Source organism: Schistocerca americana, chromosome 3 (genome assembly GCF_021461395.2).
Source record: "Schistocerca americana isolate TAMUIC-IGC-003095 chromosome 3, iqSchAmer2.1, whole genome shotgun sequence".
NCBI classification, from domain to species: Eukaryota; Metazoa; Arthropoda; class Insecta; order Orthoptera; family Acrididae; genus Schistocerca; species Schistocerca americana.
The window spans coordinates 961506920-961651098 of NC_060121.1; the positions used below are offsets into that span (position 1 = coordinate 961506920).

Here is a 144179-nt window from a genome sequence, read left to right on the forward strand (position 1 = left end):
TAGGCGGCCGTTGTTTCGGTGTGTACCGATATTCTTCGAGATGTTTGCGTGTTTTCGTGGATATATTCCGTCACTGTGTATCTTGACATTTATTGTGATAATGGTAGGGACTACTGAAGAACGGGATACAACGCGTCGGCTTCAGAATTTGATAGAGAAGATTTATTACATAGATTTAACAGCAAATACGTGTGTTCATAAGCAAGGGAATGCCAGAAACAGAAAACAAAATGTGGTTCAAATGGCTCTGAGCACTATGGGACTTAACATGTCAGGTCATCCGTTCTCTAGAACTTGGAACTACTTAAACCTAACTAACCTAAGGACATCACACACATCCATGCCTGAGGCAGGATTCGAACCTGCGTCCGTAGCGGTCGCGCGGTTCCAGACTGAAGCACCTAGAACCGCTCAGCCACACGGCCCCGCACCAGAAAACGGATGGTAGACATTTATGAGGTGCATAAATATTTCGAACATAACGTTAAGGATATCACTTGCTTGAATCTTAGTAATTGTCTAAAAAATAAAGAAAAAGAGGGATAGAAGTAATGTTGGCATGGAATATCTCGGTTGACATATATATCAGTTGTATCTCAAATTTCAGTCGATCTGTATAGGTTAGCTGCAGTACGGGAAACAGATTTAACGTACGTCGATTTCTTCGTTTTCGTTAGCATTATTATCCTATTCTTCAGTTGACCTACATAGGTAAGTGAGAACAATGTTACACACGTCGCTTTATTTGGTCTATCTAGCACCAGTATCCCGTGCTTCAGTTTACCTGTATGCATCGACTGAAGTACGGGATACGAATTTTACGTGTCTCGGTCTTTTAGCCTTTAGTAGTGCTAGTATAGACTCGAAAAAATCATAGTGATACTAATACTAGGAAAGGAAAAAAAGAGCAACAACTGCAAAATTTGTATTCCGTACTGCAGCTGACGAACCCATACTTGACGCAGAGCGATATAATAATACAAAGAAACATAAAATAAACAAATTCAGTACAACACGAAAATAAAAGACTACACTTAACATACGCAAACTTTTTAGCAAAAAAAAATCTCTCGCCTTGAAAGATGTCAAGAAAAATCACATACCCACATACACAAGAACAGAAATATACACACATATACACGTACATACAAATATATAAACCCAGAAGTTCACATTAACGAAATGAGGTAAAATAATTGAAAATATATCCACAGAATAAAATTACCTAACATAAGAAAATGAAGAATGATAGATCAACCCCAAAAAATCCAAATCAATATTTTAATCTACCCGACCAAACCCACCCTTTTCCTTCATTACCAATATCCCCCCCCCCCCCCCCACCTTCCATCCAAACTGTAATTAACTAACAAATTTTGGAGGATACATTTGCCCAACACGTTTAAGGAAAAACTTAAACTGGTAATATGTATCGTGTACTCTACGCCTCCACGAATATTTATTTTATGGCTCTGTAGTGTCAAAATGCAATGTTTCCGCCTCCCTACAAGAAATTTTATGGCTGACCAATAACCTTCTGTACCATTGGTACAACCCTCAGTTGATGAAGATCTGAATTCAATTATGATTGAGGAAAATATGCTGAAAACCCCTATTCCCCAAATCCGTATACGAGAAAAACATCGGAAATAACTACAGAACTCTCTGAAACATGATCTTTAATTAATTTCACCAACACTTTCCTCGTTCGATTAGGAAATACTTCAAAAAACATCATCAAATTCTGGGCCTGAAATTACAGCCCAGCTAACCCATAATCCCACCGCAGGTTCCTCCCTGTTGTATTTGGTTTTGCCAAAATGAGACTCATCGAATTCGACTATAATCCCCCCCCCCCACGTAAGCGCCACCTATACTTTATATATATTCCCCAAAAACTCCCCTACGAAACGAATACCAGTCTAAAACGGTACCCTCACTCACACGACATTCATGCACACACAACCACACAGGATACCTCAAACACCAACGGTATGAAATTTTTATTATATCCCTCAAGGCTACCTTCGATTTCTCGAACCATGTTCATCGTCTAATTGCTACACCTCCATATGAATAAATCGTGAGTACGACGAGCAGACAAGTTTATCATGCGCATATGTTCGCCACACTCACGACATGGAACGTAATCAGCAAGAAGACCAGACATTTGCAAAAATCGAATGGTTCTCATCATGTCTATGCACAAAGCCTGCTTTAAGTCTTCCATATTCATGGGAATAGATAAATTCATACCTACAAACGCAAATCAAAAACTAAAAAATTTTCTAAATGAAAAACTGCTCTCCCAAATTATCTCAAACTCATTAAGAATGAAATTAAGTACGGAATGAATGGGAAAGAACCAATTATTCACATCAGTTCAAACAAAAAATATTTTACGCAACGTCCAGTGCTGTCTTTTAAAAACACACTTATATATTTCAGTTTACAATGATGACGCTTACCCACAGTATACAACCGATTTATTATTGGGGAGGAGTTTGTGGCACAACTTGACAAGAAGAAGGGACCGGTTGGTAGGACATGTTCTTAGGCATCAATAGATCACAAATTAAGCATTGGAGGGCAGCGTGGAGGGTAAAAATCGTAGAGGGAGACCAAGAGATGAATACACTAAGCAGATTCAGAAGGATGTAGGTTGCAGTAAGTACTGGGGGATGAAGAAGCTTGCACAGGATAGAGTAGCATGGAGAGCTGCATCAAACCAGTCTCAGGACTGAAGACAACAACAACAACATGTCTGTCACAGGAAAGAATAGAAAATCGATTATTTTAGAAACCTATTATTTTGAGCGGTTTTACCACTCATGTTAAACTAGCATGGAAAAAAAATGATATACCCGAAAACTGATTGTTTCATCGATAACCACCATCCCTACCTCTTACAGTAATTTGGGTTACAAGTAACAATAACACAGCAGACAACAATTGCCACAACACACAGTCGGCTGCGACGAGTGGTGCAGTTGTTAGCTGGCAGCAGTGCTGCTAGCTTTCAGGGTCTTGTTACGCCGGCTGGACTATTAACTACGTACCACATACTAGATTGTTGAGGCAAGTAGCATCTCGCAGAATTTCAAATGACATTAAGTGCCAATGAACGTAACGATCAGGAATAACAAGGACTCCGATACAATGTGCGTGCTGTGAACATGTATAGCGAATTGAGATGATAAAGACGGCATTGTGTTGTACAGGAAATGCAGAGCGTGCGTGGTTACACGACGTAGTGAAGTAGTAACAAAAAATTAGAACTTTAAGGAAGGTCTTGCCCCTCGGCAGAAAACTTAACGGATCTTTAATACAGTATATAAAAAAGTTATTATCTTTATATCTCTGTCCTTGATGTCAAGAACGACAATTTTGAAGTTTTTTGACTAATGTTTTTCTTTCAGCACAACCGTCGTGCGTTGTGCAGAGCCATCACTGATCCTATCGTACGACTGTTTCATGATTCATGAACTTGTTGAGCACCTGAGACTCACCTGAATGATATCCTGGTCATCCTACAACGCCATGTGCCAGTCCAGACATGCAACTCCTAACTTGGATCCTAACCCCTGGGTTGGTAACACTCGTCTTTCTGTCTCTTCATCCGGCACGTGTGGTGTGTATGTCGACAACGGTACTACGTCTAGACACATAATATATTGTGATACCCATAATATACTGTGACAAAGAATCAGTGAAGACTCTGAAACATCAACCCTTATTCCTTACGTAAACCCTTCTTTTTGTTAACAGTGGCATCAAATATTGTCAAAGAATGGGTGGTTGAGAACTTTGTACTCACAAGGGAACCTCCCCATCGCACCCCCCTCAGATCTAGTTATAAGCTGGCACAGTGGGTAGGCCCTGAAAAACTGAACACAGATCAATCGAGAAAACAGGAAGAAGGTTTGTGAAACTATGAAAAAGATAAGCAAAATATACAAACTGACTAGTCCATGCGCAAGATAGGCAACATCAAGGATAGTGTGAGCTCAGCAGCGCCGTGGTCCCGTGGTTAGCGTGAGTAGCTGCGAAACGAGAGGCCCTTGGTTCAAGTCTTCCCTCGAGTGAAACGTTAATTTTTTTTAATTTTCAGACAGTTATTATCTGTCAGTCGGATGCGCGGTAACTCCCATTGGAGAGGCACGTCCTTTCGTCTACTAATCGCACGGTTTTGCGGTGCGGTCGCAATACACAGACACTAAACTTATTACAGTGAACAGAGATGTCAATGAACGAAGATCATAACTTCGCGAAAATAAACTTTTCACTCAAGGGAAGACTTGAACCAAGGACCACTCATTCCGCAGCTGCTCACGCTATCCACGGTACCACGGCGTTCCTGAGTTCGCAATGTCCTTGATGTTGCCTATCTTGCGCATGGACTACTCAGTTTGTATGTTTTGCTTATTTTTTTCATAGTTCCACACAACTTCTTCCTGTTTTCTCGATTGGTCTGTGTGCAGTTTTTCAAGGCCTATCTACTGTGCCAACTTATAACTAGATCTGAGGGGGGTGCGATGGGGAGGTTCCCTTGTCAGAAGAAAAGGAGAAAAGGACAACGCAGCTCCAAAGTGAGAAAAGACAGTACATCTGTACATAAAACTACCATTTGTTACTTAGGAACTCAGACTTATAAGAAGCGAAAACTCTGTGCGATGTATTGTAAAGGAAATGATTGAGTTATTAGTGTGAATACGTATTATTGAGAAATGATTATGAAGGTGACAGTCAGCTGCCAGCATCCATCTCACTACTTATTAAATGGCATCGCCAAATTAGGTGATAAATTATGTCGACGCCATTCAAGGGGGCCTTATATTACGAAACCTCATTTTTAAATTAGTTGGACAACCTACCGCACCACAGATGGAACGACGCAACGCAGTATAAAATTGTGTAAGAGTATTTCGTTGCACTTCTAATGTGTTCTGTTTAAAGAAGTGATTGTAGTTCTTTAGCGAGCGATATTGTCTCACCCACTGTCTTGTGTCTTTACTTCCCATGTAGATGCACGCTTTGATAGGAGATGCGGTATTTTAATTACAGATTCTATGTCAATATATCAGTTAAACTCTGAAACTCTCTTATTTAAAGTGAATTACTGCGTCTACCTTGTCCTAACCAGTATTTTTTTTTTGGTTCAGCGTTAATTTGAGACAGGGCGACGTGGAAGTCTTGATAAGGTAATGCACTTGATTCGTTACCATTGTAGCAGCCTACATGCAAACTTGCATGATCAATCATAGAACCTACCATCATTATCTTTTCATGATTTACAAAGTCCGGTTACAGTTGTACGCATTTTATGTACGCCTGTATTGACGATTCAGACCTTTATTACCGACACACTGTCTAGCTTCATCCTATTAATGACTGACCACGAAAACCATTTTCTTTACCATAACTTTTCCTATTTCCTTATAATATGGCTGCTCCCGTCACTTCCAGTTAGTAAACATTTTAATGCTTAACTCTGAACTGCAGCAGAAGTATTATGTATAGGTCTGCCGCTCCAATTCGCTCCTCCCAGCTACTGTTTCCAGCAACGTCTGATATCGTAATGTGCGCCACCCATTCTGTTACTTAATAGGTATTTTCACTCACAGCCTCGCTGGAGACTAGATGTAGATGCAGAGGAAGTTACAGAAGGACACCTACACAATGGCGTACCCAGGATCAGAGCTAGCCTTCCAGACCAGATAAACATAATGACAAAAAAAAGTTTCAAATGGCTCTGAGCACTATGGGACTTAACTTCTGAGGTCATCAGTCCCCTAGAACTTAGAACAACTTAAACCTAACTAAGGACATCACACACATCCATGCCCGAGGCAGGACTCGAACCTGCGACCGTAGCGGTCGTGCGGTTCCAGACTGTAGCGCCTAGAACTGCTCGGCCACCCCGGCCGGCGAACGTAATGACATATTGAAAGGAATGTGATGCGGCCTTAATTTAGGATGTAGCTTAAGGATAACCAGAATTAAGACAAATGTTATGAGGAATAGTAGGAAGGAGAATCATAATTGTCTTGTACAGCAGGAATAGGAACAACACAGTCTTGGAAGAAATTTCCTATCTCGAAAACAAGATTGCACGTGATGTCCGTACCAAGGAAAATAGACTGCCATAGGCGAAAAACAACAAAAGAGCTCTACCAATAGTAAATATTGATAGAAAAAAAGTTCCTGAGAGTGTTCGTCTCTTGCACAACATTGTATGTAAGTGGAACATGGAGGATCGGGAATCCAGTGCTATTGAAAAATGTTACAAATCAGGTGGAAAGATGAAGTACGAAATGAAGGTATATTGAAAGAGGTGAGGATAAAAGCCTATGGAAAACGCTTACCAGGATAAGAGATTTATTAGTTGGACGTCTATTACGGCATCCAGGAATAACCTGGCGTTAGAGGGAGCAGTAGAAGAGAAAAAATAAGAGAAGCAGATCAAGACCAGAATGCGCAAAGCAGATCATAGAGGGAGTTGGGCGTGATAGTTGGCTTTTGAATTGCGAATTTTAATGTTCAGTTTTGCTGTTTTACATTTCAGTAATTTTCCCTTACTAGTCATCGCAAGGATACTGCAAAGATGTACCTCTACACCTGGCATCGACTACCAACAATTTAATCATCTTTGGGAATTAGCCTGTGAGGCACCGTGGAAGCTGTAATTGGGTTTCCGGGTTGACGAGCCAATGAGATCACCAGGGGAAGCTGGGGGCTTGCATTTGAATAGCACTATCTCACGTTCCATAACGTAGAGGAAGAAGATGTTTTGGGATCGAATGCTGCTGGTCGCTGAGTTTCTGAACGACGAGATGCTAATACGTAGGTGGACTGCACGTAGGCAATGCACACTTGCAAAATGACATACTTTTAATTCATGCTTCACTTTTCCTAGATTCGCGCCGCAAAATCCCTAGGGCATTCAGGTGTTGGGACCGTATCTCACACGTGTATGTCGGCTTTTTGTGTCTTTATGAAGCTAACGTATTTCGAGGCTTGGTACAGAATCTGCAAAGAGCTAGGTGGCGCAATGGTTAGCACACTGGACTCGCATTCGGGAGGACGACGGTTCAAGCCTGTGTCCGCCTATCCTGATTTAGGTTTTCTGTGATTTCCCTAAATCGCTTCAGGCAAATGCCGGGATGGTCCCTTTGAAATGGTACGACCGACTTCCTTCCCTAATTCGATAGGACCGATGACTTTGCTGTTTGGTCCTCTCCTCCCAACCACCCAACCAACCAACATAATCTGCTCCCTACAAAACAACTCATCAAAATTGTGTTACAGTCAGTATAATCACACTTCCTTTTAGCGAGGCTTTGTAAGCCTTTCGCGAATTATATTCTATCGTACTCTGGTAGATTTCTTGCACTTTGGCCTATAAGTGTGCTACGTTTTCTTTCGGCACAAATGGTGCCTGCGTTGTTGCGACTCACTAACTTTTGAGATTGGTTATATGAATTTACTTTTAAATAGTCCTTACAATCATTCTCAGTGCCATTTTCCTGTTTCATTGAATTAGCTCGATTTGTAACTAACAGTTGATACCTGACAACTTGGTCCGCCGCGTGTTATTTGTTTAGCTCAAGTGATAGTTTGAATATGAGTAAATAAGTAAAAGAAATAACATGCCACTCATGGTAAAACGTATGTCAGCATATAGCGTATGGAAAATCTTACATCGTCTATATAAAATGGTTCAAATGGCTCTAAGCACTATGCGACTTAACATCTGAGGTCATCAGTCCCCTAGACTTAGAAATACTTAAACCTAACTAACCTAAGGACATCACACACATCCACGCCCGACGCAGGAGTCGAACCTGCGATCGTAGCAGCAGCTCGGTTCCAGACTGAAGCGCCTAGAACCTCTCGGCCACAACGACACATTGTTTATATAGCTGAAAGCTATTTAAGAGAACAAAAATGACCGTCAGATAAGCGTAGACTATATATGAATTAACAATTTTACACCAGTGTGGTAATGTGCAAAACTTATATATCAATGTCCCTATTAAATAATATCTATTATTAAAAACAATTTACTATTGCATAAAAAAACTTAATACTGGAGAAGCGATGGAAATGACAGAGCTGCTTGAATCCCCGTCGTCGTACAACTACTATGAATTGAATGGAAAAGTATACTATCAGAGCCTGTGGAAAACGCTTACCAGGAGATGAGATGTATTAGTTGGACATGTGTTACGGCATCCAGGAATAACCTGGCGTTAGAGGGAACAGTAGAAGAGAAAAAGTAACAGAACCAGATCTAACTGGAATGCGCAAAGATCATAGTCTTACCATGGGAAACAGCCTGCAAGGTGCTCTGGCAGAAATGTTTACTAATGACATAGAAAATTTGTTTCGAAAGTATGATATTTCAAAAGAAAACACAATTTATTGTAAAAGCTACGCAGATGATGTCCTAATTCTATTCAAAGGAGATGAATGTGAATTTTGCGTCCCTATTGAACCCTCTGCACCTAGAATTTAATTTCACTTTAGAAATGGAACAAGGTTGCTCTACTAATTTCTTCGACCTGACCATTACAAGGAAGAGCAACAAACATGTATTTGGAATTTACAGAAACCGGCTTCCACTGATCTAATTATAACCGCCCATTACTCTCATCCAGAGCGGTAAAAAAAGCCTTCTTCTGCTTTATGATTAATCTTTTTTTTACTTTTGCCATTACAACAGGATCAGACTAATGAAGAGACTGGTGTCCTGGAGCAGGTTGCACTAGCCATTGGATGTAAAATATCCCATGTTACCAATACGTAGAGTGTCCACCCGCAGTAGCTGAGTGGTCAGCGCGACACAATGTCAATCCTAAGGTCCCGGGTTCGATTCCCGCCTGGGTCGGAGATTTTCTCCGCTCAGAGACCGGGTGCAGAGTTGTCCTATTCATCATCATTTCATCCCCATCGACGCGCAAGTCGCCGAAGTGGCGTCAAATCGAAAGACTTGCACCAGGCGAACGGTCTGCCCGACGGGAGGCCCTTGTAGCACGACAATATGTACAGTAAAATAATAACACAGAAATGTACATATAATAATAACAAAGCCTCGCCAACTAAAGACAGCAATCGGAACACTAAAACTCGGTTTACAGCAGTGGCCTGTAATGGTCCAATTCCACATAAGATCGAACAACGTTTTCGTAATACAGATGTATGGACTGGTTTCCAGGCAATCAGTAAATTAAAAACTCGGCTGCGTCACCGAATAGGCCCAAAACGACATAATTTCAACAGGTCGGGAGGACCTAGGACCAGTTGTAATGACTCTGACCGTTATTTCGTTGGTCAAATGGATCATTCCTTCGATGTCTGCTTTAGAGAACATATATGCTCCCAAAATAGGACAGCCTTCGATGCGCACATAACTGTGGAGGGACACACAGTGCAAGATATTGGACGTCGCACCAATGTGCTGCACAGTGCTCCCAAATGAAGGACGTCAAGTTTACTGGAAGAGCTGGTGTTTTACAGTAGTAGGAAGAGTGCTCCAGATCGTGTATTGGAGCAAGCAGACAGAGTTTAATGAAAATTAGTTCTTTGGCATCTTTGATGTACTACTTTAGTTATTGTTGGAAAACCCCCTGAAGATACACGCTGAGGCAATTCCGGCCAAAGACTGCGAGCTTCCCTTCCGTCTTCCACCATCTAGCGGCGCCTGCGTGTTCAACGACGAACTTCGCGGGCTTCATGTTACAGGAGGTGGCGCTTAGTCCGCATCAGTATTCTTCTTACCTTATTGCTATTTTATTTATTTGATGTTAGATATTGGCATGTACTGTAATTTACAAGCCTTCTAATTTTCTGACATCTCGTATTACAGTACAAAATCAAATGGCTCTGAGCACTATGGGACTTAACAGCGGAGGTCATCAGTCCCCTAGAACTTAGAGGTACTTAAACCTAACTAACCTGAGGACATCACTTACATCCATGCCCGAGGCAGGATTCGAACCTGCGACCGTAGCGTATTACAGTACAGTGTACTCAATTTGTGGCTTCGTCTACTTGGCTTTATCCACCCGATTTTTATGACCCTATTTTACAATGTACGAATTTCTCCTCTGCAGCCGCGCGGAGTAGCCGTACGGCCTAGGGCGCGTTGTGACGGCCCATGCGGGTCCACACGTCGGAGGTTCGAGTCCTCCCTCGGGCATGGGTGGGTGTGTTGACCGTAGCGTAAGTTAAAGTTAGATGAAGTAGTGTGTAGGCATATGGACCGATGGCCTCAGCAGTTTGATTCCATAAGACCTTACCACAAATTTCCATTTTTTTTCTCCTCTGTATTTTTCTTATATTTTCTTTGTGGCAGTGTTCATGTTGCACATATTTTAATCCACGTCAAAATGATTTTTCTTCTTCTTCATAGCGTAGGATAGAACTGTATATAACTGAGTGCGAACTACCGGTGTATCCGGCAACGTTTGGATTAGCTAAAAAATGGTTCAAATGGCTGTAAGCACTATGGGACTTAACATCTGAGGTCATCAGTCCCCTAGACTTAGAAGTACTTAAACCTAACTAACCTAAGGACATCACACTCATCCATACCCGAGCGAGGATTCCAATCTGCGACTGTAGCAGCAGCGCGGTTACGGACTGAGACGCCTAGAACCGCACGGCCACATCGGCCGGCTTAGATTAGCCTTCATAAGTACACACACAGTCGTTAGTCTTGCTACAACTATGTATAGGACACAGGGAAATGATCTACTGGACACACAAACATTTCTCAGCTTTGACACGTTACTCGATGTAACAATGTTGTCTATTTGTTTTGTAACTGGCTGGAATTTCATTGTATAGTAATCCTTTTTATATTATTGCCATTTTTACCTTCATAATAATTTTCAGTATGTAACATATGTGTTTTGTTAATTATGTTCCAATAGGTTTTGGACTAGTTGGTGTTACCATTAATATTGTTAATTCTGTATAGTGCACACTTACCTGATGGTCTTTTCCTCAGATATGTAGACGATGCAAGGTTTCCCATACACTACATGTTGACATATATTCTATCATGAGTGGTATGTTATTACTTCTATTTACTTTTTCGTTTTAAAGCATTTATAAATTCAAGGTCAGTCCGTAAAATTTAAATCAAGGCAATTTTCCGCATTTTTTATTTTTATTTTTTTCTTGTTTGTTCTCAGATCTTAAGATGTTTGCTTAGTCTGTTCATTTGTTGTCTATTGGCCTGATAACTTTGGAGGAGGGCTTCAAATTGTCGCCTTAACAAACGAGCGGGCCCAAGTGGTCTGTCCTGAACACAGGAGGTCATTCACAGAGGCTCTGCGGGAGGAACATGGATCACCTGGGCACTGCATTCCTCGGAAGCATTTCGATAAGCTCCTGGCCCTCACTTTGGTTGCGAATTCGGTTTTGAAGCCAGCTAAGGCACTGTGAGATCCTACAGTAAACACTGAGGTGACAGAAATCTTGAGATACCTCGTAATGTTATGTCGGACCTCCTTTTGCCCGGCATAGTCCAGCTGTTTGAAATGTCGTGGACTCAAGAAGTCGTTGGAAGTTCCTCGCGGAAATATTGAGCCTTCCTGGGTGCTGACTCTATAGCCTACCATAATGGTGAAACTATTTTCGGTGCAGGATTTTGGGCACGAACTGACCTCTCGATAATATGCCGTAAATATTCCATGGTATTCGTGTAGGGTGATCTGGGTGATCAAATCATTCGCTCGAACTGTCCAGAATTTGCTTCAAACCAGTTGCAAACAATTGTCATCCATTGAAATGGCGCATTATTGTTTGGGAACATGAAGCCAATGAATGGCTGCAAATGTTCTCCAAGTAGCCGAACACAACCATTTCCAGTCAATGATTGGGTCAGTTGGACCAGAGGACCCAGTCCATTCCATGTAAACACAGACTACTCAGTTATGGAGCCAGCATCACCTTGCACAGTGCCTTCGTGATAATGTGGACCCACGGCTTCGAGGGGTCTGCCCCACACTCGGACCCTACCAAGAGCTCTTACCAACTGAAATTGAGAGTCATCTGACCAGGCACCAGGCCACGGTTTTCCATTCGTCTAGGGTCCAACAGATACGATCACGAGCCCAGGAGAGGCTCTACAAGTGATGTCGCGCCGTTAGCAAAGCCACTCGCGTCGGTCGTCTGCTGCCATGGAAATTTAATGAGCGTTTGGCGTCATTGGCCGGGAGGCCCCTTGCGGGGCAGGTCCGGCCGCCTTGGTGCAGGTCTTACTACATGCGACGCCACATTGGGTGACCTGCACGCCGGATGGGGATGAAATGATGATGAAGATAGTACAACACCCGGTCCCTGAGCGGAGAAAATCCACGACCCAGCCGGGAATCGAACCCGGGCCCATAGGACGGCAATTCGTCACACTGACCATTCATCTATCGGGGCGGACGACTGCTGCCATCGCCCAAAGCGACAAATTTCTGCACACTCTCCTAACGAATACGTTAGTTGTAACTCCTACATTGATTTCTACGGTTATTTCAAGCAGTGTTGCTTGGCTGTTGGCACTGACAGGTAGTACGGAGAGATATAGGGGTTGAGGGCTTGATTTGAGGGGAGAGATCAAACAGCAAGGTCATCGGTCTCATCGGATTAGGGAAGGACGGGGAAGGAAGTCAGCCGTGCCCTGTCAAAGGAACCATCCCGGAATTTGCCTGAAGCGATTTAGGGAATCACGGAAAACCTAAATCAGGTTGGCCGGACGCGGGATTGAACCGTCGTCCTCCCGAATGCGAGTCCAGTGTGCTAATGTTAGCACTGACAATTCTATGCAAACGCCGCTGCTCTCGGTCGTTAAGTGTAGGCCGACAGTCACTGCTTTGTCCATGGTGAGAGGTAATGCTTGAAATTTGATATTCTTCGGACACTTTTTACACTGTGGATCTCGGATTATTGAATTCCCTAACGATTTCCGAAATTGAAAGCCTTGTGCTTGTAGCTCTAACTACCATTCCACGTTCTAAGTCTGTTAATTCCCGTCGAGTCTCCATAGTGACGTTGGAAACCTTTCCACATGACTCACGTGAGTAGAAATGACTTTTCCGCCAATGCGCTGCCCTCTTATATCTTGTGTACGCAATACTACCGTCACCTGTACATGTGCATATCGCTATTCCACGACTTTTGTCACCTCAGTGTAACTGTGCATGATGAATTCAATACTCCGTAGTCCCCCTCTGTAGGTGAGTGGTCAGCGCGGCAGAATTCCATGCACAGGGGCCCGGGTTCGATCCCGGCTGGGTCGGAAATATTCTCCGCTGAGGGAGTGGGTGGTATGTTGTCTTCATCAGTATATCGTCCCCATAGACACGCAAGTCACCCAAGTGGCGTTAACTAAAAAGAGAGGAGGATCTAGCCACACGACATTTCATTTCATACCACTCTGTACGCAGTTCTAAGAACTGGCCCCCACGACGCTGCTCGGCACCTGTGGGAAAATACGTTGCTTTTCCCCCCAAATCCTGTTATCCAATCAACTGAGCCTTGTCCTCAATAATGATTAGGTGCGAAGGGCTGACCAATTAGAAGTTTCTAGCTAGCAGCCGATACCAACCTTTCACATGTTAAGATGCATTCTATAAGCCAAGAATGGGAAATTTTTCCCGTATACACGTACTTAAGCGATACTCTCATTGTTACAAAATTGTTATGGCTTTCCTGGCCACTTGTTGACAAATTGCCTATTGGCTTCTGTCTCGGATTTTTCGGCCGATGTTCATCTAATGATTTTACTGTCGTTTCGCCACCACAAGTGGCTGGCATTGTCAAAGCTTCACCCTCCATTGCCGGTGGTGAACTGGAGCCGAGCTCGCGGCCGCAGGTCGTTCGCTGCAGTACGGGAAGCCAGGATCCGTTTACCTTAAGGCTTTCCTCTTTCTTGTTGAAACTGTTCGCGTGTTTTTGTATTTCTACAGCTTCTCTGAACAAGCGCGTGTGATAGTGCTTCTCTACAGCCAGAACTTCCGTGTCGGCGAATTTTATTACGTGGCCGGTCTCACTCAGTGTGTGCTCTGCCACGGCCGATTTCTCCACCTGCCCCAACCTGCAATGTCGCTTATGCTCTTTGAGCCTGGTGTTGACTGATTGTCCAGTCATTCCAACATAAACTTTTCCGATTGTTGTTGTTGTTGTTTTGGGGAAGGAGACCAGACAGCGAGGTCATCAGTCTCATCGGATTAGGGAAGGACGGGGAAGGAAGTCGGCCGTGCCCTTTGAAAGGAACCATCCCGGCATTTGCCTGGAGCGATTTAGGGAAATCACGGAAAACCTAAATCAGGATGGCCGGACGCGGGATTGAACCGTCGTCCTCCCGAATGCGAGTCCAGTGTTTCACCACTGCGCCACCTCGCTCGGTTTTTCCGATTGTGCATGGTTCTCATTGTTCATTGTAGCAATGAGTCGGTGTCCTCCCCTCTATGTAGAATTTTTCAAAAAGTCGGGAGTGAGGTTTAGAGAAGAAGATTTTTGGGCGCTTGTCATGGGCAAGGCGTCTGGCACACTCCTGGTCCTTCAGAGATCATCGGGGGCAGCCTTTATCTGGAGCCCTTGTCGGCGGTCTTTTGCGGTGCTGTCCGGTGCGTTCTGGCATTTTTGCTGAGTTGTGAATAACTGACGCTTTTCGCATTAGCGCTATCCACTTTCTGAGCAGCTCACAATTTGTGGGAACTGCTACACCACCTGAGTTGCTTGATTAGTTGTGCAAGGTGTCCGTAAATGTCAACAGTGATTTCGAGATTAAATATTAATTATACACTCCTGGAAATGGAAAAAAGAACACATTGACACCGGTGTGTCAGACCCACCATACTTGCTCCGGACACTGCGAGAGGGCAGTACAAATGATCACACGCACGGCACAGCGGACACACCAGGAACCGCGGTGTTGGCCGTCGAACGGCGCTAGCTGCGCAGCATTTGTGCACCGCCGCCGTCAGTGTCAGCCAGTTTGCGGTGGCATACGGAGCTCCATCGCAGTCTTTAACACTGGTAGCATGCCGCGACAGCGTGGACGTGAACATTATGTGCAGTTGACGGACTTTGAGCGAGGGCGTATAGTGGGCATGCGGGAGGCCGGGTGGACGTACCGCCGAATTGCTCAACACGTGGGGCGTGAGGTCTCCACAGTACATCGATGTTGTCGCCAGTGGTCGGCGGAAGGTGCACGTGCCCGTCGACCTGGGACCGGACCGCAGCGACGCACGGATGCACGCCAAGACCGTAGGATCCGACGCAGTGCCGTAGGGGACCGCACCGCCACTTCCCAGCAAATTAGGAACACTGTTGCTCCTGGGGTATCGGCGTGGACCATTCGCAACCGTCTCCATGAAGCTGGGCTACGGTCCCGCACACCGTTAGGCCGTCTTCCGCTCACGCCCCAACATCGTGCAGCCCGCCTCCAGTGGTGTCGCGACAGGCGTGAATGGAGGGATGAATGGAGACGTGTCGTCTTCAGCGATGAGAGTCGCTTCTGCCTTGGTGCCAATGATGGTCGTATGCGTGTTTGGCGCCGTGCAGGTGAGCGCCACAATCAGGACTGCATACGACCGAGGCACACAGGGCCAACACCCGGCATCATGGTGTGGGGAGCGATCTCCTACACTGGCCGTACACCACTGGTGATCGTCGAGGGGACACTGAATAGTGCACGGTATATCCAAACCGTCATCGAACCCATCGTTCTACCATTCCTAGACCGGCAAGGGAACTTGCTGTTCCAACAGGACAATGCACGTCCGCATGTATCCCGTGCCACCCAACGTGCTCTAGAAGGTGTAAGTCAACTACCCTGGCCAGCAAGATCTCCGGATCTGTCCCCCATCGAGCATGTTTGGGACTGGATGAAGCGTCGTCTCACGCGGTCTGCACGTCCAGCACGAACGCTGGTCCAACTGAGGCGCCAGGTGGAAATGGCATGGCAAGCCGTTCCACAGGACTACATCCAGCATCTCTACGATCGTCTCCATGGGAGAATAGCAGCCTGCATTGCTGCGAAAGGTGGATATACACTGTACTAGTGCCGACATTGTGCATGCTCTGTTGCCTGTGTCTATGTGCCTGTGGTTCTGTCAGTGTGATCATGTGATGTATCTGACCCCAGGAATGTGTCAATAAAGTTCTCCTTCCTGGGACAATGAATTCACGGTGTTCTTATTTCAATTTCCAGGAGTGTATTTTTGTTGGTAACTTTTGTTTTTTGTTTCATGTGTACTATGGGACTCACGAAGTTTCTATGCAGCTTTTCTCTTTCTGCACTTTCGTCACAAGGAGCGCTTTCTGTATTGTATCGTAAAAATAGATTCCCACTCCCTGGAGGAAGCTCAGTATCCCTCAGTAGAAAGCTCAGTATCTTGTACAGCTAGCGAAAGCCAAACCACAGACTACACTGCAATGAAAGTTTGTTTTCCATTATACAAAAAGAAAGCAGCTAATGTTAAGGTAATAGTAACATGGATGGAAACTTTTTTAGCAACGGGGTCGGTTCAGAAATGGACAAGCATAGGCAGACCATCTATTTTCGAGGAGACTGCGCAGACAGCTCAAAACGCATTCAAGAGATCGCCGCATAAAGCGGTTACACAAGCTTCTCGGGAGCTTCAAGTGCCAAAGAGCACAGTGCATAAAGTAGTTCGTGAAAGTCTTCCATACAAGGAATTGTGTGCACACAAGATCCAAATTGTTGAGGCATTGCAATTAGATGATATTCCAAAAACTGAAGAATCTGCAATAGACATGCTGAACCGCATGGATGAGGACAATGATTTCTTGAAGCATGTTTGCTTTATGATGACGCTATCTTTCATGTTTGCGGCTCAGTTAACAGCCATAATGTCCGTATTTGGGGATCAGAAAACACTTATGTCGTACGAGAACACATATGGGACAGTCCAAAGGTCAATGTGTGGCGTGGGTTAATGTGTCATCGAGTGATTGGCCCATTTTTCGTCCTTGAAAGCAATGTGTTTACTCATTTACTTTTCAGCAATATGACCCTCCCGCTTTTTCGGTCTAGAAGTCATTGCTTTTCTTAATGAAACCTTCCCCAACAGGTGGATTAACTGGGACGGCCCAATTCCATCGTCCTCACACCCCACCCTCAAAAAAAAAAAAAAAACACTTGACATTAACCCCTCAGATTTCTTTCTTTGCTGGTATGTAAAAGACAGTGTGTATAAAACAGTAGTTCCTGAAATTCTGACATTGCAGCAACGTATCAGAGATGTCATCGACACAATCGCACCAGACATTTGCAGACTGTGTTGTAAGACTTTGATTACTGGATCGATTTTTGAGTGTTACCAGGGGTGCACAAGTTGAAGTGATTTAAATGTTGAAGTGCATTATCTGTATTAAATGTTTATGTAAGGTTCAAAACGTAACGACTAGAGGCATATGTGGTATAATGCATGTTTCATTTACTGTATCTAATGAAGAGTATATTTACGGGCACCCTGTTTTACTTCGTGGGACAGACTGATATACTTTGCAATTGCCAGTTGCACAGATTAGGGAAACATTTACAATTTCCGAATCAGTCTTACACGTACATGAGACACCTCCCCGCAATGTTAGCTGGACATTTGTGGTTAAACTGATCCTCTAGAAAGCTTGTGTTTCAATATTTTAGGGGAATTTTGTGTTAGAACAATTCCTCAGCCAACGTCACGAGACTTTACGTTCATTTTGTTCCCAACTTACTTACTCTCCGTCATTTTAAAGTGGTATGTGGTGAGATCTTAGAGTAAATCTGTGATTCATTAAACTCGTGTTTTATTTGAATCCCAGAACCAAGCTATTGTCCTGAAACGATCCTGGTTAGGCAACCGTCTAAAAATAAATATAACCCCTTGTTTCCTAATTTGTTTTCTCATTGGCAATGTTGTATTGCAAAACAGGTATTTTTCTGTCTGTGATTCTGATGTATGATTTAAGAACATTGCACGGAGCTGGTCGTACATGTGCATAAGGCAGGTTCTATAGGGAAGAAAGTAAAGACAGGCAGTATAGGTAGAGTTCATGAGTTATAATGTACGCGATCTAGACAATTTAAAAACTTATTTAATTTTATTTTCAGTTTTAAGAAATGTATATAAAATCGCTTTCTCCTTTTCTGACAATGCCATATATTGTTGTTGTTGTTGTGGTCTTCAGTCCTGAGACTGGTTTGATGCAGCTCTCCATGCTACTCTATCCTGTGCAAGCTTCTTCATCCCCCAGTGCCTACTGCAACCTACATCCTTCTGAATCTGCTTAGTGTATTGATCTCTTGGTCTCCCTTTACGATTTTTACCCTCCACGCTGCCCTCCAATGCTAAATTTGTGATCCCTTGATGCCTCAAAACATGTCCTACCAACCGATCCCTTCTTCTAGTCAAGTTGTGCCACAAACTTCTCTTCTCCCCAATCCTATTCAATACCTCCTCATTAGTTACATGATCTACCCACCTTATCTTCAGCATTCTTCTGTAGCACCACATTTCGAAAGCTTCTATTCTCTTCTTGCATGGCTACACTCCATACAAATACTTTCAGAAACGACTTCCTGACACTTAAATCTATACTCGATGTGAACAAATTTCTCTTCTTCAGAAACGCTTTCCTTGCCATTGCCAGTCTACATTTTATATCCTCTCTACTTCGACCATCATCAGTTATTTTACTCCCTAAATAGCAAAACTCCTTTACTACTTTAAGTGTCTCATTTCCTAATCTAATCCCCTCAGCATCACCCGATTTAATTTGACTACATTCCATTACCCTCGTTTTGCTTTTGTTGATGTTCATCTTATATCCTCCTTTCAAGACACTGTCCATTCCGTGCAACTGCTCTTCCAAGTCCTTTGCTGTCTCTGACAGAATTACAATGTCATCGGCAAACCTCCAAGTTTTTACTTCTTCTCCATGAATTTTAATACCTACTCCAAATTTTTCTTTTGTTTCCTTTACTGCTTGCTCAATATACAGATTGAATAACATCAGGGAGAGGCTACCACCCTGTCTTACTCCTTTCCCAACCACTGCTTCGCTTTCATGCCCCTCGACTCTTATAACTGCCATCTGGTTTCTGTACAAATTGTAAATAGCCTTTCGCTCCCTGTATTTTACCCCTGCCACCTTCAGAATTTGAAAGAGAGTATTCCAGTTAACGTTGTCAAAAGCTTTCTCTAAGTCTACAAATGCTAGAAACGTAGGTTTGCCTTTTCTTAATCTTTCTTCTAAGATAAGTCGTAAGGTTAGTATTGCCTCACGTGTTACAACATTTCTACGGAATCCAAACTGATCCTCCCCGAGGTCCGCTTCTACCAGTTTTTCCATTCGTCTGTAAAGAATTCGCGTTAGTATTTTGCATCTGTGACTTATTAAACTGATAGTTCTGTAATTTTCACATCTGTCAACACCTGCTTTCTTTGGGATTGGAATTATTATGTTCTTCTTGAAGTCTGTGGGTATTTCGCCTGTCTCATACATCTCGCTCACCAGATGGTAGAGTTTTGTCAGGACTGGCTCTCCCAAGGCCATCAGTAGTTCTAATGGTATGTTGTCTACTCCCGGGGCGTTGTTACGACCCAGGTCTTTCAGTGCTCTGTCAAACTCTTCACGCAGTATCTTATCTCCCATTTCATCTTCATCTACATCCTCTTCCATTTCCATAATATTGTCCTCAAGTACATCGCCCTTGTATAAACCCTCTATATACTCCTTCCACCTTTCTGCCTTCCTTTCTTTGCTTAGAACTGGGTTGCCATCTGAGCTCTTGATATTCATACAAGTGGTTTTCTTCTCTCCAAAGGCCTCTTTAATTTTCCTGTAGGCAGTATCTATCTTACCCCTAGTGAGACAAGCCTCTACATCCTTACATTTGTCCTCTAGCCATCCCTGCTTAGCCATTTTGCACTTCCTGTCAATCTGATGTTTGAGACGTTTGTATTCCTTTTTGCCTGCTTCATTTACTGCATTTTTATATTTTCTCCTTTCATCAATTAAATTCAATATTTCTTCTGTTACCCAAGGATTTCTATTAGCCCTCGTCTTTTTACCTACTTGATCCTCTGCTGCCTTCACTACTTCATCCCTCAGAGCTTATATATTACTAATAGTTATCACGCATTTGTACACATTTGCGATGTCGTTGAAACCAGATATCAAAATCAGTTTGAAAAAATTCTTGACTCTTGACTTTAAAGTTTTTTTAAACTCACCCATGAAGAAAGTGCAGCATCGTGTGAAGGAGTTTGGTAATGGAGAAACGGACACTGTAGGTAAACCGCACATCAGCCGACCGACAACATCCCACAGATGCCAGTCGACGACTTTCTGATGAAGTGATCCGAGGAGACAAACGAGTAAGATTTAACTGTCTATAAGGAAACCTGTGTGACCACACGTAAGAAACTTAAAGAGGCAACAATTCACCTCCACAAGCCAACTGATCGCAAAAATGATCTGGTCAGTGGTGTCTCATGCACCCTACAGCCCTTATCTGTCACCGCTTGAACTTTACCAGTTTGGACCCTTGAAAGACATTCTACGTGGGTACAGATTCAAAATCGTGGCCCTGGTAGCAAAACTCTGAATATTCCAAATTGGTTTTCATGGCTGAGGTCAACGTTGGTGCAAATGTGTTAAAAGGCACGATTAATATGTTGGATGGTTGAGTTGTGACCAGGACTGTGCCCTCATATTGTTGCAGTCGATGTCGTGACAGGAATTTTATCAAACAAAGAATAACATTTTTTGTGTCTTTACTATTTTAATGGGTTCCAAGTACCGGAAACTGATTGCCAAGTCGAGATAATGTGTCGTCTGACTAGGGCTTCCCGTGGGGTAGACCGTTCGCCGGGTGTCTCGATTTGACGCCACTTCAGGGACTTGCGCGTCTATGGGAATGAAATGATGATGATTAGGACAACACAACAGCTAGTCCCTGAGCGGAGAAAATTTCCGACCCAGCCGGGAATCGAACCCGGACCCTTAGGATTGACATTCTGTCGCGCTGACTACTCAGCTACCGCGGGCGGACAGTCGCGATAATAACTTCATTAGATAACAGTAAATTATTTTTAAGTCCCTAGTACTGTAATGCGTTACAGGAATCGGCAAGTGGTTGCCTATGTTAACACCAGAGCCCTTGTTTTCAATTTAGTTTCGTTTGAAGCGATATGTTTTGGAAGAACAGAGGAATACGAGGTGCGGCTAGAAAAAAACCGGACTGATGCTGGAAAAAACATTTATTTACAATTATTTACAATTTCATGTTATCTCCTTCAATGTACTCTCCTCCTCGGTCTCTACACCGCTCCATACGAATTTTCCACTGTTCATAGCAATGCTGCAGATCATTTTCGGTAAGTCCATACATTACTTCCGTCGCTTTTTCTTTTACTGCTTCAACAGTCTCAAATCTAGTTCCTTTCAAAGCTGACTTGACTTTAGGGAAAAGAAAAAGTCACAGGGGGCCAAATCAGGTGAATAGGGTATGATCTAAGATGGGAATGTTGTGTTTTGCCAAAAACGTCTTCACTGACAACGCACTGTGAGCTGGGGCATTGTCTTGGTGAAGGATCCATGACTTTTTTCTCCACAAATCGTTCCGTTTTCTCCGTACTCGCTCACGTAGGGTAGCCAGGACGCTAATGTAGTAATGCTGATTCACTGTTTGTCCCTCTGGTACCCAATCAATGTGCACAATCCCTTTGGTTAGACACTGGACTCGCATTCGGGAGGACGACGGTTCAATCCCGCGTCCGGCCATCCTGATTTAGGTTTTCCGTAATTTCCATCAATCGCTCCAGGCAAATGCCGGGATGGTTCCTTTGAAAGGGCACGGCCGACTTCCTTCCCCATCCTTCCCTAATCTGATGAGACCGATGACCTCGCCTCCTGGTCTCCTTCCCCAAACAATTCAATCCAATCCACAATCCCTTTGATGTCAAAAAAAAAACAATCATCATTGCCTTGAATTTCGATTTTGACATTTGTGCTTTTTTTTTGTCGTGGAGAACCAGGAGTTTTCCAATGCATCGATTGGCGTTTAGTTTCGGGATCGTAAGTAAAAAACCACGATTCATCGCAAATAATAACATTTTGTAAGAAGGTGGGATCACTTTCAATGTTTTCCAGGATGTCAGAACAAATCATTCTTCGGCGTTCCTTCTGTTCAATTGTGACACACTTTGGAACCATTTTTGAACACACTTTGTTCATGTTGAAACTTTCATGAAGAATCTGCCTAACACTTTCCTTGTCAACTCCTGTTAACTCAGACACTGCTCTGATTGTTAAACGGCGTTCTTGTCGAACAAATTTACCGATTTTTTCAATGTTTGTATCAGTTTTTGCTGACAATGGTCTGCCAGTGCGAGTGTCATCACTGGTGTCTTCGCGGCCATCTTTAAATCGTTTAAACCACTCAAACACTTGTGTTCGCGATAAACAATCATCGCCGTACACTTGTTGTAACATTACAAACGTTTCACTTGCAGATTTTCCTAGTTTGAAACAAAATTTGATGTTAACACGCTGTTCTTTCTGTACACTCAACATTTTCCGACGCACAGACAAAACGTCAACTACTTAAAACAGACGCCACGGGCAGACTGAGTGCAGGAGGCAGATGAAACTCGAGCAGTAGGCGGAGCGAGAGTCACGTGACAGGCCACGCGACTTTCAGCCTTATTGCATTCGTTTTATTGTTTTACCAGTACTAGTCCGGTTTTTTTCTAGCCACACCTCGTATTTCTGACTCGCGGTGAGCGGTATTGTTCAAGCTAACGATGCTCTGCAGTAGTCAGCGTGCCAGACATTAGAATTATATTAATACCTTCGGCTGCTGACGGGCGTTGATATATATCAACGGGGACAGGTGAAGACGTGTGCTCCGACCGGGACTCGAACTCGGAACCTCCTGCTTACATGGCAGACGCTCTATCCATCTGAGCCACCTAGGGCACAGAGGATAGTGCGACTGCAGGGACTATCTCGCGCACACCTCCCGCGAGACCCGCATTCTCACCTTGTATGTCGACACACTACATTCGTAGAGTCCCAGCCCAACAGACTCATTACTCGTGGAAGACATTCTTACCAAGTCCCGTAAGAGTTCGGCGAATATGTGTGCGTCCGCACAGAAGAAGGAGGTCATGGCCGGTGTTGCCAGAACTATATACTTATATGGATATGGTGTCTGTTCTTTTGGACATGTCCGAAAGAACAGACACCATTCCGTATATCTGCTGACTGGTTGTTGTCCGTGGTCAGCAGAATGCTTAAGTCAACGGTTGTGAGTGTGCTGTGAAAGTGCACTTGAGACGCCCCAAGCTCTGGCTACTAGGAACGTGTGACACGTTCCGTTAACCGCGGCCCACGTAACGGTAAGCGAGGGAAGCTACCAAACAAGAAGTCGCAAGATTTAAGTGTTTGGCTCTGAGCACTATGGGACTTAACATCTGACGTCATCAGTCCCCTAGACTTATAACTACTTAAACCTAACTAACCTAAGGATCACACACATCCATGCCCGAGGCAGGATTCGAACCTGCGACCGTAGCGGTCGCGCGGTTCCTGACTGAAGCGCCTAGAACCGCTCGGCCACACCGGCCGGCGCTTCACAAGTCCTTCGCCTCAAAATCACATAATTTCTACAGTCTCTAAATCGAAAAGTCACCCCAGAATTGGCAGACTTGTAATTAGTGAAGGATGATATATTATTGATGTACATGTATATGTTGCATTCAGTAAACATATGGAAAAATGCTAGGAATTATGCACCAAGCAAGTACAGGTAAGCTGTTTTCAAGTAGATCTGAAATAACGATTTTAATTTATGACATGATAATTTTACGAGACTAAAGACGACAAACGAATTCGGCTGGATTTAAAAAGTTAATGTGCCCGATGTTATCGTCAGAAAAATGATTGTGTTTTGCTTATAAAACTGTATAGTTCTATCCATTAAAAGAATCAAAACTCTTTCACTTTAAAAGGTGTTACATTGAGACATATTCAAAATTTCGGAGTGCATCCTTAACCACTAAAAATGGATACACTATGAATACATATAAAGAAATAGGAATTTACGCCCATCTGGAAAAATCCAAGCAAATGGCGCACAACGATAGTTGCTGACTAAAGAAACACGACTCCGTCGCACCGGTATGAACAGCGTTTTAAAGATACAACTCACACTCGTAGCTGTATCTTGAGTTTATAAACATGCTCTTGCTAGCAGACCACGTTGTGTCCAACCCACACTAGTGTCCTTCACAGTTCCCTGTGGTTTTGGAACGGAAAGATATTCGACGAATGGACTGGCCCGCTCGCTCGCCCGACCTCAAATCCATCAAGAACGTGTGGCTTACGATAGGGGTCATATTGCAGCATGTCCACAAACAGCCATCCAACAGTTATCAACTGCTCTGGTTGAGAAATGGAACGCCCTATCAAAGGAACTCCTTAGCGTCCTCATGTTTCAGAGCATGCATTGATACCCATGGTGACCACAAACACGATTAAATCTTTTGTAATGTCCAGGTGGCCATCATAAATCGCGATGATTGCATTGTACCTATTGTCTTTCAATAAAAGTGTCATTTCGTATTTTCACTGAATATCACTTTCTGTTATCTTTCGTATTATTGTGTAGCAGTTCTTTGTATGTATGATCCAAGTTTCATCGAGGTATGTTTCTTGCCAGTGATACATCACACGGAAGTTACTTTCTTCCTTAGTTTTAGTCATATATTACAAGAGGGGAATGGAACAAACTAAAAAACTATGGTTTTATTATAAAAAGGATAACATTCCAAAGAAAAGTTAGCTGCACACTTGGTTGACTGTTCACTATTCAAGCCAATCAAGAGTATCATGCCTAGTGGCAGGAATGAATAAATCAAACTTACCACGTTTATCAAAAAGCTAATATGCCCTTTATAATTTACGCTGCTACAGAACGACAGCTAAATGAGCTGCTACTTTCCCTCGTAGTATTAACTCTAGTTCTCACTGCGATCAAGTACGTTCACATACAGCATTCAGTATAGCTTGTTACATATAACGTACCTATGATTATGGGTATTCAGAAATTAAATTGTACAAAGTTCCTACATTTTTACTTATTTACAAAAAAGAGTTATAAAAAACATTTAATATTTTACTTTTTTTGAGCGGAAGTGACCTAAAGCTAAAGTTTTCTCATCGGTTACAAGGCACATTAGTTACAAATCACATTTAATGGTTATCATTTTCACACGTACACAAAAATCAGTTAATAATCACATTTAATGTTTGTACATTTTTCAGATGGTAGTGAGATGGAGCAGTTACAAGTCACATCAATTTCCTTTTCCACACATAAGCTAAATTCAGTTACAAATCACGTTTACACATATACAATAAAATCAATCATCATCATTTTTTTTTCAGGTGTTAGTGACAGTGAGATTAAGATATTCACATCAATTACAATTCACATTTGAGGATTTTACATCTTTCACACATTCACGAAAATCAGTTAAAATAACTTTTATATATTTCACACTTACACAATAAAATTGGCTAAACGTCCACAATTGGTCTCAAGTGCACACATCTTAGCTTGTAGACGGACAAATTCCATAACAGGTTGACCATTCAACTCGTCTTCCACTAATCCAATCCTATTTTTATTTTGAAATAGAATGGTATATCTCTTACTTACAGAGAAACCATAGCTGTCAAACAATGTGTTTAGATCGCTCTTGATATCCCCATAAACATTTGGTGTTTTAATATGAAATGGTTCAAATGGCTCTGAGCACTATGCGACTTAACTGCTGAGGTCATCAGTCGCCTAGAACTTAGAACTAATTAGACCTAACTAACCTAAGGACATCACACACAACCATGCCCCAGGCAGGATTCGAATCTGCGACCGTAGAGGTCGCTCGGCTCAAGACTGTAGCGCCTAGAACCGCACGGAAACTCCGGCTGGCTTTTAATATGATAATTAGATTTTGCACCCTATGCAGTTGGTGCTTACCTGCCTTTCCAGGATGTCGCCTGTTTTATGCCACTCACCTTTCGCACATTCTGCGATGTTTTACCAACCACGGACGTATTCTTTAGCTTGAAAAACATCTGTGACAAAATTATTGCTTGCCCTCATATATTCCTGTGCATTAATCTCAGTGTATTTCTTCGTCCAGGGAGTTTATCTAAATTATAATTTGGTGACTTTTTTTAATACCAATTTATTCTGCAAACGTTCTTTTAGGTTTCTGCAGTAGAAAACAGTTTCTCTTATCATATACAGTCAAAATTAATTTTTTTTTGTTTGTTACTGTCAGATGCTGGTGTTATTTTTTCAGGACACATCTGGATGAAAATCGTGAATGCTCTCAGGATATTCTATCGCTACTTCTAAAAAGTATAAACTAGCCTTGAAATCAACACGGCAGCACCAGTGCCACTGCTAACACATCAAAATCAGCAGAGGCGCTCCTTCTGGAATCGACGCTTCCGCCGTCGACACTTGCGTTATGTTTTCACTGTGGCTCGGCTGACCTACTGCCGTTTACGCCATGCCTCAGTCGCTGTCCGCTTCAAACGCTTCACCGACCCTGAATCACGGCCCTTCTGCAGCAGTCAGCACTGACCAGTAGGATTTAAACTCTCAAAACGAGTCACTCGGCCCTGAATCAGGTCTCTTCTCCAGCAGTCAGCACTGACCAGTAGGATTTAAACTCTCAAAACGAGTCACTCGACCCTGAATCGGGGCTCTTCTCGAGCAGTCAGCACTGACCAGTAGGATTTAAACTCTCAAAACGAGTCACACGGCCCTGAATCAGGGCTCTTCTCCAGCAGTCAGCACTGACCAGTAGGATTTAAACTCTCAAAACGAGTCACTCGGCCCTGAATCGGGGCTCTTCTCCAGCAGTCAGCACTGACCAGTAGGATTTAAACTCTCAAAACGAGTCACACGGCCCTGAATCAGGGCTCTTCTCCAGCAGTCAGCACTGACCAGTAGGATTTAAACTCTCAAAACGAGTCACACGGCCCTGAATCAGGGCTCTTCTCCAGCAGTCAGCACTGACCAGTAGGATTTAAACTCTCAAAACGAGTCACTCGGACCTGAATCAGGGCTCTTCTCCAGCACTCAGCACTGACCAGTAGGATTTAGATTCTCAAAACGAGTCACTCGGCCCTGAATCGGGGCTCTTCTCCAGCAGTCAGCACTGACCAGTAGGATTTAAACTCTCAAAACGAGTCACTCGGCCCTGAATCAGGGCTCTTCTCCAGCAGTCAGCACTGACCAGTAGGATTTAGATTCTCAAAACGAGTCACTCGGCCCTGAATCGGGGCTCTTCTCCAGCAGTCAGCACTGACCAGTAGGATTTAAACTCTCAAAACTAGTCACTCGGCCCTGAATCGGGACACTTCTCCAGCAGTCAGCACTGACCAGTAGGATTTAAACTCTCAAAACGAGTCACTCGGCCCTGAATCAGGGCTCTTCTCCAGCAGTCAGCACTGACCAGTAGGATTTAAACTCTCAAAGCGAGTCACTCGGCCCTGAATCAGGGCTCTTCTCCAGCAGTCAGCACTGACCAGTAGGATTTAAACTCTCAAAACGAGTCACTCGGCCCTGAATCAGGGCTCTTCTCCAGCAGTCAGCACTGACCAGTAGGATTTAGATTCTCAAAACGAGTCACTCGGCCCTGAATCGGGGCTCTTCTCCAGCAGTCAGCACTGACCAGTAGGATTTAAACTCTCAAAACGAGTCACTCGGCCCTGAATCAGGACTCTTCTCCAGCAGTCAGCACTGACCAGTAGGATTTAAACTCTCAAAACGAGTCACACGGCCCTGAATCAGGGCTCTTCTCCAGCAGTCAGCACTGACCAGTAGGATTTAAACTCTCAAAACGAGTCACTCGGACCTGAATCAGGGCTCTTCTCCAGCACTCAGCACTGACCAGTAGGATTTAAACTCTCAAAACGAGTCACTCGGCCCTGAATCAGGGCTCTTCTCCAGCAGTCAGCACTGACCAGTAGGATTTAGATTCTCAAAACGAGTCACTCGGCCCTGAATCGGGGCTCTTCTCCAGCAGTCAGCACTGACCAGTAGGATTTAAACTCTCAAAACGAGTCACTCGGCCCTGAATCGGGACTCTTCTCCAGCAGTCAGCACTGACCAGTAGGATTTAAACTCTCAAAACGAGTCACTCGGCCCTGAATCAGGGCTCTTCTCCAGCAGTCAGCACTGACCAGTAGGATTTAAACTCTCAAAACGAGTCACTCGGCCCTGAATCAGGGCTCTTCTCCAGCAGTCAGCACTGACCAGTAGGATTTAGATTCTCAAAACGAGTCACTCGGCCCTGAATCGGGGCTCTTCTCCAGCAGTCAGCACTGACCAGTAGGATTTAAACTCTCAAAACGAGTCACTCGGCCCTGAATCAGGGCTCTTCTCCAGCAGTCAGCACTGACCAGTAGGATTTAGATTCTCAAAACGAGTCACTCGGCCCTGAATCGGGGCTCTTCTCCAGCAGTCAGCACTGACCAGTAGGATTTAAACTCTCAAAACGAGTCACTCGGCCCTGAATCAGGACTCTTCTCCAGCAGTCAGCACTGACCAGTAGGATTTAAACTCTCAAAACGAGTCACTCGGCCCTGAATCAGGGGTCTTCTCCAGCAGTCAGCACTGACCAGTAGGATTTAGATTCTCAAAACGAGTCACTCGGCCCTGAATCGGGGCTCTTCTCCAGCAGTCAGCACTGACCAGTAGGATTTAAACTCTCAAAACGAGTCACTCGGCCCTGAATCAGGGCTCTTCTCCAGCAGTCAGCACTGACCAGTAGGATTTAGATTCTCAAAACGAGTCACTCGGCCCTGAATCGGGGCTCTTCTCCAGCAGTCAGCACTGACCAGTAGGATTTAAACTCTCAAAAACGAGTCACTCGGCCCTGAATCGGGACTCTTCTCCAGCAGTCAGCACTGACCAGTAGGATTTAAACTCTCAAAACGAGTCACTCGGCCCTGAATCAGGGCTCTTCTCCAGCAGTCAGCACTGACCAGTAGGATTTAAACTCTCAAAACGAGTCACACGGCCCTGAATCAGGGCTCTTCTCCAGCAGTCAGCACTGACCAGTAGGATTTAAACTCTCAAAACGAGTCACACGGCCCTGAATCAGGGCTCTTCTCCAGCAGTCAGCACTGACCAGTAGGATTTAAACTCTCAAAACGAGTCACACGGCCCTGAATCGGGGCTCTTCTCCAGCAGTCAGCACTGACCAGTAGGATTTAAACTCTCAAAACGAGTCACTCGGCCCTGAATCGGGACTCTTCTCCAGCAGTCAGCACTGACCAGTAGGATTTAAACTCTCAAAACGAGTCACTCGGCCCTGAATCAGGGCTCTTCTCCAGCAGTCAGCACTGACCAGTAGGATTTAAACTCTCAAAACGAGTCACACGGCCCTGAATCAGGGCTCTTCTCCAGCAGTCAGCACTGACCAGTAGGATTTAGATTCTCAAAACGAGTCACTCGGCCCTGAATCGGGGCTCTTCTCCAGCAGTCAGCACTGACCAGTAGGATTTAAACTCTCAAAACGAGTCACTCGGCCCTGAATCAGGGCTCTTCTCCAGCAGTCAGCACTGACCAGTAGGATTTAGATTCTCAAAACGAGTCACTCGGCCCTGAATCGGGGCTCTTCTCCAGCAGTCAGCACTGACCAGTAGGATTTAAACTCTCAAAACGAGTCACTCGGCCCTGAATCAGGACTCTTCTCCAGCAGTCAGCACTGACCAGTAGGATTTAAACTCTCAAAACGAGTCACTCGGCCCTGAATCAGGGCTCTTCTCCAGCAGTCAGCACTGACCAGTAGGATTTAAACTCTCAAAACGAGTCACTCGGCCCTGAATCAGGGCTCTTCTCCAGCAGTCAGCACTGACCAGTAGGATTTAAATTCCCAAGACGAGTACCTCATTGTTCGTCCAGCGGGGCACTATGTGACGCCCAGTGTGTGTCACCCAGAGCCGTCGCTGTCACCACTGCCAGGCAAGCGACCTCTGCCTTCCTGCACACCATGGGCAGCCAACGCTGCACAAAACGCCCATCCCTATTCTTCACCAACAGTCCTGACTTCGGCTAAGGTAAACGCCATCACCGTGTAGCTGCTGACCCCACCAGCATCGTCCACTGCAGAAGGCCATGAGCGGTGTTCGCCCACTGCTGTCAGCATACCACAGACGCCAGCTCAGTGCACTGTTACCTGGGCAACATGCATCCCCCACCTGCTGTGCTACCTCACCTGCAGCCACAGTGCCAGAAGATTATTAGGGAAAACTGAACTGTGACGGAAAATTGAGTGTACCCAGAACACTGCCTAAATTGCATAAATGAAAAAAAATTTTTTTGTATGGTCACTGCTGGTCCGCAGCATCTCCAAGCGTCACACTTCTCATTTAGGGTCCATTTATGGACCCTACAACGCCACAAGAAGACTCGAGCACGTCCTTGTAAGCAATAACGTTTCATGTACCATTTCCGAATGGATATATTTTGGCGCATTTCCGATCTGTGAACCGATATATTTTGGTGACAGAAGTATAGGTGGATTGGGGACAGATGGCCCGACAACGACCAAGTAGAAGATTGTAAACAGTGATTCAGCAGCCACAGCAGCCCAGCAGCACATATGTATTTTTACTTTCACTTGTGTGATTCCCTATATTATTTGGTTTGACCTTCCCGTACTTTTCTCATGGGGTCATGGTTGTCTTGTAGTGTTCTGTAATGGAGCGAGAGCTGAAACGCTATCTCCAGTAATATGCACCCAGCGCAGTTAACTTGGGAATTCTGCTCCAAGCGCTGAGTCACATCCCAAACTTTGTTGCGTTTATCATAAAAAGGGTATACTGCCAGAGAGTGCAGAGAGTTTGCTCGTCTCGGGCATGGAAAACAGTGGATACCCCGAAAACTTCGGTATTTTTCTTAAGGGTAATCCACAATGACCTTAAGATGAATACGAATTGCATAAAGTAAATATATCAGTAATTAGAGATGGACATAATACAGGATTAAAGGTCATGGCAAAGACAGGATTATAAGAAGATATAATCTGGCAAATATGATGCACAAGAGAAATAGTTCACAGGTATTACTTAGCTAGTTAAGCCAGGTTTAAGCCATGGTACAACGCCGATAAATTAGAACTGGAATAGAGAGTACTAATGGTATTGTTTGGTTCGGTTTTACTGTCTTCACATCATGCGGCATTGTCTCTCAAAATAGCCAAAACACTAAGATACAACGCTGATGCGAGATTCGTTATTGGCTGTGACGTCGTCGATAAATTGCTCCAAGTCACTCAAGAAGCGATGTTCATGATAGAGTAAATCCACCAGAAACAGCCAACCACGTGAAAGAAATGACACAGTCGCTAAACATGGAAGAATTTGGAAGAAATGTGGAAGTAAAGAAATGCTATGACAGAGGTGGAGCTGACATAGTGCCTAAAGTCGAGAATTAAGGCACGCGGCATTTGTGAAGCTATTATAGCGCCTGCCACTGGGAAAATGTTAGGATCACTGTACAGCACATGTTGGGCTGGTATGGTACCACAAGCTGGGTCAGTGGTATTGGAGAGCTCTTGAACCGGAGCCGCTGTATAGGTCTCTTAATAAACACGGAAAAGAGCAATGGGTTATGGATGTTCAGATAGATTTCCCAGCCACGATGCCGTTGGAACTTGACCAAAGCTTAGTTACCATGGATTGCCTACTGTTTGTCTGCCCCCGGTAGCTGAGTGATCAGCGCGACACAATGTCAATCCTAAGGGTCCTGGTTCGATTTCCAGCAGGGTGAGAGATTTTCTCCGCTCAGGGACTGGGTGTTACGTTGTCTTAATCATCATCATTTCATCCCCATCGACGCGCAAGTCGCCGAAGTGGCGTCAACTCGAAATACTTGCACCTGGCGAACGGTCTGCCCGACGTGAGGCCCTAGTCACACGACATTTACATTTTATTCCTAATGTTTTAAGTAAAATTTTCCGAATTGCTAAGGTACAAGAATACGGAGCAAAAGGTCAGTATACAGACCACAGATTTCACACAGGCTAGAATCGACAAACAATAGGACAATACACAAAAGATTTTATTTGCATTGGTCTATTCTGCTTCATCTAAGTTACGGTAAGATTAAGTTCACAGATCATGTATTCGCCGTGTTAGCTAATAGCGACAAGTTGTAACATATTATCGTAAACCATCTAAGTTCTATTGCTAAAGTAAAAGGATCAACAAAAAGATACCTTAACAGGTCAAGAGCGCCTGCTTTTTTAACGTCGGATAATGTGTCATATTGTTTTTGTACCTGCGAGGTGCGACTTAACGTTGTTTTTTGGACTTCTATTCTAGTTGTTAGAGGAACGTTAAGTAGCATGGGAATGTAAAAAGACACGAATTTAGCGTGCGAGGAGTAAATAGGATAGTAAGCCCATTCCCATTACCTCCCTATGATGTGAAGGACTAAAAGTAAATCAGTCGCAAAGGACAACGTGACGCCGTAAGTGGAGGTGGAAATGTGAGCTGTAGATAATCTTAAATCAACGAGTATCTGTGTTTGAGCAAACTTCGAGGGCGAATTTTCTTCACAGAATGAGCTGTACCTAATTTGATGTTGCATGTGAACGTCAATAGGTTTAAAACGAAAACAAGAACGACCAGGCATTTAATAGACTTTACAGGGGAAAATCCGCTGTAGGATCGTTACTAGTTTTCTCAAAGGCTCAAATTCTACAGAACGATCAGAAGAAGTTTTACAAATCTACTTATTCACCGGATATACTACCGGTTAGCACAGTTCGATTGAAGCGCAATATTACAACGAATTCATATCAGAACGACAGATTTATTCATCCAACATAGAGATTCTTCTGTGTGATCAGCTGAAAGTCAGATTGCGTTGCGCTAAAAATATTGTGTGCCAGTTTAGTGTTGATCAGCATAAGTAAAGAGAGAAATGTCTGAGTACGTTCAGTTCTGCTCAGCTGTCTGAAAATCAAATAACGTAGAGGTTTTCCAGCACTGTCAGTTATAAAATTTTTCCAAGGGGATGTTTCAACACGAAGTTTACATGTACACCGTAAATGAAATGTAGGATGAAATGCTTCGGTTCTTAATTGGAGAAACAGGTACACTTGATACTTCCTGGCAGATTAAAACTGTGTGCCCGACCGAGCCTCGAACTCGGGACCTTTGCCTTTACGGGCAAGTGCTCTACCATCTGAGCTCCCGAAGCACGACTCACGGCCGGTACTCACAGCTTTACTTCTGCCAGTACCTCGTCTCCTACCTTCCAAACTTTACAGAAACTCTCCTGCAAACCTTGTAGAACTAGCACTCCAGAAAGAAAGGTACTGGCAGAAGTAAAGCTGTGAGTACCGGGCGTGAGTCGTGCTTCGGCAGCTCAGATGGTAGAGCACTTGCCCGCGAAAGGCAAAGGTCCCGAGTTCGAGTCTCGGTCGGGCACACAGTTTCAATCTGCCAGGAAGTTTCATATCAGCGCACACTCCGCTGCAGAGTGAAAATCTCATTCTGGAAACATCCCTCAGGCTGTGGCTAAGCCATGTCTCCGCAATATCCTTTCTTTCAGGAGTGCTAGTTCTGCAAGGTTTGCAGGAGAGCTTCTGTAAAGTTTGGAAGGTAGGAGACGAGGTACTGGCAGAAGTAAAGCTGTGAGTACCGGGCCTGAGTCGTGCTTCGGTAGCTCAGATGGTAGAGCACTTGCCCGCGAAAGGCAAAGGTCCCGAGTTCGAGTCTCGGTCGGGCACACAGTTTCAATCTCCCAGGAAGTTTCATATCAGAGCACACTCCGCTGCAGAGTGAAAATCTCATACAGGTACACTTGATATTTGTTGATTATAACGCCGTCTACCAAGAAAGGGAAATAATGGTTTGAGTAAACCGTACATATTTTTTGGTGTAGAATTAGAATACGCAGTAGAAAATGTAGGCTTATCCCGCCCACGTTGGAGAGGTGTTTAGGAGGTTGTAGCGCAGACAGATGTCACCTTTACTAATACTAATTTTTCACCTACAACTTTTTTTTTCGTACGTTGCGTCGTTTTCGAGATATTTAGCTGTCGGAAGTTAAAACAAACTATTGTTATGATGTATACTTAATCAGGGTAGTTGTTTTGTTTGTTTTAGTAATCCAGATGCAAGGTATAGTGTGTGTAATTGGCTGCTAGATCCCGGTAAGCCTTCCCGCGGATGATGATGACAATGTTGATGATGATGCGAATAGTTTGACTGCCCATAATGAGTTAAGAAATGTCTAATTCCATGTTTGTAGAATGTGAGTAAGCTGGCCCGTGTGGCCGTGCGGTTCTAGGCGCTTCAGTCTGGAACCGCGTGACCGCTACGGTCGCAGGTTCGAATCCTGCCTCGGGCATGGATGTGTGTGATGTCCTTAGGTTAGTTCGGTTTAAGTAGTTCTAAGTTCTAGGGGACTGATGACCACAGATGTTAAGTCCCATAGTGCTCAGAGCCAATGTGAGTAATGGCTTCTAATAGAAATGTTGGTATCACTACAGAAGAGATGTACGTGGAGAAGTATTTGACTGGTAAGAGAAAGGCAACAACATTTTGTGCTACTTATTAGTAGTGGAGAAGGCTATTTTGATTTTGTATATTTGGCAAAATAACCACTTAAAAGTAAGTTGCCGGTACAATAAATACAAACGATAGCAATGATATCTGAAACCTCACTTTCTTATATACCAGGTGCATTCAAGTTCTAAGGCCTTCGATTTTTTTTCTCAGGACTGGATAGTGATAGAAACATGCGCATTGTTTTAAAATGAGGCCGCGTTCATTGTCAATACGTCCCAGAGATGGCAGATGAAATTTTACTGCCAGCGGCGAGAATGAGAACTGTTTTAAATACTTAAAATGGCGACGTTTTCCTTACTTGAACAGCGGGCAATCATTCGTTTTCTGAATTTGCATGGTGTGAAACCAATTGAAATTCATCGACAGTTGAAGGAGACATGTGGTGATGCAGTTATGGATGTGTCGAAAGTGCGTTCGTGGGTGCGACAGTTTAATGAAGGCAGAACATCGTGTGACAACAAACCGAAACAACCTCAGGCTCGCACAGGCCGGTCTGACGACATGATCCAGAAAGTGGAGAGAATGGTTTTGGGGGATCGCCGAATGACTGTTGAACAGATCGCCTCCAGAGTTGGCATTTCTGTGGGTTCTGTGCACACAATCCTGCATGACGACCTGAAAATGCGAAAAGTGTCATCCAGGTGGGTGCCACAAATGCTAACGGATGACCACATGGCTGCCCGTGTGGAATGTTGCCAAGCAATGTTGACGCGCAACGACAGCACGAATGGGACTTTCTTTTCGACGGTTGTGACAATGGATGAGTCGTGGATGCCATTTTTCAATCCAGAAACAAAGCGCCAGTCAGCTCAATGGAAGCACACAGATTCACCCCCACCAAAAACATTTCGGGTAACCGCCAGTGCTGAAAAAATGATGGTGTCCTTGTTCTGGGACAGCGAGGGCGTAATCCTTACCCATTGCGTTCCAAAGAGCACTATGGTAACAGGTGCATCCTACGAAAATGTTTTGAAGAACAAATTCCTTCCTGCATTGCAACAAAAACGTCCGGGAAGGGCTGCGCGTGTGCTGTTTCACCAAGACAACGCACCCGCACATCGAGCTAACGTTACGCAACAGTTTCTTCGTGATAACAACTTTGAAGTGATTCCTCATGCTCCCTACTCACCTGACCTGGCTCCTAGTGACTTTTGGCTTTTTGCAACAATGAAAGACACTCTCCGTGGCCGCACATTCACCAGCTGTGCTGTTATTGCCTCAGCGATTTTCCAGTGGTCAAAACAGACTCCTAAAGAATCCTTCGCCGCTGCCATGGAATCATGGCGTCAGCGTCGTGAAAAATGTGTACGTCTGCAGGGCGATTACGTCGAGAAGTAACGCCAGTTTCATCGATTTCGGGTGAGTAGTTAATTAGAAAAAAAATCGGAGGCCTTAGAACTTGAATGCACCTCGTAGTTGAATGTGGTTTTCATACTTACTTTTATATATTATGTTCAAATTTACCTCAATAAAAATAATTGTAAACAGAAATGCCATGTTCTGTTAAACATTTCTCAAATGAAAATAGTCACAGACATTCTCACAATCAGTACATTTACAGAATGCTTAGCCCATATTTTAGTCCAAAATATCCAACACAATGTGATGGGAATGCACTGCAGTTCATCAATAGTGTGTCGCATTCTTCACATGGCTTCACATTCGGACGAACAACTACGAGTGAATTCTGATTTAGCGTTCTTCATCCTCTTGGCCTAAAAGAGAGTACTTCTTCACTATAAGCCCTGAGTGTTAACGTTAATTTTCTCGCCTTGCTCTCGGTCAACGACACATTAATAGAAATTAATATTGATCAATGCCCTTACAAACAGTTTTCACAAAATAAAGGTGAATGACATTCGCCGTCATTTCTTCAAACAGCGTCAGACCCCTTTTAAGAATTGTGCTCGGTGTCAAGCGTTAACTTTTGCTCCTTCCGATTCTGCCGTGGACGATTTCATCGAGCACCAGAGGCGAAGCTGTTCCAAAATAAAATATTTGTCAGTCTCGTCTCCTATCTCTTCAGCAACATGCTCGGACGGGCCTATCGCTTTCAAGCATAACCTGTATCTCTTCCAAAGTCTTCCCCTTCGTTTCAGGCAGCAAAAAGTACACGTAGAGGGAGGCTAGTAAGGAGCAAGCTGCGAACAGAAAGAAGGGCCCGTAATTGCCAACGGCGATGGAAATGTCCTCGAAGAACCTCGTCACCAGGAAGGACATGGTCCACGAAACGAAGACAGCTGCGGGTAGAGCCACAGACTTGACGTTCTGCGCGAAGATTTCCCCTGTAACGGTGAACGGTAGACCGCCGTAGCCTGGAACAAGAGAATGGTGCCGTAGATAAGGAACAAGCATTTCTGAATACACATTAATACAATCATCATTTATGGTGCTTTTCGTATCAATTTCGTAACTGACTTTCTAAAACCGCGCATCGACTTTACGATTGCTATACAATTATTTTACCAAAGTAATGGGGAGGCACTAGATACGATAACAGTCATCGGCTGCTGAATCCTAATAGATTCCATAGAGTAATGTAGAATTGGGTTCCTAACGCCCTACAATCATACACATTTAAAGTCAGCGGCGATCTGTTTCTCAGAAGATGGTCTATCGCCCTATATGGATCTGCGGAGATGTCACGTCCTTCGCCAAACACTTGTGATAGTCCTGGGTGGCACTTTATGCATGTCCCTACGATACTGAGGATATGCATCGCAGTTAGACACATCTGACATTGGAAACCGAATTTTTATGTAATCTCCGGTATACACTACTGCCCATTAAAATTGCTACACCACGAAGATGACGTGCTACAGGCGCGAAATTTAACCGACAGGAAGAAGATGCTGTGATGTGCAATGATTAGCTTTTCAGAGCATTCACACAAGGTTTGCCACGGTGGCGACACCTACAACGTGGTGACATAAGAAAGGTTCCCACCCGCTTTCTCATACATAAACAGCAGTTGACCAGCGTTACCTGGTGAAACATTGTTCTGATGCCTCGTGTAAGGAGGAGAAATGCGTACCATCACGTTTCCGACTTTGATAAAAGTCGGATTGTAGCCTATCGCGATTGCGGTTTATCGTATCGCGACATTGCTGCTCGCGTTGTCGAGATTCAATGACTGTTAACAGAATATGGAATCAATGGGTTCAGGAGGCTAATACGGAAAGCCGTGCTGGGTCCTAACGGCCTCGTATCACTAGCAGTCGAGATGACAGGCATCTTATCCGCATGGCTGTAACGGATCGTGCAGCCACGTCTCGATCCATTAGTCAACAAATGGGGACGTTTGCAAGACAACAACCATCTGCACGAACAGTTCGACGACATTTGCAGCACTATGGACTATCAGCTCGGAGTCCATGGCTGCGGTTACCCTTGACGCTGCATCACAGACAGGAGCGCCTGCGATGGTCTACTCAACGACGAAACTGGGTGCAAGAATGGCAAAACGTCGCTTTTTCGGATGAATCAAGTTTCTGTTAACAGCATCATGATGGTCGCATCCGTGTTTGGCGACATCGCAGTGCACGCACATTGGAAGCATGTATTCGTGATCGCCATACTGCGTATCACCCGGCGTGATGGTATGGGGTGCCATTGGTTACACGACTCGGTCACCTCTTGTTCGCATTGACTGCACTTTGAACAGAGGGCGTTACATTTCAGATGTGTTACGACCCATGGCTCTACCCTTCATTAGATCCCTTTCAGCAGGATAATGGACGACCGCATGTTGCAGGTCCTGTAAGGGCCTTTCTGCATGCAGAAAATGTTTGACTGCTACCCAGGCCAGCACATTCTCCAGATCTCTCACCAATTGAAAACGTCTGGTCAATGGTGGCCGAGCAACTGGCTCGTCACAATACACCACTCACTACTCTTGATGAAACAGCATGGGCAGCTGTACCTGTACACGCCATCCAAGCTCTGTTTGACTCAATGTCCTGGCGTATCAAGGCGGATATTACGCCCAGAGGTGGTTGTTCTGGGTACTGATTTCTGAGGATGTATGCACCCAAACTGCGTGAAAATGTAATCACATGTCAGTTCTAGTACAATATATTTGTCCAATGAATAGCCGTTTATCATCTGCATTTCTTCTTTGTGTAGCAATTTTAATGGCCAGTAGTGTAGTTTCAAAAATATTATTTATTTTTTAAAATGCAGAATTTTGTAATTGCTCTGCTTTTACGTTATTTCTAGTCTGTCCAGAAGGAATCGTCACAAGGAAGTGTTTCGGTGTCTTGTGGACGTTATTTATTTAGGAACGTTATCTTTAAGGACAAATTTTCCGGTTTCTCATTATGGAGTAGTCGACAAATTCGCGCCGTCAGACTTCGTAAACAAGACATACATGCATCTCTGAGGCAAAGTGTAATCTGATTAAACAATGGTGCTTCCATAATGTATTTTAGGCGGAAATAGAGGGTGTGGTCAGGACACAGGAAGCTGCACTGCAGTGACCTCACTGGAGGACACCACAGCAATCGAAGATGGCAGCAAAACGAGCCTCTGAAACATTTTTCTTTTGAAAAATCTTTCTGCAAAATTTGATGTAATGCTTATGGATTCCGCCACACAGATACAGTATTTTGAAATAAATTTGTGTGTTGCAAATCATATGCTGTTTAACATCCCAAACCGTTACTCAAAACCAACATAGCCATTCTTTACTTTTTCTTACGAACAGTTGCGTGTTAATCGTTCTTCGGAAGCCCGCGGTAAATAAAATTGTGTAAAATTCAGGTAATAATTTCACGGCATTGGAACAAAAACAGTTGCGTTGCTTAATCAACTCACCAAGATGAGTTACTTTTCCGTTTTGGACTATCAAGTATTTGCCATTTACACATATCGACTACACAAATCAAATTCTACACGCAAATATTTCGTTTCTACGTCCATGCTGTTTCACAGGGAAAACAGAAGTAAATCGTGTGGTGTTTCTCCATTCTTTTTTTGTTGGTCGAGAATGTTTTATGATCCGTGATAGTTGCTGATACGGATAAAAAGTTGCCTAATCGATGGGAACAAAAAACAACACATAAATAAAGGTGCTGTGAAAAATGGTTCTGTTGCCTGTATGTACGGCAATAAATGCCAGCCATATTAGTCACACCAGGTTTCATCATGCCTTCAGTAAGAGGCAATATGAAGCAAAGATACCCTGACAGTATCGATATTCGTGAAGTTGGAAAATTCTTGAATACAGGAAACGCGTGCGACCTTGTTGAGTTGGTCAGAGAATCTTACGAAAGCTTTCTTTTGCGTGGGAACGTAGGTATAGCCCTTTGTGCCAGTGGACAATTTTTCGGGTAAACGCTGAACAGACAGGAGCTTTCCCGAACAGACTGCGCTGCAAGTAGTTGATGAGAAAACCTCCATTATTTCTATATGTGTGTCACGAAAGGCCTTCGATCGTTTTTATTTCTTCTTAAACAGCCAAACTGGAAACTACATTCTGAGAATATTAAGATTGCAAAAATTTTATTAGTTGATTTTCATGTATTTTATCGCGTATAACGACCAACCAGTAATTCCGCACGTGTTCTGACAACACGCGCACATTCTTGTTTCCACCATTTATTCTTTGTATTCTGTTATGCCCCTTCTCAATGTGTTTTAAAATGATTTTTTATAATTATTGTAAGAGTTTGCGAAGGCTGCACTTTCGGCAAGACGAGGTTAGGCGTGGCGTGCCTTTAGTCTTCGACGATGAGTGGTCTTACACTGAATTTGGAAGCAAAATTTTTATTTTGCTGTTTTCGTCTCAGTGTAGATTTATTCGAAATTGTTGTTCCTGATTTCACACACATTCAGTATAATCCCCTGTAATTCTCGGCTTATCTCTCCCGTGGTCTCTATTTCCCCTTTTAGAAAGAGAACTGAACTCTGCTCAGTGCACACACAACTACGTGAGCGTCTTTTTCTTTCAGCATATGAGATAATTTTGTCACTGTCGGACAAATTGCTTTTGACTCTTGATTCACTTTAGGACTATGATTTCAGGGCTGTAACATTGACTGTTAATGCCCCTGAGTTATGAGCTTTATGCAGTAGCGCTGGCCGAAGTGGCCGAGCGGTTCTAGGCGCTTCAGTCTGGAACCGCGCGACCGCTACGGTCGCAGGTTCGAATCCTGCCTCGGGCATGGATGTGTGTGGTGTCCTTAGGTTAGTTAGGTTTAAGTATTTCTGAGTTCTAGGGGACTGATGACCTCAGATGTTAAGTCCCATAGTGCTCAGAGCCATTTGAACCTTATGCAGTAGCAAAGATAGCGTCTATTATCAATGAAATGGAATGCTGTCATTCAGGAAATAAAAACTGACAGTAACGTTTCCTTTAATTAACGGTAGATAACTAGGCATAAAAGTACGAAAGTTTCAATTACTGACCCGAAGCCAGACTGATTGACAATACGTGATCATCTGTAAACAGACAGAAATTGCTGTGTCAACCAGAAGATAGAAGAGACAGTCGTACACAGAAAGGATATACACAACACGGACTATTTATTCCTCTCTCATATGTCAATGTGGGAATCCATCCGCCAAAGGCGGATTATAAACGGACACACCGTACTGCTTAATCTACAAGGGACAGCTTTGACCTTCAACCCGCCGAATGGTACGAAATTATGCTTAGAATAACACTTGATCGTAAAAAAAAAAACCAGTGATGTGTGTCATTTCAATGTGAAATGTTGCGTGCTACCGCAAGTCACTTTTTAATGCAGAGAAACAAAGTAACAAGATATCAGTACCACAGGAGGAAAATTAAACGTAATTCAGTGACGTCAGAGTATCCTTACGTTTTCAATAAACAGTGCCAAAAACTCTCTGCTTAAAGCAATTGTAATAGCGCAAAACACACATATCCTCCACACTTGATAGTGCTTCTATTAGTCCTCACGTTTTTACATTCAAAATCAGTTTCGTATTCAAGGAGTCCGATATCAAAAGTCACACTAATTACATTTTAAAATGATGATATGAGTATGTCACTGTTATAAACTGCCTATCGTCAAGCATATTGTAACACTAGCGTATACTTTCGTATAGAAAATTGGTTGTAAATCACAGAATGAAGTCTGATATGAAAAAACGATCATGTATGTGCACTTGTGGTTTGGCACACTGCAGTCTTACAAAATCAGCAATCCTTCTGATAAAGAGTTTACGTTGCCCAAATAAATAAACGTCGAGGGGTTGTCAATATTTCGTTGTCTTCAGTGGCAACATCTGCAGCATTACGTCTTTGTTTGGAAACCTTGCATTTAGAAGCGTGCTATCTTTATGATCTGACCAGGAATCACAAAGCAATAGGCTATTTTCACTTGTTACTTGTCCGCCAAAGACTTTTGCTTGTTTCGACGTGAATGTTTCGTGGGCAGGATCTTTTAGTTTCTTTGAAATATTTGGTCCGAAGACGCTTGTGCCTATTGAAAGCAGATGCACAACTTGTTTGCTAGTCTGCCTGTCATTGATAAAGCCACATCACTGGTGTGGCTGTGCGTAGAGCTATGTACAGACTGCACCACACTAGCTGTAGTTTTCTTTAATTTGTGAGACAGTGTTGAAGATGAAGACATTTCATACTGTAATTGACTCTGTTCCAGTCATTTCCTTTCTCCACACCCTGCTCTGTCATAAACACGTTCACTTCCTCCACAAACTGTTGGGCCGTCTGACAAACGCTGTTATCGTCCTCTCCGTCTTTACGTATGAGAAATGTAGCAATATTCAGATTTATGATTTTCGATCAAAGAAATTGAAGCTTTGAAATTGTTGTTGTTGTTGTTGTTGTGGTCTTCAGTCCTGAGACTGGTTTGATGCAGCTCTCCATGCTACTCTATCCTGTACAAGCTTCTTCATCTCCCAGTACCTACTGCAACCTACATCCTTCTGAATCTCTTTAGTGTATTCATCTCTTGGTCTCCCTCTACGATTTTTACCCTCCAAGCTTCCCTCCAGTACTAAATTGGTGATCCCTTGATGCCTCAGAACATGTCCTACCAATCGATCCCTTCTTCTAGTCAAGTTGTGCCACAAACTTCTCTTCTCCCCAATCCTATTCAGTGCCTCTTCATTACTTATATGATCTACCCATCTAATCTTCAGCATTCTTCTGTAGCACCACATTTCGAAAGCTTCTATTCTCTTCTTGTCCAAACTAGTTATCGTCCATGTTTCACTTCCATACATGGCTACACTCCATACAAATACTTTCAGAAACGACCTCCTGACACTTAAATCTATACTCGATGTTAACAAATTTCTCTTCTTCAGAAACGCTTTCCTTTCCATTGCCAGTCTACATTTTATATCCTCTCTACTTCGACCATCCTCAGTTATTTTGCTCCCAAAATAGCAAAACTCCTTTACTACTTTAAGTGTCTGATTTCCTAATCTAATTCCCTCAGCATCACCCGACTTAATTCGACTACATTCCATTATCCTCGTTTTGCTTTTGTTGATGCTCATCTTATATCCTCCTTTCAAGATATTATCCATTCCGTTCAACTGCTCTTCCAAGTCCTTTGCTGTCTCTGACAGAATTACAATGTCATCGGCGACCCTCAAAGTTTTTATTTCTTTTCCATGGATTGTAATACCTACTCCAAATTTTTCTTTTGTTTCCTGCTTTGAAATTGCCCAAACCAATTATTTTAGAAGCTTCTAGTGCCCCCATTTGCATATACCAATCGTGAACTGTAGATCCATTCCACCTTTCTGTATCTAATTGCGATATTAAATGCTCTTTTATACTTTTTAATTGCAGTATTCAGTTTCCTAAGAAACGAGTATTCTGCTCGCTTTTTGCTAGACACGTAATTCAGAATTAATCGGCTATTTTATTTATTTTAAATGTGCTTTTAGCGCCTCATAAGGTTGCTATAGATACTGAAGCCACGATTGTGATAGTCTCCATAGGCGTTCTGTAGTACGCTGTCATCAATATCTTTTTATACACTGGTTCTCGAGTGTTTAGGCGGAGACAGTTCTTAGTCTCTCGGACTGGACTGTTCCTGTTGCTCTGGAGTTGAACGTCTTGTACTGCTTGAACGGCCACCTTCAGGTTGAGGTTCTTCTTGTCCTCCAAAACCAGTATAACTATCCAGCGTAACGTCGTACATTTCTGTGTCATCTCTATTATATTTCTGTACTATTAACTCCACCCCAACAGGTCATGAAGGTCCAAGGGCACTGACTGGTCGTCGTGTCATCCTCTAGTTCATAGGCACCATCATTGGATGTAGATATGGAGGGGCATGTGGTCAGCACACCGCTCTCCCGGACGAATGTCAGTTCCCGGGACTGGAGCCGCTACTTCTCAGTCAAGTAGCTCTTCAATTGACCTCACAAGGGCTGAGTGCACCCCGCTTGCCAACAGCGCTCGGCAGACCAGATGGTCACCCATCCAAGTGCTAGCCCAGCCCGACAGCGCTTAACTTCGGTGATCTGACGGGAACCGGTGTTACCACTACGCCAAGGCCGTTGGCTCTGTACTATTATGTGATATAATATATCCGCAAAGTCTTGACCCTGATTTCATTTCCATATCCAGCACGTCGTAACTTTGTCCCTTATATTTGATCCACATTCGTAGGGTTAAATCTCTTCATGATATCACTGTACACGGTACACACAGCAAGCGGCATGCGAACACTCCAAGAGACACATCTGCACTGCTGCCACACCATTCACGAAACTCGAGCACTTGTTAGTGCAGCTTTCAACGCGCCAGTGTCTGATGGAGTTAGCAGGCAAGTGCAGAGTTTTGCAGGGAAATGACGCAAACCATTACTGTTTTTATGGTCGCGTATTAGTCAAAGCATGGTTTCATGCGGTTCCGAGCGTTCGAGGACGAAGGTATCCCTTGTTACTATCAGAATCAGTATGCGGAATGTCAACAATACCTCAAGACTGTATCAGGACCGTGTCTACTATCGCGGTCAAGAAGAGTCAAAATGGACATTCTAACACGATCGAAATTATCGTTCACTGGATTAATGTCTAGACCACTGTGCAAATATTGATCAGCGCAGGTGAACATTGACTATTCTGTATTAAATCATATTAACACTCAAGTTACTTAACGCATACCGAGCGAGGTGGCGCAGTGGTTGGACACTGGACTCGCATTCGGGAGGTTTACCTATTGCCTAACCTTATTTGGCTGATGCTTCTTGCAAACAAGCCAGCTGATGGCAGCAGTTCGCAGCTCGTGGTCATGCGGTATCGCTCTCGCTTCCCACGCCCGGGTTACAGGGTTCGGTTTCTGGCGGGGTCTGGGATTTTCTCTGCCTTGTGATGACTGGGTGTTGTGTGCTGTCCTTAGGTTAGTTAGGTTTAAGTAGTTCTAAGTTATAGGGGACTGATGACCATACATGTTAAGTCCCATAGTGCTCAGAGCCATTTGAACCATTTTTTTTTTTTTTTTTTTTTTATGGCAGCAGCTGCTTTTGCTGGTAAGTGTTGCTCTTTCAGCCACATTAGTATGTTTGACACCAAGAGCAACTGATGAATATAACAGTAATTAGTGTGTGCAAGTATGGAGGAGCGATATTAATATATAGGCAAAATAAAAGTGGCTTTAGAGACACCTGAACAGCAATGCTTTTATTTCCCTGAATATTGTGCTCTAATCACGAAATCATGAAGGAAGCTCAAGGTATCTAAGAAATCAGATGGGTGTTGATCATAGATTCTAGATAAATTAAAACAGAACACGAAAATGTATTACAAGCAAGAAACTGATACTTTTTATGGTCCCATATATAGATGGACTGGCAATGGCAAGGAAATCGTTCTGAAGAAGAGAAATTTGTTAACATCGAGTATAGATTTAAGTGTCAGGAAGTCGTTTCTGAAAGTATTTGCATGGAGTGTAGCCATGTATGCAAGTGAAACATGGACGATAACCAGTTTGGACAAGAAGAGAATAGAAGCTTTCGAAATGTGGTGCTACAGAAGAATGCTGAAGATAAGGTGGGTAGATCACGTAACTAATGAGGAGGTATTGAATAGGATTGGGGAGAAGAGACGTTTGTGGCACAGCTTGACCAGAAGAAGGGATCGGTTGGTAGGACATGTTTTGAGGCATCAAGGGATCACAAATGGAGGGTAAAAATCGTAGAGGGAGACCAAGAGATGAATACACTAAGCAGATTCAGAAGGATGTAGGTTGCAGTAGGTACTGGGAGATGAAGAAGCTTGCACAGGATAGAGTAGCATGGAGAGCTGCATCAAACCAGTCTCAGGACTGAAGACCACAACAACATATATAGATGAAATAGATCAGAGAATATACTGGAGCGGAAGGCTTAATGTGACCGCAACGAAAATGAAATGGAGACATATGAGACATGTGGCCAGACGAACGGATAGTATACGAACCGAGGACGCTGCTGCATACGAAACGATAAGGACAGACCGATTGCTGGATACGAAACGATAAGAAAAATCCGAGAAGGCCTCATGGGAGTGGATGTACAAAATTAGGCAACATGCAAGAGCAACATTGATGTGTGTAGTAGAACGCTGTAATCTATCGAAAAGTCTAGAGCAGCCAGTGGATGCAAAATTGCCGATAATGATATTCGTTAGATGGTTGTCTAATACTTATTAGCTTATCGGTGAGTGGAGAGAGCTGCTGTTGCGCAACTGTATTCTGAAGTAACCAATAGCCGCTACAGAAGCTAAAATTTTCTCTCTTTTAGTTCAGAAACGTTTTCAGATTTTATGCTGAAGCCTTTTGTAGTGGATCTGAAAATGGTTTGAATATAAAAGCCGAAACCGTACCTCGAGCAAAATGAGGTACATTTTAGCAGTTACAGATGATATTCATTAATTAATGTCTAGTAATGTGGCATTCATCGAGGACAGTAATGTTTGGTTTCATTTACTTTTATTTCTATTCTCTTGAACACTCGACGCTGATGTGTACTACTGGAGCGATGGTCGACCTAGAAGTAGCCCTCTTAAATCCAAGTGGTAGATCTTAATTTAAAATACAACAGAATGTTACTTAGAGTTTAGGATCTCGAGAGCCAGTGCAAAGGTTAATCGATTAATCTCAAATCTCTCCATAGCGTCTCTGGGATTTAGGCCTCAAGTTACATGGAAATAGACGGCACCATCTGCCACCATTTCTGATGTACAAGAGAAATAGTTGTTTTATGAAATCGAGCACAAATCAAACAAATGATAATATGAACACTGAAAAAAACCTATTGTAAAACCAGTCATTTTGAAGACTTTGTGTGAGTTGAGGTAATTGGGAAGCAGGCAAATCAGTAATTACGGTCCTTTCGGCTTTAGTAAAAGTCATAATTTTTACTTTTGTGCATATTTCGGCACAATAACACGTCAAACACATCAATAGTTTGCATTGAAGTCTTTCGGTTGGATGTCACGTTGGCGACTTGCGTGCCCCTAATCTACCTCCGTTATCCAACTGAGGAAAGGGGACCTGCATTTTTACATGGTATCCGAGCCGCATGTTTTTTTCCAAGCGACTCCTTACATTGTTAAGTGGAGACAGCTAGATTAAAGCTGGACAAAATTTCTGGCAGGATTCGACCCTGCGACCTCATGGTTTCCTATTTCCTGGGGGCAGAGGGAGGGGGGGTGGGGAGGGGGGGGGGAGGGGGGGCGGGATCCATCCCTCCGTCCCCATCTACAGCCCGTTCTCGCACTCTCCAGATAATACCTTCATTGTCATTGGACAGTTTTGTGTAACTATACTCCTATTTTCCCTTGAAAATTAAATTCTTAAAATTAAAGAAAAACTTTCAGGTTTTTAAAACCAAAACTCCTTTTCTTACGAGAGTGTTATTACTTGATTAAAAAGCTCCCCTAAGGCGTCTCCTTAGAAATTGTTTTATTCATCCTATCAAGTACTTAATTGTACTTTCACAAATTAAAAATACTCTTTAATAGTAAATGGATAATAAATGATTTAATGACGAGTCCCCTGCCATCCATTCCTTAGAAAACATAATTTGAGTGCTTATAGCTTATATGTGCATACACATGCATAATACAAATTATACTTCTTACTGTTTCAATAAAGAAATAAATTAGAAACAAAAATTAATAGAGTTCTGATGACTTTACGATGCAAAGTCGAGCAATTAATTCTAATGGAAAAGGTTTCTTCTTGAGCGAAATAATACTAAAAGCAACAACTAAAAATCTCCGAAACCATTCACGTTATTTGGTGACCCTACAAGGTGTAAGCTACACAGGCTGCAACGGGTATAAGAACAGACATTTCTATCGGTGACAGGACGGTGTGCTCAGCATCATTACATCAGTATTTACGTCATTTGCAGACTAATAATTATAGCTATTACAAGTCGTATGTTTTTAGGTTGGTTAGTACCTTGAAGTACATGTGGCAAGAGCACGCCATTACCGTGTATTTTCCCCTGGCCTGCAGATCACATTTTAATGTGGACGCGAGGGCGCAAAACGGTTAGTATGTACTGACAGGTGTAGTCCATGTAGTACAGCTACGACCGTGCAGAAAACATCGTGTAGTAATTTATGCGATGTGTTTTCGGGAAGATTGTTAGACCCAGAGAAAAATAACCAAAAAACTATGTGTAGACATTAAGGTATTGCATACAAAAACATCTGCGGTTATATCCCTTACGCCCTATATCTTCTAACAGTATTGGCTCTTTCTTTATCATCATATAATATAGAGACTGACTGACGATCCATGTGTAGCTTCAAAAAATGGTTCAAATGGCTCTGAGCACTATGGGACTTAACATCTGTGATCATCAGTCCCCTAGAACTTAGAACTACTTAAACCTAACTAACCTAAGGACATCACACACATCCACGCCCGAGGCAGGATTCGAACCTGCGACCCTAGCGGTCACGCGGTTCCAGACTGAAGCGCCTAAAACCGCACGGCCACACGGGCCGGCGCCATGTGTAGCTGATATTCTTTGTAGAAGGGTATAATTTTCAGTCGGATTTATACCACTAGACTCGAACGCCTTATTCTGATAAAAATGCGCGTTCCTGCTGACATTTTTATAGGTGGGGCAGATTTCCATTTTCATGTTCCGAGCACAGTAAGCCTTCTTCTACACGGCAGACTAACTGCGAAAACTTTAACCATCGAACACAACATCTGTTTATTTGAGTAACTGCTAGACAGACGCCGTGAGAGTGTACTGTAATCAGGCACTTCCGTTTGGGATAAAGAGCGGAACGAAAAACAGATATTTAATTGATTACTAGGCCAGAGGAGAATATGAATTTACTATTTTTAACTGATTCCTGATACACCAGGTATTAAATACATTAAGAGTAAATTTTCATTAATAGAATACTGTGTTGTGGTCTTCAGTCCTGAGATTGGTTTGATGCAGCTCTCCATGTTTATCCTGTGCAAGCTTCTTCATCTCCCAGTACCTACTGCAACCTAGATCCTTCTGAATCTGCTTAGTGTATTCATCTCTTGGTCTCCCCCTACGATTTTTACCCTCCACGCTGCCCTCCAATACTAAATTGGTGATCCCTTGATGCCTCAGAACATGTCCTACCAACCGATCCCTTCTTCTGGTCAAGTTGTGCCACAAACTTCCCTTCTCTCCAATCCTATTCAATACTTCCTCATTAGTGAAGTGATATACCCATCTAATCTTCAGCATTCTTCTGTAGCACCACATTTCGAAAGCTTCTATTCTCTTCTTGTCCAAATTATTTACCGTCCATGTTTCACTTCCATACATGGCTACATTCCGTAGAAATACTTTCAGAAATGACTTAAATCTATACTCGATGTTAACAAATTTCTCTTCTTCAGAAACGCTTTCCTTGCCATTGCAAGTCTACATTTTATATCCTCTCTACTTCGACCATCATCAGTTATTTTGCTCCCCAAATGGCAAAACTCCTTTACTACTTTAAGTGTCTCATTTCCTAATCTAATACCCTCAACATCACGTGATTTAATTCGACTACATTCCATTATCCTCCTTTAGCTTTTGTTGATGTTCATCTTATATCCTCCCTTCAAGACACCATCCATTCCGTTCAACTGCTCTTCCAAGTCCTTTGCTGTCTCTGACAGAATTACAATGTCATCGGCGAACCTCAACGTTTTTATTTCTTCTCCATGCATTTTAATACCTACTCCGAATTTTTCTTTTGTTTCCTTTACTGCTTGCTCAATATACAGATTGAATAACATCGGGGAGAGGCTACAACCCTGTCTTACTCCCTTCCCAACCACTGCTTCCCTTTCACGTCCCTCGACTCTTATAACTGCCATCTGGTTTCTGTACAAATTGTAAATAGCCTTTCGCTCCCTGTATTTTAACCCTGCCACCTTTAGAATTTGAAAGAGAGTATTCCAGTCAACATTGTCAAAAGCTTTCTCTAAGTCTACAAATGCTAGGAACGTAGGTTTGCCTTTCCTTAATCTTTCTTCTAAGATAAGTCGTAAGGTCAGTATTGCCTCACGTGTTCCAGTATTTCTACGGAATTCAAACTGATCTGTCCCGATGTCGGCTTCTACTAGTTTTTTCCATTCGTCTGTAAAGAATTCGTGTTATTATTTTGCAACTGTGGCTTATTAAACTGATTGTTCGGTAATTTTCGCACCTGTCAACACCTGCTTTCTTTGGGATTGGAATTATTATATTCTTCTTGAAGTCTGACGGTATTTCGCCTGTTCCATACATCTTGCTCACCAGATGGTAGAGTTTTGACAGGACTGGCTCTCCCAAGGCCGTCAGTAGTTCCAACGGAATGTTGTCCAGTGTATAATGAAATTTCTGTTTCCTATGTTTCAGCTGATAGAATAGAACTGCAGGATTTTTTTACACTCGGAAGATATGCGTCAGTAGTGATCAGAGTTCAACAACAAACCTGCTGTGTAGGTGACGATGTAGAAGACGAGAGCAGTGAGCGGAAGCCAGCCGATGTCTTCGACGTTTTTCCCTGTGTCGCTCAGGTAGAAATACACAGCTAAAACCGTCTGAAACGCAGAGACACGGTAAAAACATTAGCAAAACATAAGAAACTTTAGACACGACACTTAAACAATGAATGCTCTTTTAACGGTGTATAAAATTCGAGATTCGCAACAACTTTCTAGTGACGTGTCAGTCCTGCAAAAAAGGATTCAAAACTGCAGTTGCACCAGTCTGCCACCTCTTCAACGGACCACAGATACAGGCAATCGGACATATAGGAAATTGTGATATAAGGCATCATATATATTCGCAGGCTTTTGAAGAATCGCAGAAGCGACAGAGAGCTGAAAAGGTTGCACACTTTGTCTTGGAAATGAAATACTGGGTTTTAGAGGATCGTTACAGTGAAAACAGAACTTGCTTCCTGCATTACTGATACATATTAACGAAAGGAAAAGTAACGTCAAAAATCAATTTCGTGGCCTTTTCCCTCATCTTCACGAGGTCGGCATGTTAATTATTGATTTTCGTAACGTTAGTGGTAGAGGGTTGCCGGATGATCTTCCTGTCACCACCCCTCTACCCTCCCTGGAACGGAATTAGCATACCCCAGTTGTCTGCGTCATGTGTTACCCCATGTGAAAGTGTGCGAACGTTTTAGATACGTAAGCGAACCACGTAACTGAGGCGGGACGTCGGTACCAGCTCGGATTTCACCTAGTCCGATGTGGGTAAACGCCTAAAACCACGTCCAGGCTAGCCGGCACACCGACCTGCGTCCGTTAACCCGCCGGGTGCATTCGATCTAGGGCCGACACTCGCCACAAAATCCTGGAAGCGGCGTGCTATTTGGGAGGACCAAAACTCAAGTCTTCAATACAAACTGATTTATTAATCAATATTATTCTTCAAAAACATATTCTCAAGGAATGGACTGATTAAATTATAACTAAGTGGAGTAGTTTTTCACCCAAAACGTAGTTGAACCTGAAAACAACGACTTGCAAGAGGGAGACTGAAAACGATAATCGCCGGCCGCAGTGGCCGAGCGGTTCTAGGCGCTACAGTCTGGAATCGCGCGACCGCTACGGTCGCAGGTTCGAATCCTGCCTCGGGCATGGATGTGTGTGAATGTCCTTAGGTTAGTTAGGTTTAAGTCGATGTAACTCTAGGGGACTGATGACCTCAGCAGTTAAGTCCCATAGTGCTCAGAGTCATTTGAGCCATTGAAAACGATAATCAATGAAAGACTAATGGATTTTTATTGTCAGTTACATAGTAAGTTCCGTAAGCCTCTCCATATTAAGAGCTATATCGCTCAAATTAATTTAGTAACTTTCTAAACCATTGCGTACCTGTCCGAGAATTAGGAGCGAGATCTTCATTAGGAAAAGTGTGTCCCATTTAAAGGTGCATATGTAGAGAAATACTAACACCGTCACCAATTTCATGGCCACAGTATCTTTCTTCTGTTACGATTGTAGCCGGCCAGGGTGGCCGAGCGGTTCTAGGCGCTACAGTCTGAACCGCACGTCCACTATGGTCGCATGTTCGAATCCTGCTTCGGGCATGGATGTGTGTGAATGTCCTTAGGTTAGTTAGGTTTAAGTAGTACTAAGTTCTAGGGGACTGATGACCTCAGAAGTTAAGTCCCATAGTGCTCGGAGCCATTTGAACCATTTTTTGTTACGATTGTAAGTAAAACTTGGTGACTTTCCTCCTGTTCTCGTAAGTGCAAACCAAAGGAGAACGAGAAACTCCACCAGTGTATACCAACACCAAGCACTTGGTCTGAGTAGCCCCATAACTTCTTCTATGCCAGCCTCTTCATTTCATTTCTTTTCCTGAGCTCTGGAAATGATCAGGTGAGACAGGGAAGAAACTAGATCGTTAAAATTTTCGTGGGTTTCTTGTTGCACCAAAAATCTGGAAGAAAATTATTGCCCTGACACATTGTGAAACCTTCTTTTCCACATCAACTACATTATGATCAATGATAAAATCTTATGAGTCGTTAGGCCACGTCATATTCCCACCCAAAGTGGAAGAAAGTGATTCTAATAATTCGTGTAACGGTGCAGCCTATGATACTACAAACAGTATATCATCATTTGATGAAAACAGTAGCATTTTGGGTGACAGGGAAACTGGAAGTACGCAACAAAGCATGGTGAATCAAGAAACGTATGCTGATGTGACACTAAAGCATGCAGACTTATGAGAAGATATGTCAAATGGTACAAGAAGACATATTTATATCATCTTGACATAGAAACGGTAAATGCAAGCGTAAATCACCACACACTGAATCCAGCACCCTATGTTTCAGCTTACTGTGACAGAGCAGCTCTTGAAGAACGTAACTCTTCCAGTGTACACTTGTAAGAAATAACCAAGCAAGGCAGAAAGTCCACTAAGGCCTTAAGCCAGAAGCTAGGGATATTTTCTAGCAAAAATGAAGCAACTATAATTTATCAGATAGTTATCTGTTGCTGCTGTTCTAGTGGTCCAAGATACGCGATAGACAGATCCAATAATTGAGGTAGACCAACTGTTTGATGCAGCTGTTTTGGTGGTGCAGACAATAGAATCTAGAACATGCAGGGTGACAATTAGAGACTGCATGAAAAAACTGTAAATTAGTTGCAAACTACGGCGTTCACACACTTTATTCAACATGTAAACGTCACTACAGATATTCGGATTTAGGTTACGACATGTTCGATATGCCTGCCATCATTGGCGATGATGTGGCACAAATGAATAGTGAAATTCTGCTTAAGTCGCTGAAGTGTCGAAATATAGACACTGCCGATGACCTCCTGAATGGCTGTTTTCAGCTCAGCAATGGTTTTGGGGTTATTAGTGTACATCTTCTCTGTAATATAGCCCCACAAATAGGAGTGACATGTGTTCAGGTCCGGAGAATATGGCCGCCAATCGAAGCCCATGCCAGTGGCCTTCAGATACCCCAGAGCCAGAATGCGGTTCCCAAAGTGCTTGTACAGGACATCAAACACTCTCCTGGTTCGATGGGGTCGAACTTCATCTTGCTTAAACCACAACCTGTCGAAATCAGGGTCACTTTGGATAATGGGGGTGAAATCATCTCTCAAAACCTTCACGTACCGTTTGATAGGCACCGTTCTGTCGATTAATATCACACCGATTATTCCGTGATTGGACACTGCACACCACACAGTCACCAGTTGAGGATGAAGAGACTTCTCGATTACGTATGGGAAGAGATGTAGATCTTCAATTGCAATTTGCAATTCAATTGCAATTTGTCGCAGTGTCTCCCGGTTCATTTCCACTTGTTGTTCAGCTCGTCTGATCGATTTCCTAAGGCTGGTTTGAAACACAGCGCGTGTCTTCTCGATGTTATCCGGCGTTTTCACCCTTTTTGGCCGACCGACATCGCCAATACTGTCATCACGAACACTATCCGTTGTCTCAAGCTTATGAAACAAAAATTCTTGATTGTTAGAAGACTTAGACCTGAGGTCTTCAGTTTGAACCCGGTCGCAAATTTCTTTTGGGCCGCAGCTGGGCTGTTATTGCTGGCACAGTAGGTCTTCACAAGCGCCATACGCTCAGACCGAGACATCTTCACGTGCAAATGGCCAACAACAACAACGCAGGTGCGCATGCACATACTAGTTCTCATCATGCCGCGCGGCCCAACGTCCAGTTTGAACGTCCTAACTGTTGTGGATTGGCAAGACAGCCAACCCTCTATGACAGGAAGCCGAAAGGCACGCGTTTTAGCTCACGCAGGCTGGCGTGAGGTCTGGAACAGTTAAAGGAATTGAGACTAGTAAAAAACGTACGTAGCTGCTGGAATACTTAACTTTAATCCATAATTAGTGAACATCGCTCTTGACGGTACATGTTTTACAGCATCAATAGTAACTGGTAATGGCGCCTTGCTAGGTCGTAGCAAATGACGTAGCTGAAGGCTATGCTAACTATCGTCTCGGCAAATGAGAGCGTAATTTGTCAGTGAACCATCGCTAGCAAAGTCGGCTGTACAAGTGGGCGAGTGCTAGGAAGTCTCTCTAGACCTGCAGTGTGGCGGCGCTCGGTCTGCAATCAGTGATAGTGGCGACACGCGGGTCCGACGTATACTAACGGACCGCGGCCGATTTAAAGGCTACCACCTAGCAAGTGTGGTGTCTGGCGGTGACACCACACTAACCTAACTTGTTCAGACTTTATGACAATTTTACTTCATATATTTCAATAACTGTCTCCTTGTATTCGTGTCCTGGTCCAAAACTTCAGCTAGTGCCGCATCAGGTCCAATTGCGCTGTTGGAAAAAGTCGTACGTGAAAACACATAGAATACTAATAAATAAATAGACGTTTGTGGAAAAAGAAAAATCGTATTTTCAAAAAACAAAAAGATTATTAATAAATGATTAATAATAAGAGGTATGGATGGACTAACACTTATTTTCTAATATTATAATCTTCTTATTCTTTTCATTCTGTCCGAAGATGATGGCTAACCTCTGTGGCGCGTTCATAGCAATGATCCTCTCGCTAGCATGTTGTACAGACAGACCTCGACTGACGAACTCACACAACTCGAAGAGTAATAAAACGGAGAGAGGAGGAGTGAGGACTAGATTTAAGTCACCCTATTGGTCTAGAGAGAGGGGAGGGGGAGATAAAGGGCGTGGATGACCTTAATTTTGAACTGGCACAGTGTTGGGGTGACCTTGATTTTTCCACCATTTTTATGTCACAGTTACCCAGAAGGCGTGTGGGAGGGGGTATTGGGTTACGCCGTGACCTTGAGGTACGATACTTATCTTGTCTGGAAATGGTACTAACATACTACTCACATTCACTTGTAAAAGGCTACGTATCTAACAACGGCCATTTCAGGGAAGAGCTATAAAAATTCCACGATTTTCTGAACGACGTTCATCCGAAAATAATTTGGAGACTGAAGTCGGCGTACCGTGTTTAGATGTGTTGGGGTGCAGAAGACAAGTCAATAGTCTAGGGCACAGAATTTATGGGAAACTACCTATAGAACTGGTATTTAGATGTTTCTTCGCACCACCACCCAACCCTGCAGCAGATCGCTCTAAACACACTGTCTTCGCTTGCATTCTGCATCAGTCGCAGTAAGAGCTTGCGATCAGATTTATATTTCCTTAGGGAAACGTTGATGGCCAACGACAATGATGAGGTGTCCATAAGCAGGGCTTTCAAACGAAGCGATGATAATAATCAAGCAAACTGGAGGAACGAATTTTCTACACATTCCGTAACGTTACCGTTGTGATTAGAGTAACCGCCAGCAAAGGCGGCGTCTTTCGGAAGACTGGTACAAGGATTACATTAGTCAGTCAGTAAAAGATGAAAGACTTGTTTCGACCAACGATGGTACGTGCCTGACGCCTCCACACTGCGCAAGTCTATGCTGAAACGTCTGATTGTAGTTACGTAAATGTCTGCAAAACTGGGACAACAAAAGAATGCTACACAAGATTAAGAGGAAATGTAAAATCAGCGTTAGAGCAGCGCTAAGAAAATTTGACCATGTTATGAATTATAAGAACATACATGTGGTAGGAAGAAAGAATAATATGAAGATGGTATCTGCTCCCGGAAGAACAGATACCATTGATGACCGTGCAGCTTCTCTATAACGAAATGATAATTAAATTAAAACCCTTAGCTGCCGACAGGTGTTCTTTATATACATCAATGGGGACAGCCGAAAATGTGTGTCCCGACCGGGACTCTAACCCAGGATCTCCTGCTTACATGGCAGACGCTCTGTCCATCTGAGCCACCGAGGACACAGAAGAATAGCCCGACTGCAGGGACTTATCCCTTGCACGCTTCCCGTGAGACCCACATTCCCAACTGTCCACAGCCTACATTCGTAGTGCTCCTAATAGATATTTGCCCATTCACTTATTACTAGCGCCAGACTAAGCTGATGAGTCAAAAATGGTTCAAATAGCTCTGAGCACTTTGGGACTTAACTACTTAAACCTGGTTCAAATGGCTCTGAGCGCTATGGGACTTAACAGCTGTGGTCATCAGTCCCCTAGAACTCAGAACTACTTAAACCTAACTAACCTAAGGACATCACACACATCCGTGCCCGAGGCAGGATTCGAACCTGCGACCGTAGCAGTCGCGCGGTTCCAGACTGAAGCGCCTAGAACCGCTCGGCCACACCGGCCGGCAGCTGAAGTCCCGTAAGAATTCGGGCAAAGCGTGCGCATTCGCACTGAAGAAGGTCAATGGGCAGGTCAATGGGCAGGTAGCCTTTAACTACATGAAGATGGTATGTGCTCCTGAAAGAATGGGCAAAATATCTACTAGGAACACCACAAATGTAGGTTGTGGACAGTTGGGAAAGTGAGTCTCACGGGAAGTGTGCAAGGGATAAGACCCTGCAGTCGCACTATCCTCTGTGCCCTCGGTGCCTGAGATGGATACGGCGTCTGCCATGTAAGCAGGAGATCCCGGCACACATTTTCAGCTGTCCCCATTGATGTATAACAACACCACTTGTCGGCAGCTAAGGGTTTCAATTTAATGATCATTTAAGAAAGAGTAATATTTATGGAAGTCCGCGAAGCGTCGAAACTGCGAACAATGAGTACCATTTTAATGCGCCACTCGGGATAGCCCTACAGTCTGCAGCACCTGTGTCGACTGACCCTGTCGCAGGTTCGAGTCCTCCCTCGGGCAAGGGTGTGTGTGTTGTCCTTAGCGTAAGTTAATTTAAATTACATGAAGTAGTGTGTAAGTCAAGTGGACCGATAAGCTCAGCAGTTTGATCCCACAGGAACTTACCACAACAGTTTTAATGCAGATGACTAACAGCTTCTGTGTTCGTTGCTGCCAGCCATCACGGAAGTAAACTCTCAGCCATGGTGAACACAAACAACTATTCAGGTTGAAAATGATTCAAATGGCATTAAGCACTACAGGGCTTAACATCTGACATCATCAGTCTCCTAGACTTAGAACTACTTAAACCTAACTAACCTTGTAAGATGTCGTGGTCTCCTGACCTTCATTGCTTACATGTTCCGCACTCACAATCATATTCCGCACATCAGGACGCTTCATTCGAACCCAAACTCGATAAGATAAAGTCAATGTTGTATGAATTCGTGTAAACAATATGCAAATAACTAATAAATCGCAAATGCGCAACGAGATTGAAATACTCGAGGCTAGCGTGCACACACACATTCAAGACATGACGGTCACAGGGGCTTTTAGTTTGGGAGATGCAAACCGCATGCTGGTGACCGCCCACAGAGCAGGCAGCGTTTGCCCGAGGGAAAGGAAGAACATCCCTGTGTTCGGCTTAAAAGCAAATTCCGCTACATTGTGTGAGAGCGCCCAGCCTATGCATTCTTTACAAATATAGCACGCAGTTTCAGAGATTTTCCCAGGGAGACAGCAAACGCCAAACGCCGATGTTACAGATTTCCGGATTGGTCGGCTTAAACGAAACATCATTCTCACGTTTTAGAAGAGCAATGCTGATTGGAAGACGATATTCCTTTCACAGGGAGACAGCAAACGCCAAACGCCGATGTTACAGATTTCCGGATTGGTTGGCTTAAACGAAACATCTTTCTCACGTTTTAGAAGAGCAATGCTGATTGGAAGACGATATTCCTGACACGTTGAGGTGAAGGAGTAATGAAAGAGACTGAAAGACATGCCCCTTCATGTCTGGCATGGAGAGGGGCCGTTCCGTTGTCGCTCTTGGAGCGAGGACAAGTAACGAGAGCGTGCGCGCTCGTATGTGTACTCAAAGAGTGAGGAACAAGTCTCTCCTCAGTACTTCACTGGGAGAGCACCTCTGTCGAGAGCGAATCAGATTTTTTTGAGTGGCATCGCGGTGGACTGGTTATCTGACCGGTGTACCAGGCTAATAGTTAGACTAGGGGCGAGTAGGAGTCCTTGACTTCATCAAGGCATAGGGAGAGTTTGATTGGCGAAGGTCAATCCAGGTAGAATGAGAGTTATCTTATTTGTCAGCAGCGAGCGGCACAGACAGCAGTCATCGCAGCTTACGGTATTGTGCGCTACAGCTCTTGTGAGCCCCATATTTCCTCCAGAACAGTACACTTCACTGCGTTTCACACACAACAGCCTCAACTGTACCTAGCAACATTCTAACGGATAGTTATTGATGTTGAGTAGGCACAGATCTCAGCCATTCTGCCAAGTCAATAACAATCTTAAACTTTGTACAGAAATTTCATTAGCGAATCCTATCCTTAAGAGGTAACTTCACATTCCGAAAAGAACCTGGAAATAACTTATTCAGTTCATAACTAAAAGTGTCATTGTGATTTCTCAGATCTTTTGCAAAATAAAATAATAATTTTCTTTAGTTTCATGTTTTTCTTACATTAACTAGCACTACTCCAGTACCTAAGTATCCCACTAGTTACGAAAGAAATTTTGTGAATTTCTGTGTCATTTCCTTACAGTGGATGACTCCAGACGATATTTATTGCTGAAAGTTTTTCAGGCATTTCTCTTTAGAACGTTAGGAGCGTCTGTCTGACTTCTGTAGTAGTGTGGGGGTGGAGATTGCATCTTGCAGGAGCCACAGGGGAAAGGGTACATCTCAGATTAATCCGTTGCACAGATTGACAGTATAGCAATCACACGCTCACAGAAAATCGCGACCATGCCAGGATACGTAAAATAAGTAAGCTACCAGGATAGGAAAGTGTCAAGATAGTTAGGTACGGCAGGTCGCAGCAGTAGCACTTTGAAGAAGTTTCTTCCATGTATTAAATAGCTATTTGAAAAGATTGGGATCAGAATAGATACAGGTAGTGAAGAAAGCAGGATTGTAGGGAAAAAGGTGTGTATTGTTGTGTTGGAAAATTTTGCATTTTTTTACGATTTTTGTGTAGCTGTTAGGGCATAGAATTTTCAGGTGATAGGCACAGACGCAGAGTGACGCAGAGACACAGTGTGACGCAGCATCATATAAGTTAGAATTAAGAAATAACATTTTTCTCCCTTTGCAAGCGCACAGGTGGAGATTGGAGACTGTAGCAGAGCAGACAGAATATTAGCCGAGAAGTCACGACGTTGTTGTTGTTGTTGGTTCAACCAACTGGTAAGCGGTCGTACAGTTTTGTAGATAGGGTTGTGGGGTGTTGAAAGAATTTCCATGTTAACGAGAGCACAAGCCAAAAGGTTACGTGAGGGACAGCAAGTAGACAAGATGGGGGAGAATCAACCAGATCGACAGCAAGTAAACGAGCTTATTGAGAATAGGACAGAAGGTGAACTTGAGAATAGGACAGACGGTGAATCAGAGAATAGGACTGTCGGGGAGCTGCAGAATCAGCAGGGTCAGTTAGACTGGGATAAAATTGAGACAGATCAGATAGATGGGAATCGAAGGGATGAGTACATCGAATTTCTAGAACATGAAATTCCAAGTAGGGCACATTCTGTGCCAGAAATAGACAGCCCACGTAGGGAATGGCAAAGATTAGAAGCGAAACGAGCACAGGAAATGCGTATGTTTGCCGCATATTCAGGGACAGAATACGCGTCAATACAGTCAATGAACCGGCCGTTAGCTAACGTTCAAAGAGAAGTAGACAGTGAGGAAGAGGGGGAACATTTAGAATACGTCGAACCTATCGTACACATTCTAAATGTGCCCCAACAGCAGACACAGAACTTTGCGGAGTTACGAGCGCCACGAAAAGGTTCCGTAACAGACGCAATTGTGCCTGCAAACACATGACATACACAACAGAGAGGGCAGAATGCGGAGTTGTTTGCGCCACGTAATGGTTCAATGACAAACGCAACTAGTCCTCAACACAGACAGCACCGGTTATTGCAGTTATCAAACTTAGCAATGCCACAGGACAGCCCAGTAACCTACGTAACTGACCGAGTAGAAAATAATAGATCGAGAATACATAGTTCAGCAGAAGGTAGTGTTACAGGACAGGACGCGATCATGGAGATGTTACAAAAAATGAACGCTAGTATGACGAAGCAGAATCAGGATATTAAGACACAGATCCAACAGGATAATCAGGCTATTAAGACACAGATCCAACAGGTTAAAATCCAGATGGAAGAAGGGATCGCCAGAATTGATAGTCAGATCACTCAGATAAACAAAGACGCGAAAGAGTCTAGAGAAAGAATTCAGGTACTAACACAAGGTCAGCAGCAATTACGCACTGATGTGGACAAGGTCAAACTGGACATCGTAAACGTTGACAAAAAGGTGGAACGTTTTACGAAAAAAGCCACTCGAACAGCAATACAAATTTCGGAAGAACAAGCCATTCAAAGCAAGGTCGCAAAGGTTGCACTGAAAAATATGGTCAGTGGATCAATAAAATAGAACTTAAAAACAAAGATCAGTTTGAAAAGCTTGGAACAGAGTTGATACAAACTATCGAAGAAAAGATCGAGACCGATTACACCTGTAGCGAAACAACTGACACGTCAAGCATTAATTCAGTACACGAATACGCGCCGTCTAAGAAAGTTCAAGTAGAACCAAGGTTAGACGTAACAATCGCGCAGAAATCGAAACAGAAAACCCCAATTAAAATAATACGTGACATGCCACAGGACCAGGCACAGTATATAGAAAAACGCAACACATACATTCAGCCGATACCAATCGAAAGACAGGCAACTGAACCAGTAAATCCAATGGCGCAACATAATAACAGCATAGGTACTATACCGCGAACGACGAGAGTAGAAACACACGAACAACACTTTTGTTCACCAATGATACGATATGACGCGGATATGAGCCAGAAAATTGAGAGTAGGCAGACAGGCAGTAGATTACCAGAGAATAAACACGACGACACAAGCAGTGGCAGATTATTTGAGTCCATGAATCAGCCACAAAAGGGATTTATGAGTAGATATGATACAGACCACTTCCTTACAGTTAGAAAATTTCAACATTTCAAGGAAGAAGGTGGTAGCTTGCATGCACGCACATTCATCGATCAGTTTCAAGTAGGCTTACCAAACCACTGGAGTGTAGCTCACAAACTTGACTTCATTTGTGCACACATGTCAGGGACAGTAGCAGAGGTGACGCAAAAGATCGCGGCTACCTGTAGATCTTACCTACAGTTCAGAACAGCATTTCTCGAAAGATATTGGTCTAAGGAGGCCCAAAATAAAATTAAATACGAGTTGCTTCAGATGACACCATATGAAAATTCAGGAGAGAAAAGCGTGGTTAAATTCTTTGATACAATGGACAAAAAGAATCAACGGGTAGACAAACCATACGGTAACGGAGAGCTGATACGCCTGTGTAGTATGAAAGTACCGGTAAAGTATCAACAGGCGACAGTAGGAAAAATGAAAATACCAAAGAATTCGAAGAGGTTTTAAGGGAACTTGAATTTTTGTTTAAAGAAGAACAGGTGAAAGAAAAATGAAAGGAAAGGGAACAACAAAAGGAGAGGACTAGGAACGAATATTCCAATAATAATACTCGTAATCCTAACACCAATAATTTCAGGCAATTTAACAGACAAGGACAGTGGCACAATGGAGACAGTTGGCATAGAAACGATAACCAGAATAATTGGTACCGAAATAGAAACGGTAATGGACACTCATACAGTGGTGGATATGGGTTTAGGAATCAAGGGTACTTCGAAAGAGTTCACGATGTTAGCTACTGCCGAGACCAGAGCGCGAGTAATTACCGAGGAAATTATGGTCCACAGAGAAAAGAACAACACAAGAAAGAAAAACCAGATCTAGAAGTAAGGCCACCGAAAACTGCAAAACGTAAAGATTGAATTGAAAAATGCGGAAGAGGTTAGGCAAACTAACGTCCACCGTATCCTTTACTAATCACTAAATCAAAAAATAAATTAAGAATCACCAAAATAACACATTAATTAAAAGAAAGAGACACAATACACACTAACAATCTCTTGTAGTATCAAGTACACTACAACATGCACACAAACAATAAATGGTACACAATAATTAAAAGGACGAAGAAGTGGTAGGACATAATTAGAATAAAGAAAAGAAATCACATATATACAATAATTTTTGCCACTATCCCTCTGACAATAAGCAGAAGACAGCAAGATACCTTTCTCTCCTATCCTACAAAGCAAATTGCTACAAACGTCTTTCCATGAACTTTGAGGCATGGCAACTGCTACAACCACCTCTCCAAAAATAAACCTTGAATCGTCAAACAAATACAAGCGAACGGTAAACGGAATATTAAATAGTACCAACCAACATTATCTAGAAATAAATTCAGCAAATGAACAGTATTCTCCCTACCACATCATCAAATTACCGTACCGAACCAGGTGTGAAATACCAAGACGTCACAGCACAATATTGGGTGACGATCGTCGGTAGTCAACAACAATCATCGAACTGCCATACCGTCCCAGGTGTGACATCAAAGGAGTATCAAGGCATCACTGTTTATGCAGCAAACCACAGTCATCATCACCGGTTAAAAGTACCACTCCATGATGACAATGTCAACAAGTAAGACCCGGCATCGCATGCTAGAGTGCTTCTCTCATGATCTGTGACACCCATACAAATGAGTCGACGCCTTCCAGTATTTCAGTGGGGATCATCGAGCACAGAAACTGACGCAGCACAAAACGAAAAAAAAACTGATAAAACACGAATATAGAGTTAAGAAGATGATATATTTTTAAAAATATTTTTTCCTTCTTTGTAAAAGTAATTATTTTATCATATATGTAAAGCCCATAATGTGATAGAGACCTTAAAATATAATGTAAACAAAATTAATTAGTATAAGTAGATAATCTCAAAAATCCCTGTAAAGTTTTTTTATATAAATAAGGTTTTGGGTTTTGATTAATAATAGGTTGAAAGAGGATAGAATAAAGAAAAAAAACTTCTTCACTCTTAAAACAGTGACACAAATAATGCCTAAATACATAAAACAAAGTCACACAACAGAGCTTTTGCGAACATTCACGCGAAGCTTAACTAAAGAAAAGATTAAGCCACACTAAAACATGATACACTGCACACTGAGTTTAGAAAAATTAATATTGTAAAAAACAATTTTTGGAAATGAAAAAGAAAAACAGAGACACATACTGGCAACGACAAAGAATAACAACCTTTGTAAAGTCTAGATTTGCCTAACAACAAAACGTAAATTGTAGAACTAAAAAATAGAAACAATAGCTATAGAGAAATTGTTAAGAATGGCTGAGAAAAGTTTTTTGGAAAATCTAAAAGAACAATTTTTGCCTGACTTTGTCAGTGTTTTCCTCGGCATTGACAAACCCCAGACAAAACTTTTGTCAGAAGGAGGAAGGTGAGTAAGACGACATGGTCTCCTGACCTTCATTGCTTACATATTCCGCCCTCACAATCATATTCCGCACATCAAGACGCTTCATTCGAACCCGAACTCGATAGATAAAGTCAATGTAGTATGAATTCATGTAAACAATATGCAAATAGCTAATAAATCGCTAATGCGCAACGAGATTGAAATACTCAAGGCTGGCGTACACGCACACATTCAAGACACGATGGTCGCAGGGGCTTTTAGTTCGGGAGACGTAAATCGCATGCCAAGGGGCCAGTCCCTTCAGAGGACAACTCAGCCTATCTATGTCGGCTGGTGACCGCCCATAGAGCAGACAGCGTTTGCCCGAGGGAAAGGAAGAATGACCCCGTGTTTGGCTAAAAATCAAATTCCGCTACACTGTGTGAGAATGCCCAGCCTACACATCCTTTACATATATAGCACACAATTTCAGAGATTTTCACAGGGAGACAGCAAACGCCAAACGCCGATGCTACAGATTTCTGGATTGGTCAGCTTAAACGAAACGTCATTCTCCCTTTTTAGAAGAGGAAAGCTGATTGGCAGACGATATTCCTGATGCCTTGAGCTTAAGGAGTAATGGAAGAGACCAAAAGATATACCCCTTCATGTCTGGTGTGGAGAGAGGCCGTTCCGTTGTCGCTCTTGGAGCGACAACACATAACGAGAGCGTACGTGTACTCAAAGAATGAGGAACAAGTATCTCCTCAGTACTTAACTGGGAGAGCACCTCTGTCGAGAGCAAATTGGAGGGCAACTCTATATTGAGTCCTTGCGATTAAGCATTGTTCACTGTGTTGGCTGTCACACTTATTGTGCGGTGTGAACGGACAGAGCTATAGTTAAACGCCTGCGAGCGAATTTCTGAGTGGCATCGCGGTGCTTTAGAACATTAGGAGCTTCTGTCTGACTTCTGTAGTAGTGTGGGGTGGAGATTGCATCCTGCACGAGCCACAGGGTAAAGGGTACATCGCAGATCAATCCGTTGCACAGAATGACAGAATAGCACCTACACGCTCACAACCTAAGGACATCACACACATCCATGCCCGAGGCAGGATTGGAACCTGCGACCGTAGCAGCAGCGCGCTTCTGGACTGAAGCGCCTAGAACCGTTCGGCCACATTGGTCACCAACTATTCAGGGAGCAACTGAGGTGGCACAGCAACAACAATGTTTGGATTTCTATCTCTTTCAGTATCTGCTGCCGGTATTTATCAAATAATGGAGACTCACGAATAGGAGCCCCAAGATTTTTACCCAGAAACGCATTTCTCCACAAAAATCGTGGCAGAATATCCTTTTACAAGTGAACACGACACCGTCTTTCTACTGTGGTCATCCACCAGAGACGAGAAGGGAATCCTTAAGGAGAATCCAGCAGAAGGATCGAAATGTCGAGAACTGAAGTATTTTTAGAATGAAATTTTCACTCTACAGCGGAGTGTGCGCTGATATGAATACTCCTGGGAGATTAAAACTTTGTGCCGGACCGAGACTCGAACTCGGGACCTTTGCCTTTCGCTGGCAAGTGCTCTACCAACTGAGGTACCCAAGTACGACTCACGCCCCGTTCTCACTGGTTCTGGAAAGTAGGAGACGAGGTACTGGACGAATTAAAGCTGTGTGGACGGGGGTGAGTCGTGCTTGGGTAGCTCACTTGGCGGAGCACTTGCCCGCGAAGGGTAAAGGTCCCGAGTTCGAGTCTCGGTCAGGCACACAGTTTTAATCTGCCAGGAAGTTTCACTGAAGCATTTTGGTGGGAAATATGACGCGCCCTAACGAGACTCAGATTATATAATCAATGACAACGATCACGAAGTTCTGGCATATACAGATTATGCTTAGCCTTAGGATATAAACTCTGCGCACCACTCCATACTTCTCTGGGACAGGTACAAACCAAACACCTGTTATAAGAATCGGTTGTACGATCATAGTAATGAGATATTTCTGAGAGACGAGTTCTCACCAGAGCAATCGACATGCCAGTGGAGGAGAAGATGAGAAGGGGCCTGCGTCCCAGACGGTCCACCAGGAAGGGCGTGACACACGACTCGAGCAGCATGGCGCCGTTGACGATGATGGGCGCCACCCGGCTGTCCACGTCGCCGCCAGCGGCGTCGAAGATGCTCTGCGTGTAGAAGAGCACCGCGTTGATGCCCGCCAGCTGCTCGGCGCAGACCACGCCCAGCGAGATGGCCAGCGCGCGGCGGCACCTGCGGGACCGGAACAGGTCCAGCACGGAGGCCTCGTTCACCTTGGACTCTTCCACAGCTTTCTGTAAGGCAAAACCACCACATCGTCCCAATCAGAAGTCCCTCAAGACCCACTGATGTGCTTCAAGTGTTGAACTTCCATACAAGAACTCTTCCGCCCGAACAAGCCTCAGAAGGCCAAACGATACCGACTGACCGCCGTGTCATACACGATAGGCATCACTGGATGCGGATATAGAGGGGCATGTATCAGCACACTGCTCTCCAGGCCGTTGTCAGGTTTCGTGACTGGAGCCGCTTCTTCTCAGTCGAGTAGCTCCTCAAATGGTCTCACAAGAGCTGATGGCCAACAGCTCTCGGCAGACCCAGACGGGCACCCATCCAAGTGCTAGACAAGCCTGATACCGATAACTTCGGTGATCTCGGGAACCGGTGTTAACACTGCCGCAAGGTTGTTGGCCCAAAGTACGAGACCGCATCAAAAACTTCAAATGGTTCAAATGGCTCTAAGCACTATGGGACCTAACATCTGAGGTCATCAGTCCCCTAGATTACTCAAACCTAACTAACCTAAGGACATCATACACATCCATGCCCGAGGCAGGATTCGAACCTGCGACCGTAGCAGAAGGGCGCTTCCGGACTGAAGCGCCTAGAACCGCTCGGCCACAACGGCCGGCGCATCAAAAACTAATCTAGCCGCCCGGAGTGGCCAAGCGGTTCTAGGCGCTACAGCCTGGAACCACGCGACCGCTACGGTCGCAGGTTCGAATCCTGCCTCAGGCATGGATGTGTGTGATGTCCTTAGGTTAGTTAGTTCTAGGGGACTGATGACCTCAGAAGTTAAGTCCCATAATGCTCAGAGCCATTTGACCCATTTTTGAGCTAATCTACACGATGTGCAGCTATAAAAGAACTGCTGATGTAAAACATTTAGTTTCAAAGCATACGTATTTGATTTATATATGCAGACTGAAGCAGTGAATGAAATTTTGTACGGAGGTCGGGTTTCCAACGTGGATCTTCAGCTCACTAGGCAGATGCACTAACCACTATTCGAACCTAGTGCAATGGTTAGCGCATCTGCCTAGCGAGCAGGAGACCCAGGGTCGAAACCCGGTCTCCGTACAAAATGTCATTCATTGCTTCAGTCTGCATATACACGGTGGTCTATTGATAGTCACCGGGCCAAATATCTCACGAAATAAGCGCCTAACGAAAAAACTACAAAGAACGAAACTCGTCTAGCTTGAAGGGGGAAACCAGATGGCGCTATGGTTGGCCCGCTAGATGGCGCTGCCATAGGTCAAACGGATATCAACTGCGTTTTTTTAAAGTAGAAACCCCCATTTTTAATTACATATTCGTGTAGTACGTTAAGAAATATGAATGTTTAGTTGGACCACTTTTTCGCTTTGTGATAGATGGCGCTATAATAGTCACAAACGTATCAGTACGTAGTATCACGTAACATTCCGCCAGTGCGGACGGTATTTGCTCCATGATACATTACCCGTGTTGAAGTGGACCGTTCACCAATTGCGGAAAAGGTCGATATCGTGTAGATGTATGGCTATTGTGATCAAAATACCCAAATGACGTCTGCTTTGTATGCTGCTCGGTATCCTGCACGACATCATCCAAGTGTCCGGACCGTTCACCGCATAGCTACGTTATTTAAGGAAACTGGAAGTGTTCAGCCACATGTGAAACGTCAACCACGACCTGCAACAAATGATGATGCCCAAATAGGTGATTTAGCTGCTGTCGCGGCTAATCCGCACATCAGTAGCAGACAAATTGCGCGAGAATCGGGAATCTCGAAAACGTCGGTGTTGAGAATGCTACATCAACACTCATTGCACCCGTACCATGTTTCTATGTACCAGGAATTGCATAGCGACGACTTTCAACGTCGTTTACAGTTTTGCCACTGGGCACAAAATAAATTACGGGACGATGACAGATTTTTTGCACGCGTTCTATTTAGCGACGAAGCGTCGTTCACCAACAGCGGTAGCGTAAACGGGCATAATATGCACTATCGGGCAACGGAAACTCCACGATGGCTGCGACAAGTGGAACATCAGCGACCTTGGCGGGTTAATGTATGTTGCGGCATTATGGGGGGAAGGATAATTGGCCCGCATTTTATCGATGGCAATCTAAATGGTGCAATGTATGCTGATTTCCTACGTAATGTTCTACCGATGTTACTACAAGGTGTTTCACTGCGTGAAAGAATGGTGATGTACTTCCAACACGATGGATATCCGGCACATAGCTCGCGTGAAGTTGAAGCGGTATTGAATAGCATATTTCTTGATAGGTGGATTGGTCGTCGAAGCATCATACCATGGCCCGCACGTTCACCGGATCTGACGTCCCCGGATTTCTTTCTGTGAGGAAAGTTGAAGGATATTTCCTATCGTGATCGACCGACAACGCCTGACAACATGCGTCAGCGCATTGTCAATGGATGTGCGAACATTACAGAAGGCGAACTACTCGCTGTTGAGAGGAATGTCGTTACTCGTATTGCCAAAAGCATTGAGGTTGACGGACATCATTTTGAGCATTTATTGCATTAATGTGGTATTTACAGGTAATAACGCTGTAACAGCTTGCGTTCTCAGAAATGGTTAGTTCACAAAGGTACATGTATCACATTGGAAAAACGGAAACAACATGTTCAAACGTACATACGTTCTGTATTTTAATTTAAAAAACCTACCTTTTACCAACTGTTGGTCTAAAAAGGTGATCCATATGTTTGTGACTGTTACAGCGCCATCTATCACAAAGCAAAACAAGTGATCCAACTAAAACATTCATATATCTTTACGTACTACACGGACATGTAATAAAAATGCGGGTTCCCATTTAAAAAAACGCAGTTGATATCCGTTTGACCTATGGCAGCGCCATCTAGCGGGCCAACCATAGCGCCATCTGGTTTCCCCCTTCAAGCTAGACGAGTTTCGTTCTTTGTAGTTTCTTCGTTTGATGCTTATTTCGTGAGACATTTGGCCCGGTCGCTATCAATGGACCACCCTATATATATGCAGACAGAAGCAATGAATGAAATTTTGTACGGAGGTCGGGTTTCGAACGTGGATCTCCTACTCGCTAGACAGATGCAGTAACCACCATTCGACCCTCGTGTAATGGTTAGCGCCTCTGCCTACTGAGCAGGAGACCCAGGGTAGAATCCAGATCTGCGTGCAAAATTTCATTCGTTGCTTCAGTCTGCATATATACTTCATACATGTTTGAGACTTGGAAATGAGTCTGGAATCATACAGTTTCATCCGACATATGTCTTTAGTTATTATCACCCTCAACACAATCCCCTCCACTATCACCACAACTACATCCTATAAATTCTTGCTTTTCTCTGCCGTTGGCGAGCAACCTTGGCCGTTTTTAGGTGATCTTCCACCTTCCGTGTGGGCTGGTAGATTACACACAGGGCTGGAAGTTTTCTTCTGTGAGCTCCTTGATGACACGTGCCACTTTTGTTTGCACTGCTTCAACAGACTCAAATCTGCGTCATTTTCATGCAGACTTGACCTCTGGGAATAGATAAAAGTCCCATGGTGTGGCACTCTTTCCCCTACTGCGCGATAATACAAAACGAGCTGTTCTTCATTGAACTTTTTCGATGTACTCAGTCAATCTCATCTGACGTGGATCCCACACCGCACAGCAGTACTCCAGAAGAGGGCGAACAAGCCTGGGGTAAGCAGTCACTTTAGGAGACCTGTTGCGCTTTCCATGTGTTCTGCCAATAAACTTCAGTCTTTGGTTTTTTTTTTTTTTTTTTACTCCGGCTATACCACTATGCCATTTAATTTACTGATATTAGTTAGTTTTGGTGTGGCATCGCTATTCACTATCGTTCCGCTCAACTAAGTGTTGGAACAGCTGAATCGGATTTTCCCCCCCTATGTTGCAGAACTGTTTAAATATTGCTTCACAACCACGTATTTCAAATGAAACGATGAATTCTGTGCAAAGACGAACGGTGTCGCTATGGGGAGCCCCTTAACATTAGTTGCATCGAAATTCTTTACGGAGCAGTTGGAGGTGCAGTCATTGGAAACTGCAGATAAGAAGCCAAGTTCCTGGTTCCGGTATGTCGATGATGCGTTTGTTTTTTGGCGCCATGGCAGGGAGGGACTGCGTCGTTTTCACAATCATCTCAACGGATCAGCCCGAAGATACAGTTCGCCATGGTGGAGGAGTCAGGCAGAAGATTAAATTTTCTTGATGTGCTAGTTTTCAAGAAGGAAGATGATACTATAATTGCGTGGGCTTCCGCGGCCAGAGTCACGAAAGTTTTCTGGGTGTGGTACCACGTCATAATGTATAAAATTACTGTTGCTGGAGTCCCAGAAGAAGGTCGCTGCAACCGTGGCCGAAACGTTGGTTTTTCTCCAGCAGCAGTAGTTTTATACATTATGACGCGGTACCACAACCAGAAAACTTTTTTGTCGAAGGAAGATGGTAGCTTGAGCGACACGGTTTACCATTAACCAACGCACACAGACCGTTACCTTAGAGACTCGAACCACAACCTACTACAAAAGCGAGGCACCGCAAAGACGTTGGCTGACAGAACAACGAAAATCTCTGTTTGACGCAGAATTAAAATATCTCACCAATGCACTGCTGGAAAATGTTTACTCGTTCGCTAAGGTCAAATGAGCCTTAACACCACCGCGTAGAAATCATAGCGACGCTCAACCGCCGGGGAAATCGAAAGTTTTCGTGCACTTCATTAAGGACGTTACTTGCTGCTTAGGAAAAATGATGAAAAAGCGGAACATCGCCGTAATCTAGAGAGCTACCTAGAATATAAGAGGTCATCTAAAATCGGCCAAGGATGTTCGGCTACCGCTGGAAAAAGCAGGAATTTGTATGATTCCGTGTAGTTGTGTGAAGGTGTACGTGGTTACTAGAAAAATAACGATCAAAAAACAACTAGAAGGCCACAGGGACAATTACAGAACAGGGGAGTTTCACAGAACAGCTGTTGCGGAAAATTCTGCACCTTGGAGACCACGACATTCATTTCGATAGAATTCAAGTACTGGCAGCCATAAGTAGATAACACGGAAAGTTTTACAGAGAGGGCTTAGAGATTGTAAAATACCCCAGGAGTTTCGATAGTAAGAAGAAGAAAGTGAAACTGAATGACCTCTGGATTCCGTTGCTGAAGAAGATGTGTACGTCTTCCACCATGGAGTGACAGCAACAGCGGACAACGGCAGCCGACAACGGCCAATTGCGCTCGCGTGTACAAAACATATGACATCACGCCACTGCGCGAAAGTACGCGGAAGTGGAATTTTGCTGTAGTCAGTAGCGAGCCACGTTGTGAAGCGGACGCTCAAAAAAATACGATCCCCCTTGAAAATGTCATCCGCAGATGAGGACGAAACGTTGGTTTTAAGGTGAACTCCATTCGACCACAGCATAATAACCTGGAAAACCTAAGTAATTGTGAACATCAGTCCCGTTATTTTACAGCCACATCTCGTATCTTACTTTAGAAGGAAGGCAGCAGTGTGATTTGGAACCGCGCTTTAGTATCCCCTTCAGCAGAAGTGGATATGGACACGGATGTGCTGACATGGGTCTCCAGAGTATTGTGGCAAGCTGTGACTGACGGCGCGAACGAAGCATTGTGTAGGCCGAACCACTGATTCGGGTGTGTTTATCTCTCGGCGGCAATAGTGTGCCTATGTGTGTTCTTACGCTGGCTTTAACTACCTCGGACCCGGCCTTCGCCTCTTCCCACGCTCTGTTTCCAGCTACTTATTGTTCTGCCGCTGGCGCTTCCCGCATTTTGTGTTTTTCCCCGCACTCGTCTTTGTACAGTCTTCGGACTCTCTGCTCCCTCGTAGACTGACTCGCACGTCGACTTTCGTTCCTCTTCTGGGTTTCAGTACCCCGGCTTTGTAGTCGAGCCATCATCTACTAGTACAGTTTCATATGTGCCGACAGTGACGGTATCGTGCCGTTGTTACGCCGTGTGCAGATACAAAACACACGTATAAGAAAGAGATTGTGGTTACAGGTACCAATGTGTAACATGTAGAGTTGTAAAACTACCGGAGGCTGCCATAGACTATCGTAAGCAAGCTTAGACTGCGGTTGTTTTCGTAGTAGCTTTGGTCAGTTGAGGTCATACCCGTGTTACCTGTTCGTCTGGTCTGTTGCATATCAGTCGGGCGTTACCTCATAAGGATCGTTTTGTTTATGCACGCGACTAGTGCTCACAAGAGCTTCCACCACCGCACATACAACTGATCTTAATGAAGAAATTTGTTAGGGCCCTATGTCAAGATGGACCCTGCTTCAACTACCTCTCCCAGAAACTTCCCTACATCACATAAGAGAAACTGAAAGCTGGAATTTTTATTGGTTCTCAAGTACAGAAAATAATGAAGGATGAGTTCGATCAGACAATGAAGAAGAGAGAAAAAGACGGATCGGTCGCCTTCCCATCAGTTACTGAGAACTTTCTAGAGGAAAACAGAGATCCTAAGTAGAAGGCCATTACTGAAAAAATGTTGCAAAATTTCAAGATGATTGGCTGTAATATGAATGTGAAAGTCCGCTTCCTACACTCGTAAATTACTGATGACACTCCCACTAAAGCAGAGTTATTAAACACGGTTTACCGAAACGCCTTCACCAAAGAAGATATTCCTGAACTCCAATCAAGTACAACTACCAAGATGAGAAATAAAGAAGTAAATATCCTCGGTGTAACAAAGTAGCTTAAATCACTTAATAGAGGCAAGGCCTCCGGGGCAGATTGTATACCAGTCACATTCTTCTCAGACTACGCTGATAAAATAGCTCCATATTTAGCAATTATATACAACCACTCGCTCACAGAAAGATCCGTACCTAAAGACTGGAAAATTGCTCAAGTCACACCAATACCCAAAAAGGGAAGTAGGAGTAATCCGCTGAATTACAGGCCCATATCACTAACGTCAATTTGAAGTAGGGTTTTGCAATATATACTGTATTCGAACATTATGAAGTACCTCGAAGGAAACGATTTATTGACGCGTGGTCAGCACGGATTCAGAAAATATCGTTCTTGTGAAACACAACTAGCTCTTTATACTCATGAAGTAATAAGTGCTATCGTCAGGGGATGTCAAATTGATTCCATATTTTTAGATTTCCAGAAGGCTTTCGACACAGTTCCTCACAAGCGTCTTCTAACCAAACTGCGTGCCTACGGAGTACCGCCTCAGTTGTGCGACTGGATTCGTGATTTCCTTTCAGAAAGGTCACAGTTCGTAGTAACAGACGGAAAGTCATGAAGTAAAACAGACGTAATATCCGGCGTTCCCCAAGGAGTGTTATAGGCCCTCTATTGTTCGTGATCTATATTAACGACATAGGAGACAATCTGAGTAGCCGTCTTAGAGTGTTTGCAGATGATGCTGTCATTTACCGTCTTGTTAATTCATCACATGATGAAAACGACTTGCAAAATGATTTAGATAAGATATCTGTATGGTGCGAAAAGTGGCAATTGGCGCAGAATAAAGAAAAGTATGAAGTTATTCACATGAGTACTAAAAGAAATCCGCTAAATTTCGATTACGCGGTAAGTCACACAAATCTGAAGGCTGTAAATTCAGCTAAATACTTAGGGATTACAATTACAAATAACCTAAATTGGAACGATCACATAGATAATATTGTGAGTAGAGCAAACCAAAGACTGCGATTCATTGGCAGAACACTTAGAAGGTGCAACAGGTCTACTAAAGACACTGCTTACACCACGCTTGTCCGCCCTATTCTGGAGTATTGCTGTGCGTTGTGGGATCCGCATCAGGTGGGACTGACGGATGATATCGAAAAAGTACAAAGAAGGGCAGCTCGTTTTGTATTATCTCGAAATAGGGGAGATAGTGTCACAGACATGATACGTGAATTGGAGTGACAATCATTAAAACAAAGGCCTTTTTCGTAGCGACGGGATCTTCTCATGAAATTTCAATCACCAGTTTTCTCTTCCGATTGCGAAAACGTTCTGTTGGCACCCACCTACATAGGGAGAAATGATCATCACGATAAAATAAGAGAAATCAGGGCTTACACAGAAAAATTTAAGTGCTCGTTTTTCCAGCGTGCCATTCGAGAGTGGAACGTAGAGAGACAGCTTGAAGGTGGTTCATTGAACCCTCTGCCAGGCACTTTATTGTGAATAGCAGAGTAATCACGTAGATGTAGATGTAGAACTACTTTCCGGAAAATTTGGGACATTATAGTGAATAGAAGGGAGAAACACCAAGATGTTAAGATTGAGAGGAGATAACATGAGAACTGGACTGCAGCTGTGATGTTCGTCTAGTGTTGGATGTTGAAGAGGGATATTCATCATATGCCAGGATCTGCAAGGAAGTCAAAGAAGAGAAAGTTTAAAAATTAATGAAACATTGTTGACTTCTTGTTTTTATACATGGCAGTCACGAAATAAATTAGGGTAGTTCTACAGAGTATTTTTAAATGAGAAACTGGGTGAATATGGTAAAGATTTGCATATTTTATTCGTTGATTTTAAGAAGGCCTATGACTGCATACATCGCAAGAGCCTGCTCAACTGTTTAAGGGAGTTTGGCATAGCAGAGGAACTCATCAATCTTATAAAGATCTGTCTGAACGAAACACGTGCAAAGGTGAAGATGGGAAATCGCGTAACTGAGGAATTTGAAATTGTGACAGGACTCAGGCAAGGAGATGGGTTGTCCCCTATCCTGTTCAACTTTGCCCTCGAGAAGATTGTACGCGAGACCTTCCAAGAGAACAAAGGGATTGAAATCGAAGGAAAGAGACTGGCATAATTAGCCTATGCAGACGACATCTGTTTACTCTCTAGGTCGGAAGAGGAGTTGGAGCAAATGACCAAAGCACTAAAGGAGGCTGCCAGCAAATTTGGGCTAAACATAAAGGAAGCTAAGACAGAGTACCTCGTTATGACGCGTGGTCGTTGTCAGACTGCTGATCATCTACAATCACTGCAGGTTGGGGACCATTCCTACAAGAGAGTGCAAGAGTTCAAATGCCTAGGGGCACTTTTCACTGAGGACTCGTCATGTGAAGCAGATATCAATGCCAGAATACAAGCAGGAAACCGATCTTACCACAGCCTAGCACAACTGCTTCGGTCCAAACCTCTCTCCAGACAGTTCAAGATTCGACTGTACAAAACGCAGATCCAGCCTGTTGTTCTATATGGCTGTGAGACATAAAGTATCCGGAAACAGGACTTCAACAAGCTCCTCGTTTTTGAGAGAAAAGTGCTTCGGAAGATCTTCGGTCTGGTTCTGGATGCAGATACAGGGGAATGGAGGATCAGATACAACCAAGAGCTTGAGGAACTATACCAGCAGCCGAACATAGCAGGAGCTGTCAAAGCCAAACGAATGCAGTGGGCCGGCCATGTGGCCCGGATGGAGGATCACAGATGGCCTCGGAAGCTCCTGGATTTTACACCTACAGGAAAGAGACCGCCAGGGAGACCCAAGAAGCGTTGGAGGGATGGACTCCATGAAGATTTAGAACAAATGTCAATAGATGTGGACGAATGGCGGATAGCAGCAATGGACAGAATACAGTGGAGGAGGAAACTTGTAGATGCGTGCAGTCCACTGGGCCTGATCACGTAGTAGTAGTAGTACTAGTTTTATTTTTTAAATGTGTTTTGATTAAATACTCTTAGTGTGTGAAATGGTGTTTGAATATATCTGTAGGCTCAAAAGTTAAAATCGTCAAAATATTACTTCTTATGTTGCTGAAAACCTAAAGTGATAGATAAAAATAAAAGTTATTTCACGAATCAGCATAAAAAATTGATTCAAGAACGCCTACTTTCAACAAATCATGTGACAAAAAGTTTTGAAATGCAGACTAGTGTTATTTATTGTCCATTGTGCAAGGCCGCGCGGGATTAGGCGAGCGGTCTCAGGCGCTGCAGTCATGGACTGTGCGGCTGGTCCCGGCGGAGGTTCGAATCCTCCCTCGGGCATGGGTGTGTGTGTTTGTCCTTAGGACAATTTAGGTTAAGTAGTGTGTAAGCTTAGGGACTGATGACCTTAGCAGTTATGTCACATAAGATTTCACACACATTTGAACATTTCATCATTGTGCATGAAAAGTATTCTTGTAACATGTGTAGATTATCTTGCGTGCACATTATTCATCGTTGATAGCTGTGATTATGGTTTTGTTATTTTGATCAATACCAAACTCGTGAATAAAATGACTGGCGTACATCGTGAAATTTCATATATGTCACTTAATTGTCTCAGCCTCAATGTCCTAGTCATGTGCAGTAGCAATCCACTTCAGCCAACATTACCTCGACCATATTACCACAATTTGCAGAATTTTGGATTTTTTCCGGTGCCTTAAGAACCAGCTACAACTTCCACATGGGCTCCAATCTTATACAGAAGAGGCTAGTATCTCGCACACAGTAGTAACATTTGTAGCGGGAGGGTTTCATGTAATTTACTGTTGCGGCTGTCTGGCATAAGGTAATTTAATAGCTTGATAAAGTCTTTTTCTCTTGTACAAGTATACTTCTTATGTCGTATTTGTGATTTTACCACGTATACATAACCAATAAAAAAAAACAAGGCAATAGTTAATGTATTTTGAGGGATATGAAAGGGGGGTGAGGATGAATTGGTTGCAGGTGACGTTTGTAACCACTAAGTCCTGCAAGGGTCAAGAAAACATTAGGCTGGAGTTACGACGAGTACAGATCGTATGAAGCGTGTACCTTCATCCTCTGAAGTTCAGAAGAGATGTCGCTGTTGTCGTTTCGCAGTCGCCGGAGAGATTCCGCGGCGTCTTCATCCCTGCCCTTGGCCAGCAGGTAGTAGGGCGACTCTGGCGCCCAGAAGAAGGTCACCAGAAACAAGAGAGTTGCACTGAGACCTATGGCTGCTAGCGTAGTGTACGAGACGAAGGGGCCGATGCAGTAGTCGATCATGAAGCCCGTCGTTATCGACGGCTGTTGTACCATAGACAGCGCACCCCTGATGTTGGCCTGCAAATAGGGAGTAATTGCATTATAAGAAATCATTAAACCTCCATGTAAAAAAAAGAGAAAACTTGATGGAATTTTCTTAATTCTGTTGTTTATAAAAGGCAAAGGTGATGTACAACTTACTTTTATCCTTTCTGTTAGAGGTTCCAGACAATAAGAATCCGTATAGGTTACTGTTACTGCAATTACTAATTAAATAATTAAAAACTAATAAACTGAAGAAACTGCAAAAAGGTGGGAGCTTAAGGAGATGGGACCTGGACAAACTGAAAGAACCAGAGGTTGTACAGAGTTTCAGGGAGGGCATAAGGGAACAATTGACAGAAATGGGGGAAAGAAATACAGTAGAAGAAGAATGGGTAGCTTTGAGGGATGAAGTAGTGAAGGCAGCAGAGGATCAAGTAGGTAAAAAGGCGAGGCCTAGTAGAAATCCTTGGGTAACAGAAGAAATACAGAATTTAACTGACGAAAGGAGAAAATATAAAAATACAGTTAATGAAGCAGGCAAAAAGGAATACAAACGTCTCAAAAATGAGATCGACAGGAAGTGCAAAATGGCTAAGCAGGGATGGCTAGAGGACAAATGTAAGGATGTAGAGGCTTATCTCACTAAGGGTAAGATAGATACTGCCTACAGGAAAATTAAACAGACCTTTGGAGAAAAGAGAACCACTTGTATGAATATCAAGAGCTCAGATGGCAACCCAGTTCTAAGCAAAGAAGGGAAAGCAGAAAGGTGGAGGGAGTATATAGAGAGTCTATACAAGGGCTACTTGAGGACAATATTATGGAAATGGAAGAGGATGTAGATGAAGACGAAATGGGAGATACGATACTGCGTGAAGAGTTTGACAGAGCACTGAAAGACCTGAGTCGAAACAAGGCCCCCGGAGTAGACAACATTCCATTGGAACTACTGACGGCCTTGGGAGAGCCAGTCCTGACAAAACTCTACCATCTGGTGAGCACGATGTATGAAACAAGCGAAATACCCTCAGACTTCAAGAAGAATATAATAATTCCAATCCCAAAGAAAGCAGGTGTTGACAGATGTGAAAATTACCGAACTATCAGTTTAATAAGTCACAGCTGCAAAATACTAACACGAATTCTTCACAGACGAATGGAAAAACTGGTGGATGCCGACCTCGGGGAAGATCAGTTTGGATTCCGTAGAAATGTTTGAACACGTGAGGCAATACTAACCTTACGACTTATCCTAGAAGAAAGATTAAGAAAAGGCAAACCTACTTTTCTAGCATTTGTAGACTTAGAGAAAGCTTTTGACAATGTTGACTGGAATACTCTCATTCAGATTCTGAAGGTGGCAGGGGTAAAATACAGGGAGCGATAGGCTATTTACAATTTGTACAGAAACCAGACGGCAGTTATAAGAGTCGAGGGACATGAAAGGGAAGCAATTGTTGGGAAGGGAGTAAGACAGGGTTGTAGCCTCTCCCCGATGTTATTCAATCTGTATATTGAGCAAGCAGTAAAGGAAATAAAAGAAAAATTCGGAGTAGGTATTAAAATCCATGGAGAAGAAATAAAAACTTTGAGGTTCGCCGATGACATTGTAATTCTGTCAGAGACAGCAAAGGACTTGGAAGAGCAGTTGAACGGAATGGATAGCGTCTTGAAAGGAGGATATAAGATGAACATCAACAAAAGCAAAACGCGGATAATGGAATTTAGTCGAATTAAGTCGGGTGATGCTGAGGGAATTAGATTAGGTAATGAGACACTCAAAGTAGTAAAGGAGTTTTGCTATTTGGGGAACAAAATAACTGATGATGGTCGAAGTAGAGGATATAAAATGTAGGCTGGCAATGGCAAGGAAAGCGTTTCTGAAGAAGAGAAATTTGTTAACATCGAGTATAGATTTAAGTGTCAGGAAGTCATTTCTGAAAGTATTTGTATGGAGTGTAGCCATGTATGGAAGTGAAACATGGACGATAAATAGTTTGGACAAGAAGAGAATAGAAGCTTTCGAAATGTGGTGCTACAAAAGAATGCTGAAGATTAGATGGGTTGATCTCATAACTAATTAGGAAGTATTGAATAGGATTGGGGAGAAGAGAAGTTTGTGGCACAAATTGACCAGGAGAAGGGATCGGTTGGTAGGACATGTTTTGAGGCATCAAGGGATCACCAATTTAATATTGGAGGGCAGCGTGGAGGGTAAAATTCGTAGAGGGAGACCAAAAGATGAATACGCTAAGCAGATTCAGAAGGATGTAGGTTGCAGTAGGTACTGGGAGATGAAGAAGGTTGCACAGTATAGAGTAGCATGGAGAGCTGCATCAAACCAGTCTCAGGACTGAAGACCACAACAACAACCACAAATTAAATAATAGGTAAATGCTTAAATTGCCCTGTATATTTTACTCGAAATAGTGTAATGAGCGCTATGTCGGCCAAATCCAGAAAGCTTTCATGTCTTTTCAGCCTGTTATTTACTTGGAACAGATTGTTTACTTAACACAACGATTGCGCGCCATCACCACACTATCTTTTAAGCATTCTCATACGTACAAGTCGAGCCTGCAGCCCAATGTTCCTTGGGAAGTCCGATTATCGCTGTTATTATTATGCAGATTATTTCATTGCTTTGAAACTAAACTCAAACAGAGTCATGTGTCACCAGACTTTCCTGATTTCCAACAACGGATTATAGACCTGATGAGACAGGTAAATGAGGATAAAATATATGTTATGTAACCTTGTTTCACGAAAATTTTATTTCTAATTTCAAAAACCTTTAAAAAAAATTCCACACCAGTCAAAACAAAGCCAGCATTACATTGGCGAGCGTGACAGAACCAACATTTATTATATTCAGGGTGTTTCACTAAATATGTTTGCCCCTGTAAGTTACGTAGTAATAGGCGACGGGAATATTTATTGCGGTAGGTCACCATGAGAAACGTTACATTGTCTGCAGAGCTATTAACATAGTTTATTCTGTTATTATCCAAAGAGTTACAGCAACACCAGCTGTGTATACATCAATTTAGATTACATTCCTATCTCTTTTAGTGTGGGAGCTACAACCCTTCAAAGTTTCAGGGGCCGATACCACACACGCTGCGCATAACGGAATGCGCCTTCTAAATGTGGTGTCGCCGAGTTGTAACGTCGCCGGTGTCACGGAGCGAGAAGCTTCCTCGATGCGCTGTTAGACTACCGACTGTCGCCGCACACGGCCGTATACCAGACAGTTCGAGCCACACAAACAAACGGGGCTCAATATACCCCAGTTACTGACATCGGATGAAGATGGCATACACGAACAAGGAGTATGACATGTTGCTAATGCTCGGCGAGTGCCGACACGATGCCACTGGAGCAGCCATGGTGTACACCGTGAGATATCCTAGGCGGCAGACTCCGGCCACCATTACATTCTTACGTGCCGAACAACGACTTTGTGAAACAGGCAGCTTGGTAATGCACCGCAGACGAAGGACTGCAAGAAGTGAGGAGACGGAGGTGTTTGTTTTAGCTGCAGTACGCCACGATCCTCATGTCAGCTTACAAGCCGTTGCTGCAGTCGCTGGTGTCACTCTCACATCTGTGTACACGGTCACAGGTTTCACCTGTACCGTCTATCACTGACCCAGGAGCTGCATGGGAATGATTTCCGTGCGAGAGTTATATTCTGTGAATGGGTCATGCATAATATCCCGCTGGAGTCTTTAAAAGGTGTTATGTTCCCTGATGAGTCCACGTTCACAAATTATGGTGCAGTGATTCGCCATAACGTGCACTACTGGGCCACTGACAATCCCCTGTGGGTACTACTTGTCGACCGTCAACGTAGGTGGTCTATTAAGGTATGGTGTGGAATCCTTGGGGATGAAATCGTCGGTCCACACAACTTCCCAGGTACACTGACGGGTGAGATATATCGCGCGTTTATAGTCGACAGTTTGGGTGGTCTCCTTGAACATGTGTATCTACACATGAGAGTACATATGTGGATGGTGTCCGATTGTCACCCAGCCCATTCCGCTCGTGCTGTTGTGGAAGAACTGAACAACAGGTTTGCAGGAAGGTGGTTGGGGCACCATGATCCTCATTCATGGCCCACAAGGTCACCCAATTTAACACCATTAGATTTCTTTTTGTGGGGACATCTAAAGGATCGTATTTATGTCATTGAGCCCACATCCCCAGACGATCTAAAACGGCGCATCGATGACGCTTGTTGCTCCGTGACACCGGCGATGCCCGCATCTCGTGGTCGTGCGGTAGCTGGCTCTGAGCACTATGGTTATCAGTCCCCTAGAACTTAGAACTACTTAAACCTAACTAACCTAAGGACATCACACAACACCCAGCCATCACGAGGCAGAGAAAATCCCTGACCCCGCCGGTAATCGAACCCGGGAACCCGGGTGTGGGAAGCGAGAACGCTACCGCACGACCACGAGATGCGGGCCGTGTGGTAGCGTTCTCGCTTCCCACGCCCGGGTTCCCGGGTTCGATTCCCGGCGGGGTCAGGGATTTTCTCTGCCTCGTGATGGCTGGGTGTTGTGTGATGTCCTTAGGTTAGGTAGGTTTAAGTAGTTCTAAGTTCTAGGGGACTGATGACCTCAGAAGTTAAGTCCCATAGTGCTCAGAGCCTCTCAAAACACAACTTTCCGTTGTTATGCTCTTCGCGTTCCAAGCATTGCATGCCGCTTATTTTCCTCACTAGACGGCGTTCATAGGGCGTCAATAAATCTGTAAACACGGATACGGGTAAGAGATGGGCTTGAATTTTTTCACGAGATATAAAAGAGTGAAGTTTGCTCATTGTAAACATCGATAATGGGACGAAGAAAGGAGCTTTCAACAGAAAAACGTTCTGAAATTGGGTCTTTTCGTGCATCCGGTCTTACTATACGACAAACAGCACTCCAAGAACATGTTTCCTTGGGGTGTGTCCATTTTACCTTGCAAAATCATGCGGATACTGGCCAGAATATGGATCGATCTCGAAAGGGTGGGTCAAAAGTCACATCAAAAAGTGATGACAAATAAATAGTAGTCAGAAGTAAACGTGATGGATTCAAAACAGAGCCAGCCGCGCAGGGTAGCCACGCGGTCTTGGGCATCTTGTCATGGTTCGCGCGGCTCACCCCGTCGGAGGTTCGAGTCCTCCCTCGGGGATGGGTGTGTGTGTGTGTGTGTGTGTGTGTGTGTGTGTGTGTGTGTGCGTGTGTGTGTGTGTGTGTGTGTGTGTGTGTGTGTGTGGTCCTTAGTGTAAGTTAGTTTAAGTTAGATTAAGTAGTGTGTAAGCTTAGGGACCGATGACCTCAACAGTTTGGTCCCATAAGACCTTAACACAAATTTACAATTTCAAAAACAGCGCCAGTTTTAGTAGGAGAACTCAACTTTAATAGGGGAAATCCGGTGAGTGTCAGTACTTTGAAAAGACGTCTTCAGGCAGTGAACCTTCACGGGCGTGCGCCGGCTGAGAAACCATTACTGACGGGTAATAGTAGGCAGGACAGGCTATGAGCAGACAACATGAAAGTTGGGCAGTAAATCAATGGAAAAAGTTACTTTTCACTACCGAAACCGAATTTCAGGTCTTTCGCACAAAGCGATGCGAGTTTTCTCGCCGGTTGCCAGGTGAACGAATGTTACACCAATGCGTATCATCAACATTAAAGCATGGAATGGGTTCTCTCATGGTCTGGGGATGTTTTGGTGGCGGTAAGACCGATGATCTTCTACAAATAAACAGAACAATGAAGAAAGAGGATTACCGTCGTATTCTACAGTATCAAGCAAAGTCATGTGGAAGACGTTTGCCGCAGCTCGTGGTCGTGCGGTAGCGTTCTCGCTTCCCACACCCGGATTCCCGGGTTCGATTCCCGGCGGGGTCAGGGATTTTCTCTGCCTCGTGATGACTGGGTGTTGTGTGATGTCCTTAGGTTAGTTAGGTTTAAGTAGTTCTAAGTTCTAGGGGACTGATGACCATAGCTGTTAAGTCCCATAGTGCTCAGAGCCATTTGAACCATTTGAAGATGTTTGATTGGCAAGGTATTCGTCCTACAGCTATATAACAACCTTAAACTCACTTAAAAACTGTGTAAAGTGTATTTGGCAAAGAAGGAACTGAAAAATATGATCTGGCCGTCCCAATCTCCTGACTATAATCCTACTGAACTGCTTGGAATCTCTTGGGTAGAGCAGTTAAATCAAGGCCTAATACAAACGTTCATCGCCTCTGGACCAGACTACAAGAGGAATGGCGGCATATCACCGAGGAAACCGTGATGAAGGTGACAGCAAGAATGTCTCGCGAATGCAGAGCAGAGATTAAAGCCAAAGGAGGCTGTTTTGAGGAGAGTAAGTTTTGACTGCATGTAATTAGTTTCAATAAAAGATTCCAAATCTGACGTGTAAGTATTTCAAACATTTCTAGTTCCAATTTGCGTACGTCTGACAACGTAAAATAGTGCAAGATGTTCGAAATTCCGAGGAAAGTGGGGGTAAGCTATAGGGAGAGACGGGTCATATACAATATGTACAACAGCCAAGAGGGAATAATAAGAGTGGACGACCAAGAACGAAGTGCTCGTTATACAAAGGGTGTGAGACAAGGATGTAGTCTTTCGCCCCTTCTGTTCAATCAGTACATCGAGGAAGCAATAATGGAAATAAAAGAAAGATTCAGGAGTGGAATTAAATGATTCCATTCGCTGATGACATTGCTATCCTGAGCGAAAGTGAAGAAGAATTACAATATCTGCTGAACGGAATGAACAGTCTAATGAGTGCAGGATATGGATTGAAAGTAAATCGAAGAAACACTAAGGTAATGAGAAGTAGTAGAAATGAGAACAGCGAGAAACAGGATTGATGGTCACGAAGTAGATGAAGTTAAGAAATTCTGCTACCTAGGCAGTAAAATAACCAATGACGGACGGAGCAAGCAGGACATCAAAAGAAGACTAGCAATGGCAAAAAGCACATTCCTGGCCACGAGAGGTCTACTAGTATCAAATATTAGCCTTGATTTTAGGAAGAAATTTCTGAGGATGTACGTCTGGAGTACATCATTGTATGGTAGTGAAACATGGACTGTGGGAAGACCGGTACAGAAGAGAATTGAAGCATTTGAAATGTGGAGCTTCAGACGAAAGTTGAGAATTAGGTGGACTGATAAGGTAAGGGATGAGGAACAGAATCGGAGAGGGAAGGAATGTGTGGAACACACTGATAAGGATAAGGGACAGGATGATAGGACATCTGTTAAGACATGATGGAATGACTTCTATGGTACTAGAGGGAGCTGTAGAGGACAAAAATTGTAGAGGAAGACAGTTTGGAATACATCCAGCAACTAATTGAGGACATAGGTTGGAAGTGCTACTCTGAGATGAAGAGGTTAGCACAGGCGAGGAGTTTGTGGCAGGCTGCATCAAACCAGTAAGAAGACTGAAGACCAAAAAAAAAAAAAAAGAAAAATGCACGCAGTCAAATTTTACTCTCTTCAAAATCGGCTCCATTGGTTTTAATCACTGCTCTGCATACTGTTTCGGTACGAGCGTGCAAAATTGTAACATTATACAGAGAATGCTCCACTGAATAATTCGATGTAGGGAACCTGGGGCAGGAGAAGGCATCTTAAGGAGATATGGAAGTAAACTTGTTTATCGCCTTGTCTAGCATTGCTGTTTTCCAGCTTATTTACAAGTAATATGCGTAGAAGTTTACACGCAGTGTGCTGTTTATTTACATTCATCTTCTTTATTTCCTGCCAGGAAAGAGGGAGGACGAGCCTGATTACCAGGAAGTCATGACGTAGATCTGCTCAAAAGTCATGCTGTAATAGAGAATCAATGCTCTTTTGGGCATTGCGAGTATTCAGTGCTGAAGGATGAAACCTGAAGTTGAAGAATTATATCTGTTGCGTTAATTTGGTCATCTCCAAGACCTACAAGCAAATAAGGGGATACCACGTAGACACTGGAAAGACGTCAAGTACTTTCTATTTTTATTGTCAATTACGAACGAACTATTAAATTTTAAGTTTTCTCCTTATGTGGTGTCGCAAGTCTGTTGTAGCAACTCCCGTTATTAGGCCTAATTTTTTAAAGCAAATGGGGCGTTACACTTCGTTGATACCGCACTTCACAAAATACTTCCAGATTAGGGATGATGCCATTCTGTAATACGACAAAATTCCGACGACGACGGGGAGAAACTACAATATAGACCAGATGGGGAGTGTCTCGCACGCCGTATGTACACGCATGCCATCGAAATACCACGTCAAATGCTGACAGTTCCATTATTGCATCAGCAATGCCTTACCAGTTCTTATGCCATGTGTGTTGCTCGCTTTTGTTATTAAAGTAGCATTGACCGCCTTTCCATTTCCTATAATAATGCAACATTTTAAAGCAATTGAAATTTAGGGAATAAAAATTACTATTTTTAAAAAAAGGTTTATTTGAAAACCAAACATTTTTGGTACTGCTATTATGGATAATTAATTGATATTTCTGTTTTTTAACCCGGTTATTAGCAAAAAATAAAAAAAAACATCTGTTGTAACCAAGACCAAACAAATGCCGAAAAATAATAGTTACTCAGAACTAAAACCTACACCATGATGTACCTATTTTGCTGACGGCCAATCTATTTAGTGATTTTTCCAGTAGGAGTCATTTTCTTAAAGGGCGTCAGCCTTCAGTTAGTATTGACGTGTCCAGAATGAGATTTTCACTCTGCAGCGGAGTGTGCGCTGATATGAAACTTCCTGGCAGATTAAAACTGTGTGCCCGACCGAGACTCGAACTCGGGACCTTTGCCTTTCGCGGGCAAGTGCTCTACCATCTGAGGTACCGAAGCACGACTCACGCCCGGTACTCACAGCTTTACTTCTGCCAGTATCTCGTCTCCTACCTTCCAAACTTTACAGAAGCTCTCCTGCGAACCTTGCAGAACTAGCACTCCTGAAAGAAAGGATATTGCGGAGACATGGCTTAGCCACAGCCTGGGGGATGTTACCAGAATGAGATTTCACTCTGCAGCGGAGTGTGCGCTGATATGAAACTTTCTGGCAGATTAAAACTGTGTGCCCGACCGAGACTCGAACTCGGGACCTTTGCCTTTCGCGGGCAAGTGCTCTACCATCTGAGATACTGGCAGAAGTAAAGCTGTGAGTACCGAGCGTGAGTCGTGCTTCGGTAGCCCAGATGGTAGCGCACTTGCCCGCGAAAGGCAAAGGTCCCGAGTTCGAGTCTCGGTCGGGCACACAGTTTTAATCTGCCACGAAGTATCAGTATTGACGTTGATTCATTATCCAAGAAGTTACATCTCATTGAGGCCGTCTGCCTACATATAAATGTTGCTGTTACTTTCATACTCGAGAAGACGCTTACTTTTCAAAACTGTTTATTCCCATTAAGAAGGAATTGTCTTTCAAAAGTAATTTTTTTTACATGGTACTTAACGCACGTCGGAGACGACGTATTGTTTCTGGTTAATTAAACTTGTTCTACCGAATGTACATGAACATTTATTGTCCACTAAAGCAGGCGGACGCAACAATACACTGATGTGACAAAAAGTATCACGGTATACCTTCTAATATCCTGTCGCGCCACCCTTTGCCCGGTTTAATGCAGCGACTCGAAGTGGTAGTGACTCAACAAGGCGTTGGAGGTTCCCCGCAGAAATATTGAGCCATGCTGACTCTATAGCCATCAATAATTGCGAAAGTGCTGCCGGTGCAGGATTGTGTGTACGAAATGACCTCTCGATTGTGTCTCATAAATGTTCGATAGGATTCATGTCGGGCGATCTGGGTGACCAAACCATTCCCTCGAACTGTCCACAATGTTTTCCAAAACTTTCGCGAACAACAGTGGCTCGGAAACACGCCGCATTGTCATGCATAAAAGTTCCACTTTTTTGTGGGAATCAAAAAGGCCTCCATGTAGCTAAACATCCAGAGGATCCAGTCCATTCCACGTAAAGACAGCCCATATCACTATGGAGCCAACCGACAGCTTGCAAACCGCCTCGTTGACAACTTGGCTCCATAGCTTCGTGGAGTTTGCACCACATTAGAACCCTACCATCAGCTCCCCATCAACTCTCACCGACTGTAATCAGGTCTCAGTTGATCAGGCTTCGTCTAGAGTCCATCCGATGTGGTTACGAGCCTAGGAGACACGCTGCAGGCGATATGGTGTGTTTAGCAAAGGCACTTGCGTTGGTCTTCTGCTGCGACAGATCTGAGCCGTGCATTGCTCCTGTTCCCGCCATCATTTATTTTACGACCTGCTTTTTATATACTTCGAGCTCACTACGATAATTTAAATTACTACTGTCACTGATTTACTGCTTTGCCTGACCGTGAGTGGCGCTAGCAACGCTTATCGATGTATCCCATCTCGTTGTATCTTTGCTCAACAGCTATGACTTTCCGGTCGTTGTCTGTCGTAAGAGAGTTCGCGTCGCGAGTTCGGGTCTGCCAGTCAGCTGGAACGTGTCTGGAGCGCAGTCCGGGCTTGCCAGTCAGGGAGTTGTAACTAGTGCAGTCAGGTTGGAGCAGTGAGGTCTGCGTCGGCATGGCTTGCCCGACCATTGCTGCCACGCATCACTTGAGCCGGACCACGCGTTTTGGCTCACTGATCGTTCATGAGTCGGCTGTGTATGTATGTGCATCGACTCCCGACTTGTCTTCATGTTTGCTTAGTTTCTGTTCGGTATCGCTCAGGTCTTCGTGCAAGTGTTTGTCAGGTTGTGTGTGTAGTTGGCGTTATTTTCACTGACGACTATTTTAGATGTTGTCGGCATGCTGAGGGAGTCAGTCGGAACGTGCTATAAGTCCCTCCAGATCCTTGAGCGTCATGCACTCCGCCTCGCCTTCCATATACGCTTCCCGTCCCCCACATGGATCCTCTATGATCTCATTCCTTTCCCCCATCTGCTCCTATTCCTCGAACATATCCGCATCCTCTACACCTCCCGCCGCCTTGATCCCCCTCACCCCCTGGTTGCTCCTCTCCTCTCCCGTCCCCGCCCCCTGCCACGTCTTCACTGTTGTGTCCCCCCTACCCACCATCTCTACACCCTTCATCTCCTTTCCCAAGGTGGTTTTCATCAACTCCCCCTCCCAGATGATGCCCTCTCTCCCTCCATTTATCCCTCCTGTCGACTCTGATCCTCACACCCCCTCCTTTCCTCTGTCCTTTTCCTGGGCTCCCTCTCCCCCCATTCCATCCTCTTTTTTCCCCACCTCCCCTCTCTCTGCCCCCTTCTCTCCCCCAAGTCCTTTTGCATTTCCCTCCTCTGCCTCCTCTCATTCCCTCTCGCGTCTGCCCTGCCCCTCTCCCCCTTTATTAGTCCTCTCCCTCCTTGGTTCCCACCCCTTTTTGTTTTTTTCCTTCCTCCCTCCTTGTTCTTCCCCCTCCTCCAGGTCCCCCCCCCCCCCCCCCCAATCTGCCTTTGGCTCGGGAGTGTCTTCTTTGTGCCGCCCTTTTCGTGCCGTGTTTTACAGTAAGTGTTTTACAGTGAGTGTTCCATGTTGTGTTTTTTGGGAAGTGTTGCGAACGGCCATCATACTGTTGCTGGGTGTGCTTTTTATCTCTTGCGAACAGAAACCAGACTGTCGTCGTGTTTTTTAATTGTGTGTGTACTATGTTACTTGTCTGATTCCTGTGTCTTTTATTAACATTGCCAACGGCTTTTGCTTTCTGTTTTAACTTTCCGCATTTTTCCGCCATTTTACACTTTACGTCACCGTTTTATCGCCTGTTTTTCTTGTTTCTTTTCTTCTTCCGTTTTTAAAATAAAAGTCTGTAGGCTGTAGAGCAGCGTACTAAGCTGCTGCCAGCCCGCCCCCTTCGGGGGAAATTGAAAATCAATAAAGGAAAAAAAATCGGGACGTCGGAAGAGGAGAGTTCACGGCGGCAGTTCGTGTCGTGAGTTGGGCCCTGGCAAGGAGCGGCAACGCGTCTGGAGTGCAGCCCAGGCCAGCCAGTCGCCGGCTTGCAGCAGCAGTGAGTCCTGCGTGGACGTCGCCCTCCCGACCGTTGCTGCCACGCATCACTTAAGCCGGGCCTGACCTTTGGTGGAGTGGTGGTCGGTCGGTTGGTCCGAGGACATCTCCGTGCGGCGTAGTCGACTGGGCCGCTGGCGGTCTCTGCGCAGTGTCAGAGTCTATCTGGAGCTGTCCGATCGGTACGAGCATCGTCGCTCGCCGACCCAAGACGTGTAGGTTAAGTGGTTTTGAGCATTACGTTGTTGGTTCCGACGTTGCTGTTGTGGAGGTTTTCCTGTGAGCAACAACGAGTGAAGTGTTCGAGATAGCCGCCGTCAGGTGGAACTGATTAAATTAATTTATCGATAGTTAAGTGCACCAGCGGTATTTTCTGCATTGTGGCCGTTAGTGTTCTGGTTACCTGCCCTGGCCGCTAGCGTAATATTTAGGCAGTGTCTTTTCTTCATCGGTTGTTGCCGCCCAACATGGTGTGTAGATTTGGCCGCTCTGTTCACATCCGCGTTTGTTTGCGGATAGTGATACTTCTAACTTTTTTGGGGGCTTGAATTCTCGTGTACTCCGTCGTGGCAAGCAAGCGGTTGGTCGGTCGGTCTCTGACTGTCCCTTGGTTGTGTTCGGACGAATAGAGTGTAGTTGGGCTCACTGCCTGTCTCGCCTAAGTGAAGGAGGGCAGACCGATCCCCTGGAGGCTCCTGAGTGCTTTTAACATACCCCCCTCCCCAGAATTACAATAATATTCGATACCCGGAATTTGTAGCCGGGTATCGGTACTTTCTCTTACACAAAGAATAAAAATTATGCGACTATGGCACCTTTTCCTGTTATGTAATTGTACTATATAATACTATGAATGATATTTAAACGAAATTTACGATTAATTAAATAATATGTAACATAATAATCACTATGAACCATCAACATTTACTCAGAACTATAATAATCAGTATGTAATTAATTTGATTAGAAGTAGTTATAAATGTTAGCATCATTATTACTTTCGTTAATTAACTGCAATTAGATCTCGAAAGTTCAGTTTGGAAAACGTTATTGTAAATCGATCAAAAAGCAAGAACCAAATTTAACTTCACGTAATTTCAAGTGATATGTGATTTCAAATCCAAATTTGTAAACCATAATTAATACCATTACTAAAATAATTAATTAATCATTGTTAGCACATGTAATTAACTCCATTACTTACGTTTGGATGCATATTTCAAAGTTATGAGCTATTAAAGAGGTTAAACAACTTCTGTATATATTACGTAAAAAAGAATGTTCAAATGTGTGTGAAATCTTATGGGACTTAACTGCTAAGGTCATCAGTCCCTAACCTTACACACTACTTAACCTAAATTATCCTAAGGACAAACACACACACCCATGCCCAAGGGAGGACTCGAATCTCCGCCAGGATCAGCCGCATAGTCCATGACTGCAGCGTCCTAGACCGCCCAGCTATTACGTATATGTTAGCAATATTTTCTGATCGATAATTGATTTGTATTTATTAAATAAATGAAACGCATTATCGTAAAAAAATCATATTTAATTTTCAGTCTTAAATTATACAATTTCTAACCTAAAACTCATCTGTAATGAACTAATATTTTATGCTGTAAGTAATCCGATTGTCAACCTTTTGTTTATTTGTAACTTTTAATTGTAACTATGAATTTCACAATGGTATAATAATTGAAGTAATAAACACTCATTGTTTGGAATATATATAAGCAAACGCGGCAATGCAGAGCCAGTTCGCCTAGGGGTTCACTTTGTAGGCAAGTCTTTTCCGTCAGTAAGCCAGTCTGTCAGCTGTTGGATTGTCAAAGAGACTATATGTGAAGTTTGATGTATTCTGCAATGACTTTGGAAAAATGTTATTATCAACAAATAAACCACCGCAAATTGTATGACCTGGAGTTTTAATTAGAAGGAATCATCAGCTACCCGACTCAGACAAATTACAAGATAAGTACAACAAAAATACTTTGTTATGCATCTCTCTTACTTACGTCCACTCCAGGTGCAAATATATAAGTAATTATATTAACGCACCGGTAAATAAATCATACGCATTCATAAAGTAAAGGAGATGTCATATGCTGTTCCCTTAATTATTCTTTGCCAGTGTTAATGCTGTTGTAATTTATTTTAAAAAGATGTTTGGGGCTTTATTGTATTTTATATTTTCAATTTGGCAAGGTTAATTGAGGGCCTTCAGCCCTGGAAACATGTTCTCAGAGTTTCCTTCAAGTCCAAACATTATTGCCTTCTGCTCTTGAAAGGGTATTGTAATTTCCTCTGAAAGGTTTTACAAGTTATTGTGGGCCTTCCGCCGTTGGTGTTGCAAAAGGAAATTTGTAAACTTAATGTATTGTTTTACCGATTGTTGTAATATATATATTTCCTTTATTTTCCGAATTTAACCTTGTGGCCTTCAGCCATTTTATTGCGTTTGTTTATCTCTTTCTGTGCACCTTGAGGGCCATCAGCCCTTTTAGCATCTTAAAACATTGTGGCCTTCTGCCTTCAGTAATCATCATAGTATATTTGGAATTTTGAAGATTTAATCCGGCGGCCTTCAGCCGCTCTGCATGCTGATCTCATATATGTATGCGATTCGTCTTATTCGTAAATTTAACTGTGTGTCACGTCTTTTCAAAATCAAACTTATTCTAAAGCATCTGTTTGGAGGCCTTCAGCCACGAAGCAAATTTAATTCTTTCAAAAGTGTTTTTGTGAAATAAATGATAATAAATTACAATTGTGAAATGAATCCGACCGCACTCCCTTGGCCCTTTCCACAACCCTAATTACCTGTTAGCCCTGCGTGATTTAGCGGGCGTTTCAAGATCATTAACTTCAAATTTCATGACACTGTCACAGCGGATACGTTCGTCACACGTCGCACTTTTATTTCTGCTGTTGTGTGGCTCAGTGTTACTTGTCTGTTACTACTGACAACTCTACGCAAACGCCACTTACCTCGTTCACCAACTGAAAGTCGTCGCGCACTGCCTTGCCCACAGACAGATAATGCCCGATATTTGGTATTCTCGGCACACTCCTTACACTGTGGATCTCGGATACTGAATTCCCTAACGATTTCCTAGATAGTATGTCCCATGCGTCTAGCTCCCATCGTGCGGCCATAATCACGTCGGAAACCTTTTCACATTATTCACGTGAGTACAACTGACACCTCCTCCAACATTGCGCCCTTTTATATCTTGTTATTGTTGTTGTGGTCTTCAGTCCTGAGACTGGTTTGATGCAGCTCTCCATGCTAATCTATCCTGTGCAGGCTCCTTCATCTCCCAGTACCTACTGCAACCAACATCCTTCTGAATCTGTTTAGTGTATTCATCTCTTGGTCTCCCTCTACGATTTTTACCCTCCACGCTGCCCTCCAATACTAAATTGTGATGCCTTGATGCCTCAGAACATGTCCTACCAACCGATCCCTTCTTCTAGTCAAGTTGTGCCACAAACTTCTCTTCTCCCCAATCCTATTCAATACCTCCTCATTAATTACGTGATCTACCCACCTTATCTTCAACATTCTCCTGTAGCACCACATTTCAAAAGCTTCTATTCTCTTCTTGTCCAAACTATTTATTGTCCGTGTTTCACTTCCATACATGGCTACACTCCATACAAATGCTTTCAGAAACGACTTCCTGACACTTACATCTATACTCGATGTTAACAAATTCCCCTTTTCCAGAAACGCTTTCCTTGCCGTTGCCAGTCTACATTTTATATCCTCTCTACTTCGACCATCGTCAGTTATTTTGCTCCCCAAATAGCAAAACTCCTTTACTACTTTAAGTGTCTCATTTCCTAATCTAATTCCCTCAGCATCACCCGACTTAATTCGACTACATTCCATTATCCTCGTTTTGCTTTTGTTGATGTTCATCTTATATCCTCCTTTCAAGACACTGTCCATTCCGTTCAACTGCTCTCCCAGGTCCTTTGCTGTCTCTGACAGAATTACAATGTCATCGGCGAACCTTAAAGTTTTTATTTCTTCTCCCTGGATTTTAATACCTACTCCAAATTTTTCTTTTGTTTCCTTTACTGCTTGCTCAATATACAGATTGAATAACATCTGGGAGAGGCTACAACCTTGTCTCACTCCCTTCCCAACCACTGCTTCGCTTTCATGCCCCTCGACTCTTATAACTGCCATCTGGTTTCTGTACAAATTGTAAATAGCCTTTCGCTCCCTGTATTTTATATCTTGTGTACAAGATACTACCGCGATCTGTATATGTACTGTTGAGTGGTGCTTAAGATAGGTAAATAAATTAGTGAAATCAATGTGAAGTGAAGTAGAAATTAGAAAACAAATGAAAAATTTAGTTTAATTTAGAAGAGTTACACACTGGCAAAGAGTGGGCAGAGCAGCAGTGGTAACGGCCGGCGCTTGCAAGTCAGCACAGCACGTTCAGGAGAAGCCATCGCCCTCCCCACATAAGAGAAGCTGTCGATTCAGCCGTCAGGGCATCGCCCGACCAGCTCACGTGTTTCTCAGTTGTCACATGTGATCAAAGGCCCTCGCTTACATTCCAAGAGCCAATGACCGACGTTAAGAAGATTCTTCGAGAAGCTTTTCAACGTGACAGAAGAGGCAATGACCGTGAAGTCGTTCACCTCCAGCGAACTGAAGTAAATAAATACGCGAGACGCAGTGGGCCCGACAGTAGTTTTCAGTTCAGTTTCGGTTCGAGTTCAGTTCCAGTACAGTTGAGTCGGTGCTGAAGACCGTCATGCAGGAAACGGAATACACCGTACACAGAAGCACCGAGTCCACCGCTGTAATGGAATAGCAAGCAGCAGCCTCGCCGCCAGAAGACAGAAGTTAGAAGGTATTTGACGAGTGATTTTTACGTACCCGGGTGACTCGTGAGGGCGGGAAGGAGACGGCCTCACATCAGCAGTCACCTGTGAGCTGGTGATGAAGATCTGAAAGCCGAAGACTGGCAAACTGGAGTCCGTTGTTCAAGTCCAGGAAACTGGCCTTCCCCCGCCGCGCCGCTCCGCTGGCCAACGCACAACACTGACACACGCGGCCGCTTAGAGAAGAGACGCCACATCCAAGGTATCACCATCTGATTCACGACTTCGTTCGCAATAATTAAACGGGCCACCTCACGATGCGCGTCTCCAGTCAACTGGTCAAAACAGCGACACGAGATATACACCGCCAGGCGTAATCAGCAATAAAAGTTATCTTATGTAAAAATGTTGTTTCATTCTACCTCATACCCGAGCCAAGGAAGAACCCACCCTGTTGTTGTTAAGAGAGAAAAAGTAATTTATTTAGTGGGAATGAGATTTTCACTTTGCAGCGTAGTGTGCGCTGATATGAAACTTCCTGGCAGATTAAAACTGTGTGCCCGACCGAGACTCGAACTCGGGAGCTTTGCCTTTCGCGGGCAAGTGCTCTACCATCTGAGCTACCGAAGCACGACTCACGCCCCGTCCTCACAGCTTTACTTCTGCCAGTATCTCGTCTCCTACCTTCCAAACTCTCCGGAGTATCCTTTCTTTCAGGAGTGCTAGTTCTGCAAGGTTTGCAGGAGAGCTTCAGTAAAGTTTGGAAGGTAGGAGACGAGATACTGGCATAAGTAAAGCTGCGAGTAGCGGGCGTGAGTCGTGCTTCGGTAGCTCAGATGGTAGAGCACTCGCCTGAGAAAGGCGAAGGTCCCGAGTTCGAATCTCGGTGGGGCACACAGTTTTAAACTGCCAGCCAGTTTCAATTTATTTTGTGTTTTTCACCCTGACATAATTCTTCAGAATCAAATACCCTTTGCAGTAATGCTCATCCTGACAATTGACTAGCATCAAAAGACGTTACCCAGTTACAGTACATGTCGCTATCCTATGACTTTTGTCCCCTCAGAGTATTTCTTTAGTGTTGCTTGAATTATCAGGCGTAACTCCACCAGTGCCTTTCAGGTAGCTTTACCTTTCCTAAAGCCAAACTGATCGTTACGTAAGATGTTCTCAGTTTTCTGTTTATTACCGAGAGGATTTGATAGACACTCCCAAACACTCATACCTGGAAGATCTCGGCACCGTACATGTTGAGCGCTGGGTTTCCGACGCCGATACCGAGCCCCGAGATGAAGCGCACGACGCAGAGCCAGTTGGGCGAGTACTCGACGAACATGAGCGCGACCCAGCTGGCGCTGATGGGCAGCATTGCAATCAGCGTCGTGGTGCGCCGCCCCACGCGGTCCGCCGCCCAGCCGCCCACCCAGGGTCCCAGCGCCGCCGCCAGCGACGGCAGAGACCCCACCCACGACGCCTCGGCGGCCGTCAGGTGGGGCAGTTTGGGCACCGCCGGCGACGACCACGCCAGCACGATGCCCGTCGACATCATCCCCAGGCTCACTGCCACAGCGAGGCAAAAGAATCTTAATTGCGTGCTTGTGGTCGAGAACAAAATGTCTAAGGTCCCACTCAATATAATACGCCACAGACTAAAACTGTGTGCTGGACCGAGACTCGAACTCGGGACCTTTGACCTTCGCGGGCAAGTGCTCTACCATCTGAGCAACCGCCGGCCGAAGTGGCCGAGCGGTTCTTCCCGCTTCAGTCTGGAACCGCGCGACCGCTGCGGTCGCAGGTTCGAATTCTGCCTCGGGCATGGATGTGTGTGGTGTCCTTAGGTTAGTTAGGTTTAAGCAGTTCTAGGGGACTGATGACCACAGATGTTAAGTCCGATATTTCAAATGGCTCTGAGCATTATGGGACTAGAACTTAGAACTACCTAAACCTAACTAACCTATCACACACATCCATGGCCGAGGCAGGATTCGAACCTGTGAACATCGCGGTCTCGCGGTTCCAGACTGTAGTGCGTAGAACCGCACGGCCACTCCGGCCGGATAAGTCCCATAATACTCAGAACCATTTGAACCATTTGAACTGAGCTACCCAAGCACGACTCACGGGACGTCCTCACAGCTTTATTTCCTCCAGGAAGAGCTTCTGTGAAGTTTGGAAGGTAGGAGACGAGGTACTGACGGAAGTAAAGCTGTGAGGACGGGGCGTGAGTCGTGCTTGGGTAACTCAGTTGGTAGAGCACTTGGCCGCAAAAGGCAAAGGTCCCGAGTTCGAGTCTCGGTCCGGCACACAGATTTAATCTGCCAGGGAAATTTCATAGGAGCACATACTCCGCTACACAATGAAAATCTCATTCTGGTAATATACCACAAATCGCTACACAAACAAATAATTTGCATTAATGAAATTTCTGGAATACACGTGTCTAGCTAACATATTTAAGTGATTAACATTGAAAAATAACAGGTTAATGTAAGTGCGAAACAGGCCATTGCAAATATGAAATTCTGGTACATTAACAACCGGTGTGATCGCCAGGATGTTGAATCCAAGCATGCATTGTGTTGTATAGGTGGCAGATGTTAGTTTGTGGTATGACCTCCATGACTGTTTCACTTGGTTGGTCAGTACAGAGACGGTAAATGTTGTTTCTGGATGACAGTGGTGTTGTTGTCCGAAGATGTCTCAAATGTGCTCGACTGCAGACAGATCTGATGACCGAGCAGGCTGAGGTAACGTGTTGACATCATTGACGTACAACAGCGTTATGTCGACAAGTGCTAACCTGTATGAACACTCCCCCTGGAACGCTGTTCATGAAGGCAGCACAGCAAGTCAAATAACCAGACTGTCGTACAGTTTTGCATCAAGGTGCGTGGGATAACCACGAGAGTGCCATTGCTGTCATACCAAATCGAATCCCACACCGCCGGCCGGAGTGGCCGAGCGGTTCTAGGCGCTACAGTCTGGAACTGCGCGACCGCTACGGTAGCAGGTTCGAATCCTGCCTTGGGCATGGATATGTGTGATGTCCTTAGGTTAGTTATGTTTAAGTAGTTCTAAGTTCTAGGGGACTGATGACTTCAGAAGTTAAGTCCCATAGTGCTCAGAGCCATTTGAACCATTTGAATCCCAGACCGTAACTCCAGGTACGGGTCCAGTGTGTCTTCCACGCAGACAGACTGATTGCAGGCACTCAACTGGCCTCCTTCTGATCAACACACGGCCATCACTGACACAGAGGCAGAATCAGCTTTTATCAGAAAGCACAAAAATGGTTCAAATGGCTCTAAGCACTATGGGACTTAACAACTGAGGTCGTCAGTCCCTTAGACTTAGAACTACTTAAACCTAACTAACCTAAGGACATTACACACATGCATGCCCGAGGCACGATTCGAACCTGCGACAGTAGCGGTCGCGTGGTTCCAGACTGTAGTGCCTAGAACCGCTCGGCCACTCCGGCCGGCTACGATTGAAAAAAAAAAGTGAAGAGGGAGATGAATGTTACTGCAATCATGTATCAGTTCACTTGCAGTCACATTTTCTTGAGTAGATTTGCTAATTAACATAACAGTTTTATTACGTGGCAGTACATTATGCATATCGAACGTGCAATAAATTATTTTAAGTGTGAGAAATTAATAAGCGACGAATTTTCACTCAAGGTTTTACCCGAAATATTTGAAATTTAATTGCTAGAGAAGTAAAACTGAAAACTGTTAGTAATACCGAGTCAAACAAGCATTCCAAATCTAATGGCAGAATTTCTCTATGAAAGCATCTCTGGTTTTACATGAGTGCCACAGACTAAAATTATGACTGAATAATTTGATCAATACTGAAAGGAAAGTTGATATAAATTATAGACCAGTGAAAAGTACGATGTTTCATGTGGCCCTTTGTTGTAGACTGAACTGCTGCCACGTGAAGCGATAGTACACCGTGGTCATTTTTTCTGAATTTCTGGCTGGCTAAATTCTTCGCGAGCTTCAGTGGTTCTTGCAGTATAATTTCACTTTACCTCCAGGTTAGTTGAACCAACTTGCGCCATGTATCGTCCGTTTAATAAAATTACCACCTATTTTTGAGTCGTACCTGAATCTTACGCTATTGCAGGAAATATCAGCTGTTGGCGCCTTCAGCTCTTGTCTAGCACCATGTTTATTTGTAAGTGGTAATCGAATTTTTGCTAGTCCCCACAACTGACGAATTTTCTTTCGTCCTTATCCCCATCCCGCTACGTATCATCCAGGCTCGTTTTTGATGCGAGATGTGTTGTCAAATGTTTCCACTCCCTTGTACGAATTCAGAGCAGTGTTGACGAATAATTGCGATAAATTTTAATACTCTCTTTGTGTTGAGTCCGTGTGCAGACTGTGCACATGATCTTGCTGGTAAGTGGTTGAATCATGTAATTCGGTAAATAGTACGTGACTTTCCAAACCGAGTGAACAGCGATATGCCGCGTAATTTCCCTCCGTTTGATTAAAGTTTTTTTGTTTTTTGTTGTTTTTTTTTTCAAGGTGTTTGTTCGATCTCATGCCTGTCCGTGAAGTGAGGGCACACTTTCTCTGCCTGGATCATTACAGACATTAGTTGCTACCTATAGTGAAGACGGTTGCCTTCTCCGTATTCTGCTGATTCGTGCGAGTGCGCTAATAGGTATTAATACGGTTGTCTATCTTTGCTCAAAGAATTCTATTACTTCTCTGGCTGGCCGAGGGTGGACCATGGCCGGAGAAGGCGATTTAAGCGGCTCCGTCGGCGAAGAGATGGAAGTTACCGACTGGAGTAACTGTAAACTGTTTTCCTCGTGGAAACACCGGGAAATGGCCTCGCCGGTGATTGTGTATGATAGCTCGCTCAGGATTCGGATCTGCAATGACGTTAGTTTTCAAGCGACATTGGTTGTATGCAATTGTCTCTTGGAAAGGAAGGCAGCCTGGACTTACTAATGTTGGTCAAATTCTGTAACGAATGTGGACTGCATAGTGAGCAAGTTGTGAACTTACTGTCGAAAGTGGTTAAAGAGACTGATTTACAATATAGTTGACGTCACCGGGATAACAACTGATAATAGGCTGATTCACCTTCAGTATTGAGCAGATAAGTGACTAATAATAATAACAATAATACAATAGTTCTATTCTCTTCTGGGTCGAGTTAATAAAACTTATGTGTACAAAATGGATAATGTGCATCCTTGTATTTATTGTCTTAATTCTATAAACTTGAAATGTGTATGTTTTAAGCCTGTGTTTAATTGTGCGTTAAACGCAGGCTTAAAACATACACATTTCAAGTTTATAAGAATTAATTGTGCGTTGGGGGACAAGAAAGGAGCCTCCACGAAGAGTATGTGAACGCAATACACATACTCGGGCGTCCCCTGGGCGGTTGTATACCGACTGAAACTTTCACTCCAGAAGCAACATGGCAATCCTACAGAAAAGGACCTTACCAGGCCCAGCACTGACGATTATCTCTGTAAATATTGAAGGCCTGTGTGCATGCAAAGAACGTCTACTACACGACCTCTGTCAGAAAGAGAAATGTGACGTCGTGTGTCTACAAGAAACTCACAGAGATAGCACACTCAAAAGACCCAAGATAAACGGCATGCTGAAAGGCCACACCGACAGTATGGCAGCGCAATCTTTACCAGGCCAAACATACAGATCCTTTCAAGCAGTATAAACGACATCAATGATACTGAAGTGCTAACCACTGAACTTAGTGACTGCACTGTTACATCACTGTACAAACCACCAACTGTGGACTTTTCCAGCTCCAACGTAAACAATTTTAATAAAGACAGAATTAATTTTGTAATCGGTGATTTCAACAGCCACAGTACGCAGTGGGGCTACCAAGAAGACGACGACAATGGCACGGCTGTGATCTGCTGGGCCGAGCTAAACAACCTAAAACTGATACATGACAATAAACTGCCTGCTTCCTACAACAGTGGCAGATGGGGGAGAGGTTATAACCCGGACCTCATCTTCGTTAGCCATCAAGTAACGTCCCAATGCTCAAAAGGAGTTTGCTCACCAATACCAAACACCCAGAACCGTCCAATAATGTGCCAGATCACATCTGTTGTTAAACCCCATAGCGTACCTTTTCGCCGTAGGTACAATTTTAAGAAAGCAGAATGGTCAACCTTTCAAAACCTCATGGAAGATTCTGTAAATAACCCACCACCTGAACCAAGATTCTATGACAATTTCGTGAAGGCTGTGCAGTGGTGTTCCAAGCAATCGATCCCTAGAGGATGCAGAAGCAATTATGTTGAAGGCCTTACGCCAGAATTAGAGGATCAGTTGCAGCAATACCTGACACTGTTTGACGCAAACCCTCTATCCGCGGAAACTATCACTGCGGGCGAGCAGCTAACCGAGTCACTAGCTAAAACCAGGAGAGAGAAATGGCTGAGGACAATAGAGGAATTGGACATGAAAAGGAGCAGTCAGAAACCCTGGACACTCCTTAAGCGTCCCAACAATGACCCGACTTTCTCTCCAGGACATTCTCCCGTCACAGCCGACCAAATAGCCCACCAGCTTCTCAAGAATGGGAAACCCGACACCAAAATCAGGAAGTCGGAGACCAAAATAGACAGGATTGAACACCAAGAAAATTCAACTCTGGCCACCCTTCTCACAATGGCAGATCTGGACAAAGCCATAGCGAAATGCAAGCTAAGGAAGGCCCCAGGCCTGGACGGGATTTTTGTTGAACAGATTAAACACTTTGGTCCCAACGTTAAACAATGGCTACTGAAACTGTTTAACAATTGCATGGAAACAGGTCAGATTCCCACAATCTGGAGGAAGGCTAAAGTTATTGCCATTTTAAAACCAGGCAAAAATGCTGATGACCCCAGAAATTTCCGACCCATATCACTTCTCTGCCATATCTTTAAAATCTCTGAAAGAATACTCCAGGATCGCCTCTCCAGTGCCATAGAACCCTACCTAATCCCCCAACAAGCAGGTTTCCGCCCAGGGAAAAGCACTACATCTCAGGTAATTAACCTCACGCAGCTGATTGAAGACGGCTATGAGAAGCGGAAAATAACCGGTGTCGCCTTTATAGACTTGACAGCCGTATATGACACCGTCAACTTACGTCTGCTAATGAAGAAGCAGTATGCCATTACCAGGGACTTTAAATTCACATCCACAGTTAGAAGTCTGTTAGAGAACCGTAGGTTCTCTGTGGAATTCCAAGGGATGCATAGCAGGTGGCGGGCCCAGAAAAATGGTCTCCCTCAGGGCAGCGTACTGGTACCCTTACTTTTTAACATATACACCAACGATCAACCACTGCCAGCTGGTACGGAAAACTATATCTACGCCGATGACCGTGCTATGGCCGTACAGGGTGACTCCTTTGAGGATGTTGAGACAAAGCTCACGGATGTGCTAGACATGCTCTGTCAGTACTACGCCGACAATCAACTCAAGCCGAACCCTAGGAAAACACAAGTTTGCGCCTTCCATCTCCGTAACAAGCAGGCATCCCGTTAGCTGCGTGTCTTCTGGAAGGACACACTCCTCGAACACTGCGTTAACCCCAAATACCTAGGAGTAACCCTAGACAGGGCTCTGAGGTATAAACAGCACTGTATTAACACAAAAATGAAGGTGAGCGGCAGAAATAATATTCTTTGGAAAATAACGAACTCCTCCTGGGGCGCAAAGCTAGAGGTAGTGAGGACCACAGCACTAGCAGTTTGCTTCCCAGCAGGCGAATATGCAAGCAGTGTCTGGTGCAACTCTACCCACGCTAAACAGGTCGACATTGCTCTGAACGAGACCTGCAGGCTCGTCACTGGATGTCTGAAACCGACGCCAACAGACAAGCTCTACCATCTTGCCGGGATTGCACCACCTGCAGTGCGAAGAGATGCGGCAGCCTATAGTGAAAGAGCGAGGGCTGAGATGGCAGAGAGCCACCCCCTCCACAAAACTCAGCCAGCCACCAAACGCTTGAAATCTAGACGCAGTTTTCTCAGAGCAATCGAAGATTTTAGCGACCAACCTGGATCTAGGGTGGAGAGATGGAAACGGTCGGGAGAAGGGCACTGGATGGAACCAAAGGAAGAATTGGCACCAGGTTACGATGAGGACTGGGTGGTCTGGAGAACACTAAACAGGCTACGCACCAACACTGCACGGTCAAGAGATAACCTTCTGAAATGGGGATATTCTACTACATCTAATCTCTGCCACTGTGGAGAGGTGCAGACGACCCAGCACATGTATTGTAAGTAGGCTGTTTATGTTTTCTCTATGTAAGTAGGCTGTTTATGTTTTCTTATTGGCAACATTACGTAGCGCTCAATATGAAAATCACTGGCTGTGCTGTGTGCAGTCTGTGGCTGCTTTGCATTGTTGTAATTCTCGCCATTGTAGTGTTAGGCAGCTGGCTGTGAACAGCACGTAGCGTTGCGCAGTTGGAGCTGAGCCGCCAGCAGTGGTGGATGTGGGGAGAGAGATGGCGGAGTTTTGTAATTTGTCATGAACTGCTATATTTATATATGATGATATCAAGGTAAATACATTGTTTGTTCTCTATTAATATCTTTCATTTGCTAACTATCCCTATCAGTAGTTAGTGCCTTCCATAGTTTGAATCTTTTATTTAGCTGGCAGTAGTGGCGCTCGCTGTATTGCAGTAGCTTGAGCAGCGAAGATTTTTGTGAGGTAAGTGATTTGTGAAAGGTATAGTTTAATGTTAGTCAGGGCCATTATTTTGTAGGGAATTTTGAAAGTCAGATTGCGTGGCGCTAACAAAATATTGTGTGTCAGTTTAAGCACAGTCTTGTATAAATTGTTCTAAGGGGACGTTTCATATGTCGACCCTTAGCCTAGGATACCTCACTGGAATCTTCTGATTTTTTCTTGTAGTTTGTGTATTTAGTGTAGCTTTTGTTTATTGCTAGCGCGTAATTGTAGAGAGAATCTCCTTTGTAGTTGTAGCCTTTCATTGTTGTACAGTAAAACAGTTGTGGCATGCATATAGATTTGCACCAAGTATTTCGCAGCTACGCTTGCAATTAACTAGATATTATTTTCAGTGCTATGTTAATGTGTTCTCCTATTTTTGCACTTCAAATTGTGCTTTTCTGTGTTATCGTGTGAAATATTGTGACAACTATGGCGTGTGAAAAACGTAACACTAGGCTCCAAACTAAACTGAGAAATAATAGTGACGACGAGCGTAGCTTATCAGCGCCGCCGAGTAATGAATTTACTAATGTTCAAAGTAGTAATTTGGTAACTGTGCACAGGGAAATGGAGCGGGCGTCAAACAATGGCGTGGACAGTGAAACAATTAGTGAAGAGGGAAGCATTATCGATCGATCGGTCGGCAATAGCTCGCCTCAGGAAGCCGAAATGACACGACACGATCTCGCAAATACTGTAGATTCAGGTTTTGGATCCTCACCGTTTTCTCAAATAAGTCAAGACACATTTTCTGCTTGTCAAAATGTGAATGTTTCCGGTGCAAATTCACTGCCGAAAAGCACTGAGGAACATGTTTCAGACACCAATCCATTGTTATTACAATTAATACAACAAATGGGACAAACACAGCAAAAGCTTCAAAAGTTAGACACAATGGAACAAAATCTTAAAAAGTTAGACTCATTGGAACAAACTCTTGAACAAACACGTGAAGATTTAACTACTGAGTTACATAACATTGAATCGAAATGTCAAAAAGTCTGTAATGACGTAAAAACACAAATTTGTGAGCATTTTCAACCTATTTTTTCGCGGCATGAAAATGCATTACAGAATCACGAAGCAGCCATAAAAAAACTGCAAACTATTGTTCATGAAAATCATGAGACCTTGCAAGCAAAATTTGACTCATTTGCATCTATCGATTCGGTTACGCAACTTGCAAAATCTCAGGAAAACTTAAAGGACACAGTAGATACTCTGAAACTTGGTTCAGAAAAACACACTGAGGAAATAAGTACACTATCGGAGAAAGTAGCCGAACTTTCGGATCAGTTCACTAATTTATCTACAAAGGTAGATGATGATCTGAATGACACAACACCTGTAGCCTTCACGGACACTGAAGAGTATGAACAAATTAGAAAATTCAAACAAAATCAAAATCAAATCAATACACAGTACAAAAGAGAAATCCGAGAAGTGCAAGATCAGTTGGCACAAGTAGTACAAGAATTACGTATTTCAGAGGACACACGCGCCCCAATACGGGAAGAGGGACATAGAAATACGGAAGAAATACGGAACAGACACAAAATAACAACACAGGGCACTTCGGAAATTGTGAAAGAAGTTGGCAAGGTACGCCGAATTTTGAGATGGAACCGCCGAAACGACGTAACAATGACCGACATGCGACTTGCCGACATGATGATTTTGACTATAAGCTGTTCATTACTACACGTAAATTCAAAACATTTAAGAATTCTGGCAACGACATTCATCCACAAGCATGGCTCCATCAATTCTCTCATTGTTTTCCTCCCAACTGGTCGTTAGAACACAGATTAGAATTCATGTGTGGCTATTTAGAGAATGAACCAGCTGTAAGAATGCGATCGGTCATTCACGATTGCCACAGTGAAGGAGAATTTTACCATGCCTTCCTCTCAGCATATTGGTCTCAAGCCACACAAGACCGAGTAAAACATGGCATCATAATGATGAAACATTTCGAACAATCTGAATTTTCCAGCCTTGTCAAATATTTTGAAGACATGTTGCATAAGAATCAATATCTTTCAAACCCATACAGCCCTTCAGAACTCATCCGCATTTGCTTAATCAAATTACCTGAACATTTACGACATATTATTTTAGCAGGACGTTGCAAAGAAGACATTGAGGCATTTCAGGGACTCTTACAAGAATTAGAAATTGACACTGACAATCGCGGAACGTGAAACCAGGAACACAGCAATTACAGGTCACATCCGTCGCAATTCCGCGATGAAAGAAGTAATAACTTGACACGACAAGGCTATTCTGACAACACAAGTCGTGACCAAAACAGACACCACCCATATAACAACCGCTGGCAGAGTAATAATAGTTACAGAGAAAGATCGCATTTCCGTAGTAATGAATATAACAGAGATAACCACAGAAACAGACAATATGGGAACCAAAACAATTATTACCAGGGGAGACAGAATAACTTCAGACGCAACAGTTCAGCGCGGAGTTACGATTCAGGGAGAAATTCTCCACCACATGACCGACAAACAAGAAACTATGTAAACTACCGACAAAACGACGGACGTGAATTTCATCAGAACTGGCGGAATTCTAACAGAGCTGGGCCCTCTCGGCAAGGCGAATTTGTAGAAGTTAGGTCTCCTAATCCCAATAACAACGCGCGCCAACAAAGAGACAGACAATGACTCGCGCCGCAGCCACCCACGTGCGCCAGGTGGCTCAGAGGAAAATAACATAGACGCTAACCTTGAGAAAAAATTCCAGTATTCTTTACCGACGTATACCGCCTGACAATTGCATTCAAGTTCAAACTCTGAGTACTATGAAGAGTAAAGGATTGCACCACACTTCACATGTGAAACCGCTTATTGAGAGATAATCTGCTTTTTAACTTTGTCATTGCCATAAAACTTTTCACTTTACATTACTAGTATGCTTGTCAGAATCTGTTAACGTGCAACAATGTTTGAAGTTAAATATCCAGTCAAGAACCAAGAGAACTTATTGAAACAGAAATGACGAATGGATTGTTATAGTGAACAGACGTCACAGTGTTATTGTGTGTGTACATTCTTGCTTGTTAGTTGCACGATTACGTAACGACTATCAGGCTTACATACTTAGGACACATACTGGTACTGCTAATGAGATTTTAATGCAACATTTTGGTTTACTTGAAAATACATTCTGGGTTTAAAGTACTTTCTGTGAGATACCAGAGGACACAGTGGTTAGTTTATGTGACAGCTACATGATGTTATCACGACGCTACTAATGAGTGACAATTTACAATGTTGCTTTTGCAGTGTATCTGTTTTATATCTGCACAGTTTTCTGAATTCTTCTAGGAAGAAAAACATGTTTTAGTAGTAACTTTTGTGGTATAGCAACAATGAGACAGCCTTTTTCGTGGCATAACAATACGTTACTGTACAGTACTTTCTTCATCACGCCAATAAGCATAATAACTACGATATCTATACGCAAAGCATTTCACTTTTGTTTATCATGTGGTAAGTACATTGACTTCTGCAGAACTTAGCTTTCGGAGGACGATAACTATGACACTTCCACAGAGATTATGTTGTGACAAGATGCACAGTTTAGCGCTACAGTACACGCATTTGAGTGATTAATATTATACTTAAAACACTTATTTTTAAAGATTTTTTTAATTACAAAGAAAGTTTTCCGTGATACATTTCATTCCATTGCTGTAATTTGTAACACCTGGGAGTATAATTGCATTAATCCTCAGGGGGGTACACGCTTACTTTGTGTACCATGTGTGTGGCAACCACAAGGAACCCTAGTTAATATGGTATTTGCTTATACAACTTTACACATCGGTACCATATTTCTCTAACACACAAATTACACAGCTATCTGATCATTTAACTGAGAGATAAACATGTTTTTTACTACGTCAGCGACACATGTTTACGTAATTACACCGTTGGATAACTTCACACTTACGAAATTGTATTTTGTCTGTACTGTGTGAACTCTTCATATTTTTTCGGAACCATTATGATACTATGAGAGCTTTGAATGATGTATTTGGTATGGATTCATGATTTTTAAAGTACGTTTGAGGCAGATGACACTTTTGACATGAGCAGAGAATTTTTTTAATTATTGGAGGAAGCTACGACGATTTTGAGATTTGACTGAGGTGTTATGATGTTATTTTTACGACAACGATGTGTATTATGCTGCTGAGGTATGTTTATGATTAATAGGCTGAGGCTATATGAGTTATTTGATTATGCTTCATATTTATAATGACGAAATATTGACGAGTGTCGATGGATAAGTATATGTGTAATAAGGTAAGGAGTAATGAATAGTGGGTAGGGACTCTTGACTTGTGAAACAGGATGTTGGAAACCAAGAATCGTACTTTAAGAGTTATGAAATGTGTGTAAATGCGTGAATGTATCACAATGCCGGCGAAAATTTTTTGGACACTGTTATATTTATAGGATTTTGTTTCTACAGCTTTGCAACGCTAATTCTTGACCTGTGAAATATTTTTGTGTGAGACTGTCACTGTAGCGGAAACTGCTGTCGTAAATATTTCCGTAAGAAAGTTAAGTGACCACCTGCACGTAATGCGTCGCGGGCACCCACCTGGGCGACAGCCGCACGAAAGAAAAAAAAAAAGCCATTAGCCTTTCAGCGGCACAGGTAGAAAAAAAAAAAGGGGAGGCCATTGTCCGTGCTACTGACATTTCCTTGTTGAAAGCATACTGTGGAGCTCGTAATTTATGATATTTACTGAAATGCCTAATAAAATGACAAGAAATATTTTTACATCTGCACACCTGATTATGACAAGCGTCTTTCTATGAGAGTTGAGAGAATTTCTACTAACTTATGAAATGTCACATGACTACTGAATGATATTTTTATGCTTTGCTTTTCATAGTTGCTTATTTCATTTGATATCTGGTTTCCAGCTGTGTTGCAGCATTGCTTTTATAAAATGAAATGCATTTGCTAATGTGAACACTTTCTGTCAACAGATCTATTAAATAATTATTTTATGATCCACATTCTTTAAAAAAGGAGCACTTGGAAAGGAAAGAACAATAAGAAGGAACTAGTAACAGCAACACATAATTTTCTTTTCAAGTACATGGTAATATTTCTTTTCACAATCAGTTGTTGTGGTGCACCACTTTAATTACATAGATATTAAGATGTGAATATACATTTCCCTTATCTCCATTGTTGTTTTTACTGTAATATTTTTTCTGCTTGAGCTATGTCATGTTTAGGCATAAGTTACTGCTGTTTGCCAGGCGTAGTGTTACTGAATTTGAATTTGTGTTACTCTGCTAAGCCAATTTTACTACTCATTTATTTTTCTTGTTGCTGCACATTGGCTCATATTAGTTGTAATGTTGCATTGCTTGGTAATTTAGATTTACTGTAGCTTGCTTTGCAATTTTCCATTTTTTTGGTCATTGTTGTTTGTGTTACTTATTTTGTGCTGCTGCATTGCCTCGTTCCTTAGTTTAGCATCTGAGCTCAGTAGATTTAAGTTAGCTTAAGAGGGGGTAGCCTCTAAGAGAATGAGTTTCGATGAATTGGAAGAAATGTATAGAGAAGTTATACGAAAAAAAAGTACAGAAAACAGGTTTAGGTAGGATTTTCTTGGAAATAAATGTTGGGGTAAGAAATGTGTGAACATATAAATACAGAAAGCATGCTTAGATAGAATTTTTTTTGGTGGAAACAAAGGATGAAATAAGAGGAAAGATATATGAAGTTTTGGGTTGGACTGCAGTACCACATGTTACACTGAAAACGAACCCTGTCCTTTCCTATTGGTGTTATCCCACTATGTGTTTGTGTACCCTTGTGTATTTGTTTTCTTCCTGTCTCTGTGTAATTTCATAGAATTTTTTTCTTCTTTTAATATTAAGCTACATTCACTATGATGAGGAATACTGTTATCCTCGAATATAATTGGCATTAATAATATGTTATTTACTTTGTAAAGATGTTAGATATTATTAATTCTGTTCTGTTTAATGCTCATGTGTGAAGTTGATGTTTCGAAAGTTATTCTGATCTTTTATGTATGTACTCATGTCATAATTCCTGTAACACTGATGTATATGTTATTTTGATTCTTTTGTAAAGCCCATATTACTACAAATGTTATCTGTACTATTATGTTCTTTAATGATGTATTTGTACCTTTGTAATTGTATTCTTATGTTATTAAATTGTAATTGTCACCAGTTCATGATATTATGAACTTGTTAGTTACATTTCACTCCACACGTTTCTGTTGGTCATAGTATATGGACAATATGTGAGAAGTAGGGACTGTTAGTGCTTGCACATGTGTTAATAACTCAGCAAGGGACTGGATAACAGCATTGCTGGTTCTAAGGACAATTTCAAAAACTTTGTGAGTGTACAAGTGGTGGTTTATGGACTTGCTATATTGTCCGCAAGACTCTTCGATGGTGATTGTGCACCTGCACATTTGCAACAGATGGCTGCTGGCCGTCTCTACAAGGACTACAGTGGGTCTGCGTCTTTGCTGACTCACCAGTACCATTATTTCTACAAGGACTACAGTGGGTCTACATCTTTGATGATCCATCAATACCATTATTTCTACAAGGACTGCAGTGGGTCTGCACCTGTGGTGGCCCACCAATACCGTAATCTCTACCAGGACTACAGTGGGTCTACTCTGTGATGACCTACCTACCAATATTCTTCAAAACTTCGACTGACTCTGCTGTGGGTTAGCTCCGTTGTGGCGCATTACCTGTCTGCATGTCGAGAGTCAGCCATGTCTTTCCGTTGGAAGCACAACACTACTTCTTCAAGATTGCATGGAAATCCACTACTTCTGTGTGCATTTTCCTTTACTGCTCAGACTTTGAGAAAAACACTGCAATTTTACTGTGACGAATGATGAGGACTGTCTTTATGGACTGTGAGAAAATTTTAGCTTTTGACCAACATAGTATCAATAAGTGTGTGCATTTCATTTCTTTGTTATTGTAATTATAAAAAATTTTTTCAAATCTGTATTGGGCACTGCCCAAGCCAATTTGTAAAATTTTTTGTGGGGAGCATGGGGGCTATGTAAGTAGGCTGTTTATGTTTTCTCTATGTAAGTAGGCTGTTTATGTTTTCTTATTGGCAACATTACGTAGCGCTCAATATGAAAATCACTGGCTGTGCTGTGTGCAGTCTGTGGCTGCTTTGCATTGTTGTAATACTCGCCATTGCAGTGTTAGGCAGCTGGCTGTGAACAGCACGTAGCGTTGCGCAGTTGGAGGTGAGCCGCCAGCAGTGGCGGATGTGGGGAGAGAGATGGCGGAGTTTTGTAATTTGTCATGAACTGCTATATTTATATATGATGATATCAAGGTAAATACATTGTTTGTTCTCTATTAATATCTTTCATTTGCTAACTATCCCTATCAGTAGTTAGTGCCTTCCATAGTTTGAATCTTTTATTTAGCTGGCAGTAGTGGCGCTCGCTGAATTGCAGTAGCTTGAGCAGCGAAGATTTTTGTGAGGTAAGTGATTTGTGAAAGGTATAGTTTAATGTTAGTCAGGGCCATTCTTTTGTAGGGAATTTTGAAAGTCAGATTGCGTGGTGCTAACAAAATATTGTGTGTCAGTTTAAGCACAGTCTTGTATAAATTGTTCTAAGGGGACGTTTCAGTATAACTGCCCTGAACGTCCTTCACACTGCACTTTAGAGGATCTGATGTTGGCAACCCCAAATGCTGTCGACGTAGCCCGCTTATGGGCCAAATGCCTATAACATTCTGTTTCTGTGCACAAATATTTGTATATATATTTATATATATTTTCATATGCCTGTAATTAATTTTTTTTCTGTGTGCTATTCATTTTTTTATATTCCTGCATCCATGGTGCTTCTGACACGAGTAAAAAAAAAATTGTGCGTTTTATCTGTTGTAGTAATGGCCACTGTTGTCTGGCCTATAATTAATTACCGCTGTTTTGAGGGCTTTGCTCACCGATCAAGTTACTACAGTGGATAAGCTCGTGAAAACCTGTTGGCTGGAAGACACGTAGTTCACTCTAAACTTGAACTGTCGCCAATAAGCGGAAGCTATCTATGGTGAATGGGTTTTGAACGTACTTGCGGTTGAAAACAAAATTAATTTTGGTATTCGTTATTGTTGCTTAAGGTATTTAACATTCAGCTCCCTAAAATTTGGCGTTTCGCCGACTTTGGTATTTCCGCCATGCCCCTGAAAAAGTTATAAAAATAAAAATAAACAACCAGTGATAGTTTTCTGGTTTACTCCCAATGTTCATAACATAATTTCTTAACGCTGTTACGTTGGCTGCTGTGCAATTTGAGTAATCCCATATGTCAGTGAACTTGCCTTGCGTGTATATTTTTAGAAAAACAGCATTCTTGTACACTTTTAATTGAATAACAACGCGTGACATTTAATGAATAACATTGAGCTAATCAGTTCTTGTATTTTGTTTTAATTTTATTGAATGTTGTTAAATTGTTTTGTTATTGTGGATGTACCTCGATTAAAAATTTCATACGTGTATTATTCTGTATAAATTCACTTTCTGCTTAGTCTTGCCAGATAGTGATTGTTATATAAATCGCTCTGCCTTCTGGTTCCTTTGATCGCCTTCTGCGTATTGTGTTATCTTCTTCAGAATTTTCTTCATTAACTTTAAATTACACGCACCAGAGTAGTACAAATTTCTACGCCAACCAGTTCCGCAGATGAGGAGGGGATGAGGAAATTACGATAAGATGAAAGAAAATACTCAGTTAAGGAAGTCGAAAATTTAAGTCATGGGAGACTGGAATTCAATAGTAGGAAAAGGAAGCGAAGGGAAAGTAGCAGGTGAATATGGACTTGGGGCAAATGAATGAAAGAGGAATCCATCTGGCAGAATTTTGCAAAGAACATAATTTAATCATAGCTAACACTTGGTTTGAGAATCATGAGGGAATGTTGCATACGTGGATGAGACTTAGAGATACCGGAATGATTCAGATTGATTATATAATGTTTAGACAGAGATGTAGGAACCAGATTTTAAATTGTAAGACATTTCCAAGGGCAGTTGTGATCATTAACAGCAATTTATTAGTTACGGACTGAAGAATAAAGCTGAATAAACTGCAAAAAGGTAACAATTTAAGAGGATGGGACCTGGATAAACTGAAAGAGCCAGAGATTGTAGAGAATTTCAGAGAGAGCATTAGGTAACAATTGACTAAAACGGCTAAAACGAGGGAAAGTTACACAATAGAAGAAGAATGGGTAGCTTTGAGAGATGAAGTAGTGAAGGCAGCAAAGGATCAAATAGATAAAAAGACGAGGTGTAGTAGAAATCCTCGGATAATATAGAAGATATTGAATATAACTAATGAAAGGAGAAAATATAAAAATGCAGCAAATGAAGTAGGCGGAAGGGAATACAAATGTCTAAAAAATGAGATTGGCAGGAAGTGTAAAACGACTAAGTAGGAATGGCAAGAGGACAAACGTAAGGATGCAGAAGCATATATCACTAGGGGTAAGACACATGCAGCCTACAGAAAAGAGAATCACCTGTATGAATATCAAGAGCTCAGATGGAAAACCAGTCCTAAACAAAGAAGGGAGAGCAGAAAGATGGAAGGAGTATATAGAGGGTCTGTACAAAGGAGATATATTTGAGGGCAATATTATGGAAATGGAAGAGGACGTAGAAGAGAAGGTGAATCAGAAGGGAGATATGATACTGCTTGAAGAATTTGCCAAAGCACTGGAAGACTTAAGCCGGAACAAAGCTCCGGGAGCAGACAACATTCCGTTAGAACTACTGATAGCCTTCGGAGAGCCAACCATGAAAAAATTCTTCCATCTGGTGTGCAAGATGATACAGGCGGGATACCCTCCAACTTCAAGATGAATGTAATAATTACAGTTCCAAAGAAAGCAGTTTCTGACAGGCGTGAAAATTACGAACTATCAGTTTAATAATTCGCAGTTGCAAAATACTAAGACGAATCCTTTACAGAAGAACTGAAAAATTCGTAGAATTCGTAGAAGCCGACGTCTGGGAAGATCAATTTGGAGTTTGGAGAAATGTAGGAACATGTGAGGCAATACTGATCGTAAAACTTCTCATACAAGATAGGTTAAGGAAAGGCAAACCTACGTTTCTAACATTTATAGACTTAGAGAAAGCTTAACTCAATCTTCCGTCGGTTCTTTGTAGAACAACATTCGAAATTAGTGCTTTTCATTTATTAGAGAAAGCTTTTTGACAATGTTGACTGTAATACTCTCTTTCAAATTCTAAAGGTGGCAGGGGTAGAATGGAAGGGGTGAAAGGCTATTTACAGTTTGTACAGAAACCAGATGGCAGTTATAAGGGTCGAGGGGCATGAAAGTGAAGCAGCGGTTGAGAAAGGAGCAAGACAGGGTTGTAGCCTATCCCCCATGTTATTCAATCTGTATATTGAGCAATCAGTAATGGAAACAAAAGAAAAATTTCGAGTAGGAATTAAAGTCCAGGGAGAATAAATAAAAATTCAGAGTTTTCCCGGTGACATTGTAATTCTGTCAGAAACAGCAAAGGACTTGGAAAAGCAGTGGAACGGAATGGACAGTATCTTGAAAGGAGAATATAAGATGGACATCAACATATGCAAAACGAGGATAACGGAATGTAGTCGAATTAAATCAAGTGATGTTGAGGGAATTAGATTAGGAAACGAGACACCTAAGGTAGTAAATGAGTTATGCTATTTGGGAAGCAAGGTAACTGATGATAGTCGAAGTAGGGAGGATACAATATGTAGATTGTCAACGGTAAGAAAAGCAATTCTGAAGAAGAGAAACTAACATCGAGTATACGTTCAAGTGTCAGGAAATCCTTTCTGAATTTATTTGTATGGAGTGTAGCCATGTGTGGACGTGAAAGATGGACGATAACAGTCTATACAAGAAGAGAACTAAAGCTTTTGAAATGTGGCACTAGAGAAGAAGGCTCAAGATTATATGGGTAGATCATGTAACTAATGAGGAGGTACTGAATATAATTGAGTAGAAGAGAAATTTGTGGCACAAACTAACTAAAAGAAGGGATCGGTTGGTAGGACACATTCTGAGGCATCACGGGATGACCAGTTTAGTACTGGAGTGAAGCGGGGGGGGGGGGGGGGGGGGTAAAAATGGTAGAGAGGGACCAAGAGATGAACACACTAAGCAGATTCAGAAGGATGTAGATTGCAGTAGGTACTGGGAGATGAAGAGGCTTGCACAGGATAGAGTAGGATGGAGAGTTGCATCAAAGCAGTCGTTGGATGAAGACCACAACAAAAACAGCAACAACAACAATTATTTTAAAATGGTTATCTATTCATCTTTTGATTAAAACTTTTTCTAACTGTGTGTTAAACTGTTATCAATAATATCTTTTGGGATATTCCTGGCAAATAAATTTATCCCTAACAGTTTTCACTCCATCCACTCCCCTCCCTTCCCTTACGCGAACAAATGCATGAGTAACTATTGTATCCATCCTTTTACTTACTGTTTCATGTGTCCTTCCCTCTTTTCTCACTCCGTACGATAATGTTCCCAGTCGTAATCGCCCAGGGGAATACGTCTTTGTAAATAGGTGGATTAGAGATTAGATTAGACTAATACTTGTTCCATAGATCACGACTATGACACTTCGTAATGATGTGGAACGTGTCAGGTTAATAAAAGGTGTCTGTACAAGATATTACATTACACAAAATATTACATGACACTTAATATTTTTAATTTTTTTATGGGGTTGGGGAAATTACCCACTTATTATATCCAAAAATTCATCTAATGAGTAGAAGGAGTTGCCATTTAGAAATTCTTTTAATTTCCTTTTAAATGCTATATGGCTATATGTCAGACTTTTGATGCTATTAGGTAAGTGACCAAAGACTTTCGTGGCAGCATAATTTTCCCCCTTCTGAGCCAAAGTTAGATTTAACCTTGAATAGTGAAGATCATCCTTTCTCCTAGTGTTGTAGCCATGTACACTGCTATTACTTTTGAATTCGTTCGGACTGTTAATAACAAATTTCATAAGTGAACATATGTATTGTGAGACTACAGTGAAGATCTCTATCTCTTTAAATAAGTGTCTGCAGGATGATCTTGGATGAGCTCCAGCAATTATTCTGATTACACGCTTTTGTGCAATGAACACTCTTTTACTCAATGATGAGTTACCCCAGAATATGATGCCATAGGAAAGCAGAGAAAGAAAATAGGCATGGTAAGCTAATTTACTCAGATGTATATCGCCAAAATTTTCAATGACCCTAATAGCATAAGTAGCTGAACTCAAACGTTTCAGCAGATACTCAGTGTGTTTTTTCCAGTTCAACCCCTCATCAATGCATACACCTAGAAATTTTGAATATTCTACCTTAGCTACCAATTTCTGTTCGAAGTCTATATTTATCAATGGTGTCATTCTATTTACTGTGTGGAACTGTATATACCGTGTTTTGTCAAAGTTTAATGAGAGCCCATTTGCAGAGAACCACTTAATGATTTTCTGAAAAACATCGTTTACAATTTCACCAATTAATTCTTGTCTGTTGGGTGTGATAGCTATACTTGTATCATCGGCAAAAAGTACCAGCTTTGCATCTTCGTGAATATAGAATGGCAAGTCACTATGTATATTAAGAACAGCGGAGGGCCCAAGACCGAACCTTGTGGCACCACATTCTTGATTGTTTCCCAGTTTGATAAATCACCAGTTTTTTGCATATTATGTGAACTGCTTACTTCAAATTTCTGCACTCTTCCAGTTAGGTATGATTTAAACAATCAAAAGCCTTTGACAGATCACAAAAAATTCCAACAGGTGACTTGCAGAGCATTTAATATTTCATTAGTGAAAGTATATATACCATTTTCCGTTGAAAACCCTTTTGGAAACCAAAATTACATTTTGTTAAAACTTTATTTTTACAAAGGTGTGAAGCTACTCTACAATACATTACTTTTTCAAGAATTTTGGATAAGTCAGTCAGAAGAGAGATTGGGCGATAATTTTGACATCAGACGTATCCCCTTTTTTATATAGTGGTTTAACAATGGCATATTTCAGTCTATCTGGGAACAAATAACTTCAGAAAGCTATTACATATGTGGCTAAGATTCCCACTTATTTTTTGGGAACAAGCTTTTGTTATCCTGCTGGAAATGCCATCAATTCCATGTGAGCTTTTATTCTTGAGAGAGTTTATTGTCTTCCTAATTTCAGCAGGAGAGGTGGGTGGAATTTCAATTATATCAAATGGTGTTGGTAAGGCCTCTTCCATTAACTGCCTTGCTTATTCTAATGAACATTTAGATCCTATTTTCTCTACAACATTTAAAAAACGATTATTCGAAATGTTTTCGACTTCCGGCTTGTTGTTTATCAAGTTTCCATTCGCTTTGATGGTGATGCCATCATCCTGTACTCTTGGTTGCCCTGTATCGCTTGTAATAATATTCCAAATTGTTTTGATTTTGTTATCAGAGGTATTAATCTCAGACATGATGCACATGCTTCTGGACTTTTTAATAACCTTTCTTAATGTAGCACAGTAGTTTTTATAATATTTGGCTGTTTCTGGGTCACCACGTGGAAGAACATTTCTCACGATTAGGGACCACTTGATTGGTCACATGTGCTACGGATAATCTGTGAAGTCGTAATAATAAATCAATGATTAAAAGATTACATCTTTTACAATGCGATGCCAGACAAGATCCTGTCCTATTCCATGGCATTTCATTCCTGGTCATCAACATCAATTCTTTGGGGACAGTTGTGCTGTGAGAAGAGATTGCAAATTGCGAGGGGCGTTCAGTAGGTAATGTAACACAATTTTCTTCTGAAAGCGTGTTGGTTTATTTCAGGATTCCAACACACCATTTTATTCCCCAATATTTTGGCTACAAAATCCTGTTTTTGGACACTATCTGCGTTCAGTGCGGCGGTCCTACGCCACCTCATTGGGGGGGGGGGGGGGGGGAGGGAGGGAGGGACATGTATGCCCGCGTTGTACCACTCTAGTGGTCGACGTCTGAGACAGCGGCGCCTTGCCCCATCACCCACTTACTGCTCACTGCGGAATGCACCCTTCAGTGGGACAGAAAGTGGGTGATCCGGATGTAGGGCGGATGAGGAAGAACAATCCAACAAATTTTCTCTCTTTTCGGGTGCGCAGACTTGTGTGAGGCTTGCGTTGTCATGGAGAAGTTAAAGCTCGTTTGCATTTTTGTGGCGACGAAGACGCTGAAGTCATTTCTTCAATTTCTTGAGATTAGCACAATACACTTGAAAGGAGTATACTGGGGACTCATATATGTGGCAGCAGAACAAGATAAGAATATTAATGAATTAAAATGAAACTAGTATACTATAAACGATGGATGTCTCTGATTGGCTCGATAATGCGGATCGCTGACTGTGAGCGACCGCAGAGCCAAAGATACTGCACTGCCAGTGTTGGTGTAAGAGAGCGCTGGGCGCACAGTTGTAGGTAGCTGTCTGTGAGAGAAAGACGATCGAGTAGGTGGTTTTTGTGGTTTGCTGTGTGAAGCCATCAAGAATTCGAATAGTTTAAATGTGTCAATATTTTTGAACATGGAAGCAGAAGTCTTTATGGAAATATGGTAAAAATATTAAATAATTATGATTTCTGTTTTGGCCAGCGCGTTAGTGTAGATGAGTTGGCTGATAATTTGTAATTGTTGAGTAACCCCAGAATGTACGTAAACAGTTTTGATAAAAAGGCTAGTTGAATATTTCATTTTTGTAGTGCTTTTGACATTTGTTAACAGAACTGTGTGTAATTTGATAATCTTTATTTACCGTGGATTAATGCAGTTAGATAATACTTGGTGTTTAAATTTCATTCTTTGTTAATTAATTATGACTAACGTAGTCTCAACTGTCAGATGTTTTTGAAAATACAAACTTAACTTGCAATATACTTTTGCTAAAAACGTGAGTGTCAGTAATTCGCCATAATCAGTACCGCGTCCCAGTCCAGGTCATATATTTTTTAAAGAAGTTGAATTTTCTTAAGGGGGGTAGGACGTCAAACGGGCCGACTTGGAGCAGGGGAGGCATCACAGGACATTTTAATTTCCAGTGTCTATAATTTTACAAATAAATTCATAAAACTTTGTCAGCATCACCAGGAAGGATTCAGGATTCACACTCATTGCAGTGGAAGTTAGAAAACATAACAAAATAAATTTTTTTGACGTGTGAAATTTCATCATCTTTTCACTTACTAATGGCTGCATTTGTTGCTATAGGTACACTTTTCTTTATAAGCTAGAGAGATCCTTCGATGAATTTTGCACATCATACATACCATACTCACAGGTGTGTGAAACTCCAGAATTTATTTAATTTATGAAATAACGAATGAACTGTTATATTTTAAACTTCATGTTTAGGAAAAACACAAATTTTATAGTTAATTACCTCAATTTTTACCACAGTTTTTAATAGATTTTGAAAATTCTAGAGTTTCATACACCTTTAAGTATGGTTTGTATGCTGTGCAGAATTCATCGAAGAATCTCTCTTAGTTATGAAGAAAAGTGTATCTATAACAACAAATACTGCCATTAGTAAGTGAAAAAATGATGAAATTTCACATGTAAAAAAAAAATAATTTCGTTATGTGTTCCAACTTCCACTGCTATGAGTGTGAATTCTGAATCCTTCCTGGTCATGCTGATAAAGGTTTTTTTTTTTTTTTTTTTTTTTTGTAAAAGTATAGACAGTGGAAATTAAATAACCTGTGGTGCCTTTCCTGCTCCAAGTCGGTCCGTTTGACGTCCTACCCCCCCTTAAACGTTCTCTTTTATCAGCCAAAAGAATTTCAAGTGCATTTCAAGTGTTCTGGCCAGCATTGCACGCTGCTGAGCCTGCATTTAGCATATTCATAATTTTTAACAGAGACCAGAATATATCGCATTACTCCGTTGCTGGTTCAGAGGTAAGACAATTTAATTTATTTGCTATGTGCACAGGGGCCAAAGTTATTACTTTTGAACAGGGCAAGATGATTCAGTGCCTAAGGGACTGAATGTATTTTGCAGTGACTGTATTTCTTTATTGGTGTTGGGAGTTGCACTGCCCAATCGATTCGTATAAATTTTTGCTAACAATAACACAGAGTAAGCAAATCACTTGCAGTTACAACACGCCACACGACAATTCGAGTTCTGTATCCATTTCACAGTTCAGACTTCATTCAACGTATCTGTAAAGTTTATTATTTCATTATATTAAGGAAAGTTACACACTCACGAGTTGATCGTTGCACCATGGGCAGGGCGCCAAACAGAATACCCTTTCAGAGTCTCATAAGACCGTAGCTATGACTACCGGTAGACGGTGAGGCATGCTGAGTGCAATGCATGTTCTGTATGGCGGCTCCTGCTGTCGCTGCGGCTGCTGCTGCTTGCTACAACTACACATAATTCAAGAGAAAGGGTTTGGTCAAATCTAAACTCGATAAATGATAACCCAAACAAGTAATTCTTTTTTTCAAAAACTATATTCTGAAAGCGATTCTTTCTCATTCAATTAAACGCTAGAAGCTCTTTGAACAATCGCTTCGTATGTAAATCTGCCTCCAGTGGCATTAACGCAATATTACAAAATTTTCAAACTCTTGAGACAGACTGAAATACTTCGCAATTAAATACAGAGTGAAACAATTTCCTGACAATTAAAAAAGAAATCAATGACAAAAATCAATACTTAATCTATTGGCCTAACAATGGTTTCCCTTAACAACTCAACTCCTATCATTATCAAAATTACCATCTGCTGCTACGCACATACACACACCCTTTTCTTTAAATTAATAAGCGCGCTGCAAATTATAAAAAATATCAACTCAGTACCAAATCCTGAGTCGGTGCTGGCGGACACGGCAGTATGGCAGCTCGGCGACGACCCCTCGCCCAACACACGCGCGCACCACAGCAGGCGGACTCCTACACTGGCTTCAAAACTGCCACTCGTTAATCCGTGCGCTGCGAAGCGCGACAACAATATCTTAGATTCCAGAGCTTGTGTGCGCGCGCTGTAGCCAACCTTTAAATCCTAAGAGAGTATTGCCAACTCTCAAGGTGTTTGATTGTGATCCGTCTGTCACCTCGAATGACAGTGTCCGCACACTCGGACACTACAAGAGTCAGAGCTGTGTGTGGCCGGCCGGCGCGAGGCAGATCGGCCAGGTTTGCGTGACCTCGTTGCGATGACAGACACCTCGTCCAACCACTCGTAGTGCTTTTGTTCACTGCCAGGTCTCCACAAACATCCTGCAAGCGCCTACGAATATCTGCAATGCCCTGGTTTTCCACCAAAAGAAAATAAATGACAACACTCTGCTTGGAGCGCACTTGCATTACAAACACCATTTTGAGGTCTACGTATAGCACCGCTACCCATCGGAATTTCATGAAACTGTAGGGGCAGAAGTGTGACTATTTCACGATTTCGTGCAACAAAACCCACATTTTTATGGGAAATTGGCCGAGATAAAAAAAGTGTTGTATTACTTCACGAACGCCCCTCCTATCAGTAAGCCCTGTTCTCTAAACTTGAACTACAAACCGTTGCTACACTCTCTAATTTCGTTCTAGTAATTAAGTATTGCCTTTTGCGCTCCCTATAAAACAAATACGTATTAGAGACCATATACATCGATATTTGTGATTCTGAGTCTAAATAATATCCCTCAAGGACAGCCTACGACAGAACAACATCATTAGAACAATAGCACAAGGAGCTAGTGAGGGAAGGAATCGGCGGGAGCGATCAGAGATATCATACATGCAACAGATCATGAATGACGTTGGATGTAACACATACGTGGAAATGAAGAGGAAGGCAGACAGAAGAGAGGAATGGCGCTCTGCTGCAAACCAACCTCAGGGTTGAACACTAAAAGAAGAAGGACGTTACGCATGATTGTTTGTTGCAAGTCGTGTGAACAGAACGAGAGTGACTGAGAAACAGTAAAATGTCACATTGTCTAGGTGGAACTTCGGTATGGCAGAAAAAACTTTTCCACACCCGTAGGCTGCCGCACAGGATGACTGACCACAAGTGTCTGACGCGCGGAAGTCACGTCGCCAAGGCAGTGCGATCGGTGGTCTACTGGCTGTCAGGTAGTCATCTATATGAGTGCGGGGTGTCTCGCACCCATTTCTGCCAGGACTGTACGGAGACAAATGCGCCGCCATAGGCTTCAGCAGCCCTTTGCCGACCCCTCGACACAGAATTCAACGGCTGGTCAGAGCCCGCGAATTTGCCACTGGACCATGGAACAGGCAAGGTACGGTAGCACGGTCCGATACATCGCGGTTTCAGTTTATTGAGTTGATGGGCGCCTGAGTGTGGAGTATGTCCCGTGAAATGATGGATCTTGGCGGTCAGCAAGGTAGTGTCCAGATAGGAGGAGGCTAAGTTATGGCGAGAGGTTGGGGGCAGTGGGACAGTTGCACCTGGTGAGAATGCATTTAATTTAAGACTATGAAAAAGGAGCTGTATAGGCGCGCCCAAGTTTCTAGCGTTTAAATGTCTGGAAAAAAAATCGCTAACACGACCTGAAAATTTCTATAAAATGACTCAAAAAGGATATACAAAGTATGTGAAGTGAGTTACAAAATCAACTAGAGTAATGATACATTTTATAGGAGATTCGAACTGAAATTACAGAAAAGGCAATCAGTTTAAAATCGGAATGTTTTACCTTAAGAAATCTCATTGTTTGAAGATGTACGGAAATTGTATTATAAACATCGCAGAATTTCTACAGTGTGTGAGAGTCAGCATGCAGAGGCTTTCAAAAGTTTGGGAACGTCTGTTGTCGGACAACGCAAGCTTTTAGTTCGAAAATCTTTCAACATTTGTTGAAACTACTGGAAACTGCACTTTGATGTATTCCTTTAGTTTAAAAAAAATCTAAAATTGACGTTACGTTTGGCGCAATATCGATATTTTTGTTTCAATATCCATATCTGGTAAAAGTTAACAAGAGTAAGTGACCCGACAAAATAATAAACCGATGAATCATTAATTTATTTTCAACGTGAACGAATACATTCTCGAGCAACATTGTTGCGTTTTTCCTAGACGCATCTGCATTCCGTTTCCGTGTCGATAGTAAAAGACTGAAATTTTGTGTCATAAACGCACATTAATCCCCAAAAAAGTGAAGTTCAGTCTCAGTCAGGAAACTAGGCCTGCTCTTCCTCACCTGTTGGTAAGATATATAACAAACGTCCTCAACTTCATCGCACTGCTCATTTCTTTCACTCATTATTAAGAGTAATAGTGTTATGCAGATGACGATCAATTTCAGTGCTATTTCATAGTGTATGATGGAATAATATACAATTTCAGTGTCAGGTGAAAAAAGTAACGAATACGTACCCTACAAAAATTTGAAGAAGAAATAACTGAAGAACTGAAAGGATTTTGCCACCTACAAAGCTGAAGTATTCAAGATGACTGGAGCGAGGAGGACATCAGAAGTATATTAGAGAAAAAATTTTTTATTGGTTTCATATATTGATAAAGAACTAACGACAAAGTTTCTGAAGTTTCACGTGCATTATACAGATATGAAACGCGAACTCTGGCGAAAATGGAGAATAATTTACTTGAGGCAATGAAGTGTACGGATAAACTAAGCATTGTAGAGGTGCTACAATATAGCTACTGCACATGGAAGACTCTTACCAGAAAAACAATGAAATTTGACAGGCGCTACAAAGACACGAAGACACGGTGAACTTGACACTGGGAGAAGCAGTTAAAGATAAAGTTTGTAAGGCAAGCCAAAGATTAGAAGATGTAACAGAAATTATCAAGAGTATTGAGTGTAGCATGTTATGAGATCTCAGACGGTCTAATACCAAAAGGTGCTAAAGGTTTCTGATTAAATAGAAGGCGATAAAATTTCTCAGCGTACGTCATAAACGTAAACAATTCAAAAACGGAAAGAAACCAGTCGCCATGCGCTTCCCAAACACATGGAGTGCACCAAAATTTGTTTTACTTGGATTAAGGTCATGCTGTGGCGTCAGAGAAAATTTCTAACCAGGAGAAGAAAAGTGCAGATTAACCAGGGTAAAGAAGTATCGAATGTGGTCCTTGCGTTATGGGATGCCGCACGGAAGAAAATAATTAATAAAATACAATGCGCAGTCGTTTAGGAGTCAGGCTGCTGACAGACAATAACCAGATTTGTTATCGCTTTAAGCTGTTTAAAAGAATACCTGGTTGCTGAACCCGTACGAATACGAATACAAAGGTATTAGAAATACAAACGACCAAACCATATGTGTACTTACTGCTTACGACAACAAGTAGCTGTCTCCGTAGGCCCCCACGTAACATGGCGAGATGCAGAAGCTCGTAACGTCAGTGCCACCACTAGAAGACAACAGTCAACCGGTGTCTCTTCACGTCTTTACTGAACAACTAGAGCTCAGTGAATAAAAACGAGAGAAACGGTATCTGCCACATTTCAAAAGCAAAGATAATCAGTTAATTCCCTTCTTGCGCACGACAAGACAATCAATTACAGTCTAATAGGTGGTATCTGCACAACCTGTTCAAGGAGATATTCATTAATTTCTAACTATGATGACAAAAGTACGTAAGAATACTTGATAGCGTGCGATAAGACTTTAAATATGAAGATAATTACTTACCTTAAAGCTGAAATGCCAAAGAACACTAAAGAAAGAGAAAGTAACCTTTGCTCATACTTCTATTCGTTAAAAAAAGTCAAAGTGATATTTGTTCACACTCCGTCTTATAGCGACAGTCAACCAAGACTAGATTTATCTGTTATCACAGGATGAGAAGGCAGGGAAGGTATTGATTTTGTAGACCGACAAAAGTGATCATTTCCGAATTAAACTGGCTGCACAAGATGGAAACTGAAAAGGTGTTAAGTGTGGTTTAGTTTAACGTACGAAATAACAGTTCCTATCAACTAATTTACTTTCATCACATCCAATATAAATTTTACAGCAACGCTGAAGCGGAAAGCGGCTACAAAATTGTTTGTGCCAAGTATCCCATACAAGCAAGAACAAGGACGAAATAACAATGAAGCGATTCCTATAAACAATGAAGACATCCTAATTTTCAGTATTATGGTTGATCAGCTAATCTGTACAATGAATCTTAACACCTCCAAATGAGAGAGCACGATGACTGGCGATTTAAATACGAAAAAATGTCTATGGAAAAACAGAAGACGAAAATTCAGCAGACTGAGCACCACAAGTCATGAACTCTAGTATCCGAGTACAGAACAAACTTTATACCCACTGACTCTAAGTATGCGAACCTGCATCCGAATAGTAAAAGATACCAGTAACATACACAGAAGTAGCTCTGTATTAACGGAAACCCCATCTTGCTTCGCTTGCAAAAAAGGAGATTACTGCTTAACGATCCTGGAGACGGAGCACTAGATCTGACTGGAAAAGGACTGTCCTGGTATCGGCTGTAACCTTTTCAAAGCAGTCTTCTCAGAACACCCCTTGAGTGGTTTAGATCCCCGCAGCAGAGATATCCTTTGTACAGTTCTATAATTACTCGGAAAGGAAGCTCCACATCATTTAAGATTAACAGTTTCCTCGGAAATGTTACATCCGTTTGCTGCAAATGAAATATTTTAATAGAAATTTGATTCCCATTTACGCCAGGGGTGGAACATACCTCTAACACTTTTCAATTTTTGAATTTATGGTGTGTTGCGGCAGAATGTGCAGAAGCTACACGTAAAACTTATAATGACTTGTTGATTTGACCATAATTATGTCTTGCTAGGTGAGAAGCGCAGACTTAGTACATCGACCAGCAGACTAAAGCCATGATTTTTAGACGACCGGAATCAGTAAGATAGAAGATTGTAACTAAAAATAAACAGATCGCAAAGGCGAATTTATTTAGTTACTTAGAGCAGCCCTCGTCATTTCCAAAACAACTGGCCATTAGAAAATAACAGTAAGATTCAGTACTTTAAACATAGCTGCGCTACAGCAACGGTTCCACGTAATCAGATTAAGAGCAACCGACCAGTTGCAAAGGATAAAGTAATCTTTACCTAGGTTTCAATAGATATAAATCTATCTTCTTCAGAAGACGGCCTGGGGACAATGAACATCGTAATTTATATTAAAGTATGAAACATGAGTCAAGTTTTTTTTTTTTTTTTTTTACTTTATTGTTATTTTAAAACCTGTACAATTCAGGTAGGCTGGCAGCGGCACACTACGCCGCTCTTCAGCCATAGCGGTTTACAAGAGTATAAAACATGGTGAATGACAATGAACAGAGTGACGGGCAAAAGAGAGAGGTCACAGAGACATAAAAAACACGGAGTCGTTCACATGTGACGATAACAACACTGAAAACACGTTGGCACGGCGCACAAAACACTGGTGAGTCCGACGGCACAAGTGAACGTAGGAGTGGGACGGCGGACACCAAAAACACTATATGACGTCACACACACGAGACACAAAAGGCGACGATCTCCGGCGCGCGAATGTTCACTATACGTGTGCGAGTCCGGGGACCTGCCAAGAGAGGAGGAGGAGGAGGAAGGGGAGTGGGAGAGCGAGAGGGGAGAGCAGAGATGCCACGGGCAGGGGAGATAGGGGGGAGGGAGGAAGGGGGAGAGGAAGCCCAGGGGAAGAGGGGGAATGGAGGGGACAGGGAGATGGAAAAAGAAGGGAAGAGAAGAGAAGGGAGGGAGGGTGCCGAAAGGAAAGGACACGGGAAGTGGGGGGTGGGGCAGGGTCAAAGTTGATAGGAGGGGTAGATGGAGGGGACGAGGACATCATCAGGGAGAGGGAGCTGGCGGAAGCCACCTTGGGAGAGGGTATGGAGGGTGGAGAGATGGAGACCGGGTGGGACGTGCGAATACAGGCGCAGCAGCGGGCGGGGGTGGGAGAGGAGCGGGGAAACGAGCGGGTGAGGGGGATCAAGTTTACGTGAGGTGTACAGGATGCGTATCCTTTCAAGGAAAAGGAGGAGGTGGGGGAAGGGGATGAGATCATACAGGATCCGCGTGGGGGAGGGGAGACGGATGCGATAGGCAAGGCGGAGAGCATGGCGTTCAAGGATTTGGAGGGATTTATAGAAGGTAGGGGGGGCGGAGATCCAGGCTGGATGGGCGTAACAAAGGATAGGGCGGATGAGGGATTTATAGGTGTGGAGGATTGTGGAGGGGTCCAGACCCCACGTGCGGCCGGAAAGGAGCTTGAGGAGACGGAGTCGGGAACGTGCCTTGGCTTGGATTGTCTGGAGATGGGGAGTCCAGGAGAGGCGACGGTCGAGGGTGACGCCAAGGTACTTAAGGGTGGGAGTGAGGGCGATAGGACGGCCATAGACGGTGAGATAGAAATCAAGGAGGCGGAAGGAAGGGGTGGTTTTGCCTACAATGATCGCCTGGGTTTTGGAGGGATTGACCTTGAGCAACCACTGGTTGCACCAAGCGGTGAACCGGTCAAGATGGGATTGGAGAAGGCGTTGGGAGCGTTGCAGGGTGGGGGCAAGGGCAAGGAAGGCGGTGTCATCGGCAAACTGGAGGAGGTGGACGGGGGGCGACGGCGGCGGCATGTCCGCTGTGTACAAAAGGTACAGAAGGGGGGAGAGGACGGAGCCTTGGGGCACACCGGCGGAGGGGAAAAAGGTGTAGGAATCGGTGTTATGGATGGTGACATAGGAAGGACGGCGGGAGAGAAAGGAACCGATCAGACGGACGTAGTTAATGGGAAGGGCGAAGGTTTGGAGCTTGAAGAGGAGACCGGAATGCCAGACGCGGTCATAAGCGCGTTCGAGGTCAAGTGAGAGGAAGATGGCGGAGCGACGGGAATTAAGCTGTTCGGAAAGGAGATGAGTGAGATGAAGGAGAAGATCGTCGGAAGAGAAGGATGACCGAAAGCCACACTGGGTGACGGGAAGGAGGCGGTGCTGGCGGAGATGCTGGTGGATGCGGCGGGTGAGGATAGATTCTAGGACCTTGCTGAAGACCGAGGTAAGGCTGATGGGACGGTAGGAGGAGACGGCGGACGGCGGTTTGCCAGGTTTAAGGAACATGAGGATACGGGAGGTTTTCCACAGGTCGGGGTAGTAACCGGTGGACAGGACTACATTGTAGAGCCTGGCCAGGGTGGAGAGGAAAGAGACAGGAGCTTCACGAAGGTGACGGTAGGTGGCACGATCGTGACCAGGAGCGGTGTTGCGTTTTGTGCAGAGTGTATCAATGAGATCCTGTGTAGTGATAGGGGCATGGAGTTCCGTGTGTGTAATGTTGTCCAAGTACTGGAAGCCAGGAGCGAGGGGAGGGGAAGAGGTGTCAGTTCGATCGCGGATATCTGGGAAGAGGGAGTAATCGAACTGGGGATCATCGGGGACGGAAAATACATCGGAGAGGTAGGAGGCAAAGTGATTGGCCTTACTAAGGGAGTCAGGGAAAGGGTGATCATCATGGAGAAGAGGATAATAGGGGGAGGGTTTAGTTCCGGTAAGGCGACGGAAGGCCGACCAGAACTTGGACGAGTTGATTGGTAGGGTTGCATTCAAACGGGTGCATGTCTGTCGCCAGTCCCGGCGTTTCTTAGCCGCGAGCAAATTACGAACGTGTCGCTGGAGTTGCCGGTGGCGGCGTAGTGTGTCCGGGTCACGCGTGCGGAGGAAGGCACGGTAGAGACGACGGGATTCACGGAGGAGGAGAACGGCCTGTGGGGGTAAGGTAGGACGGTGGGGGTGGATGGCGACAGTAGGAACGTGGGCCTCCACGGCCTCAGACAAGGTCCGCTGGAGAAAGGAGGCGGCATGGGTGACATCGTCAGGGTGGTGGTAGGTGAGAGGGTGGCTATCGACCTGGGTGGAAAGGGTATCCCGGTAGGCATTCCAGTCGGCTCGGGAATAGTCGTGGACATACTTAGGGGGAGGGTCAGTACGAGGGTTGGGGCGAGGGCGACGACCGTCTGAAATGGTGAGGAGGAATGAGTCAAGAATAAAGTTTAACATATATTAGGAAAATAATGTATTACAGGATGTGAGAAGATTTCCTGGTACTTACAGTATTACATTAATATGAAGCGATATGTCCTTATCGTTTTTACAAACCTCTGCCTAGTTTCATTAGTCAAATAAAACATAGCCCTGAGAACAGGGTTTGTCAGACAAATAAAATAGGTACATGGAAGTTGGAGAGCGCATAAGCGACTGAGTAAAATCGGCCAGCGTAGTAGCACTGCAGGCCAGGGCAGGTGGCGCTCAGGTCGCGAACTATGTGCCGATTGGCGTACTGAAGTAACATTTGAAATATCAGTATTAAATGCGTTTTTAAATAGAGTGACAATAAATAAAATGGAAAGCATTTGACACTCCCGTTATGACATTGTGGGAGGTATAGGAACGATAACGTAGATACATACATCAAAGAGACAGGTGGCGCTTCCGCCGTGAGTTACATGCAGTGGCCTATACAGCCAGAATATAAAAGTTATATTACCATATTAGTGAAGCACATAGAACGTATATAAGTCAAAACTTTAAGAAAAATCAGTAATGGCTCTTAAGACATAAATTACGAGACCTGGTCCACAATCCAGTTACTATATATTATAGAATAAGAGAAAATTACATGAGGGCCACTGTAGTGGCAGCCATACATCGTGAGAAGAACACATTATATAAAAGGTAGTGAACTGAAAGATTTGAAACCTTTATGCTCCAGTCGTACTGTGCCTTGTGTTCTTTTAATCGTCGCAGTGTGTGGCTTTTTGTGTGTGCTACTTTTAAACAGTTTTTTATCTCCATTTTACAGTCACCCCGTTTTTTTTTTTTTTGTCTATTGCCTTCTTTATATCTATGTTCGCCTTCTTCTCTCCTTTGCTGCTTTTAAATGTCTTCTATTGTTTTGTTCTATGTCTTTCGGCTGAAGAGCAGCGCATATGCTGCTGCCAGCCCGCCCCGATGGGGAATTGAAATACAATAAAGAAAAAAAAAAAAAGATTTGAAAGTGCATTATAGCTTCCTGAGGAAATAGACTACTGAGGTCACTAGCATCAATGTTATATATTAAACAGTACGGGCTTGAAGCCTTCGAAAAACTGTCTACAGGCAAGGTACAACTGATCATTCAGTATATTGCCGTCTTTGAGCTCTAGATGTTTAAAAATAAATAGCTCTTCCCACAGATCTAGTCTCCGTCCTTTGACCTGTCTGTGTAGGATAACCGTGTCTTCTAACTGTTTAGGCGTATGGCCGGTTATCAAGAGGTGTTCAGCAAAAGTAGAGTTGTAAATATTCGTTCCTTTTTTTCCTAATAGATGTTCTTTATATCGTGTTTTCATGGCTCTGCCAGTTTGACCAATATAATATGAGGGGCAGTTATTACAGGTTAGCTTGTAAATACCTGAATTAGAAAACCAATCGCTGGCAATCTCTACTGACTGTACAAGATTTCTTTTTAAACTGTTATATGTAGAGAAGGAGACGTTACAGTTATATTTTTTATTTAGAAGACGTTTAATCCTATACGATAAGTTACCCAAGAAAGGGATGGAAATAAATTTTTTAGTTTCTGTGGTATCCGTGGGGAGATTATTTCTCAAAGTCGAACATTTTTGGGAAATTTTCTTATTGAGAAGGTAATCGATCATATTCTGGTTGTACCCATTGTTAACCGCAATCGCTTTGATGACATTCAATTCCTTTTTTTGATCCGCAGGTGATAAAGGAGTGGTTACCATTCGGTGAATGGCGGAATGAAAAAATGCCAATTTATGAGCTTTTGGATGAGTTGAGTCAGCAGGAATGACATTATCTGAATATGTTTCCTTGCGGAAGATATTGAAATGGAAGGAATTATCTTCTATAGAAATTGTTAAATCGAGAAAATTGAGTTCACGTTTATCATTTTGAAGTTCTTTTGTGAAGGAAATTTTTTCATGTAAACCGTTGAAAGTATTAAAGAGATGCTCTAACTCATGATCAGTGCCATCAAAGGCAATGAAAATGTCATCAACATACCGTGCATAATAGCGGATTTTGTGGCGTAATTCTGAACTTGAATTGAAGAACGTTGTTTCCAGGGCGTTGATGAAAACCTCTGCTAGAATACCGGCGAGGGGGCTACCCATTGCTAGACCATCTGGCTGTACATACATTTTCCCGTTAAATGTGAAGTAATTGTATTTTAAAATGACCTTAAGCAAGCCAATGAGTTCCGCAATCTGAGTTTCACTTAATTTTTTATGTTTAAGAAGATTCTCTTTTACAAGGTCTATGGTTTCATCATTCGGAACATTTGTGTAAAGGCTGACGATGTCAAAGGACACCAGTCTAGTGTCAGGTGTACAACTTACAGATTGAATATTGTTAATTAATTCATTACTGTTTTTTACAGAAAAGTTATTTTCAAATGTGAAAGCATCTTTAATTTTAAAATGGAGGCGCCTAGCAAGTGTGTGATGTGGACTGCCTATACCATTCACTACAGGGCGGATCGGGTGATTTTGTTTATGCAGTTTAAACTGACTTCTAAGCACGGGTGGTTTCGGGTTCATATTTATAAGCCCTTTCTTTTGGAACTTATTGAACAGGCTGACGGAATTCGTTAAAGTACGCCGGATTTCATTTTGCAGTTCAGCAGTAGGATCTACAGTAACCTCAGTGATGTCGTTTTCCTCAAAAAACTTTACAGTCTTCTCTATATATTCATTTTTATAAGCCACGACAGCGGTGTTCCCTTTGTCACTCTTAGTGACTAAGGCGTCGTGCTCTCTAAGTTTATGATTAATGCTTTTTATTATACTATATTCGCCTGACTGCCCATTAGGAGATAATTTAATTTCTTTTTCTATTATGTTGTTACATTCGTAGGCACATTTGACTTGCTCCGTTTTCTCTAATTTCAGAGATTCTAAACCGATTTTTAGGTCTACAACGAGATTACAAATAACTGGATATTTATCGAGTTTAGCAGGCAAGTTATATTTAAGGCCTTTACACAACAAGTCATTTTCAGCCTGCGTAAAAGAAATATTGGTTTTATTTAGTACTCAGTCGCTTATGCGCTCTCCAACTTCCATGTACCTATTTTATTTGTCTGACAAACCCTGTTCTCAGGGCTATGTTTTATTTGACTAATGAAACTAGGCAGAGGTTTGCAAAAACGATAAGGACATATCGCTTCATATTAATGTAATACTGTAAGTACCAGGAAATCTTCTCACATCCTGTAATACATTATTTTCCTAATATATGTTAAACTTTATTCTTGACTCATGTTTCATACTTTAATATAAATTACGATGTTCATTGTCCCCAGGCCGTCTTCTGAAGAAGATAGATTTATATCTATTGAAACCTAGGTAAAGATTACTTTATCCTTTGCAACTGGTCGGCTGCTCTTAATCTGACAGTAAGATTCATTTGTATTAATGGCTCACATTACAGAAGGAAGAAAGAGGTAAATGTAAATTAGTATCCAATGTACCGTTGTGACTAGGTCACCGACGTCGGCACAAAAGCAAAGGGTGAACGTGGAGGAGGAAGGAAATCGAGTGGTTGCTTTCCAAATTCATTCCGTTATCCACGTTAAGAGGTTTAGGGAAACTACAGTAAAAGCAGAACAGTTAATGAAGGGTGGAAGCCTCCATGGAATTCAGCCTCTGCGGAAAAACTTCCATAGAATTAGAAACTACTGCACAACAGATGTACTACAAATCACAGTGCTATATATACATAAACGCTAAAAGAAGCACATTTGGTTGTCAGAAAGCAATGCATAAAGCCTTCAATGAGTACCATAGCAGAATATTATCGAAAGATCTCTTGCAAAACCCCAAGAAGTTCTGGTCATATGGAAAGGCAGCAAAGATAGAGCCGAAGTACTCGTGGGTGACACAGTTAAAACAGAAAATCTGAGCTTCGTTTGGAATCATTGTGTAACATAAACTATCTATAATACTACTGTCCAATATCTTTGACATTAAAACGTATTATGAGCCCAAAAATAGTGAGGTATGTCTAACAGAGAGACAATCATGTGAAACCCAGCTCGCACTTTTCTCAAATGTCACCCTGAAAGCCATCCTGGATCAAGGATGATGCAGTTATTCCCTACTTCCTAGCTTCTGACTCAGTGTGCAGTAATATTACTGTCAACATGTGACGCTAAAGTTACATGTCACTCTCTTTCCAAGCATTAATCGCGACTTTCGGGCTCTGCTGGTTAATCGGATGTGGCATGTTAATTTTAAGGGGTGGCTGGATGCCCTTCCTGTCGCCACCCTGTATCCCCCGGGAAGGAAATTGTGTACCCCAACTTTCGGCGTCTAGTGTCACCCATGGAATAGTGCGAATGTGGTCAGATGTCTGCGAGCTGTGTAACTGAGGCGGAATGTGGGGACCAGCCCAATATTCACCTAGCGGGATGTGGAAAACCGCCTAAAAACCACATCCAGGCTGGCCGGCACACCGGCCCCCGTCGTTAATCCGCCGAGCGGATTCGATTCGGGGCCGGCACGCCTACCCGAGTCCAGGAAGCAGCGCATTAGCGCTCTCTGCTACCCTGGCAGGTACTAAAGTTACTCGTCACTATTCGATAGTAACTCGTTTTGCTTCATTCTCACTGTTGTTTCAAAGAGTATACTGAAGTCGTGTGCTTGGAATGGCAGTTTTGCGTCTGCCACACGAAGTGTGGTTCCAGAAATGTCACTATGACCTCTTTTGTCGGCAAAATGCGGTTTGAAAATCCCATTCGGTCAATACGGCTTCCTGTGGGGATACGTGAACTTCAGGGAAGTTTGATAGTGAGGCGCTCCGTGGCCTTTGAACGTCAAGCAGGTGCTTGCACCCCCTGTGGTCAGTGAACGCCACAACCACCCCACAGCCCTTAGAGAATAATTTCAGCGTATCAGTTTTGCCTTTTGCGCGTACTTCACAGAACAAGATACTGCAGCACCATCCAATCATCGCGGGAGAGTCAGCTGTGTTCATTCTAAAAATTTACTTCAGCGAATAGCATTGCGTCATTCTGCACAGTCTTCATGGCATGAAAGGCAAACCAATAGTGAATCATTTCTTCAACCCATGCCAGATTTACGTTTAAAAATGTACATATGGCTACACAAAAGGCGGGAAGTTACCCGCACTTCCCCCCGCTATATGGTGAATTCGGTGGAGACCCGTGGTCTAGGGGTAGCGTCTTTGATTCATAATCAAAACGTCTTCGGTTCGATCCCCGCCACTGCCTAAATTTTGATAAATAATCAGCATTGGCGGCCGAAGACTTCCGGCATAAGAAGTCAGCCTCATTCTGCCAACGGCCTTGTCAAAGAGGGCGGAGAGGTTCAGGGCACTCTCTTGTTCTAGGGGTGGGAAATTGCCCCTAAAGGCGGAAGAATCAGCAATGATCAACGACATGAGGATGCAGAAGGCAATGGAAACCACTGCATTAAAGACACGTAACGTGTATCCACAGGACATGTGGCCTGTAATTGAAGAAGTGTCATGATGATCTCTCCATTGGCATTAGATTCCGGAATAGTTACCCATTCGGATCTCCGGGAGGGGACTGCCAAGGGGGGAGGTTACCATGAGAAAAAGATTGAATAATCAACGAAAGGATAACGTTCTACGAGTCGGGGCGTGGAATGTCAGAAGCTTGATCGTGGTAGGGACACTAGAAAATCTGAAAAGGGAAATGCAAAGGTTCAAATGGCTCTGAGCACTATGGGACTCAACTGCTGTGGTCACCAGTCCCCTAGAACTTAGAACTACTTAAACCTAACTAAGCTAAGGACATCACAAACATCCATGCCCGAGGCAGGATTCGAGCCTGCGACCGTAGCAGTCTCACGGTTCCGGACTGCGCGCCTAGAACCGCGAGACCACCGCGGCCGGCGGAAATGCAGAGGCTCAATCTAGATATAGTAGGGGTCAGTGAAGCGAAGTGGAAGGAAGACAAGGATTTCTGGTCAGATGAGTATCGGGTAATATCAACAGCAGCAGAAAATGGTATAACAGGTGTAGGATTCGTTATGAATAGGAAGGTAGGGCAAAGGGTGTGTTACTGTGAACAGCTCAGTGACCGGGTTGTTCTAATCAGAATCGACAGCAGACCAACACCGACAACGATAGTTCAGGTACACATGCCGACGTCGCAAGCTGAAGATGAACAGATAGAGAAAGTGTATGAGGTTATTGAAAGGGTAATGCAGTATGTAAAGGGTGACAAAAACCTAATAGTCATGGGCGACTGGAATGCAGTTGTAGGGGAAGGAGTTGAAGAAAAGGTTACAGGAGAATATGGGCTTGGGACGAGGAATGAAAGAGGAGAAAGACTAATTGAGTTCTGTAACAAGTTTCAGCTAGTAATAGCGAATACCCTGTTCAAGAATCACAAGAGGAGGAGGTATACTTGCAAAAGGCCGGGAGATACGGGAAGATTTCAATTAGATTACATCATGGTCAGGCAGAGATTCCGAAATCAGATACTGGATTGTAAGGCGTACCCAGGGGCAGATATAGACTCAGATAACAATATAGTAGTGATGAAGAGTAGGCTGAAGTTCAAGACATAAGTCAGGAAGAATCAATACGCAAAGAAGTGGGATACGGAAGTACTAAAGAATGACGAGATACGTTTCAAGTTCTCTAACGCTATAGATACAGCAATAAGGAATAGCGCAGTAGGCAGTACAGTAGGTACAAAGAAGGTAGCTGCGAATAAACCATGGGTAACAGAAGAAATACTTCAGTTGATTGATGAAAGGAGAAAGTACAAACATGTTCAGGGAAAATCAGGAATGCAGAAATACAAGTCGCTGAGGAATGAAATAAATAGGAAGTGCAGGGAAGCTAAGACGAAATGGCTGCAGGAAAAATGTGAAGACATCGAAAAAGATATTATTGTCGGAAGGACAGACTCAGCATACAGGAAAGTCAAAACAATCTTTGGTGACATTAAAAGCAACGGTGGTAACATTAAGAGTGCAACGGGAATTCCACTGTTAAATGCAGAGGAGAGAGCAGATAGGTGGAAAGAATACATTGAAAGCCTCTATGAGGGTGAAGATTTGTCTGATGTGATAGAAGAAGAAACAGGAGTCGATTTAGAAGAGATAGGGTATCCAGCATTAGAATCGGAATTTAAAAGAGCTTTGGAGGACTTACGGTCAAATAAGGCAGAAGGGATAGATAACATTCCATCAGAAGTTCTAAAATCATTGGGGGAAGTGGCAACAAAACGACTATTCATGTTGGTGTGTAGAATATATGAGTCTGGCGATATACCATCTGACTTTCGGAAAAGCATCATTCACACAATTCCGAAGACGGCAAGAGCTGACAAGTGCGAGAATTATCGCACAATCAGCTTAACAGCTCATGCATCGAAGCTGCTTACAAGAATAATATACAGAAGAATGGAAAAGAAAATTGAGAATGCGCTAGGTGACGGTCAGTTTGGCTTTAGGAAAAGTAAAGGGACGAGAGAGGCAATTCTGACGTTACGGCTAATAATGGAAGCAAGGCTAAAGAAAAATCAAGACACTTTCATAGGATTTGTCGACCTGGAAAAGCGTTCGACAATATAAAATGGTGCAAGCTGTTCGAGATTCTGAAAAAAGTAGTGGTAAGCTATAGGGAGAGACGGGTAATATACAATATGTACAACAACCAAGAGGGAATAATAAGAGTGGACGATCAAGAACCAAGTGCTCGTATTAAGAAGGGTGTAAGACAAGGCTGTAGCCTTTCGCCCCTACTCTTCAATCTGTACATCGAGGAAGCAATGATGGAAATAAAAGAAAGGTTCAGGAGTAGAATTAAAATACAAGGTGATAGGATATCAATGATACGATTCGCTGATGACATTGCTATCCTGAGTGAAAGTGAAGAAGAATTAAATGATCTGCTGAACGGAATGAACAGTCTAATGAGTACACAGTCTGGTTTGAGAGTAAATCGGAGAAAGACGAAGGTAATGAGAAGTAGTAGAAATGAGAACAGCGAGAAACTTAACATCAGGATTGACGGTCACGAAGTCAATGAAGTTAAGGAATTCTGCTACCTAGGCAGTAAAATAACCAATGACGGACGGAGCAAGGAGGACATCAAAAGCAGACTCGCTATGGCAAAAAAGGCATTTCTGGCCAAGAAAAGTCTACTAATATCAAATACCGGCCTTAATTTGAGGAAGAAATTTCTGAGGATGTACGCCTGGAGTACAGCATTGTATGGTAGTGAAATATGGACTGTGGGAAAACCGGAACAGAAGAGAATCGAAGCATTTGAGATGTGGTGCTATAGACGAATGTTGAAAATTAGGTGGACTGATAAGGTAAGGAATGAGGAGGTTCTACGCAGAATTGGAGAGGAGAGGAATATGTGGAAAACACTGATAAGGAGAAGGGACAGGATGATAGGACATCTGCTAAGACATGAGAGAATGACTTCCATGGTACTAGAGGGAGCTGTAGAGGGCAAAAACTGTAGAGGAAGACAGAGATTGGAATACGTCAAGCAAATAATTGAGGACGTAGGTTGCAAGTGCTACTCTGAGATGAAGAGGTTAGCACAGGAAAGGAATTCGTGGCGGGCCGCATCGAACTAGTCAGTAGACTGATGACCAAAAAAAAAAAAAGTGGTGAACTCTCGAGCAGTTGTCGCCCATCACATTGGCAGCAGCATGGAGTCATCCCCTCCACGCCGAAAATTTTTGAGATGGAGAGCAGTAAGTAAATTTTGACAGCTGGCGCCCGGCTATCACGTGAAGAGACGTTTTTGCTACTGGCGCTAGCCCACGATCTGGAAACGTGATCTTGCGAGGACTGCGACCTAGCAGCAGTCTGTTGCTGTTCCTAAGGGAACGTAGGTTTTCAGCCTGAAGTAGCGTGATCTGTACTGTGTACAGCCCGCTTGCTTATGTGTTACTAATACGCAACTTGTTTTACCCACTTGATTTATTGTTGAGCCGTGATGGCCTCGGCTTATGCGTTGTCTTAAACCCTGCTTGTTACTCTGCGTTTGGTTTCCCTCGGTTATTGCGGTTATACCGTGGTTCTTCCTCTTTCTACGTGTGGCAGCAGTGGTGTGTATCGATATTCGCACCTTGTACTATCTTTGTTCTGGTGTTTATAGTTTCCGGCTAGCCGGTGTGCGGCAGTTGGTCGGTCGGTGTGGATCTACCAGGAAATCTCCGCGCGGCGCAGTGGGCAGGGCCCACTGGCGGTCTTCACGCAGTGTCGGAGTGTGTGGGAGCTGTTCTGACTGCTACGATGTTCGTGGCTCACCGACCCAGGACATCAAAGTTGAGTGGTAATTTAATTACCGAAGTCAGACTGTTCACATTGTGCCGTTGGTGTTCATGGTTGGCTGTTGGGGGTATTCCCGTGAGCAACAGCGAGTGTTCGAGATGGCGAAAGTTTGGCCACCACCCGGTGGAGTTTAACTGCATTTTGGTTATTTGAAGTCCAAGTGGACCAGAGGAATTTTCTGCCTTGTTGCCGTTAGCGTTCCAGTTACCCGCCCTGGCCGCTGACGTAAAATTCAGGCAGTGTCCTTTCCTCGCCATGTTGTTGCTGTCCAACACGTGTGTGTAGTTTTGACAGCTTATGCATAGTATGTTGTAGGCGGCTACTCCTGTTACGTTTTGGCATTGGAGTTCCTTGAGTACTGGCGGGTGGAAAGCAAGTCGTCTTGTCGGTGGGTACGTTGACTGTCTCTTGGGTGGGTTGGCAGTGGATCGGATATAGTGTGGCCGACTGCCTGTCTCCCCTAAGCGAACGTTAATATTTCAATTGCAGACCGGCCCCCGGAAACGTCTGAGCCATGCTGGCTGTACTGCCTTTTCTTATTGGTGTTTGATTGTGTATTTTAATGGCTCATAGGCTATGGTTTGAATGTGTATGTCTTTAGTTGGGTTTTAAATAATGGCCCTTCAGCCTTCTTAAAATTCAAAGTTCCTTACTTGTCAAGTCTTGCACTGTTTGGGCCTTCAGCGTCATTTAAAATATTTTTTTTTATAAAGCTTTGGGCCTTCTGACTTTTGAAAATTTATTGTAGTTGTGGTTTCTAATCATGGACCTTCAACTGTCTTAAAATTAAACTTCCATACTTGCTGAGTCTTAGATTGTTTGGGCCTTCAGTTTCATTTAAAAGAAATTTTTTTCTGGATAAAGCTTTGGGCCTTCTGCCTTTTGAAAATTTAGTGTAGTTGTGTTTTTCAGTCATGGACCTCCAGCCGTCTTAAAATTTAAATTCTTTACTTGTTAAATCTTAGATTCTTTGGGCCTTCAGCATCATTTAAAAAAAATTTATTTAAGGATGAAGCCTTGGGATTCCTGCCATGTAAAAATTTATTTTAGTTGTGTTTTGAATCATGGGCCTTCAGCCGTTCTAAAAGTAAAATTCCTTATTGTTAAGTCTTAGAGTGTTTGGGCCTTCAGCCTCCTTCTTTTTTAATTATTTAGGGATAAAGCTTTGGATCTTTTGCCTTTGAAAATGTATTGTAGTTTGTGTTTTTAAACCATGGGCCTTCAGCCGTTTTAAAATTAAAATTCCTTACTTGTCAAGTATTAGGTTGTTTGAGCCTTCAGCCTCATTTGAAATAATATTTAATGATAAAACCTTGCGCTTTCTGGCTTGTGAAAATTTATTGTAGTTGTGTTTTAAATCTTGGGCCTTCAGCAGTTTTAAAAATTAAAGAGGTTGTTCCCCTAAGCCATAAGATTGTGACATATTCAGCTGATAGTTACGCACGGAATTTGCGCTGTAATGTTTGGGCAACTGAATAAAATTATATGCTTTCGACCGTAATTGACAGCCGTTCATTTTTGGCTCCTTTCTACAATTCCAACTACCTGTTCTGTCCTGCGGATTTAACCAGGCGTTTCAGTTGTAAATGGTAATTGTGGACTGTTTAACTCTGAATTCTCGAGCTGTACAAATAAGGATCTTGGAGGTTTATTCTCCATGCAATCTTCCAGATGAATATAGGTACCAGCCACCGTGTTAACATCATTCTTGGACAACTAGAGAACTTTGTTGTTAATTTAATGAGACATGCAGATTTGATGTAATTTCTAAGACCTTTTAACTCGTCCCACTTTTCCTGGTTAAGCGACCTATTAAGAAATAAAAATAATCTCTTGTATACGCAACTGTTTAACTTCACTGTGGGTGTGGTCCTTGTGCACAGTGGTCAAGTACGTGGATAATTATTCATTTATTATTTATTGAAAGCAACGAACTTTGCACGCACTCATCTTGAATCAATAGGAATGGGCCTTACTAAAAAAGAGCAGCAGTCAGTTCAATGGCAACACTGATGATCCAGGATTGTAGTTCGGACGGCACAGTGAAATACCTCTTGGAGCACAAAAAGTTGAAGTGACCGTTTTGTCCCATTATAGATTCACACATTCTGGAACTAACAGCTGCAGTATATGACAGTGTGGCACAAACTTCTTATTGCGCATTGATGTTTTGAGTTTATCAGCATTTTGTGGGATTTTACTGAGATTTTTGTATTGTGTGTGAATATGTTTTTTGTATTGCGTGTGAATATTTTGTATTTTTATGTGAATGTATTCTCATGTGTAGGTTTATTTGTTCATGTTAAATATTGGGAGTAAGTCTCAATTTCAGCTCTTTCGTGACGGATAAAGCTAGTTGAGTGTGGTCTAGAGTGGCAAGAAACAATACTAGGCGGGAAGATTCAGCAGATTCAGAGGAACTGATGTTGGGATTTTTGAGGGGGAGGCATCAGCAATGGTTGCGTTGCCCGTCGCCCAGGAAACCGTAAGTCAACAGAGCAAAAAAGCAAGATTTGCGAAATGGAGTTGATAGTAGCACCTAGCGCTCTCGACCCATGGAATATGGCGGATATTCCACTACGAGCAAAGCAGATGCTAGGAAGAGCAGATCTCGACCAAGAAAATGCAGAGTCAGACAGGAAAACGGAAGAGGAAAGAGACAGAAAAACCGAGGAAAATAGGAAACGAGCAGAAACAGAAAAGAAGCGCAGGAGGACAGAAAACGGTTTAGGGAAGAGATGGCAACATTACGAGAGGAATTCAATGGTCATATTATATTGGCAGACGAAAAAATGTTTGAAGTTCGTAATACAGTTGAAAGCAACGTGACCAGGCTGATCCAGAGTGAAACAAATCTGAAGAAAGTAGTCTGTACTGTGTGCAGATGATTGACGTTTCCACAGTTAGTTTGACCATGTACCAGGGTGAAATCCAGTTTCGCAGGATAGAGCGGATGAGGTAATGTGTGTGGAAAGAGGCCGTAATGAGTTACTGTTAGTTGCACAAATACACAAACTTTTATTTTCCTGAGAACGACTTAATTACACATTGCCTTGAAAAGATCAAATTAAAACAATACGCCTGAAGGCCTAGTTAAGAAAACTTACGATACCTCCTGGGCTGAAGACCCTAAACCACACAAAAACTAGAACGGCTGAAGGCCTGAACACAAGTTATTAAAAATTACTTTAAAGAATACATGCGGCCGAAGGCCTTTAAAAGTGAAAATAAATACTTGGCTGAAAGCCACACGCAAGACATTGAACAACTCAGGACTTATGGCCTGGATAAGAAGAATTAAAAAAAAATATTTTTTTTAATTATTTTAAACAAATCAGTTTTGAAATCTTCATTTAAGACGGCTGAAGGCCTTATCTCAAAAACAGTTCACATAAAGTCATGGCTGAAGGCCACACTCTCTACTTCAGACTAAAATGAAAATCACGATCTAAAACCAACAGAACAATGGTGCTCAGAAGTGTTCCAAGAGTCAGCCAGAGGAGGTAGCTCTAATGTAAGGTGAGGTGAGACAGGCAGCCAAAAGTAAGATTAAAAAATCGGATGGCAACCCGACCCAGGGACAGCTGAAGGACCGATCAACAACCTAATCAATTCCCTTCCGCCCGACCAATGGCATGGCAACAGAAAGTATCAGCCGAGGACGAGGATACCAGCAGCATTGCATCTTCAACAATAGCATCTAAAAACAGCCAAGGCACAATAACCACTCTAAGAAAAAAAAATGAACAAACAACTAAAAGACTGTCGAACTAGACGCCTTGCCGGACAGCATCAGCATGGCGAGGAAAAACACACTGCCGGAAAACTACGCTAACGACCCGGGCAGGTAACTGAGGCATTAACGGCCACAAGGCAGATAATACCGCTGGTGCACTTCATTGATGCGTAATAACTAACTTAACAGCTGCAGACCATACAGGAAGACGGCTGCAAAAATTTCGCCGACTCCAACACACCATACGTTGCTGCTAGCTGGAACGGCTCAGGAAGCAACAACTTGCAATGAACGAAGAGAAGTCACAGCAGTTGAGTTTCATAACAGGTTAACTGATCACTCAACTTCAGTTCGGTGGGCAACGAACTTTGTAGCTCTCGTAGCTAGTGCCTCACATATCCGACCGCATGTGTACGCCACCAGCTGCCCTAGCCTGACACCGTGATTTCCCTAAATCGTTTCAGGCAAATGCCGGGATGGTTCCTTTGAAAGGGCACGGCCGATTTCCTTCCCAATCCTTCCCTAACCCGAGCTTGCGCTCCGTCTCTAATGACCTCGTTGTCGACGGGACGTTAAACACTAACCACCACCACCCGGCCTGACACCACGCCGTGGAGACTTCCTCGCTGCTCTGTCCCAACCGACCGACTGTATCCAACACGCAGAGAGCGTTACAATAACTGGTCAGTCAAAACCACAAGCTACACACGGTTCCGTGGGAACACTTGCACAAACAACTCCAATGATACTAAAACCAGTCACTGAGGAACAACAAAGACGAATCACAAGTCGACACACACACACACACAGAGAGAGAGAGAGAGAGAGAGAGAGAGAGAGAGAACCCAGATGCGGTCAGCGACCAAACACACGTCGTCCAACAAGATGACCGACCGAACAGCCAACCAGGGTCGTCCCCACTCAAGTCACGTGTGTCGTCAACGATTGGGCGAGTCATGGCTGTCCGGACCCCACTGCTCCTCTGTCCTGCTGGCCGCTGTGGCCGAGCGCTTCTAGGCACTTCAGTCCGGAACCGCGCTGCTGCTACGGTCGCAGGTTCGAATCCTGCCTCAGGCATGGATGTGTGTGATGTCCTTAAGTTAGTTAGGTTTAAGTAGTTCTCAGTCTAACGGCCTGATGACCTCAGCTGTTAAGTCCCATAGTGATTAGAGCCAGTTTTTTTGCTCTGTCCCCACTCAACTCCCGACACGCGACGACCCGGAAATACTAGCGGTCGCTCCGTAGATAATATGACAGTGCTCTTACCGATAAGCGTTGCTGCTGTCACTCACAGGCAAGGAAGGCAGCAACTCCCAGGGGAACCTCCCCATCGCACCCCCCTCAGATTTAGTTATAAGTTGCCACAGTGGTTAGACCTTGAAAAACTGAACATAGATCAATCGAGAAAACAGGAAGAAGTTGTGTGGAACTATGAAAAAAATAAGCAAAATATACAAACTGATTAGTCCATGCGCAACATAAGCAACATCAAGGTCAGGAAGAACCCAGGAGCGCCGTGGTCCCGTGGTTAGCGTGAGCAGCTGCGGAACTAGAGGTTTTTGGTTCAAGTCTTCCTTCGAGCGAAAAGTTTAATTTTTTATTTTCAGACAATTATCAAAGTTCAGGCACTCGCACATAATCAACTTCACTCTCCAGAATTCGAGGACATGTTCAGATTTGCTTGGACATATGCAGAATTTGACGATCTACACTCGGAAAAATTTGAAAACGTTAAAAACATATGTTTTGACAGAGCACAGGGAAAAGTGTGCGACTGTGAGACTTTTGGATTCATTTGTTGCAGTTTATGTGATAATGGAATGTAGTCAAATTAAATCGGGTGATGCTGAGGGAATTAGATTAGGAAATGAGACGCTTAAAGTAGTAAAAGAGTTTTGCTATTTAGGGAGTAAAATAACTGATGATGGTCGAAATAGAGAGGATATAAAATGTAGACTGGCAATGGCAAGGAAATCGTTTCTGAAGAAGAGAAATTTGTTAACATCGAGTAGAGATTTAAATGTCAGGAAGTCGTTTCTGAAAGTATTTGTATGGCGTGTAGCCATGTATGGAAGTGAAACATGGACGATAAATAGTTTGGACAAGAAGAGAATAGAAGCTTTCGAAATGTGGTGCTACAGAAGATTGCTGAAGATTAGATGGGTAGATCACATAACTAATGAGGAGGTATTGAATAGAATTGGGGAGAAGAGGAGTTTTTGGCACAACTTGATGAGAAGAAGGGATCGGTTGGTAGGACATGTTCTGAGGCATCAAGGGATCACAAATTTAGCATTGGAGAGCAGCGTGGGGGGTAAAAATCGTAGAGGGTGACCAAGAGATGAATACACTAAGCAGATTCAGAAGGATGTAGGTTGCAGTAACTACTGGGAGATGAAGAAGCTTGCACAGGATAGAGTAGCATGGAGAGCTGCATCAAACCAGTCTCAGGACTGAAGACCACAACAACAACAACATGTGACAAACTCTTATGTTTTCATCACTTTTTTGGGAGTAATTACCACATCCACAAGAAAACCTAAATCGGGTAAGGTAGAAGAATGTTTTTACCCATTCGCCAAGTGTACAAGTTAGGTGGGTCGACAACATATTCCTGTCATGTGACGCACATGCGGTCACCAGTGTCATACAGAATATATCAGACGTGTTTTCCTGTGGAGGAATCGGTTGACCTGTGACCTTGCGATCAAGTGTTTTCCGTTCCCATTGGAGAGGCACGTCCTTTCGTCTACGAATCGCACGGTTTTGCGGTGCGGTCGCAAAACACAGACACTAAACTTATTACAGTGAACAGAGACGTCAATGAACGAATGGACAGGTCATACCTTTGCGAAAATGAAGAGAAATTTTTCGTTCGTGGGGAGATTTGAACCAAGGACCTCTCGTTCCGCAGCTGCTCACGCTAACCACGAGACCACGGCGCTCCTGAGTTCGTACTGTCCTTGATGTTGCTTATCTTCGCGTGGACTACTCAGTTT

The 144179-nt window shown here is 43.1% G+C and overlaps 1 protein-coding gene and 1 pseudogene across 1 annotated transcript; both read right to left on the bottom strand.

The window, feature by feature from the left end:
* Positions 1–36720: 36720 nt before the first annotated feature.
* LOC124606588 (facilitated trehalose transporter Tret1-like) lies at positions 36721–95786 on the bottom strand. The gene is made up of 5 exons (XM_047138574.1): positions 95466–95786; positions 77104–77373; positions 66029–66337; positions 50611–50719; positions 36721–37013 (listed from the first exon to the last, which is right to left on the bottom strand). The coding sequence occupies exons 1-5, from the start codon at positions 95784–95786 to the stop codon at positions 36721–36723; spliced, it is 1302 nt and encodes a 433-aa protein (XP_046994530.1).
* LOC124607918 lies at positions 44096–44213 on the bottom strand (annotated as a pseudogene).
* Positions 95787–144179: the final 48393 nt, after the last annotated feature.

Excerpts from the sequence above, each read along its gene's own strand:
- LOC124606588 (XM_047138574.1), bottom strand. The coding sequence starts at position 95,786 with ATGTCGACGGGCATCGTGCTGGCGTGGTCGTCGCCGGCGGTGCCCAAA. Across the intron at positions 77,374-95,465 it reads ACGGTGCCGAGATCTTCCAG|GCCAACATCAGGGGTGCGCT; the intron begins GTATGAGTGTTT and ends CCCTATTTGCAG. Across the intron at positions 66,338-77,103 it reads CTGAACTTCAGAGGATGAAG|AAAGCTGTGGAAGAGTCCAA; the intron begins GTACACGCTTCA and ends TTTGCCTTACAG.